At 49.9% G+C, this 137,741-nt stretch overlaps 7 protein-coding genes across 18 annotated transcripts in view; 3 read left to right on the top strand and 4 right to left on the bottom strand.

Annotated features, from left to right (window-relative positions):
• LOC117659115 (claudin-34-like) overlaps positions 1–9,459 on the bottom strand; it is a 49,133-nt gene extending 39,674 nt beyond the window's left edge. Inside the window, exon 1 of one of the 3 annotated variants that reach the window (XM_087878802.1) lies at positions 8,509–9,459. The gene's annotated coding sequence lies outside the window, so the exon portion shown is untranslated. Of the gene's footprint in view, positions 2,994–6,798; positions 6,907–8,508 lie in introns of those variants that run through there. The other 2 variants (XM_087878803.1, XM_087878801.1) reach the window with 2 other exon arrangements.
• An 85-nt stretch (positions 9,460–9,544) lies between these two features.
• PLK1 (polo like kinase 1) lies at positions 9,545–23,294 on the top strand. Its single transcript, XM_034420624.3, has 10 exons — positions 9,545–10,156; positions 15,099–15,267; positions 18,188–18,332; positions 19,239–19,332; positions 20,037–20,256; positions 20,339–20,500; positions 20,593–20,670; positions 21,736–21,890; positions 22,243–22,425; positions 22,850–23,294. Exons 1-10 carry the CDS (start codon positions 9,719–9,721, stop codon positions 23,048–23,050), a joined length of 1,845 nt encoding a protein of 614 aa, XP_034276515.3. The 5' UTR covers positions 9,545–9,718; the 3' UTR covers positions 23,051–23,294.
• A 1,991-nt stretch (positions 23,295–25,285) lies between these two features.
• On the bottom strand, positions 25,286–37,795 carry ERN2 (endoplasmic reticulum to nucleus signaling 2). The gene is made up of 22 exons (XM_034420705.2): positions 37,620–37,795; positions 36,952–37,090; positions 36,817–36,850; positions 36,496–36,568; positions 34,544–34,616; positions 34,279–34,401; positions 33,971–34,072; positions 33,012–33,270; positions 31,100–31,178; positions 30,865–31,015; positions 30,272–30,393; positions 29,672–29,845; positions 29,278–29,437; positions 29,074–29,164; positions 28,603–28,792; positions 27,994–28,093; positions 27,693–27,892; positions 27,345–27,492; positions 26,905–27,032; positions 26,696–26,819; positions 26,520–26,587; positions 25,286–26,344 (listed from the first exon to the last, which is right to left on the bottom strand). Exons 1-22 carry the CDS (start codon positions 37,710–37,712, stop codon positions 26,168–26,170), a joined length of 2,808 nt encoding a protein of 935 aa, XP_034276596.2. The 5' UTR covers positions 37,713–37,795; the 3' UTR covers positions 25,286–26,167.
• A 5,605-nt stretch (positions 37,796–43,400) lies between these two features.
• Positions 43,401–56,817, bottom strand: UBFD1 (ubiquitin family domain containing 1). Of its 2 annotated transcripts, none has more exons than XM_034420629.2 (7): positions 56,687–56,817; positions 55,016–55,291; positions 54,706–54,914; positions 52,873–52,938; positions 52,629–52,734; positions 49,813–49,895; positions 43,401–45,333 (listed from the first exon to the last, which is right to left on the bottom strand). In XM_034420629.2, the coding sequence occupies exons 2-7, from the start codon at positions 55,272–55,274 to the stop codon at positions 45,223–45,225; spliced, it is 834 nt and encodes a 277-aa protein (XP_034276520.1). In that variant the 5' UTR covers positions 55,275–55,291; positions 56,687–56,817; the 3' UTR covers positions 43,401–45,222. The 2 variants fall into 2 exon arrangements, with proteins under 2 accessions (XP_034276520.1, XP_034276519.1); XM_034420628.3 differs by lacking the exon at positions 56,687–56,817 and adding an exon at positions 55,636–56,004.
• Positions 55,783–62,314, top strand: EARS2 (glutamyl-tRNA synthetase 2, mitochondrial). 2 transcript variants are annotated; one of them, XM_034420627.3, is made up of 9 exons: positions 55,783–56,112; positions 57,302–57,457; positions 58,237–58,426; positions 58,648–59,120; positions 59,542–59,650; positions 59,981–60,134; positions 60,468–60,598; positions 61,086–61,218; positions 61,309–62,314. In XM_034420627.3, the coding sequence occupies exons 1-9, from the start codon at positions 56,055–56,057 to the stop codon at positions 61,402–61,404; spliced, it is 1,500 nt and encodes a 499-aa protein (XP_034276518.2). In that variant the 5' UTR covers positions 55,783–56,054; the 3' UTR covers positions 61,405–62,314. The 2 variants fall into 2 exon arrangements, with proteins under 2 accessions (XP_034276518.2, XP_087734926.1); XM_087878800.1 differs by having other exon boundaries at positions 56,055–56,268.
• A 2,185-nt stretch (positions 62,315–64,499) lies between these two features.
• On the top strand, positions 64,500–90,836 carry COG7 (component of oligomeric golgi complex 7). Of its 2 annotated transcripts, XM_034420625.2 has the most exons (18): positions 64,515–64,640; positions 67,332–67,549; positions 68,982–69,130; positions 70,170–70,286; positions 72,764–72,932; positions 77,136–77,218; positions 78,410–78,532; positions 82,958–83,156; positions 84,168–84,295; positions 85,470–85,624; positions 86,007–86,123; positions 87,033–87,098; positions 87,246–87,429; positions 88,772–88,909; positions 89,035–89,118; positions 89,648–89,762; positions 89,911–90,054; positions 90,502–90,836. In XM_034420625.2, exons 2-18 carry the CDS (start codon positions 67,384–67,386, stop codon positions 90,666–90,668), a joined length of 2,304 nt encoding a protein of 767 aa, XP_034276516.2. In that variant the 5' UTR covers positions 64,515–64,640; positions 67,332–67,383; the 3' UTR covers positions 90,669–90,836. The 2 variants fall into 2 exon arrangements, with proteins under 2 accessions (XP_087734925.1, XP_034276516.2); XM_087878799.1 differs by lacking the exon at positions 89,035–89,118 and having other exon boundaries at positions 64,500–64,640.
• Positions 90,837–98,463: 7,627 nt separating this feature from the next.
• SCNN1B (sodium channel epithelial 1 subunit beta) lies at positions 98,464–131,632 on the bottom strand. 7 transcript variants are annotated; one of them, XM_034420632.3, is made up of 15 exons: positions 130,135–130,309; positions 123,023–123,972; positions 109,801–110,119; positions 108,961–109,258; positions 108,318–108,508; positions 106,137–106,240; positions 105,393–105,556; positions 105,025–105,123; positions 103,214–103,306; positions 102,839–102,956; positions 102,398–102,473; positions 102,254–102,311; positions 101,946–102,007; positions 99,961–100,036; positions 98,464–99,386 (listed from the first exon to the last, which is right to left on the bottom strand). In XM_034420632.3, exons 3-15 carry the CDS (start codon positions 110,109–110,111, stop codon positions 98,976–98,978), a joined length of 2,061 nt encoding a protein of 686 aa, XP_034276523.1. In that variant the 5' UTR covers positions 110,112–110,119; positions 123,023–123,972; positions 130,135–130,309; the 3' UTR covers positions 98,464–98,975. The 7 variants fall into 7 exon arrangements, with proteins under 7 accessions (XP_034276523.1, XP_087734924.1, XP_087734919.1 ...); XM_087878798.1 differs by lacking the exons at positions 123,023–123,972; positions 130,135–130,309 and adding an exon at positions 131,518–131,632; XM_087878793.1 differs by lacking the exons at positions 123,023–123,972; positions 130,135–130,309 and adding an exon at positions 130,667–130,687.
• Positions 131,633–137,741: the final 6,109 nt, after the last annotated feature.

Raw genomic sequence — 137,741 nt, 5'->3', positions numbered from 1 at the left:
CACTTTGGTCTTGCCAAATTTCCATCTTGGGTACTCGAGGAGCAATTGGGCTAGATCTCTGGATCTGTAGATCACTGACATAGCTGGGCATGTCCAAGCTGACCTCAAGTCCAGCTTGATTGTAAAGGGAATCTGGGTGGTGGTATCTGAGACCGAGATTTCAGAAAAAAACTTTAGGCTCCCCACCTAGTGAGGAAACAGCAATATTTCTACTGAGAGAGAATCAGATGCCCAGCTAATTCTGGAAAAAGCCATGATTTGCCCAGTGAAAGAGACAGATGGGCCAAAAACCAAGGACTTCCTGTATTTGGGAAAGAAAACATTAAGAGGTATCCCAGAAACTTTCAGGTAGGAGATGAGCACCCAGCGTCTGTCTTTCGACACCGTGGCATTAACTGATCAAGAAGAGAAGCAACCTAGAACTAAGGAGAAATGTCCTGACAGTGAGAACAATTAACCAGTGGAACGACTTGCCTCCAGAACTTGTGGGCACTAGGCAATCTTGGTGCGTTCACAGCGGAGGAGATCGGCCTCCGCTTCAGGTGGGCGGCAGAGGGGAGGGCTGTCCCGCAGCCAGGGAAGCCCCGCTCTTTCCTCCGGCTCTCGCCTGTGGCTCTGCTGGAGGTGACTGCAGCAGTCTCTGGCTTCTCCTTTGGCCGCCCCGATGCTTCCCAGCACCAGACTATCCATGCCACAGAACCAAGGTCATCAAGCCTTGTGGGAGCGCCCTCCTGCCCTCCAACAGACTCAGGAGGCGATGGCGGAGTGGGCGTTGTGGCTGTTGTCTCCGATTCGTGTTTGAGCCTGGTGCCAAAGCCAATGAAGGACGCCAGACACAAGGTGCAGATTTTGATTGCTTTTTATTGGGATACCCCAAAGAAAAGGGTTCCTGACCAAAATGCCAAGAGAGCCAAGAACAAAGGATTAAGAAAGCTTTATACATTTTCACTAAAGAAGGCGGGATAATACAAAATATCATCTAATAAACATTTTAGTAATAATTCTACAATTTGTTCTATTGGTCTCTAGCTGTCCCTATTCCTAAGCCTTGGCTAATGAATGCCCCAGGAGTTATCTAATACACATTTTATTTGCTGCAGGCCATCACTATTCCTACCTTTTAGCTGAGTTGTCTAACTCTTGTTACTTTTATCAGCTTTCTAACTACCCAGAATTGTTACAAGATTTACACGTGCATATTTCCTGTAAATAAGCATTCTTTGTTCTTCCACAATTACAGGCTTCTTGATTTACTTTCAAGCATGTGCCATGACCTGGCTTTATTTCGTGCCCCACCAGCGGGCTCCTTTGAGGAGGGGTGCTTGAGATCCTGGAGGCCGAGCTGGGTGCCAGCAGCAAGCTCCACGGAGTGAAGGGCAACCCATCTGGCACGGCTGGGGCTATCCCAAGCAGGGGGCACAGTCAGGGAGTGCTAGGCCCCACAGCCAGGGAGGGCAAGCAGCAGCCCCCGCAAGGCTGGTCTCGGACACACACGCTCCGTGGGACTCCAGGGGTTTGGAGGCGGCCTCTTTGGAGTCCTGAAGCTGCCTGGCCAGTCGAGTTGCCCGGCTGGCGCAATGCTCACAACCAGATGGGCGGGGAGGGTGAGGACTCATGATTGTCAGAAGGCACCGGCCTCAGTTCTGCACAGGACAGCCTCCTTTCTTTCTAGAAGGGGCGCTGACGGGGACCTTGGTTTGTGCCAGATATGAAGACTTAAAAAGGACAAAGGACTTCAGCTGCACTAACAGCTACATAGTTTCATGCATTTTCTCTTCTTCTTTTTACATAATTACCTTATTGATTGAATACGTTTGGAAAAAGAATTTAATGGATATTTATTTCTTCCTCTTTTTTATGAGGTTTTTAAATCTTTTTGTGCTATGAAATCAAGTCTTAGCACTAAATCACACACACACACACGTGTGTATGATTTAATTATATATATATTTAAACAAGAAAATAGACTTTCGGTTGGCACCGCAGGCTCCGTGGACGGTCATTTATGACTGCCAGCCCTGCGTCTCCATAAAAGCCGCTTTGACAGCGCAAATCGGCTGTCTAGCGGCTGAAAAACTCTCCTTCGGGAAAAGAAGGAGAGGAGAGCCGGTGGGCGGGAGTAGAGCCCCCCGAAAGTCCTCTGGATCATTTCCAGAGGCTTAGAGGGTGAGAGCTCCTCAGTCAGCCTGCCAAGAAGCTCCGGAGCCAGGACGACCCTGCAAAAGCAGGGCGAGAAGCCGCGATCCGATCCTGCTTTTAAAAAGTGAGTTTGATTGATCCCAAGCGCAGGCAGAGTGGAAAACAAGAGAACAAGCCTTAAAAATACAGAGCTTAACTCCAAAGTTACTTTGTTTCAATTTGAATCTTGAGCTAGAGGCGGAAGATTGCGTCTTTGTCAGGGCTTTGAAAGTGAAAGCCTGAAACGAAAGTGCTTGAGAACTTTGCGCTGGGAGAGTGGATTAGCTGCCTATTAACTGCTGGGAACTGAGAGTGTGGAGGGAAGAGAATAAAGGGGAAAAAAACTACTTTGTCTGGCAATTTAGAGACTATAAATTAACATCTTCAAAGACTTTGTTGCTTTTAAAGAAAAGAGGAGGGGGAAGGAAAAAAATGGCTTCTAGACAAGTGAAACCAGGAGTTGTTAAAGGAGGGGGAGGCTCTCCAGTTGTGTCAGTGGTGACACAGAAAGCACAACTTCCGGCTGATACACAGAGCCAGACCCAGAGTCAAGATGCAGCACTTAATGATTTTAAGGAAGAAATGAAAGAAGCCATGAACAATCAAGCAACAGCAATGAGAGAAGCAATGAACAATTTAACATTACTTGTTGAAGGGAAATTTAAGAAAATTGAGGAAGACATAAGTTCGATCAAGGGAGCAGTTGCAGATGAACACGATAAAATAAGAGAGGATATTGTTTTTGCTGTATCAGGACTCTCAAATTTTGTTATTCAGCTTGATGGGAAAGTTGAAGAAATTAATGAAGCCAACTTAAATTTGGAAAGCAAAATGGGTGATGTCATGACTAGAACAGAGAAAGTGGATGATGAATTGGTAATGTTACAATACTGATCTATGGAGTTTGCTTTGAGATTGAGAGGCCTGAAGGAAAATAGTAAAGAAAATTTAAAAGACATTTGTGCTGATGCTATGGCGGAGATAATTAAAGAAAGACCAGAAGATGTGGCAATTCAAATTGATAAAATTTACAGGGTTAATTCCTGGTTGGCAAAACAAAGACAGCTGCCACGAGATGTGGTGATTTATTTCACAACTAGGAGGATCAGAAATGAAATTCTACAAGCTTCTTACAAGAATAAAGTTCAGGTGGCTGGGCAGGAGGTGGTGGTTTTGAAAGAGATTCCTCCAAAGATGCTGAGAAGCAGGAAAGACTTTGGCTTTCTGGTAAATGAGCTGAGAAATCAACAAGTGGCATACAGATGGGACGTTCCAACTGGTCTAATAGTGACTTATAAAGGAGAAAGATACCGGTTAAACACAGTTTGGAAGTCAAAAGATTTTTATGTAAATGTGTTACAGGCTGGATACCCACCCTCACCGGGGGGTGGGGGGGAAAGAAAGAAAGAAAATGGAGATGTTACAACAAGAAAAAGATGGAAAACAGATACAAACCTACGCTGAAGCTGCAGCTGGAGGAATTATTATGGAAGAAGATTTGGATCTTGGGGGTTTACCCCCAACTTTGGAACCACCTAAGAAGGGAGAGCCGAAAGCACAACGACTGACCCGATCAACTTATAAATTGCAACAACAACAACCAAAAGGGCAACAAACTCAAGATTCACCTCAAGAAGTCCAAAAAACAGAAGCAGTGCGGGGAGCTAGGCCGAAGAGTAAGGTGGAGGAGGAGCTTCAGCTGATGCTCACAAGGCTTCGAAGGGCCAAAGATGGCAACTAAATTCCTATCTTGGAATGTCAATGGCTTAAATTCACCACAAAAAAGAAAGAAAGTATTTCACTACTTGAAACAATTCAACGATGATGTTATTTGCTTACAAGAAACACATATTATCAGACCAAAAATATTTGATAAATTCAAGGTTAGGTACAAATTTTGTGGCATCAGCGCCAGAGAAGAAAAATGGACTAGTCATATATGTAAGGAAAGGACTATCAGCTAATCTAATTGAGGCAGATGATCAAGGAAGATATATTGCAATTGAATTATTGACACAGTCTGGAAAAATGCTTCTTATTGGAATATATGCCCCTAACCAGCAACAAGACAAGTTTTATAAATTTTTACATACTAAAATAATACAGTGGGACTATAAATCTTTTATACTAATGGGTGATTGGAATGGAGTAATTGATACGCAGAAAGATAAAAAAAGCTTATCAAAGACTTCAGCACGTGCAAAACTACCTAAATCTTTTTTTGATATGATGGAAGATACAGAGTTGAGAGATATCTGGAGAGAACGTAACCTGGAGGAAAAAGATTTTACTTTTTTTCCTGATAGACATCAATCCTTCTCCAGGATTGATTTTATACTAATCACAAATGATTTTATTTCCAGGGTGAAGAAGACGAAGATATGTCCAAGAATTTTAACTAATCATAGTCCGGTCTGGATTGAATTGGAACAGGAGAGGGGAGAAAGGAGGTCTTGGAGGTTGAATGAAAACTTATTTAGATATGAAGAAAATGTAAAGGAGCTTAAAAAACAAATGAGAGAATTTTTTGTTATTAACATGAATAAGAGTACTCCTATGGAAATGGTTTGGGATGCTAGTAAGGCTTATATGAGGGGTATCTTAATACATATGAATAATAAATATAGACTAAAACAACAGAAGAAGCGTAAAGAGATAGAGGAAGAAATAAAAAAGAAAGAACAATTACTTATATCTAATCCAGGAGATAAGAAAGTAAAAGAAACAATAAATATACTACAAGGGCAATTCAATATGTTAATGGCTGATCAGGTGGCAACTAGTTTACAATATGCTAAACATAATACATTTTGTAATTCCAATAAACCAGGTAGGTGGTTGGCCTACATGTTGAGGAAAAAACAGAAAGCACGAGTCATTAGTAAGATAGAATATAGAGGTAAGGAAGTTTACCAACAGAATATGATTAAAAAGGCTTTTTTGGAATTTTATACAAAGCTATATGCTAGTGACTCAATACAAGGTATAGATATAGATAGATATTTAAAGGAAGGGAATATTTTGGAACTAACGTTGGAACAGAAGGAAGGACTGAATCAACCAATAACTTCTGAGGAGATTGTTGCGGCAATTAAGCAGTTAAAAATAGGGAAAGCTCCAGGAACAGATGGACTAACAGCTGTTTATTATAAGAACTTACAGCTTGAAATGGTAGAGCCGCTTAGAACTCTATTTTGTAAAATTCAATCAGGGGGAGGAGTTCCACCCTCTTGGAGAACAGCTTTTGTTTCATTGATTCCGAAGGAAGATCAAAACTGTATCAAACCTGAAAATTTTAGGCCAATTTCACTTTTGAACACGGATTACAAAATTTTTGCTAAGATACTATCGAATAGATTAATGCCAGTAATGCAACAAGTTATTCACAATGACCAATCAGGTTTTATAAAAGGGAGACAGATGAAATATAATGTTAGGCAAATTATAAACTTATTGGAATATTTGGAGAAAAATAATCAGGTCCCTGCAGCGTTTATATTCGTGGATGCAGAGAAAGCATTTGATCGACTGAACTGGCAATTTCTGTTTAAAATAATAGAAAAAATGCACTTTGGGGAGTATTTCATACATTCAATTAGAGCAATATATCAGGAACAAACAGCACAAATAATAATTAATGGACGTTTAACAGATGTGTTTAAAATTGAGAAAGGTACGAGGCAGGGCTGTCCCTTGTCGCCATTGTTGTTTATTTTAACTTTAGAAGTTTTGTTGAATAAGCTACGTGATTCTGACAAAATAAAAGGAATTGTAATTAGACAGCAGGATTATAGATTAAGAGCGTTTGCAGACGACCTGGTTCTCACTTTATCTCAACCTATAGAAATGGCTCCCTATATGTTGGCTATAGTAGCTCAATATGGTAAAGTATCTGGATTCAAAGTAAATCTACACAAGACAAAGATGATAACTAAAAATTTATCTATAACTCAAAGAGAAGAGTTAGGGAGGATAACGGGGTTTGAAGTAGTTAAAAAGGTTAAGTATTTAGGAGTATATATTGCAGCCTCAAATACGAAATTGTATAAAAATAATTATGAAATTCTTTGGCAAAAAGTACAGAAAGAAATGGAAAAATGGAAAAAGTTACAACTATCATTACTGGGAAGGATAGCAGCAATAAAAATGAATGTATTACCTAGGTTTTTATTTTTGTTTCAAATGATACCAGTGCATAAAAAAGATGGAAATCTGATGGAATGGCAGAAAGGGGTTAATACTTTTATTTGGGCTGGGAAGAAACCAAGAGTGAAACTGAAAATTATACAGGATATACGTGAGAGAGGAGGTCTTAAAATGCCTAATTTAAGATTGTATTATGAAGCAGCAGCTTTATCACAAATTAGTGATTGGTTCAACTTAACTGAAGAAAGAATGTTAAACATAGAAGGTTATGATTTGTTATATGGATGACATGCTTATTTGTTGTATGAAAAAAAAGTGGATAAAGTGTTTAAGGGTCATATATTCAGAAATGCATTGTTGAGGGTTTGGAAAAAGTACCAATATAAGCTGAACTATAAGATACCTATATGGGCAAACCCCAGACATGTAATAGAAAATATAAGTACAGAGCAAAAAATAGAGGTGATTACTTACAAAGAGCTTCTTCTTTTGGAAAGGGGCAAGTTGCAATTGAAATCTCTAGATGAATTAAAAGAAGAAGGGATACTTTATACTTGGTTTCAGTATGGTCAGCTCCAAGCTAGATGGAGGGAGGATCAAAAAATTGGGGTTATGCAAAATGAGGAAAATTTGGTGAAACAGATTAGAGAACAAAGTCAGATGCATATTAAAAGGTTGTATAATGCATTACTGGAAATAGACTCAGAAACTGAATTGGTTAAGGATTGTATGATAAAATGGGCACAAAACTTTCAGGAACCAGTGATGATGGAAACATGGGAAAAAAATTGGGTCAGAAATGTTAAATTTACGCAAGCACAAAATTTGAGAGAGAATTTTTATAAAATGTTTTAGATGACACTTAGATCCTAAGAAATTATCATGTACGTACTCGAATTTGCAAGCTAAATGTTGGAGATGTGAATGTAATGACGCAACCTATTATCATATATGGTGGACTTGTAAGAAAATCAAGGCATTTTGGATAAAAATTTGGTGGGTGATGCAGAACATTTTGAAAAGAAGGTTGAAATTTACTCCTCAATTGTTTCTATTGGGTATAATTACGGACTGTACAGTTTCAGAGATTAAATTGATTTTGAATTTAATTTCAGCAGCTAGGCTGCTGGTAGCTCAATACTGGAAGAAGGACTCTTTGCCTACTATTGAAGAGTGGATATTGAAAGTAACAAACCTAGCAGAAATGGAGAAAATCTCGGCGTACTTGAAGGACCATACGCAAGAAAGATACGTATCGGAATGGAGAAGATGGATTGATTATATTCAAAATAAGTATCAGACAAGAAAATATCAAATAGCTTATGAATGAATGTTAGTATTAGAAGTATTTGGTTATCTGTAGTGGAGTTAAGGTTTCAGTGGGGAAGGCAGTACTTTGAGGACAAGTAGATTAATCTAGTTTATGTTTGATTAAATGAAATACCTTGTATTTTGCTCTGGGAAGTCGGGGGGGGGAGGGTGGGATGAAGGGGGGGAAAGGGTGGGGGAACGGGGGGGGAAATTCTTTGTATTTCCTTTTTGTAAAACTTTTCAATAAAAAAAAAGAAAATAAAATAAAAATTAGCACAAACTAATATAAAGGAAAGGAAAAAGAAGTATAAGAAAAGAGAAGTTAAAAAAAATGAAAACAAAGAAAAAAGATATAAAGAAGTAGCTTCTGATATTCTTGATAGCAGTTATAAGTAGCACTATATATTTAACCTCTCTGTATCCTAATTATCAAAACTATAATCACATTTTTTTACACAAAAATCCCATCAGCGGATTCCAGTCACCAATACACAACATCTTTAGGAACCAAGGTTGTAAAGTGAATTTTTTTTTTTTTTAATTTGATTTATATGCCGCCCTTCTCCGAAGACTCAGGGCGGCTTACAATGTGCTCAGCAATAGCCTTCATCCTTTTGTATATTTATACAAAGTCAGCTTATTGCCCCCACAAACTGGGTCCTCATTTCACCTACCTTAGAAAGGATGGAAGGCTGAGTCAACCTTGAGCCTTGGAGAGATTCGAACCAGCAGTAAATTGCAGGCAGCTGTGTTAATGACAGGGTGCACTAAACCACTGTAGTACCAAGGCTCTTTTTGGCTTCCCCATTGACTTTGCTTGAGCCCAACCCTCATAAATTTGAGCCAGCTGCCGAGCGTCTGAATTTTCATCACCTGATCATGGGAATGGGGCCGGGTGAAGTCATAAATCACTTTTTTCAGTGCCTCGTAACTTTGAATGGTCACTAAATGAACTGTTGTAAGTTGAGGACTATCTGTACTTTCCAGAACAGTATTTCCCAGCAAACCTTCCAGTGGAAGGTTTTTCCCAGGAAGCCCCTGAAGGGCTCCTAACTCACATCCTGAGGACACACACAAAGGGCGTCACATATCACTGGATCTTGGGGAAAGACTTCTGAGCAGCTAGGACTTGGGGGGGGGGTGAAGGGTGTTGGCTGTTATGTCCACATTGCCTGCTTAGCTGGTGCTGCCACCTAAACACCCCCCACCCCAATTCCTAGCAGCTCAGAAGTCTTGGCTGACCTCGCACAACAGGCTGCGGTCAGCACTCAGAGGGGAAACCTGAGGGTTAGAAGACGGGGGTGGGGGGGGCGCCCATGGTCCAGCATCTCTTCCCTGAGGGGAGGGGAGGGGAGGGCCAGGGGACCACTTTCGGAAAGAGTCGGGCAGGGCCTGCGGGTGAAGGGAGGGCTTGGCGTTGGAAGCTCCTCCGGGAATGCAGCCTGAATCGCCCGGTGATAGTCAGGACTGATAGCTGAGCGGAAAAGAATCGCCTGGGAAAAGCCCTTCGGGTGGGCAAGGGGCGCTCTCGGCCCTGCTCGCTCTGCGAACTCCGCCCCCCCCCCGTCCCCTTCTCCCAGCCCGGACCCTCCGGCCTGGCTCCCATCTGCCTCCGTCTTTCCGGCCTCCCGAACAGGACTCCGGCCCCGGCGGGCTCTGACCGGACAGACCCCCCCCCTCCCCGCCTCCTGCGCTCCCCTGGACGCCCCCTTTGGGCCGGCCGCACCTCAGGGCCGGAGGGGTCCTCGGGGAGAGCCAAGCCCCTCCCTCCCTCCCTCCCACTCCCTCCCCCCCTCCTGGGCGGAGGCGGGGGCGCGCACTTCCACGGGAGCCAGGGAGGCTGGCGCGCGCCCTCGTGTGCGCGCCCGGGAGGCGGTTCCCTGCCCGCCCCTCCCTCCTCCTCCCTCCCGTGCTGCCTAGCGGCGCGGGAGGCGGGCTGGAGTTTAAATCCTGCCGGCCAATGGGCAGCGCGCTCGGCCGCCCGTAACGCTCCGGCTGCGGCTTCGAAGGCTCCGGCGGCGGCGGCGGCGAGCGAGCAACGAGCGGACGGGCGAGGGCGGCGTTGGCGTTGGCGTTGGGGGGGATGAGCGCGGCGGTGCCCGGCAAGGGCTCCCGGCCGGCGGGGGTGGCGGTCCCCGGGCGAGGGGCGGCCCCGGCGCAGCAGCAGCAGCCGGCGGTGGCGGCGGCGGCGGCGGCGGGGTCGGGGTCGTCGGCGCCGGAGAGCCGCGCGGTGCCGGAGGTGCTGGTGGACCCTCGGAGCCGGCGCTGCTACAGCCTGGGCCGCTTCCTGGGCAAGGGCGGCTTCGCCAAGTGCTACGAGATCACGGAGGCGGAGAGCCGCGAGGCCTTCGCCTGCAAGGTGGTGCCCAAGGCGCTGCTGCTGAAGGCGCCGCAGAAGGAGAAGATGAGCATGGAGATCGCCATCCACCGCAGCCTCCAGCACCGCCACGTGGTGGCCTTCCAGGGCTTCTTCGAGGACAGCCACTTCGTCTTCGTGGTGCTCGAGCTCTGCCGGCGGCGGGTAGGCAGGGCGGGAGGGAGGGAGGCGCGGCGGAGGCTCCTGCGCTCGGCCCGGCCCGCCCGTGCCCGGCGGGAAAGCGCGGCAGCTCCCCCCCCCTTCCCTCCCTCCCCCGCCCCACGGACGCCGTTGGACTCCAAGGAGGCCCGGGAAAGCCGGAGGAGGGGGCGGGGGGGCCGGTCTGGGGCGAAAGCGAGCGTTGCCGTCGGGGATCGGTTCCCCCCTTCTTGGCGTGGATCCTTTCTGGCGCTCCCGGGGAAAGCGGGGCTCCTCCTTGCCGCAACGGCTCGGCTCGGCTCTGCCGTCGGTAGATGCCTCAATGCTGCCTATGATGCGAAGGGCTGTGGGGCTGAGCTTGGGGGCAGGGAGAGGAGGAAGGCAGCGCTGGGCTGGGCTGGGTGGAAGAGGGGCCGCAGCCCTCGAGAGACCCCCGGCTGTCCAACGGCTTCTCTTCCTCCCATCCATCTGGAAGCCTCTGGGAGGACTGCCTCTCCCTCCGACTTAAGAAAGTAAAATGAAGTATTTCAAAAGGAACCTTTTATTAAGCAGAAGTGACAGCAATGGCTTCAAAGCAGCGTCTTAGGCAAGACAAGCAGGATTAAAGCCTGCATAGCTCTGCAGACAAGGCACTGCAATTTAACACCAGCTGCCTGCAATTGAAGTAAGTTCGAATCTCTCCAAGGCTCAAGGTTGACTCAGCCTTCCATCCTTTCTAAGGTAGGTTAAATGAGGACCCAGTTTGTGGGGGCAATAAGCTGACTTTGTATAAAATATACAAAAGGATGAAGGCTATTGCTTAACGCATTTGCAAGCCGCCCTGAGTCTCTGGAGAAGGGCGGCATATAAATCAAATTTAAAAAAAAAGCAGGAACCACCCCTCCCTTTAGCCAATCCACAGGTGTGAAGATGCTCTTTTATCAGCTGCCCTGAGAACCAGATAAGCAGAGATTCCCATGGCTATCAAAGTGAAACATCCCACATGGCCTTCCCTCCTATACCTTCCCCAAGAGGTGAGAAGCTCTCAGGGCGCTTCCGCCTCAGGATGCAAATTATAAAATACCAGTTGTCACAGGCAATATTGGATTCTCCCAATTGAATGGCAGTATCACTTTTAGGGATGTGGCAGCCTCTTTGGGCTCCTCCCTGTCCCACCTTGGGTGAAAGCAAAGGGAGTGACTTTATGATGTCTTGGGCAGGTCACCCCCCCCCCATGCCTCCCTCAGGTGAGTTTTAGAAATTAAAACCCCTTTATTATAGCCAAAGTCCAGCAAAAGGAGGGTGGGTTACAAAGAGTTGAAAAACATAAAAGATACATCAGGCTTAAAATTTACATGCAAAAACCTAGAAATATAGAAACTACCTGTAGAACCTAAAACGAAGGGTAGGAGCAGGACATCCTGTAGTGGGGCCTGGCAAGCCAGATCTGAGACAATGCTGGGCACTCTAGAATAAATCACTAGAACTGGTTTATGGCACAGGACATAAGTTGAATAGGATGCAGCCTTGCTTGAAGCGTGCCTATTGGATGAAGTAGACATCAGTCAGTTGAGGAATCTCCTGCACTGAAGTCTAGGAAGGGGCATAAAGAGAGGCTGTCTTGGGTGGGGTTGGCGCACTGACCAGTGGCAGAAGGATCATCTGCTCCTCTGCAAGTATCTTCCAGCCAGTTTCCCTCTTGGGTGTCTTGCTCAGAGTTTGCGGATTGTGTTAAGGAGTCCGATTAGGATGAATCATCCTCCCCCCCCCTTATCTATATATATATGGGGACAATGATCACAATTGATGCAGGTAAAGGGCGAGGCCAGGGTGAGCCCCCAGAAGCCCCAATTATTATTAATGGCTCCTAGAGGGATTAGGTCTTCTGGGGTCTTCCCTGGTCTTAGTTGGGCAACAAGATTCTTGATCTCTGTCATTGGTGCCCATGTTGGCAGATTTTGTAGAGTTTAGCTGGGGCGTCTACTTCCAGGGGAGGGAGATATTCTGAAAGAATGTTTCCCGGGTCCCTGGGGGGATGCGATGGTCCAACTGTGGCTGGGCCGTTTCTTTGGGAGCTTTACAGGATGTGCCCGAAAGATCTGAGTCATTGGATCCAGCTGCCCAAATGAGCCTGTTTCCCATTTCCTCTTCCTCTTCCTTCCATGCCAGCAGTTGCTTGTAGTATCGTTTCTGCTGCAGGAGATCCTGTGCTGCTCCTGGTGTAGAATTGGATACGTAGGTCTACTAAATGACCTGAAGCCATTAGTTCAGTTATCCTTTTATTTAAAGGGGGGGGTCCGTGGTAGTAAGTTCTTGTTGCTGGCATGATAGGGGTTGGTAGCAGGAGGTGATTCTTGATTGAAGGCATTTAACTGGAGCAGGTTTGGGAAGGGGTTGCTTGCAAACTTAGGGATAACTCCCAGGGCCTCTGCAGGGGGGCTAATCACTCTGGAGGTGAATTTGGCTGGATGGTCTTTTTCAAGGACACCATTTGGAATGCAGAGGTTCAACCTGAGGACTGTTTGGGCCAGGGAGAAACCTGCCAAGTTTGATTTGTGAATTTTTGAGCAAAGGGTGAGGAGGAATCCATCATCTTTGGGATTGGGGACGGAGGGATTTCTGCTTTGGTAGAGGGTGTCATCATTGGCCAAGGGAACCTAATGCATTGTCTAATGCATGTAGAAGTGGAGCGGGGCCATTTCTCTTGGGGGAAGGGAGCCCCCCTCCCAGTTTTAGAGGCAGGTGAGGCTACGTCTCCGGATTGGTTTTCTGTATTGCTTTGGAGCTTCGGGATTGCCTGCTTTACCTACATCATGGCTGGTGTGGAGCTCAGAGGAGTCCCTGCCGGTGGGAGTAGTGTGCTGACAGCACTCTGTGTGCCTTTGAGGAGAGGCAGCGGCCTGAGAGTGTTTAGATCAGGGGTCTCCAACCATCGCAGCTTTAAGACTTGGGGACTTCAACTCCCAGAATTACCCAGCCAGCATGTTGTAAACCCCCCCCCCCTTTAGAGGATGAATGGCTCAGAGGTTACATTGATTCTGGGGTTCCTATCATGGGGAGGGGAGGGGAGGGCAAAAGGGCTGTTTTGATGTCAGCTTCACGAGTTCTGTGTTCACATCCTTCTGTAGCCTCTTGGCTCAGGGTAAAACCTGACAGATTTACTCCTCTTGAGGCTGGGTTTTTATGGCTCTTATTTGCAGGGTCTCCTGCCACTTTCCCAGTGATGAGGTCCTGGACTGACTGGTCCTTAGTGTGCTGACTCTGCCGTAGGAATTCCGTCATCTATAAGTGGGGGTGGGGGTAGAACTGGCTCAGAAAAATGCACTTGGCATTTCTTTTGCTGGGCGAGTAGTGAAAATCTTTCTTTTTTGGGGGGGGGGTTTAAAAACAAAACTTTATTAAACATAAAAGTAAAATACTATACTATGTATATACAAGATATATTAATACAAACGACAATACATAAAAAGAAAAAGTGACTTTGGTCACACGTCCATTATCTTATTAGCGGTGCATATTTGTTTATTATCATACAAAATTTTTCATTTACTCTCATTTCTGCAAGTTATCCAATCATACCACCTATTCCATGCTATATAACATTTTGAGTCTACCTTGTCCTTCATTTCAAATGTTAGTTTGTCCATTTCCATTCAGTTATAGATTTTTTTGATTATTAATTGATCTGTTGGCAGTTGGTCAGTTTTCCAATATTGGGCGAGCGCCAATCTGGCTGCAGTGACTGTGTAATATTAAATACTTTATTTCTTTCCTATAGTTTTCTTTAATCATCCCTAATAGGAAAATCTCTCGTTTAAGTTCTATTTTTTCCGATGTTATTTCTATTAGCCAAATTTTTACTTTTTCCCAATACTTTCTAATTTTTGGGCAAAGCCACCAGACGTAGCTTTGCCCAAAAGCCTCTGCCTGTTTGCACTTCCAACAGGTTGAACTTAAATTTGAATACATTTTTGCTAATCTCGAAGGGGCCAGATACCATCTATACCACATTTTGTATTGATTCTCTTTATAAACCACTGACTTTGTTATAATATAGTTATTTTCTCACACTTTTTCCCAGTCCTCCAATTCTAAATTATGCCCAATATTTCTTGCCCATGCTATCATTTGCCCCTTTACTAATTCCTCTGCTAGATCAAATTCCAATAGATATTTGTAAATTTTTGAATTCAATTTTTCCTCCGTGGTTTCTAAAAGTTTATCCAACCGATTCGGTTTTAATTCAATTCCTCCTTCCTCCTGATCCTTTTTATATCTTGTTTTTATCTGAAGATAGGGCCACCAATCTATCTGTATCCCTTGATCTCTGAGTTCCTCTCGTGTTTTTAATGTTCCTTGAGAATCCAAAATTTCATAGTATCTTACCATTTTTCGAATTTCTAAGGTGTTGGGGTGCATCATCGTCTCCATTGTGGATAACCATCCAGGAACTTTCATATAGTGTTTACTTTTAATTTCCTGCCATGTATAAATTAATGAATCTCTTAAGATATGATTGCTAAAATACCTATGTGTTTTGTTCCTGGTATTCCACAAGAAGGCATGCCACCCCATCAACAAATCATGTCCCTCCAAGGTTAACAGTCTTTGATTTTTCAGATTCACCCATTCCCTGATTCATGTCAAACTTGTTGCTCTATAATATGTCTACAAAATTTGTGTGGGAAGGAAAAAAGCCAAGAATTAAATTAAGTACTTTGGAGGATGATACAGCCAGAGGTGGATTTGGACTCCCAGCATGAGTGAAAATCTTTCAAATCAGTTCTATTTTGTCAGTTTAGGGGCTGAGATAGGGAGGCTTACAAGCCGCACACCTGGTTTGAGTTTCCCCCAAAGTTTCTGAATGCTTTTATGAGACCCTCCTCTTTCATCCGTGTTTGGCACTTTCCTCTTCTGAGTGCAGCTTCTCACAGTGTTACCCGGGCTGTTCCTCTCTCCCCCCTCCCAGTCCCTTCTGGAGTTGCACAAGCGTCGGAAAGCCCTGACGGAGCCCGAGGCCCGCTACTACCTGCGCCAGATCATCCTGGGCTGCCAATACCTGCACAGCAACCGTGTCATCCATCGCGACCTCAAACTAGGCAACCTGTTTCTGAACGATGACATGGAGGTGAAGATCGGTGAGTGGGCTGCAGTCCCATGCTCTGGACACAGCTGAGTCGGGGTGAGGCCCCCTGGCTGGGAGGGGACTTGGGCCATGCTGCTTTTCAGGCCTGGAGAAGGGGTGGCTCAGTGGCCGCATCCTCTCTAGGATGCTGAAGTAACAAGCAGGGAAGGCAGGGCTGTTGCCCAGTTGTAGGCTACACTGCGGCGTGGTGGCACAGTGGTTGGAATGCAGTACTGCATGCTACTTGTGGTGACTGCCATTTGCCAGCAGTTCGAGTCTCGCCAGCTCAAGGTTGACTCAGCCTTCCATCCTTCCGAGGTCGGTAAAATGAGGACCCGGATTGTTGGGGGCAAGAGGCTGACTGTAAACCGCTTAGAGAGGGCTCTAAAACACTGTGAAGTGGTATACAAATCTAAGTGCTATTGTTATTGCCCATTTACAGGACTGCCCAACTCAAACTGTGATTCTGGATGACGTGCAAAAAAAAAAAAAAAAAAGGAAAAACATAATTCATAGAAAGACACAGATTTAAACATATTAAAATGGGGAATAGAACCGAAAACCTCTAGAGTTCATCAATGGGGAACTGTGCTCAACCTGCCCGTAAAGCCGGTGGAAGGGCCCAGTCTTCATTACTTCCTTAAAGCCAGTAGAAGATTGTCCCGAAGGGCAGAGGCTGCCCCAGAGAAGGTGGAGAAGGTCCACCTACCTCCTGGGGCCATTAGAGGCCTGGGTCCAGGGTAGGGCCTGGAGTGTGCCCATCTGTAGGCTGGTTGTCCCACAGATAACTCAGTTCCATGCCAGGAAGATATTTATGGGTGATAAGCAGCCCTGTAAATGGTGCCCAGAAGCTCTTTCGGTGCCAGTGCAGCCCGTGGTGTTTATGTGGACATAGCAAGAAACCCCCATAATTACCATCCATTCTGTACTAATTAGCTTCTTCAAGTGCAACCCCATCCAGATTTGGGGCCCCACAGATCCTCCGTTTTCAGGATCTGTGGGGCCCCAAACCCATAGCCTCGGGGCCTGGAGAGAAGCTTTGCCAGGCTAGCTGGGGTAGAGATGTACGTCACATAGAGGGTGAATAGGACCAGAGGACATGGGCTGGACTGCTGCCTCCTCCATCAACATGGACCAGCCTTGGAGGAAGGAGGAGAACCCCGTAAAGCAGTGCCTGCCTTTCCCACCGGATTTCCTGAGCCGTCTAGAAGGATTCCCTGGTCGATGGTCTGAAAGGATGCCAAGAGATCCAGGAGAATTAAGAAGGATTCCCCCAACTCAGGCCCTCTATCAACCACTGCAGCTAAAGTCTCTGCACTCTGGGACCTGACTGGAAGAGTCTGCTGCTTCCAGGACCCCCTGAACTGCAGATCAGCCACCTATAGACACACACACACACAAACAAAGATTTTCCACAGCAGCGTTCCAGGTCGGTGTGGTCCAATCAAAAGCCGCTGTCACCAAAGCCTCAGCCAGGCCAAGCAAATGCCCAACTCTTCTGGCACCCCTCAGATCCATCTGGCTCCTGAGGCAGTCTGATTTAAGAGTCCTCCCTCCACTGGGGGGGGGGGGGGACACGGTGTCATGGTGAACTGTGAGTCACCAGGCAGTGATCTGCCCATGGCAAGGAGCAGAGAAGTGTCCTCCAACTCCAGATCCCGTTGCCACTGCTCCACAATAGGTCTGGCATATGGCACACACCAGGCCCACGGTGGCCATGAATTCGTGGATGCAGCTGAATTGACCTGGGCGATGGGCTGATCATGGGCTTTCCACCATGGGCCTGGCCACTCCGCTGCCAACCCAGAGGCGGCATCAAACAGGTCGGGCAGGGGAGCTGCCATGCTAATCCTAAAGGCCCAGCCCCACGAGTGGGATTCTGGCCCACCATCTGTGGGAGGGGTGGGGATGCCCCAACAACTCTCTGAATAGGGATCTTTATAAAAGGCCAGCCTGGCATTTGAAGCACCAGCCAGAGCCCAGAGCAACCCAAGGAGCAGGAAGTGGGGATGGAGCTGGGCTGGAATGTAGGTCTGGTGGGAGACAGGCTCATGTTCCAATATTTGAGGGGCTGCCACAGAGAGGAAGGGGTGAAGCTATTCTCCAAGGCACCTGAAGGAATAATGGATGGAAACGAAACAAGGAGAGGTTCAACCTAGAAATAAGGAGAAATTTCCTGACAGTGAGAACCATCAACCGATGGAACAGAAGTTGCCTTCGGAAGTTGTGGGAGCTTCATCCCTGGAGGCTTTCAAGAAGAGACTGGACGGCCATCTGTCAGAAATGGTGTAGGATCCACTGCTTGTGCGGGGGTGGGGGGTTGGACTAGATGACTACAAGGTCCCTTCCAACTCTGTTAATCTGTTTCCTGGGTCTGATTCCTGCCATAACGCCTGTTGCCCAACAATCATTCTCTTCTGTTGGGCGAAGCAGCTAAAGGAGCCAAGAGGGCCCAGCTGTTGGGGTCTGCTTCTGGCTTGTCCTGGGTGCCAGTTCCAGGCCTCCTTGGGTGAAGCGCAGCAAAGAGGCCGAGTGTTAACAATCAGCCAAGCAGGAGCAAGAAGCAGCAGTGGCCCCTCTACAGAACTTGTCACTCGCTGGCCCTGGGGACGATTCCTGGAACTCGGGGACAGCTGGTGCTTAAACTTTGTCCTTCCTGATATTTAGCACATCACAGCTGCTCTTTGATCTTTTTTTCCAAAAGAGAAAACAGACCTTCGAATTCAAGGGCTTTTCCAAACTTGTAGCTGTTTGCGTCAAGGGTCTGGGAGGCCGTTGGGCCTGGGGAAGGGGCTTCTCCCAAGCTGCGAGAGCCAGGCAGGCCCCCTGGTCTGCAGCTCAGGCACCTGGGAGAGGTATTGGATGGCTCTACCTGCTGTGTTTGGATCCCTAGCCAAGCTGGACTCAGGAGGCTGCCCCTTGTGTCTGTCCAGGTGACTTCGGCTTGGCCACCAAGGTGGAGTATGACGGGGAGCGGAAGAAGACCTTGTGTGGGACACCAAACTACATTGCCCCCGAAGTGCTGGGCAAGAAAGGGCACAGCTTTGAAGTGGACATCTGGTCCATCGGCTGCATCATGTAAGTTTGGGGGTGCCTGAAAATAAATGGAAATCCCAAGAGGAAAATTACACTCACACAGCACCAGGACCTTAGAGAGGGGAGTTTTTCCCACATCTCCCAGTTCTGCAAATTGGGGAATGGACAAATAGGGGTTCAGTGGGACCCTGCAGAACTTGTCCCAAAACTGCTTTCTTTCTAAGGCAACTGGACTTCCTTGTTTTGTAGAAGATGTTTCACTTTCCATCCAAGCAGCTTCTTCAGTTCTGACCGAATGGTGGAGAATGGAAGGATTTATATACCTTGCAGTCATCTGGTAGTTAGCATTCTTTCTGATGGCCTCAATGACTCAGAAGGAGTCCTAATGACTGCAAGGAATATAAATCTTTCCATTCTCCTCCATTTGGTCAGAACTGAAGAAGGTTCTTGGATGAGAAGCAAGAGGCCTTCTAGCAAAACAAAGTCCAGTTGCCTTTGAAAGAAAGCACTTTTGGGACAACCGTGACCTGGGCAGCTGAGGATCTCCATAGACACCTGCAGGGCTTGCTTTCTCTGTAAGAAGGTGGGGCTCCCCAAACAGCAGAGAGAATTCAACAACCTCAGTTTATAACCTCTTCCCATGATTGATTATCAGGCGTGACTTCTTATTAACAAAAGCCACGTTGAGACACCAGGGACTTGAGAGCCCATCAGCTGGGTGGCTCAGCAGGTGGAACCCTTCCTGCATGGTGCTTGGGGATCCAGGTGTGGCTGACGCAGAGAGTGCAGGTGTTCTCCTCATGATCCCAGAAGTGGGAGGCGGGAGCGGAACTGGCTCTGCCGTCTGAAGATCACCACGTCCCTGTGCTGGAAGACGGGGTGGGCCAACGGGCCTCTTGGCAGGGGAGGCTCTATGGGGAGCTGTCCTGAAGCTCTTTCTCCTTGCAGGTACACCCTCCTGGTTGGGAAGCCACCCTTTGAAACCTCCTGCTTGAAAGAGACATATATTCGGATTAAGAACAACACATACACGATTCCTACGGTGGGTTCTTTTTGAAGCTCTCCCAGCCAAGGGGTCCGGGGGGGGGGAGGGTGGGCTGCCCGTTAGGGCTCGGGGCTGGGCCGGCTTTGTATTTCTGAGTTAACGCCCACCCAACCCCGGTCTGCTTGGAGTGAAGGCAGAACAAGTGTGTCCTTCTCTACTCTTCCCTCAGGTTTAGCCCGGGGTGGGGTCTGGGACCCTCACCGAATCACGGCTCCCCTCCTCTTCCTCCTGTGGCTGTGTGAGCCGTGCTCCTAACAGATTGTAGTTTTGCAGCATTGGGTCGTTGCCCCTTTTCAGGGACTGAAATCTCATGCTGCCCAGAGTCACTTTAGAGGGGAGATGGGTGGCATAAACAGTAAAATAAATAAATTAATGTTTGTAAGAATAAGACTGCTCCAGCCTGCTGCTTCAGCCAATTGGCTTGCTAGCAATACCACTTAGACTTATCTTCACAGTGCTCTACAGCCCTTTCTAAGCGGTTTACAGAGTCAGCCTTTCGCCCCCAACAATCTGGTTGCTGAGGCACGGTTGAATTCCGGCTCTTCTGCAACTCATTTAATGCTTGGCTTGGAATCCAGCCGAGCAAGTCCCTGGGTCATAAGGCTTGGCACTAGCTTTATAGCCTCACGAAGGGGACGGACGTTGGTAGCAGGGCGGGGGGAATTGTGTAGGAACGGCCTGTGGACCTTCTGTCCGTCCAGCATATCAACCCCGTGGCTGCTAGTCTCATCCAGAAGATGCTGCAGCATGACCCGGCTGCCCGGCCCACCATTGACGAGCTGCTGAACGAGGAGTTCTTCACGACGGGCTACATCCCTTCGCGGCTGCCCACCACCTGCCTTACGGTTCCTCCCCGCTTCTCTCTGGCGCCCAGCAGCTTGGACCCCAGCAACCGCAGGCCTCTTGCGGTGGTGAACAAAGGTGAGCTGGGCGAGGTTTCAGAGCCCCCCACCCTTCCCAGGCTGTGCAGTTTCTGAGCCTGGCCGAATCTTCCCTGGTGCAGGTCCAGAGAGCCCGGCCCTGGAGAAGGTGTGCGAGAAGGAAGACAAGGCCAGCACCCTGCAGGAGCCCGAACAGCCCCTGCCCTGCTACCTGGCCGACCTGCTGCAGCAGCTGATGCGAGTCAACGCTTGCCGGCCCTCGGAAAAAACTCCCGTCAGGCAAGGTGAGGGCGGCTGGCTGGACGCTGCGCTTTTCAGCCGGGCAACCCGTGTGCACTTCTTCATTCCGGCATCTCTTGTTTGTTTTTTCCCCCAGAGGAGGCCGAAGACCCCGCCTGCATCCCCATCTTCTGGGTCAGCAAGTGGGTGGACTACTCTGACAAGTATGGGCTAGGTAGGTAGGTGGTCTCGGGGCAGGGGGGCTGGGTTAAGCAATGGCACTTCGGTGGGAACACCCTGGAAACAGCCACCTTTACCCCAGCTGCATTTCCCCCTGCGAGGACGGTTGGTTTTACTGTATTTTGTGTGAATGAAAGAAAAAGTCTTGGGCCAGAGCAGACCTCTGGGTGGGAGGGCCAGTTTGCCCTGGACTTGCACCCCAAGGGCCCTAAAACCTACAGTACGAATGACGGACAGCAGAGGTGGAATTGATCCTGGGTGAACTGAAACTCAAAGTGGTTTGATTTGATCAGATATGAAGATGGGGAGAATTCAGCTGGAGTTTCTCTTGACAATTTGTCAGTCTGTCAACACTTGCGGGTTTGAAACTGCCCCCCACCCCCACCCCAGGAAAAAGGGCTCATTTTGCACTAATCAGGCTGATGGCATGTTTGCCAGAACTCCAGCAATTTCTCTCCGTTTTGCTTCCCTCTTTTTCTGGATTGAGTTAAAAGAGATTTAACTGATTATGTACTATGAAATCACGGTTAACTCTTGCTGATATTTTCCCCACGACGATCTGTCCCCCACCTGCTCCTTCAGGTCTCCCAAGGACTCACCGCAACGGCCTTCCCACCCATAAAAGCCATTCCTTCCTTGCTTCTCGGCTCCTGAGGAGTGAATGATGGGCCACACGGCCATGGGGGCATGGCAGCAGCCGTAACATTGGGCACGGGTCATAAGGCCGTTGTTCAGCTCCTTTGTAATTTCAAACGGTCCCTGAATGAATGGCCATAATTTGAGGGCTGCCTGTAATGTTTCTTTTAAAAGCTCTTGGTTTTCGGAGGGAAGGTGCTCTTTCCCAGCGACTCGGGGCTTTCCCCATCCTGTGGGAAGAAAGGGGCTGCGATCCAGCCAGATGCGTTTGGGAATCGGTCTTGGCCCGATTCCCAAATGCTCCCCGTGTGCAGACAGGATGTGCTCGGCCGGCTTCGGTCTTGTTCTGCTAGGTCAAGGCAATCCTGTGGTATTGCGGCCTGATCCAAGGCAGCTGAGGATGCTCCCGCCTTCTCTTCCGCAGGCTACCAACTGTGTGACAACAGTGTTGGGGTCCTTTTCAACGACTCAACTCGCCTCATCATGTACAGTGATGGGGACAAACTGCAATACATTAACCAGAACGGCTCTGAATTGTATTTTAATGTGCTCTCTTACCCAGATACTTTCAGCAAGAAGGTGAGACGGAGAGAGAGAGAGAGAGGACGCTTGGGGCGCTGCTCTACCTTGCCTTAGTTTCCCCTTCTGTCTCTGATGGGCGGGAGGAGGGAAGCGGGTCCCCTCTGTTGCAATCTCCAGTCTGTGCTTGAAGGGGCATTCCATCTGGACTGCAGGAAAAGCCGAGGCCCAGAGGGTGTGGCCAGGGGTGTCAAAAGGCTTGGTGTACGGATGCTCCCATCCAAGAGATCGGCAAGGCTGCAGGGGAGGGGGGGAGGGTGTTCCTGGCTTTTTCCTGGAAGGGGGCCTTCGAGGGGGCTTCTTGCTCAGCCCTGCCCTGGTGGGCTCACCCGCTATGCTCTGTTCTTCTCAGATTAAGTTGCTGGAGTATTTCCAAAATTACATGAGTGAGCACTTGCTGAAAGCTGGCGCAAATGTGACTCCCCGGGAAGGGGACGAGTTGGCGCGGCTGCCCTACCTCTTGAACTGGTTCCGCACTCGCAGTGCCATCGTCCTGCACCTGAGCAATGGCACGGTACAGGTCAACTTCTTCCAGGTGAGGAGTGGGCCTCTGGGAGCCGCCCACCAGAGAGGGAGCAAACGCTGGTCTTGCAGGGGCCCTGCTCAGACTGCAGGGCCTGCAGGGCTTCTGCAATGGAGGGAGGAACTGATCTGTCAGGGCCCTGCCTTCTCTCAGGTGCTAGTGCTCTCTCTGGGGACACAGAAGCACTGACAGCCACCCACCCCCATATCCACCTGGCTTTCCTGGGAGGAAAGGAGGCAGACCAAAGGATTGGGAGCAACGTTTCTGAATCAGTAGTGGAGTTCTTGCAGCCGCCAGGCCTGGGGTCCTAGCCAGAACCCCGAATCCCTTCTCAGAACGGGGCCACATGCTTGCTTTTAAGAGGTGCTTTGCCATTAGGCACTGCTGCCTCCAGATGCTAAGCAAGCCCGGCCCGCTGTGCTTTCTTGAACCGCAGGACCACACCAAGGTCATCCTCTGTCCCTTGATGGCCGCCGTCACCTACATCAATGAGCGGCGCGAGTTCCACACCTACAAGCTGACCCTGATCGAGGAGTTTGGCTGCTGCAGGGAGCTGGCCAGCCGCCTCCGTTACGCCCAAACCATGGTGGAGAAGCTGCTGTGCTCTAAATCGGGGGCCACCAAGGCGCCAAGCTAGACCCGGGGAGGCTCCGTTTGGCTTGGAACTGTGCAGCCCCCTGGACGACCCCCCTTGGCCTGGCCACACCAGGCCCCAGGCTCCTTTAGGGGCCCCGGGGCCCCTTGGCTACAAAAGGACCATAACAGGATACTTTTTCTTCAGATTCTGATAAGAAAGCCCCCCTCCCTTTTTCTTCCCCCCCTCCCCCCTAAGACTAAACTGTTTTATACTCACTTTGAATAAAGAGAAGCTTCTGACCGTTGCCTTTTGATTCTGATTTAAGCCAGCCAGATTCCTTCTCGAGCCCCTCTCTGGAGGGGAATTCAGGCCCTGCACTAATGGACGAGGAGCTCCTTGCCGGTCAGGCAGCTGCAGGCTGGGCTTGGAGGCTCTGCGGCTCGTTGCATTTTGGCTTCGGGCAACGGCGAATCGGGCCTTTGCTTGCTTTGTCTTGGGACTCGTGACCCTCCTCCAGCTGAGCTTTTCAAACTCTCTGAGCCCACCAAGGTCTCCCCCAGCTGGCCAGCCCCGGGAAGAAGGGTGTGTGTGTGTCCAGGCAACCCTGCAACAAAGGCAGCTTTGGCCACAGTCCCAAGGCGGGAGAACCACGTATGTCCCTGAGGGGGAGTGGCTCTTGACACACACACACACACACACACACACAAGGACAGGTCGTCTTGGCCAGGCAGGGGGCCATGGTTATGAGATCCATCTAGCCACCCGGGGTCTCTGGGCTGGGGATTTCCCGCGATTGCATCCAAAGCCCCCACGAGCAGTGAACAGCCGCCTTCAACTGAACTTCCCCAGGGAGATGGAAGGGGGAATGGGCTCAATGAGGGCCAGCAAACCCAGGATGGAGGGCTCAGGTGGAGGGAACCCTTTGTTACGTGGATGTAGTCCCCACCTCAAGGCATCATGCATATCCAGAGAGGCCCTGCTCAGACAGGGAGCACCCAGCCACGGCAGTGCTGTTGTCTGCGGTTCCTTGTGCCATTGCTGGCTCTGATGAGCCATGCTGGCGTTTTGTCGCTGCATTTTAGGCCCTGATCGGTTGAGGAAGCTCTCGCCTCCTTATTCATTCTTGCCCAAAGTGGTGGGGGGGGAGGGGCATGTTTGTGTGGATGTTCCCCTCCCAGAGATGGGAGCGCCGATCTTGGTACACAGTTGGAACCCAGAGCCTGGCAGGGATATTTTAAGCTTCTTTAAATTTCTAAACATTTTAGGCATGCTTCTGTTGCTTCCATGGTTTGTTGTGAGAGATTTTTATCACTGAACATCTAAACAGTTTGTCAAAAGCCTTGCTGGGCTTCACACAACAGACTGTTCGATGTGTGGCTGTTGGTCTTGGGTCCAGCCCCGTGTGTGACCACAAGCGCAGGGCAGTCATCTGATGCCCCAATGGGGGCATCCCCCCCCACTTGGGCCACCAGCAGGACAAAGAACAGGTCAGGGGCCGCACTGGCTCTGGATGGGCTCTACACAAGGACATCGGAGGGTTGCGCCTGTCCTCGGACACAAACTCTGCCAGAACATTCCCTGGTTGCTTCAGCCAGTTTGAGAGTATAGGTAGTCCTTGACTTACGACCAGTTACACTTAGCAACTGACACACTGCACCTCCCAGGGAGGGTACTTATGCCCCAGGTTCCACGTGCCAATGGTTGGAGGTTCCAGGGTCACGGGACTCCACTTGGAGTATTTAGCAACCATATTTACACCATTAGTAACATCCTGTGGTCACGGCTGTTTTATGACAATTTTGCCCCCCCAAAAATACCTTTTGTTTTTGATTTTCGGCAACATTGGCCCATAGCAAACCATGGATTTACTTTATGATTGCTGCCAGAAAGGAGGTTGGTCGTGCCGGTGGGTGGGGAATGATTTACCACCGTCACAACTCAAGGACTACCTGAATCAGCCTTGCATATCTTCTAGGACTGGGCCTTTGTCAAACATGGCGGCAGCAGATGTAGGACAGTGAATCTCTCTTGGCAGCCGTGTTTGCTCCTGTGCTAATCTCATCCGGCTCATTAATGGCCAGAAAAGACCGGCTGATCTCTGGGTGGCTCCAGGACGCCTTCTTGGTCCTCTTTCAGTGAGGGTCAAGGCTGCTGTGGAGACATCCAATACTTCGCTGGCTGCTGCCATGACAAATTTGGCCAAATGTTTTCCCGAAGTCTAGCTATAGTTTGTGGCCTTTCCACAATCCGTTAAAATTATCTGATTAAAAAACGACAGTGACAACGCTGTTGATTCAGATTTGATCTAATTCTGTCTAGTACATCAAATTATGGCTAAAACAAGTCCACACTTGGACTTCTGTGTAAGTGCAATGAATTAAAAGGTAGTTACGACATTTCACGTTCTTGAGTCTGGTCTCCAAATTGCCTTCTTTGTGCAACCTTGGCTCAAGGGGAGCCCCTGCCCTGCCATCCCTTCCCCTGCTACGCGGCCAGAATCCTTCCTGGCTGAAGAAAAGAAAATGCCCTCCTTCCTGATGGCCATCCAGCTGCAGAGCAGAGGTGTCCTGCTTGCTTCCTTTCTCTGGCCTTTCTACATGCTGCTTTATAGATAGGTTTTTTTAAGAAACCCGATTTACAGCTTTCTGCTAATAACCCCCCACTCCAGAAGGTTTCTGAGGCAACGGGAGATGCTCCCTGCTTCCACATTCACGATGAGCCTGGGAATAAAATGCGCTGGGGCGGGGAACGAAGGGGCAGGGCAGACCCCGGCCTGAGCACCTCTGGCTGCCTTTAGAGGAGAATCCCCTCTCTGGAATGTCCACAGCAGGACCTGGGCTGCTCAACAAAATGTTAATGGTTATGCATGGCAGGCTGTGCATCAGCAGTGCAGCCCACGGCAACAGGTGATGCTCCCCTACCCTCTTCAGGTGAGAATTCAAGGGAAGGCACGCGCCCTCCTCTGCTCCCCTCTGCCTGAGGCCACCTGGAAGCCCCGTGAATTAGCTTCTGGCCCCTCACATGGCTTGCAACAGGTCACAGACCAGGTGGCAGGTGGGGCTCGGATGCCCTGTGCTGAATTGGTCCCTCCAGAGCAGGGCAGGCTGGCATGTGCCAAACACGCCGAGGAGCCAGAAGGCAGCAGCCGACAAATGCCCCGTCCTTGTGGAAAGCTCCTCACTCCTCCTGGCAGTAGTATCTCTGGAAGAGCCGCTCGGCAGCGCATAGGCGCATGGCCTGGTGAGTGTGCAGCAGCAGGCAGGGAAAGCGGTCCAGGAAGTACTGGACGAATCCATGGGGAAGGCTGCCAAGGGCCTCCTGGACGTTGCTGGGCAGTTCGTAGTAGTGATGCTTCTGAAGGAGAAAGAGTCCGGATGCCAGGGCCCCCAAGCGACAGTCCCACACTCGGAGACGGAAGGGGGACAGGAGGTGCCTGAGGGGATGGGGGGGCCACCCACCCACTCAAGTGCCACTCAGCTGCAGAGGGCCTGGCATTCCCCAAAGAGCCCAGCCAGGGCTGGCATGGTACCTTGTTCCTCATGGCTCGCAACAGGTCACGGACTGAACTGCCCTGGTATCTCCGGAACTTCCTGAGGTCTGCAGGGGAGGGGGGAGAGTGAGAGGGGCCAAGAGGGTCAGCAAGGCTCCTGCAGTACTTTCCCTCCCCCAGGCCACACAGTGGGCCCAGAGTGGGCGAGCGCCTACCTGCCTGTAGTGGGGCCGAAAGATGCATCTGCCAGTTCCCTCGCACCACCGCCAGGCTCCCGGCCTCCAGGGTGCTGACCAGGGGCCCGTCTGCCGGCTCCTTTTCAAGGCGGTCACTGACATCCTGCAGATGGGAGAGAGTGTGGGCAGCGGGGCAGAGCGCGACTGAGAAGGGCAGCCAGGAGGAGTGTCCCCCACCCAGGACTCACCTGGAAGAACTGCAGCTGCTTCTCGGGGCCCCAGAAGAAGGGGTGGCAGAGCACCTGTGCGGCCGAGGGGCGCAGGTGGGGGTCACTGCTGATCATAGCTTCTATCAGGTCCCGCCCTACCAGGTGGCCTGGGAGAGCAAGCAGGCAGGGACCTTCAGTAGGTCGTTCAAGGATTCACCTGCCATTTGTCACTACCTTTACCACACCCCTGCAAGGTAGGCTAGCATAGCAGGCAGCAGGGTGAAGCTGAGGGAAAAGGGCTCAGCCATGGCTGAGGAACAGATGAGCCAGGAGCTCCAGGGAGGCACTGAGCCATCCCAGGTCCAGCTAGCAGAAAGAGGCTTAATGGGGCTGGTTGGAGACCCCAGGCAGGCAGGGTGGAAGGAAGGGGGCTTCCCCACACATGCTCGCACACGGCCAAAGCATCCCATGATGCTTACTGTGGGTGTCCTGCTGGAGCCTTGGCAGTTGATAGGTGCCCGCCAGAATGTTGGCCTGGCGATGGAAGCTGTGCCCAAAGGGATGCTGCCCGTGGGACAGGACGTAGTAGAAGACGCAGCCGGCGGAGAAGATGTCCACCCCGCAGGTCTGTAAGAGAGCAGGAAGCCAGGGCCAGATGCAGCAGCTTCCATGATCCTTTGATGGCTCAAGGTTCGATTTCTATCGTACCTTTTCTCTGGGCCTCTTTTTCCCCTGGGGTGACACCCTGGGAGGAGGGCAGGGCAGGCCGGAGTCCTCGGGGAACCGGGACTCTCCGCTCCTAGACCCCAAAAGCAGGCCATACTCACTGGGCTCTCCCCTGCGTCCTCCCTGAGCATCTCGGGCGCGATCCACCCCTCCGTGCCAGGGATGCCCGAGCCGAGACTGAAGCTCTGATGCCCCCCCTGCAGCTTCTTGCACAGGCCAAAGTCGGAGATGACCGCTCGGAGCCGCCCTTGCCCATCGGGGACCGAGATCAGGATGTTGCAGGGCTTCAGGTCACGATGAGCTGGGAAGAAAAGGTGCTCGGCACAAGCCCGGATGACACCCAGCCCCTGTTTAAAGGGGAGGGGGAGGCAAGGGCCTTTGCTGGGAGGGGGGAGGCCTCACCTATGCTGAGGGAGTGCAGATGGGCCAGTCCGGACATGGTCTGGCTCAGCAGGGAGAGTGAATCCAGGCCCTTTCCAGGGAAGACGGAGCTCTCCACATACTGGAGGGGGGAAGAAGGGAAGAGGGCAGGGCAATCCTTGCCAGATCAAGCCTGTCTCCCCCTCCCCCACCCACCCCCAGCTATGCAGGAAGAGCCATTAGCTCTGACAGCCTTCAAGAATCTGCCAAGCCCCCCCCCTCCCCGCCCCCCCCAGCAGGCGAACTCTCTTCGGAGGAACTGTTCACAAGCGCTTGGGAGGAGATCCCTCCAAGTCACACTTGAAGTACTTAAGCAAAAGTTATTTCTAGCCCTCATACAGATACAGTTGGATTTCCCGTCATTTGGACTGGTGGAAATGTAAGTCAGTGTCTCCATGCTGAGAATGGGCAGCTCCCAGCTCAAGGCAGCTTCCGAAGGGCAAGAAAACTAGGCAGAGCACCTGAACTGGCTGGCGGAGGGAAGCAGCATGAAGACTGTAGGGGCAGGTGTGGAACAAAACGAACAAAAATGATGGCAGGGATGCGAGGGGGAGCCGGAGGGGGGGGGTCCTGGCAGGGCTGCCTCCTCACCTGCTGCAGGGTAGCAGAGCAGAGCTCCAGGGCGATGTAGTGGAACTGCCCGTCGGCCTCGGTGCAGAAATAGCGCACCACGTTGGGATGCGTGTCCGACTCTCGCAGCAGCCGCACCTCGCGGTCCACCAAGCGGACGCTTTCCGGAAGCAAACGCTTCACAGCCACGTTGCGCCCATCGAAGCGGCCTCTGAAGAAGGAAGCCACCCGGATGAGGCGATGGGGGGAATGGCTTCTCCTCTGGGCCCAGAATGCCCCTCTCCCCTCCTCCCAGCAAAGTCCTCGCCCTGCCCTCTCAGGAAGCGCCAAAAGCCGGCTGGGCCAGCACTTCTGCCTCCTGGACCCCGAGAGGGAGGCTCATCCTGCTGCCCTTCAAGATTGGCTCTGAGCAACACAGGACCCTCGGCCTGCAGGGAAGCCCCCTGGTTGGATTGCAGGGCTCGGTGCTTCTATTCAGCAGCTCCAACTCACCGGAACACAAAGGTGCCCCCGGCCCCCCGGCCCAGCACCTCCTGGGGTCTGAAGGAGAGCTTCCCCACAGTAACCGTTTCTGGGTCAGCACCTGCCAAGGGGAGAGAAGAGAGGAATAGGCTTCCCCCCTGAGGAAGTCACCTTAGTGGCCCCTTTGACAGGCCCCTCCCCAACACACCCTCTGCTAGCTGGGCAGGTACCCACCTGGACCAGGGCTCTGGAGGGAGGCTTTATCCGTCGAGGCTGACAAGGGGGGCAGCTCTGCCCCCTGGTCCAGTTCTAGCGACCCTTCAGGAGTCCTTTCTGGGAGATGGCAGGAGGACCCAGGAGGCTGCTGGCTGGAGCTGCGCTCAAGAGGGACCCTCTGGGAGAGCGGCAGCAGGAACAAAAGGGAAGAGACCACCTTCCTTTACTGCCAGGGGGCCATCATCAGGTTGAGGGCAAGACTGGCTACGTCCTGGCAGAGACCCCTCCCCAATGGTGGCCATGAAGGGTGCCTCCTCTAGAAGCTGGCAGGGACCGATGTGAGCCACTCCTGGCCTCGGCCCTGAGGCCCCTGCAATCCCCCCAAAGCATAGAAAGTCAGAAGCCCACTCACCCAGAGCAGGAGGCAGAGGAGCCCCCCGCCCCAACAGACGGAAGCCACGCCAACCACAATGAGCTCCCAGCTGCCAAACGAGGGATCCACTTCCACTGGGGCCTCCTTCCTGGCATGATCCTCCCAGGGCCGACCATCAGCCAGATCTTCCTGTGGGCCCTCAGGGGCCAGGAACTGAAACAGACCAGGAAGCTCTTGGCAAGGATGGAGGGGGACATACAGTCACTGCCCGGCCACACGGTGTGGACTTGGGCCTGGAAGTGGGGCCAACCAGGCCGACTCTTTTGCCCTAGTGGGGAAGGGGAAGGCAAGGCAAGCACGCCCCCCCTGCATGTGTCTCTTGCTCCTTCTTCCCCCCCCCCCCCGCAATTCCTACATTAGCTTGTGATTGGGTGTTGCATGTGAAAAGCCTGTAGGACACCAGGGCTGATCGCTTGTTCTGCACCTTCTGACGATGACACTGGGTGAAGCAGCCCGGAGTGCCGGGGTCACGGCTAGGTCTTCCTCTTCTCTTAGCAGGCCATCATCACCCGGACTGGAGGAATCTGCCCTGCAATCCTCCCCCCACCACATCAGCCCTACCCCCCTCTTGCCCCGTACCTCTTCCAAGAGGCTGTGAGCGCGGGACTTATGTGGTGCCACAACCTCCGGTTTCCTCTGCAGGCTGCCAGGAGGGGCCCTCAGCATGGTGGTGTGGACTAGTGGGGGCATCTCGTGGTGGCCTGGAAGGAAGGGGAGAGGCTGGGGTCCCTCTGCTGAGTTGGGGGCCCTCACCAAGGAGAGCACCCCATGGCTGAGCTCAACCCGTCTTCAGTCATGCTAACTCTATGGTTCTTTTCTTAAACCCCCCCCCCCATCCTCTCTGCTCTCTTCTAATGCTGATCATCAGGGACCTTCAGTTCCCTCCAAATCTTCTAATCACAATTTCTTCCCCCCTTCCCTTTCTGAGATGTTTTTCCCCCACCATCCCCAACTTGCAAAGGCAGCAAAGCCCCATCCAGGGACCAGTGAAGAAAGGGTTTGGGGTCAGCCCACACCTGCCAGTATCTACACGCGTGTTCTTATGTAGAAGGGCAGCATTGTGCACCATTCAGCCCAGGGGTCCAAATCCCCCACCATTCAGGGACTCCGGGCAACTTCTGGGGGAAATGGAGGCTGTCTCTCAGGGTGGGCCCCAGAACCCAGACACTCACCTATCAGCAGCCACTGGCTGTGGGGGAGGAAGATGGTGCCCGGTGGGTACTGGATGCCCGTGCTGGGTGTGATCTTGCACTCGCCAGACCTTTGGAGCGTCACTTCGCGTGTGATGGGACCACTGCCCTGGGCCAGAGCCACCCCCTGAGGCTGCAGGAGGCAGAGACAGCCCAGTGAGCAGCAGGGCCCCCCACCCACCTACCCACCCCGTGCCCGCACCAAGGGAAAACTCACCACCAGGGCCATGCCTTCATGCACCAGGGATGTCAGCGCGTAGAAGCCCCCAGCATATTTGCCCACATACAGGGTTGTGCTGAAACAAAAAGGAAGGCCACGAAGGGTGAGGAGGCAGCCCCTCCGTGGCACAGAGAGCTGCCATGCAGATTCTGGTGAGATTCAGAAGTCACTGAGCCCCTGGAGGTTGAGCTCTGGCTAAGCAGTGACAGCCTAACGCAACATTCTTCAACCCACCCACCAGGGTGGTTTTGGGGGAAAGCAGGAGGAATGAGGGCTTGTGCACACCTCTGTACGTTGCACAAAATAAAAGCGGAATATGAATCCATTCAATTCTCCAAATCTACTGATGGCTCCACCATGCACTGGCTTGGAGAGACCCAAATTGGTGCCTGGCAGCCACAATGGCTCCTGTTCACCTACCCCCATAATGGCCCTTGATGGAGGGGCTGGGCTGCAGGGGCTGCCATGGGGGGGGGAGGGTGTCGGGGGGGAGACCTCTGTTAGGGGCAGGGTCTTTTATTCATGGCTTCCTTGAGCCAAAGAAGCAGGAGATCAAAGCTCCTGCCCAGAGAGAGGAGATATGGTAGTTAATGTGCAGCCAGGATTTCTTTCCTAGAAGCTCCTGAAATGGCGGGTGTCCTTTGGGGAAACAGACCAAGGTTAACCCTGAGGCAGAAGCCCCCCCCCACCCCAATTCTGCACCCCGTTGCTTTTCTGGAAAGCAGGCAGCCAATGGCTGGCCCTCTTGCATCGGGAGGCCTAGGAACTCTGCAGCCCACCCACCCCTTTTCTTACTCCTTCCCACAAATTCTCTTTGACTTCCAAGAGAGCCCAGGGAGATTTTCAAAAGAACTCATTCCCCACCATCACCAAAAAACCCTTAAACACATCAACCATAAGATGAAGCCGTCTTAAACATACGAAAGACAAAGCAAAGTTCGTTTTGAAAAAAGAAAAGCAGTTTGAAAGGCTTCCTGGTCATAAAGCACTTATGTGCATGTGGGCACACAAACACACACGTGTACATATACGCATATATGTATAGTCCATGCTCTGCCTTTCTAGTCTGGCAAGCTCTCAAGGCAGCTAACAATAGTTTAAAACAACATAGATTAAAACCAATACTAAATTGGAATCGCAAGATTAACTAAAGTTGGAAGGGGACCTTGGGGACATCTAGTCTGACCCATGTCCCAGCAGAAATCACCTCAGACGGAGGGGCTGTTCAGCCTCTACTGCAATCAAGGCAGGCAGCCCACAGCCCCCCTGCGTAAGGAAGCGCCTTCTACGGCTCAGTTGGAGCCCACTTTCTGGTAACTTGACTTGGTTTCACCATGTTCTGCTCTCTTCTGGGTGACCTGCTTTCAGGCACAATATAAACACACACACACAAATACACACACACACACACACACACACCCCTTCTGTCGTCTCCGTTTCCTCCTGCCTCTTCTCTGGACCTGTTCCAGTCAGTCTGGGGTCTTCTTGAAGCCTGATAAGGCACTTAAGGTGCTCTGATGCCACCAGGTTGCAAGTCTCCCTCCCAAGCCTGTTTCCAAACCTTCCCAACCTACACAGAAGCCTCACCTGGTTAAGGAGGCCTCTCAATCCATGCCGCTTTCTCCAGTGCAGGCACCACATTGTGGAAGGAACTGAGGCCGACTTTAATCTCTCAATGACCGTTTAAGGTCGCTTCCAATTGCAGCCTGTGCTTTGCACAGTTGCCTGGCCGGAGCTCTTAAGGGACAAAAGCCCTAAGCTCAACTTCTCCGCTTTCTGCATCTCTGTTTCCCCCTCTTAGGCTCCCCACAAATGCATCTACGCCACCCCCTCCCCTCATTTTTTGACAGAACTGCTTTCCCAGAAGTCACCCCCGAGGCCCCGAAGCTCTCCTGGGGTGGGCACTTACAGCAAGGGGGCCTTGGCCACAAAGTCCTTGCCAGTCCGGAAGGTCCAGTTGAGGAGGGGGATCTTCTGAGCATGCAGGATAAGGTAGCGCAGGCTCTCCATGGCTATGCTGAGGTGGGGTGCCCGACGCAGGCTGTCCTGGTGCCAGCTGTAGACGCCCACCACGGGTGACCCGTAGTCCTGGACCCAGAGCAGCTCTCCACTCTCCTTGCCCACCGTCACCAACCAACCATCTCCGCTTGAGGCAAAATGGGCCATGTCTGTGCCAAGGGGGCGGGAGGGAAAGGCAGACGTTGGGCATGGCAGCAGAGGCTTTGCTCTCCTCGAGTTGGAATGCCAGCCAAGCGCTAATCACGGGGTCAGTCGCATCACTAAATCCTGGAGTTGGCCTCGTCTCTGACGGGATCTGTCAAGCCCAGCAGCCGAGGCCAGGGGTCTCCAACCTTGGCAACTTTAAGCCTGGCAGACGTCAACTCCCAGAATTCCCCAGCTGGGCTTAAAGTTGCCAAAGTTGGAGACCCCTGGCCTAGGCTGACTCTGGCAAGAGGAAGACTTTCAGGGCTGAGGAAAAGCTGGGATATCAGTTTCCAGATGTGAAAAGATCACACGTTTAAAAATAAGCTTACATCACACAGACTGGCTGATGAAACCAGCAACTTTTGCAGGGAGAGCCCAATTTTTAATAGCAGACGTGCATCCCCAAAATTGGCACTAGGGGAGCGGGTGGAAAAGCTCCGGCTGCCTCCTCTGAACTCCCCCCTCCCCCCCGCAATGAGGTTAGAAGGGCTGCCCTCCTTCCTTCCCAGACTTCAGCTAACTTGCCTGCACTGTGACTCCATGGTGACATTCCCTGGGGTTCCACAGCTGCTGCTTCCCCTGCCAGCTGCCAAGGAAGGAAGGAAGGAAGGAGGCGTGGAGGGGGGAATCCCAGCTGCCAGCTTGCTCTGCCCAGTTACTCACTATAGTCAGAATCCTGCTCATGGACAGGAGTGGAGTAGTCCAGGTAGGTGGCATTCCACTGCAGCTCCCGGGCCTTGGTGTCATACATGGTGATGACATACTCTGCAGAGGAGAGCAAGTTTGATTTACCTTCTCTCTCCCTTCTCCCTCTCTCTCCCTCCTTTCCACTCCCTCTCTCCATTTCCCCCCCTTCCTTTCTTTCTCCTTTCTTCTCCCTCTCCCTCTCCCTCTCCTTCTGCTTCTTCCTCTATAGGCTGCTGTTTCTCCCCCTGAACATTCCCAGGGATGGAGGCCTGAGGGATGCTTACCGCTGCGTCCAATGAACAGCAAGGGGCTTGTGGGGTGCAGCCCATCCCAGGCCTCTGGCGACAGCACACTCTGCTTCTCCCCTGATGCTGGATCCACAAGAAACCAGGTGTCCTCCTTTTTCCCTAGATAATTGAGGAGGGAACACGTGTATTCTGGGGCGCTCCTATCCCTTCAGGTGGAAACGGGCTCCAGCCTCGCTGCTACTTTGCCCAGCCTTTCACAAGCCGAGGATGGAGCCCCCTCTGACCCTCCCCCCCTTGGCACCTGTGTAAATCACGCCATCAGAGCTGCGGCATGGAGAAGACTGCACCAGCTCCGGGATGGTGAAAGGCAGCTTCTATCAGAAAAATAAGAGAGAGAGAAAAACACCCCCACATACACACACTTGGCTCCGGATCAGCCTTTAACAAACACGACTGGAATCGGCAAGGCACCATCTGTAGCAGCTGAGCCAGCGTTGCATTTTGGCGCAAGATGCTTGGGACACGTATAATAATAATAATAATAATAATTTTATTTCTATACCGCCCTTCTCCCGAAGGACTCAGGGCGGTGTACAGCCAATTTAAAAACACAAGACACAACAATAATTAAAAATTAAAATAATTAAATAGATTTGGCCGATTTAAAACCCCAAAAATTTAAAATACCCCAATTTAAAATTATCATGTCGATAGCCCGGCCTGGCGGAACAACAGGGTCTTCAATGCGCAACGAAACACCCGGAGGTCGGAGATCTTGCGTATTTCCGGGGGCAGTTCATTCCACAGGGCTGGAATGTCCTCTGTGCCAACAACTATCAGTGTGGTAGCCACACAGATGACCCTTGAATTATGCATTACATCCTCAGCCTTCAGGATTCCAAGCCTTCAGGATGCCTCCAAGCAAGAGCCTCTATTCACGCAATACAAGTAGGGAGCCAATTATTCTCTTTTGCCATTAGCATCCTGTCTTCTCTAAAATAGAATGGAATAGAGCTGGAAGGGAGGTCTTCTAATCCAGCCCCCTGTTCAAGCATAGAACCTGCTTGAGAAATAAAGCTCACAACAATCAAGAAGTAGCCAGGAAACTATCTCAGGTGTTTCTAATTGCTCAGGATCAACCCCTCTGGGCATATTCTAGATTCCCTCAAAGAATATGGGATTCCGTGCCCAAGCCTGGTGGCCCTACACTGGCCCAGTGGACAGCTTCTCATGTCCTTCTTCTGTAAGCGAAGAATGGTTGCAGGAATTGGGTATGTCTCCAGTCTAATCAAGAAAAGGATCATGTGATACAATAGCAGTCTTCCAATATCTGAGGGGCTGTCACAGAGAAGAGGGGTCAACCTATTTCCCAAAGCACCTGAAGAAGCACCTGACAAGAAACAGGAGAGAAGCAACAAGAACTAAGGAGAAATTTCCTGACTTCAGAAGTTGTGGGGGCTCCATCACTGGAGGCTTTTAAGAAGAGATTGGTCTTAAAATAAACAGAAAATCACACACAAAAAAAGAAAAACCCCAAATCTAAACCCAATTTTTATCATTCAATCTAACACCTTATTCTAACATTTAATTTTCTGATATATAATCCACCCTAACTCTTAAACTTCACATCCAAACAGCACTTTATAATATTCCTTTAGCAATTTAACAATTTCTGTTTATTTTAAGATGTTAATGGAGGGAATTGGGATTTATATCTATGTTACACCGGCCAAACACTTGCTCCAAAAAGATGCGTTGTTTTATGTTTTATTTCTTAAAAAAAATTTTTTTTTCCAAAAAAAGAAAAAAAGAAGAGACTGGTCAGCCACTTATCTGAAATGGTGTAGGGTCTCGGGTAGGCGGTTGGATTAGAAGACCTCCAAGATCCCTTCCATCCTTATTATTCCTGGCTCTGCATGGCCTTCGAGACCCAGCTGGCTTAATCCCGTGTCTGCGCTTCACTCCGGAGAGTCTCCGTGGGCAGCAGAAGTGCTGGTGGCCCCAGAAGCCCCAGGTGAAGCCACCCCTCCCCCCAGCGAGCCTCTGGTCACTTCCGCTCACTTCTTTAAGGCCATCATAGCCTCTGATAGGGTCAGTTTCCAGGTTGCAGGAGGCAGGACTTTCAGGGGGCCCTCCCAGCTTTCTCTCCCTGCCCCATCAGGATGGCTCCTCCCCCTTTAGCTCCCCAGGAGTGAAATTTAGCACCGGCCACCTTGACTCAGGTGTGCCCCGCCCGCTTTCTTGGCTACTTACCATCAGCCCCCCTTTGTCCTTGCCCCCCACCACATACAAGCTGCCATCGCTGGGGTCGGGGAGAAACGCGGGCCTGGACAGAGAAGACAGAAGGACGCTGGCCCTGGACAGCTCCTCCGGCACAAGGCCAGCCAGGCCACCTGGGCAACCGGCCACACGGCTGCCGGACCACCGGCGGAGAGCAGCCCCCCCACCCCTTCCTCTCAGCCGCCCTCGGCCCCCTCCTCGGCTGCCTTAGGGGGGGGCGAGAGGGCAGGCGGCCTTTGGGGTGAGCGGGGCGCGCCTTCTCCCCGCCGAACAAGCTCGGCCGGCGCCACTCACTCGGGCTCTCGGCGGGGCACCAGCAGAGGCGGATCTGAAAGCAGAGCAGAGCCCGTCAGAACCGGGAAGAGGACGCTCTGGGGGGGGGGGCAGGGGGTGTTAGAGGAGCAGCCCCGGAGCCCCGTTCGCGCTCACCCTCCTTCAGCGTCCACCGGGCGTCCCCCGTGGCCGGGTTCACTGCGCGGAGGCGCCCGTCCAGCGTGGCCACCAAGAGCGGCGGCGGTGGCGGCGGCTCCGGCTCCGATTGTGCCGCTGCAGAGCCGCCGGGCAGAACCTGCGGAGAGGGCAGAAGCGGCGGGTGGAGCCGGAGCCAGACTCTCGGACGCGCCGTCGAAGGCGGGCGCGGCCTTTCCGGAACCGGCCTGGCACCGCTCCGGCGCGAGAGACCGGACAACCCTGCGCCCGGGCACTTCGCGCGGCGCCCGTCGGGGGAGGCTGCGCGTTGCCCGACGCCGAAGAGAGCGGGCTTTGGGGACTCCAAGCCGGCGCCCTCCGTCAAAAGCGACTTGGCCGACTGAAGGCGAGGGCTGCCCGGCGCTGGCAGCGGCTCTCCGGACCATCGAGGATCAGGCCGGCTCCCCCCGCCGCCAGTCCGCCTGGGGCTCCGGACTCTCCATCTCCCATCCTCCGCGCTCTTCCTGAAGCTGCGCCGGGAGAGCCAGAGCCCCCACGCGAGCCGCCAGCCGCCTCCGCGGACCCTCCTCGCCCTCCCTTCCGTGGGAGCAGCTCTGCGGACCACTTGAGCAGCCTCCCCTCGAGGAAAGCGGGAGGGAGAGGAGGAGGGGCGGCGGGCCAGGCTTTACCTCCGCCACCAGCAGCAGCAGCAGCAGCGGGAAGCGGCGCGGGGTGGGCGCTCGGCGGTGGCCGGTCGGGGGCTGCTGGTCGGCCTCGCCCATGGCAGCCCTGCCACGCCGCGCTTCCTGGGCTGCGCGCCACCCCTGCCTGCTGCCCGCAGGGAGGAACCGGACTTTCCCGGCCGGCCTCCGCCCCAGATCCGGCTCCCGAACGGCACCGGCCTCCCGGCGCGCCCGCCTCAACTTCCTCGCCCCACCTCGCCCGGCCTGAACACCCCCTGCCCCCCCCGCCAAGGAACGCGCGCTCCGGACATGCTCAGAGGCACCTGGAGGTGGCCCACCGGCCCCGCCGCTCGCAAGAGGCTCTGGGCAGCGACGAGGACAGCAGGAGGGGACGGAGGTCTGCACGTTGAGCACAAACTCCCTGATGGATGAATAAACCGTTCGCACTACGCGCCAACCGTAAAACACGGGTACAATTATTCTGGCTGGCTCACACGACAGATAACGCGGAGCGGAGCGACCCCTGGAAGTAGCTCCCCAGCGAGCCAGGCCGGGCCTTCCCGTAGGACGCCTTCGCAGCGCCCCTTTGGCCGGTTCAACTCAGCCTCTGGCGATCCTCCGTCACCCCGGGCATGGCTGCCTCAAAGGGGCTTTTCAAAAGGCAACGCTGGACTTTCTTCTTCTTTCAAAACGTTTCGCTTCTGATCCAAGAAGCTTCTTCAGTTCTAGCCCTTTGGGACTCAGGGTCGTGGGAATGAAGCGGCCGCCAGAACTCGCGCCAGCCTCCCTCCGGCCGCAGACGAGGAGCGCGGGGGGCTCTGGGGACGCGGACTCGCCTCCACCCGCTGCAGGACGAGAAACCCGCCGGACCGGTTTCTCTCCGCCGCGGGCAAACTGTCTCGCCCTCCAGCGGGAAAAAGGCTCGGTGGGATCCGGAGGACACGGGAGCCCCGGTCTCACGCGCGGGCTCAGGGAGATGCGCGGGCGGCCATAGACTGTGCGGGGGTCTCGCTCCCCCCGTTTCTCTCCAGCGTCCCAGCTTCCAAGGACGCCCCTTCCAGCCCTCCTGGAGAGCAGGGCCTAAGCAGGGCTCCCGGCTCGACTCTCGACAGCCCGGAAAGATGGCCAGGGGTGCCTTGAAGCCCCCGGTGAAGAAACTAAGCTGGGGAGGGGGCATCCCTTCTGCAGGGAAAGCAAAAGCGGCTGTGGAGGAATCGCAGCCCCGCAGGGACAAACAGGCTCTTGGGCACCAAGGTCTTAAACGCCCTTCCAGGGACACAAGAAAACCACCCTTGGGCAAAAAATGCTCAAAAGCTCACACACTGGGCACCCATACCCTTTTTTTGGGGGTGGGGAGGTGCCATTGAGCGCTGACTCCTGGAGCCTGCCTGGCTCCCTCCCTGCAGTTTTCTTGGCAAGGTTTTCCGTAAGTGTTTGCCCAAGGCAGGACTAGAACCCATCACATCCTGGATTCTAGCTTTATGCCACTACAACAGAATGCAAACATAATGAAAAGTCATCAGTCAGGAGTTATTTTGCTTATTCTGTGTGCTCATTAATCGATATGTATGTGTGTGTGTTAAGTGTTTGGGTAGATATACACTCTCTCTTGAAGAGCAGGCAGCAGAATTTCATTTTTAATGTGGGCCAGTGCACAGTAAAAGAATGACAATAACATTATCTTATTTTGTTTAGTTATCTCTGTAATTTATTTGTATGCCTCTCCCCATTTCATTTTCAAGTGGTGAGTGCTCTCAAGTATTCCCCATTTATGCTCCCTGCGAGTTAAGAGTGGGGCTTGAGGCAGGCAAAGCAGGCTCCCCATGGCTTTCCTTTCTGATGTCAGCTGGGAAACATCACCTGGGTGGCCAATTGTGGATTGGCAGAGATTAATTTTTTTGGCAACAGTCCTGGGGGCCTTTCCAGTGGCAAAAGCATCCCCCATTTACTTAAGGGAAGTTAAACAAAAGGCCTCTGGGGGCAAAAAAGAAAAGGAAAAAGTTGCTGGGAGAAGATGGTAGAATGGAAACAGGTAACTGGGAGAGGACAGACAGACCCCTCAATTCTGCTTTGCTTCAGGACCCTCCCCAAGACTCCTGCAGCACAATTGCCACAAAGTCCAGTGACAGTTGGGAAGCATGGGGTGGACCAGTCTTGAAGGAACATCCTGGAGCCCCTTTCTGTGAGAGACTATGGAGAATGAGCAGAAGAGCAAATGCTTGGGGGAAGGGGGAAAGACCCAGATAACTAGAGACCAGCAGGCAAAATCAGGGCATTAAACAGACTAAAAATGCAGGACTCAACAGGAGCCAGCATTAATTGATCAAGAACCACGCAAAAAACCTGAGATCCACGTTACAAAAAAGATATTGAGACTTTGGAAAAAGTGCAAAGAAGAGCAACTAAGACGATTAAAGTTCTGGAGACTAAAACACGAAGAACAGTTGCAGAAACTGAAGATGTCTATGTAGCAAAAAGGAGGACTAGGGGAGACATGATAGTAATCTTTTAATATTTGAGGGGCTACCACAAAGATAAAGGGGTCAACCAATTTTCCAAAGAACCAGAAGGCAAGGCAAGAAACAACAGATGGAAAATAATCAAGGAGAGAGGCAACCTAGAATGAAGGAGAAGTTTCCTGACAGAATAATGAATCAATAGAATGGCTTGCATTCAGAAGTTGTGGGTGCTTCGTCACTGGAGGCTTTTAAGAAGAGACTGGACAGCCACTTATCTGAAATAATATAAAATCTCCTGCTTCAGCAGGTGGTTGGACTAGAAGATCTCCAAGATCCCTTCCAGCTCTATTCTGACTGAAATGATTTCCTCTCAATGTCTGCCAGGTAGAATGAGGGGAACACAGCACCTCACAACCTAAGCAAAATACGCAACAGTTTGCATAAGGAAAGGACAAAAAGTGAGCTGGGCTGAGTTACCCTCACAGACAAAGATACCAAACGAGTGGACTCGTTTTTATATCACACCGGAGGGAAGCGTGGACTCGTGGACTGCAAGGCTCCTTTCAGGACCTTGGACTGGCCAAAATTTCAGAGAGAACTCAAAAAATATGAATATTGATTTGGCAGACCACCCAAATAACTCCTGTATTTAGATAACAAAAATAAAAGACAAAGGATGGAGGAATAATAAAGGTGGGAAAGATCTGGTGTCCTGGTGCATCTGAAGCTGAATATGAGCCAACAGAGTGATGCACCTGCAAAACAAGCCAATACAGTCCTGCGCTGCATCAACCGAAGTTTATCAAGATCAAAAAAGTCATGACTCCTGTCTGAAATATTGCTGTCAATTCTGGGTATTTCACTCTAAAGACATTCCAGATACTAAAGAGCTTATTCACAGAATAGCCAGAATGCATGAGGAACTCTTGGAGGTGTTGCGTCTTTTAAGAAAAGATTGTGTAGAGAGCTGGCAACTCTCTTCAGGCATCCAAAGGCTTTGGACAGAAGATGGAGCAGTTGTTCCAGAAGACAGAAACGAGGGGTAAGAGCTGCTCCCTTGGAATCCAGTGGTCCTCTCTGCTGGAATGTATCAGCTCAAGTTGGATGGCCATATCGTAGTGACAGGGGGATGGACTAGAGGATCTCCAAAATACCCTCCAATCTCTGACATTTCTATGGTACTAGGACTTGACAGCTGCCAAACTTTCGATTCCAGGTGCCCTGCACAACGAAACTTGGGCACGGGGTCAACACCAGGTCGATCTGTTGGAGCTGGAGGCCTCTTCTCGCACCCCTGGAATACAGGATAGGAGCCTTTAAGTTGCCCGGAGAAACAGGGAGCAAAACAGTCGGTGTATTTTGCAACACCCATCAGCCAGGAGGAAGGAGCGCCCGGGGTGAGGCATTTTGGACGGGGAAAAATATCCTCTGAAATTAACTGCAAGCGTTGGGTCTTTGGACCTGCTGACACCAAGAAAGATCCCAGAAGTCAGTGAGGATAAATTCAGGTCCGGAAGAGCATTCCCAGTCCCTGGATCCAATGGGGCTTCCTAATCATCCTTGTTACAATTTTGACACCAGAAGCCTTTCCAGCACTGAGAGGCCGAGATGCTTTCACTCCGGTCTCAGGGTGAAATGGGAGGGAAACACCATCACCAGTTAGCTGGGGAGGAGGCTGAGGAGACTTGCTCCCCAAGGGTGGCAAAAGAGATTAGGAAGACACCAGGGGACACTTTCTTGATTTCTCAGGAAGGAAGGAAAGAAGTGAGACTGCAGGGACAGGCCAGGAAGACTCCCCAGTGTAGACGGAAAGTTCTTCTTCAAAACAGCTGCTCTACTGGGTTGTTGGGGGGAAAAGGCAGATGTACAAGGAAGGCTGCTGGCAGGCAAGACCCACATCCCCCCATGTCCAAGGCTGCCACTTCCTTCCCTCCCTCACGGGGGAGATCACCAACACCCCCCCCCCAAAGCTCCTAATCCCCCCTCCAGGGTCGTGGTGGCCTGTTTCTCTCCTCTGTTCATCTGGGAAAAAAAATACACAGGAATCCACACCTTCCAAAATAGCTGCTGTGGGCCCTCAACTAGTCCTGGGAAAGGAAGTTGGCGGCCCACAGATGTCCTGACCTGCCCAGAAACAGCCATGCTGCTGAAAGGCACACCCTGTAGGGAGAGGGTGCTTGCTGCAGCTGGATGTGAACCGCCCCTTGCTTGGAGGGCTTTGTGAACTGGCAGCTGGAAGGAAGATCTTCCAGTGCTTTATTCAGTAATGAAAGGAGGGGGATTCCAGCCCCCCCCAATGATCAAGACAACTTTTAAGAGAGAAGAACCCCCAAAGGGGCGGGGAAACAGAACCAAAATCAAGCTGTAGCTTGTCCCCAGATGGATGGGGGTGGGGGGAGGGAAGGAGCCTGCTCTCTGCACTTGCTCCCCCATTTCAATTGCTTTGATTTGAAATGTGGCCCTGTTCCTCCAGGAGGCTGGCAGAGAGAAATGCCTACTCGTCTCTCCTCCCTCCTCACTTATAAAGAACCGTCCAAGCAGAGTTGAGGCTGAAAGGCCACTCTGAGAAAAATCAGCGCTAGGCAGGAGGCAAACGGAAGTCAGGCAGGTGATCTGGCACTCTACCTCCAGCAAGGTGACCTGTGCAGGGGAATTGCAGGCACATCGCTTGTTTTGCTCATGAGCTCCATGACACGCTGCTGCTGCTGCTGCTGGAGCATTAGCTGACTGTGCTCACATCATACATGCAGGAGAGAAAACGGCTCCATGCCTCCTTTGTTCCCAGGAGGCCCCCGGGCACCCTTGCCCACGAAGCAGGAGGGGAGCAGCAGGGCAGAGGAGGTGGGGGCCCAAGACCCCTCCTTCCCATTCCATGGGAAGCTTGGCGGTTGGAGGAGTTTCAGAACAGAAATTCCTGCTTACTTGAAGCTTCAGAGAATGCAGCACCCATAGCAGCAACTCAGCACCAGACCATCGAACAGGGTCTATTTTGGATATGCTTGAATTAAGCAAGAATCGCCAAAGGTCTATTGCCAGCCAAAAATGTAAGAGATACCAATTAAAATCCAGCTACAAGATTCTGAAATTGGTTGCCTTGTTTCTCTGGGTCCTTGGCTCTATTCAGGCCACGGAGTCCGATCACAGATGTGGCAATGTAGGTGGCGATCTATTTGGGCTGCAACTCTCTGCACGTTGACCGGCAAATAAGCTGGCTGAACCCAGGGAGACTCACTTGCACAGAAACTTCTTTAGCACCGCATAGCAGCTCCTACGTTTTCAGCTGTTGATCATGTTTACCCAAGTTAGACTAAGATAAATACAAGTAAGATAAGAGTTCAATGTGATCAAGTTTATTACCACACCTTAATTTCATTTATAGGAATATTTATTTTCTGTGAGCTTTTTCTAAAAAGATAAGTTTCATAATGGTCTACATAAAATTTTCCAGGTAGTAAAGTCTTCCTTTAGTCATTACAATTTTGGTAAAGTCCTATTTTTGAAAATTCTACTTTCTCCTACTTGCAAAGCTTACTCCAAGGAAATCCTACTGAGTTCAATGGAAATTATTATAACTATTTGCAGTAGGTGTTACAAAAATCCTCCGTTAGATATCTTAGGATACAGCAGCTTGGAGGGCTATATTTAACACTAGGTATATTTGTAGGTATTGTTTGAGTAAAATTAAGACATAAACACAAAAATAAAAAGTTTTATGTTTTTGTCATAAATATACTCAGAATAATTCAGTTCTGCTTATGATGCAGAATAAATGACACAGAATAACTAGACCAACATGTCTATTTTTTTCTGGATTCTTTTCCTCTTCCATGGCTTCGTAAGTTTTCAGAATAACAACCAATCTCTAACCTGGATATCTGTAGAAAACGGCCTACATAGGAGCTGTTACGATTCCCAAGCCTCTTTAAATTTACCATTTGAAGGGCACTAGATGGGAAGAGCAGCAGAAGGTGGCCCTTTCAGTCTGGCAAGAAACACAAAAAGCCTGTGAGTGTAATTCCCCAGCATGGTTTTCAAGAAAGGAAGGAACAAAAAAGGAAAACTAAAATGAAAGTTCACTATTGGCATTCCAGAACTAGCAGGCCTGGAACCAAAGCCACTCTGGCGGTTACAAGGAAGAAGAATATGGCAGTGACCTGGTGCCCAGGTCGGCTCTGAAAAGCCTTTGGTTGCATCTGCTAGCTTGGAAGACAGGATTTCTTACCCTTGGACGCGCTGCTTTAAGAAAACTCCCTGCGGGAAAGAAAACGCCAAATACTAAGTCCACAAAGCAGCAACAGTAGCACCTTTAGAGCCAAGTGCTCTTGGGTTATTAAGAGAAATGGCCAAAGAAAGCTTCTTAAGGCAACTAGGCTCCCCCAGTTATGGCAACAGCAGTGGGGGAGAGGAAGCATGGGAAAACAAACCCAACTAAGCAACATGTCGATTTGATGGCACATTTCCCAAATAACCTCTCCCTCCCTCCCTTCCACCAAATAACAGATATGAAAAGATTCGCCACAGAATTTAAAACGAGCTGACCCCCCTTTGGGCTCAGAGTGGAAACTGTACCCTACCAATACCAGAAAGGTTACAAAAGCCTAAGGACAAGAAAGAGAATGGCTTATGAACCCCCCCCCCCAAGTTTATGTACAGTTGAAAAGTTTTCATGAATGTTCCAAGAGAAGAGAGGAGTAAAACCTATTTCTCCGACGCCCAATTACAAGCCCAAACAATGGTATTTATATATGAAGAATTATGAAAATATCCGCCTCTTGTCCAAGCCATGTAGAAAATCCACAGTGATGTATTGTTTTGGTTTGGTTTTGTCGAAATCTGAAGAGCTGCAGAGTTGAAGTGTATTTACACACAGTGGTTTGTAAATTAAGATTTATTGATTTCCATTGTATTTGCTTTTTTTTTTAAATACGGTTGAAGCTGCCGCAGAACAAGAGCTGCTGCTGTTGCTGCTGCTGCTGCACTGCTTTAAGTTAAAAATGAACTAATGGCGAGAGATCCCCACCTCTGGCGTTCTCCCAGGCCTCTCCGAGATGGCGTTGATGAAGAAGTTCTAGGAGCCTAACCCATCCGGGCCTCTTCCAGCAGTGTCCTTAAGATCCGAGTCCGTCTCCATGCCAGAGGTGAGCGTGCCTTCAAAAGTACTGCCACTTCCCTAGCACCGTGTCCTTGATTGCGTCCACGTACTGAGTGGGCACCCAGTAGACCCAGTAGTAGGAGGCTTCTGTGGGACCCAATTGGAAAGCCTAAGGGAGGAGGAGGAGGTTTGAAAACCCATGAGCCACAATCACTTCCTTCACAGTAAGTCAGCGTCAGGTCCCTCACAGAGCAGCTCTGTATTTACTTCCAGTTTTAGAATCAAGGGTTTTATGTCAGAAACTCTTACCTGGAGTCCAATGATATAAGGCAAACATTACAGCAGTAAAGTAACAATCTCAGTTCCAGGTCCCCTCCTGGAAAGTTTGAGGCCCACTCCTCCCCATTTTTCCAACTCAGCAAGGCTGGCGGACTTTCAGCTACCCCACAAGGAGCCCTGAGGAAGCGGCTTTCTCCTCCCCTTGGGTCCGGCAGTCTGGTTCCCAATTCCTCCCGGCCACAAACCAGGGGCTGCTGCTTCGTTTGAACTGGTCGACTAGGGAACCGAGCTTGGCTCTTCAATCTGGGACTGCATCCACAGGCTGAAGCTGCTTTGTAATCTAGCTGCCTTAACAAACCAGATTTGGAACCAAAGTAGTTACCACTGATGTGCAATGAAGAGAAAGCGGTAATTGCAGGGCTCAGATTCCCCCAGATGCAAGACCATCCATCAGCACTACCGGGGGAGGGGAGGGCTTATCAGGTAAACAGCCCCCTGAGAGGAAGTTTGTGTTCTGGTCCTCCATAGAGCAGGACAGAGGGATGGCAGAAAAATGCATTAAAGAGGATGTTCATAATGCCAGGAGACCCAGAACCGGGTAATTATTTTCTATAAATGGATTCATTTCTTTGATTTATAGGATTATCTAACTGAAGTAACTCAAAGCAGGATACCACGGATTAAAGGCGGCATGGAAAACCCTGCTAGTACAGGAACAAATACAACAACTGCAGTGCACTGAGAAAAAAATTTCCTACAGTAATCGTTCATAAATTGGATAGCCTAGTGCTTGCTTTAAAAAGCAAAAATTGAATGCTTTCCTGAAGGTCAACAGAGTCGGAAACCAACCAACCTCAGGGAGGAAGCTGTTCTTGGGGCAGGAGCAGCAACACAGAGGAATCACCCAAAATGCTGCTGTTCTGTAGATGGGACCCAATCACACCCACCCTGTTCACTCTTATAGGACAGGCAGACCTAATTAGAGAGCCCCACAAAGTATCCAGAGTCCAATGCAGGGCTTTGTAGATGACAACTGGTACCCTGAGGAGCCCAGACACCAACTGAGAACAGGACCCTTGCAGTGTAGAGATGCCCCCCTAACTACCTGTGCAGCTGCGCTCCAGATCAATGGGAAGGGCCAAGCAGTCCCTAGAGAGCAGGGGACTCCAACCTGGGCAAAGCTTTGCTGGCTGAGGAATTCTGGGAATTGAAGTCCACGAGTCTTAAAAGTTGCCAAGGTTGGAGACCCCTGCTATAGAGCAACTGCAGTACAGACAGGCCTTGCTTAGCAACTATTTGTTCAGCAATCATTCAAAATTATGACGCTGAATGAAGGGATTTATGACCCTGAAATTACGATCATGTGACTGCAGTGATTCTGGGCTCTTGGCAACCTGTTCTTCCTCACTATGGGTTGCCAGGTGCCTTGCGGTTGTGTGACTGCCAGTTGCAACCTTCCCAACTGGCTTTCCCAGAAATTCAACATGGGAGCCGAGAGGGAAGATTGCAAGCTGAGGCCAGCTGGCTGGTTCCTGGAGGCTGCCTGAAGCAGGATTTTGACATGGAACATCTGCAGCAGGGAGGACTTGCTGCCGCCACCACCACCACCAGAATCCAGAGGGAGCCCTCTTGTCTCTGGGGCTGTCTGCAAATGCCCCATGAGGCAACGATTCTGCTTTTTCAGCCAGCCTCTCCGAGAGCAAAAGGGATGCCATGGAAGCGGCCCTGGCCCCTGAGGCAGGCGGCCCCTTTGCTTCATCCACCTAATGTCCTGGGGAATCATTTTACAACTGCAATCAGGAGTGCAGGGATTGTGGTTGCTGAGTGAAGCAGTCATATGATGTCTCACTTAATATCTGTTTCACTCAACCACCCAAGACTCTGGTCTCAATTGTGGTTGTAAATTGAGGATTACCTATAGTCCAAATAGGAGGTGACTTAAGTTATGATCTGGGCAAAATCTGCTCTTTCAAGTGCAGGAGGAACCCCAATTGTGCGTACTTTCTCCTGGGGAAGCCCACCCCCCTTGAGAATGAAATCTGACACGTTCTCAGACACAGCTGATCCCCCAACTCAAAGCCACCCCTAACAGCCTGCAGTCCCTGCGACTCTCTCTCAAAAGGTTCACTTGGGTAGCTGGGGGGGGGGGTCAAGGTGGATAAGTGGGATTCATCAGCATACTTTGGCCCTTGACCTGGGCCTTTGGATGACCTCTCCCAGCAATCCCATGTAGATCTTAAATAAGAGACACTGATCTCTGAGGAGGCTTAAGGTTCGCTCTCTCGCTTCTACCGCTTCCACGCACCGACCTAGGAGACAGAAGAAAAGCCACTGCAAAACAGCGCTCCTCTCAAACCCTGAAGTCGGTCCAGACGGCTGACACAATCAAGGCTGCTAAGACCTCCGGAAGAGTCGCACTGCCTCTCTCCTGGATCTGCCTGAGATCATCTGCACGTCCAATCAATGCTGAAAAGATTCCAGGTGATCTTTTTCTTCCAGGATTCTCTGGAATTTCAACTCAACCATCTTCTCCACAATCTTTCCTCAAAAGAGGGAGTAGATGGAAACTGTCCATCATCTCTGTATCCACTGATGGCTTCTTAGGGAGGAGGCACACACCACCCCTTCACTCAAGGAAGAAGCCCCTACAGCAAGGGTGTCAAACTGGCGGCCCGGATGTGTCATGCACAGGCCACGCCCACCCCAGCTCCATGAATAGGGAAAATGTCGCGAAACATCACATGACGGCAACATGACGCGGTGAGTTTGACACCTGTGGCCTACAGTAACACATTTCCTTCCGATGGCCCCGCCAGGCAAGAGGGACATGGATCTGTCATACAGGCAGCTGCACTAACAATTCTAAAACCTGTTCCTCAAGGCTCACCAGACAAAACTCCTCCCAGATAAAGAGCAAGTCCAAAAGAACCTGCCTGGCTGGAGTCCAGTTTGGAGCAGATCTGTGGAATTTTATCCCTCAACTGCCAATCATGATGCTCACAGTGGCCCACAAGATATTGGTCTGGCATCCTCTTCCCAGAGAAGTTCCGCTCACCCTCAGCCAGGCTGCTAAATGGCATTCGGTGGACACAAGAGCAGGAAAACAATCAAGTTCTGCTACTCTTATTGCCACAATGGAGTCCTTAATACGGGTTCCAGTCTGGTTTGGTCCTAGTCTCTTCCCAGCAGCATCCTCAGTATTCTGCTGCTGCTCATTTTCTAGGGCCAAGGGAGCCCTAACAGGGATATAAGTGGAGGCCATTTAGGATCAATCCAAACCCACATTTTGTAACCTCATTTCAAGTGAGGAATCAGGCTGTGGTTCAAACTGCCCCTCAGAACCTCAGAAAACTCCCCAAACACACTCAGGATATTAACTGGATGCATCCAGCACCTGAACATTCAAAAAGCTTCCAGACAACCAGACTGTGGTCTGACCACAACCAAGAGCAGGCATTACATTAACCTTCTTCAGCAGATCATGTTGCAACTGCCCCGGGACTGACTGACTGACTGACTGACTGACTAAACAAAGAAACAAACAAACAAACAAAGAAAAAGAAAGAAAGAAAGAAAGAAAGAAAGAAAGAAAGAAAGAAAGAAAGAAAGAGAGAGGGGGGGGGAAATCCAAGGCGTGCCCACCAGTGTGCCGAGTGCTTCATGATCTGTGTTCCATTCGTGGTTATCATGCTAGCCATGAATTCCTGGGGCACTTCAGATTCTGCACTGAGTGGAGACAAGTCACTCGGTCTCCATGGTTCAGGAGACTCCACCAGCAGCCTAGCCTTGAGCGGGGAAGCGGCAGAATAGTAGGCAGCCAAGACTAGAGCAACAATCCTGACTGACAGGAAGGTCTCATATTGGATTTGGGGGGGGGGGGGCACAATTCCTCTGGAATCCATCCAAATCTCTCACATGACAACAGATACTCCATCCCTCCCCCAGACTTGGAATGAAGCTTCTTCTGTGCTCCTCCAGGCCTTGGTGGAACATTCCAAATCTATCCTAACACAATAATGGACGACCAAGTCCCATTACAGGCTGACCTGGCACCCAGCAACCGCAGTTGGAGACCAAGTCACCTGAAGGCCAGATGATCTGCGACTTGAGATGACTACAGATGGGGGAGAGTGAAACTGAAGGCGAGAGCTAACTAACTGCCAAGAATGATCGTTACAGCAAAGAAGCAGAAAATACCCAACTGGCTTTACTTAAACGTTTTAAAGTGGTTAATGTCCTGGCTTGTTGAGGGACCAAGATACCCCTGATATAAAGATCTGCTTCCTCCATGGATAAACTCTGCTGCCGCCCCTAAAGCTGACTGCCTTTGCCCATTGGAAGGCATCAATCCTCAGCCAAAGACACTTACCATCATATGATAATCTTCATGCCCTTCAATTGGTTCGCTCACCACGTTCTTGATGGATCCCATGGGTAACTTTTCTGTTCTTTCTACATTGAAAGATAGAACAAGTTTGGATAACTGATGTTCCACATTGCCCCACATTCTCCCCTCCCCCCACCTACCAAGCCTATCTTAAAAGGACAAGGTAAGAATACCATCATTCCAATCTTTTACTTGCTCTTGTCTGACTGGACATGCGGCCTATGGCTGGATAAAGGATCAACTCCCATAGTAACTAGTATCTGCGTCAAACTTTACATATTCTGGTCTCAGTAATTTTCCCAACTTTTATCACCAGGCTAGGTAGCATCTTCAATGCACGGAAGGTCGGTGTTTACCAATTGGCCTTGCTCAGTGATTTCTTCCTTGACAGTGGAACATCCCAACTAAGACTGTCAAGGTAAGCTACTACAGGTAGCCCTGTTAACAATGGTAATTGGGACCAGAACTTCCATCACTAAGCAATGTAGTCGTAAACCATGATGTCATGTGACTGCACTGCTTAGCAATGGCAGTCTGCTTTACCATCATTATCCAAATCCCACAGGTTGTTAGGTGAGGATTCACCATTACCGGCTTGGTCCCTCCCAGCTTTCACCCTTGGTATGATAAGGGACTGCCTCCTCTTGAGCTACCCCACCATGGTGGGGCACTGGTTAGAATGTAGATTGCAGGCAAACTCTCCTCTCAGTCTGGAGCTCGATCTTGACCAGCTCAAAGTCGACACAACCTTCCACCCTTCCAAGATTGGTAAAATGAGGACGTAGATTGCTGGGGGCAATGTGCTGGCATTGTAAACCACAGAGAGTGCTGCAAAGCACTATAGAGCAGCATATAAGTCTAAGTGCTATTGCTATCTCTGCCCTTTTGGCTGCCTGCCTTCCCATTGCCGCCAGCTGCCCACCACCTCACCTGGCTGTTACACTGCACACCACTACGTACCAATTGGGTCCTTCTTTTGTGCTGGTGCAGCCAAGGCTTCTCTCACGCCCTGCCCAGGATCTCCGTTGGTGCCCCGCCCAGAGCTGTCTTTTGCAAAAAGAAGCCTGGTGGGTAAAAGGAGGCCCTGGCCATGCTGGTGCTAAAGAAGCCTGGAGAGAAAGAAGGCCCTGGCTGGCACAGCAGTGGTGCCGTGCGTGGTGTGGTGTGGCAGGACAGCTGATGACACCAGTTAAGAGGCTGGCCAAACGGCAGTCCTAGGTGAGCTGGAGTTTGTTCACATGACCATCATAGACATACTACAATGTCCAGAACTTCAGGGACCAGTCATTGAATAAATGAATGCTAAGCGAGAAATACTCTTTAAATAATCCACCCGCAAACTTCACTCTCCCTTGTATTGAGGATGTTATCTACACTGGTTAACAGAAATGGACGCAGGAACAACCAGGCCCAGATTTCAACAAGAACCTAAATTATCAGCTGCTTAGATCTAAACAAACATTAAATAACAACAAAATTATCAAATTGTGCATTTACTGGAGAAAAGCATTCTCCGCTTATTTATTTAAAGCAAAAATATAGCTTCAAAAGAGATGTCAGTAAGCAGCCAAAATTACTGAACTATGCTCAATATAACATTAACAAAAAATGAACTATGCCACACAAAAAAGATTGAGTTGCTTTTGTAATATGAAAAAAGTACAAATATTTTGAACTTGGTGGAGCAAAGCATTCTGTGCCCATTGATCCCATTATGAGATACTTATTTATTTACTATAATTTATATTCAACTCAATTCAACAAGGCTCTAACAACCTAAAACATATACTTAAATATAGGTAGTCCTCAACTTGCAACAGTTCATTTAGTGACCATCCGAAATTACAAAACACTGAAAAAAAGACTTATGACCAATTTTCACACTTATGACTGTTGCAGCATCCCCATGGACAGGTGATCGAAATTCAGATGCTTGGCAACTGACTCACATTTATGACACTTGCAGTTCCTGGGGTCATGTGATCACCTTTTGCAACCTTCTGACAAGTAAAGTCAATGGGGAAGACACTATCAACCGTGTTGCTAACTTAACACCTCCAGTGATTCACTTAACAACTGTGGCAAAATAAGTGGTAAAATGGTGGAAAATTCACTTAACAAATGCCTCACTTAACAATATAAATTTTGGGCTCAATTGTGGTCTTAAGTTGAGGACTACCTGTATTGTAAAATATATGCTACCAAACCAAAATTAAGCTTGCATAATTATTTTAGAAGCATTTAAAATTAACAGTATTTGCTGTTAAAAAAGATAAGCAAGAACAGTAATGCTTAACAGCACCAGAAAGTAAAAAAATATATATAAAAAAAGTTAAACAATACTTCTGGACTGTTTTGTAAATTGTTTATAGTGAAATATCAAGAGTGAAAAACAGCCCCATAAACTCCATCTTACATGGAAGCTTCACAATTACATCTCGTTTAGCTTGCAGGTCTTTCACTTGCATTTCAGCCAACTGATGCTACAGGCTTCAAGTGCCAGACAGCAGAGTCAGAGGGGCTCCATCTTGTCTTGAGGCTGCTCTCCTGTTTTTGCCCTAAAAGCATCCAGTCGAAGGTCAACTAAAGACCCTCCTGGCATTAATGTTTTGGCTCTTTAAGCTTCAGACATTGCTCACAAATCAAAACGGAGCAACTTAAATTGGCTTAATTCACAGGTGAATTGGATTCAGTGAAGCTCACCAGCTCAGACACAATAACCCAGAAATCACAAAGTAGTGTTATCACACAAAGCTAAGCTTTCAGGATCAGAATAATGACACAACTTGAGCACGCACCTTTAGTGCCAATCCAGAGCTGATCTTGTTCAAGTTTAAAGGTTAGCCGTACTTTTCCACCTGACTTGTTGTACATGCCTGATAAAGGGACGGTCGGCAGACGCTCCTAAAGAGGTTGAGACACAAGCTTTCTATGAACAAAGCAACTTACAAGGAAAAACACGACATTCTCTTTCCACCGTCTATCAGTAAGAACAGAATAGCAGAGTTGCCAATCTCTGGCCCTTCGACTCTTATTTCTTACCTGGACACCCTTGACAGAAGTCATGACATCTTCAGGCTTCCCTTTATCCAAGACTTTCCTATGTTGCTGTAAAGCAGAAATATAAATTAACAAAAGAACGATAGAAGTCTTGCCAGATTTCCACTTTGCTGACTTGCCAGCATATTAATGAGAAATCTAAAAAGTCTGAGATGCACAATCTTCACTCAGAAAATAGCACCCTACAAATAAGCTGCAAGCAGGTGCTAATTAAAAGACACCAAAGTGTTCTTATCATATCAGCATTTCTTTCTTAGGGAGCAGAATTCACATTTCCCCAACAAACAACCTGGCTGAAGTTACACAGCCAAATCTAGATGGGACAGGCAACTTTTTCAAATTCAAAGGATGAATTAAAGGAATGTGCTCTTACTTCAGTCAATGCATACCGCTCTATGTGCTCACAGAGCTGGAGGCTGCAAACCAAGTAGCAATCTCTACTCTCAAAATTCTGCAACTTGTTCCACTGTACAACTATCTTGATGCAGGTGCTCACAGAATCTCTGAATGGGGAGACCAAAACATTTGGAACATCTGCCTAAATGCACTCTGGTTTATTGCAGCTACAGAGTTCTATCATTGTAGGATCAAAGTGGTTGGATTTGCAGAAACAAACAAAAACCAGCCACTGAATGGTGGCGGCAAGAACGGCTAAACTCAGTCACAAGAACAGCACGTGGGAAGGAGGTAATACCAAGAGGTGATAAATCATGGGAAATATTAGCAGTGCCAGCACTGACAAAAATCCAAGGCAATAACAGGAGCCAATAAAAATAAGTAGAGCAGCTATAAATAACTTATGGTAAACCAACCAAAGGTTTTGGAAAGTTTAAAATAGTCTGCCTGTGCACGCTCAATTGCTTAATAGTTAAAAAATGAAACCACCTGTAAACAAGTCAGTGAGATGGCAAAAAATACGAGCAAGGGGGAAAAGATAGGCTTACAAGAAAATGCTTTATCTGGGCTGTTTTGCTCATGGCTGGCAAAATTAACGGGCAGAATTTCAGAAAAGGAATGTTGCCCTATTCTTTTGGAATATGGTGGACAAATCACCTGGTACCATCTACCTATAAAGGATGAGGCATAAGCTTGGGTTATCTTCTTCAAAACATCCCCAGTTCAAAGTCTACTAAACGTCAGAACCACTGACCAAAAACATCTCATGCCAACTGGACAATTAAAAAAAAGGAGCAGCACATTTGGTGACCAAAAAGCATTAACTGAATTATATTTGCCAATCTGGGGATTCTCTACAAGTTAAAGTTAGAGTGCCTTGTCCATGAACATGCTGTCAGGCAATGAATTGGCCATAAAGATTGTTTCCACCCATCTTAAAACTGGTGTGTTAATGAAGAACAAGGAACATCAAAGAGCCTTGGTGGTGCAGCGGACTAAGTGCTATTATGTAGCACTTAGCTGCTGCAATTAGTGCGAGTTCAAATCTCACCAGGCTCAAGGTTGACTCAACCTTCCATCCTTCCGAGGTAGGTAAATTGAGGACCCGGATTGTGGGGGCAATAAGCTGACTTTGTAGAAACACCGCTTATGGGGGGCCAAAAGCCCTAATAAGCAGGTATATACAAAAGAATGAAGGCTATTGCTATAAGTGCATTGTAAGCCGCCCTGAGTCTTCGGAGGAGGGCGGCATATAAACTGAACTAATAAATAAATAAATAAGTACAAGGCTTTAGTTTAACAAAATATAAAGAGTCCTTCTTCCTTCTTCCAACAGACTGACGCTTCAAAAGTTTACCTTTTCTGGGAAGTTAAAAGCAGGTTCAAACCCATCCATCCCAGCTGGTGGTTCCGACTGACCTTTTGCCTGCAGAGGGGCTCCTTCTTGGCCTCTTCGGACTTGACTTCCTGCTGGGTGGCATCTTTTGGCGTGTTGACTGCCAAGACGTCATTGATAGTCGAGCCCACCACCATTATTTTTGCCCCACTGATCACTTTAATTTCTCGTAAGGTTTTTTCCTCTGGGAGCAGTCCTTTAAACATGACCTTTTGCATGGCGGGTGGGAGGCCTACCAAAGGGGAAACCAAGAGGGAGGCTTAGCACCGTGCCGGAGTCTTCCCGGGTCTCAGGCCGAGCTCCTTCTCCAGGGGACAAGAGGCGGCTTCTCACCTGTCAGCGAGTGGATCTTCAGCTTCAGGTCTGCTCCTGTGCTGTCCAGGGGGAACTTGAGGTCGTACTTGTTCTTGTTCCAGATAATCTTCAGCTCCACCAGCTCCTTTTCCATCTCGGCTTCGCCCCCGTTGCTGACGGAGGCCTCCAGGTCGGGGGGCGCCTGGCTCTGGGGCTCCGAGGCCTCCTCGGCAGCGAGCGAGCCGTTCTCCTCTTCGCCTGGGCAGCCCACGGGCGGGTTCCGCACTTCCGCGTCCATGCCGGCGTCCTCCGAGTCTGCGAAAAGGCAAGGCAAACGGCGATAGACCCGCGACCCAGGCGGCACCTGCGCGGCCCGGCCTCGCCCACGCCCCGCGCGGCTCCTCCCGGGGCTCCCTGCGCGGCCCGGCCCGGCCCCCCCTCGCGCCGCCCCCTCGCAGCCGGCCAAGGCGCTGCACGGACGGCGCCCCGCACAAAGCCGCTGCAGGCCGGAGGCTCCCCGCCGGCGGCGCGGCCGGGCTCGGGCGGCCTCCGCCGAGGCGCCGTAGTCGCGGCCCCCACCCGCCCCGGGCCCCCGCCTCGCGCGCCGCCGGGACGAGGCGGCCGCGGTCTCTCTCCCTCGCTCGCTCTCTCACGCGCACCGGGGGAGGCGGAGGTGGCGGCCATGATGATTGTGTACAGCCCGGCCGCGGGGCGAGTCGGGAAGGGCGCTGCGATTGGCCCTCGGCGGCCACCGTGGCCGCGCCTTCCGGCCGAGGGGCGGGCCTCGCCGGAGCGCCCCGCCCACCGGGAGGGGCGGAGTCTCCCGCTGGGAGCCGCCTGAGCGGCAGGCGCGCGTCGAACTTTCGGGACGCCCTGCGTCTTGGTCCGCCGCGCCGCGCTGCGCCCTGGCCGGAGTCTGCCTCGGGGACTTTCCCCTCCTGCGCTTGGGGAGGCCGCGAGTTCCACAGGGCGCGAGGGAGGGGAAAGCGGAAACGTGGAGGAAGCAACCCTGGGCAGTTCGCCCCTCCCACGTCGGCGCCGATAGGCTGGGCCGCGCGTGGGGGCGGGGCTTCCGCTGATGGCGCCGGGCGTGGCGGCGCGCGCCGTCCGGGTGAGATTCGCGCCCAGCCCGACCGGTGAGTCTCCAGCCCCGCCTGCACCCGGGGCTCTCGGCCTGGCCTCCGGGGGGGGGCTTCCCCGCGTGGAGCAGCCGGAGCGGCTTTGGGAGGCTGCACGCATGCGCAGGCGGCCCAGCGAAGACCCCCCCCCCTCGGCAACTGGTCTTCCTGCGGGTGTGTGTGTGTGTGGGGGGGGGTCTTCCACGAGACCGAGGCAGGCAAGGGGCCTGTTGCCATAGAGGCCCAGTTTTCTTCCGGCTCTCTCCGTCCTGGCCTCCCCCACCACCACCTCGAACAGTTCACTGACACTTCCTTTCACTTTGGGCGGCCGCCGGGGGTCTTTCACATAGAGCTCCAAACCCCGGGAGAGCCAGCAGAACCCCGCCTGGGCTCTAGGCCACGGATCCCCAACCTTGGCAACTTTAAGACTTGTGGACTTCAACTCCCAGCAAAGCTGGCTGAGGAATTCTGGGATTTGAAGTTCACAACTCTTAAAGTTGCCAAGGTTGGAGACCCCCTGCTCTAAGCGACACCCCCCCCTTCCCCCAAGTATGCAAAGGCTGGCACTCACTGTTGGCTGTACCGCTCTTACCCAGTTCTCCTGCAATTCCTGTCCCCCCACGGCTTTTCTTCACGAGTCCTACTTTTGGGGGGGACAGTAACTCTTCAGTTTGCCTTTGGCCCCTTCAGGCTGTTTCAGTTGCACAACCGGACACCCCACCCGCTGCTGCTGCTGCTGCTTCTCTGCCAGCTTTTATAGTTGCTGGGCTGGCTCAGGAGAGGCCTTAAAGGGACAGAGCACCAGCAGCCCAGGCGCTGGCCATTTGCAGGCTGCTTGCCCTTTCACACCTGCCCTTCATAATTTTAGGCTTTGCACCTGGGCCAATTGTTCTCTCCGGGAGTTTTCCCTTTGCTCCTTTTCACAAAAGCTCCTAATAGAACCTAATTCCTCCTTTAAAAAAAAACCTACCCGGCCCCCAGGATGCATGCGTGCATAAGAGGGTAGAGGGGCTTGGCCTCCCTCAGTGCAGGTTCCTTTCGAATCCCAGGGCCAAGATGGCTTCCCCTGGGATTCCGGAAAGAGGAATCTAAGCTGTGCTTTCTCTCACCGGCTGTCTGTCACTGAGTGTCTGCTCAGCCTCTCCTCACAGGGATTATTATGCTGATTTGCCCATTTCCTCTGAGCTCTGCTGTCTATTTTGAACAGGGTTTCTGCATTTGGGGGGGCTCCGGACTGCTCTGTACAACTATATTTTTGCCCGAAAACACCGAGGCAGCTTTATCCTTCGACTGGAAGACACCGACCAAAGCCGGGTGGTATCGGCAGCCTCTCAAAACATAGAAGATGCATTGGAGTGGGCAGGTAAGGCCCAGAGCCTGTTGAAGGGGATCAGGTATGCCTGGGGGATGTGGGGGTTTGATCCCTTTTAAAAGCCTTGTCTTTTGCTATCATTTTGGCAATATTTTTCTGCCAGTGTGTTGCCCCCCCTCCCCAATCATCTCTAGGGGCCTGCGAAATGTTGGGGGGAAGGGGTTACATGTGGCTGCAAGCAGTCCGTCCCTGTTCCAGATCCACTTTCCAGATATTAGAGGTAGGTGTTCTGCCACACTGTAGAAAGTGTGGATCCTGTTCTTTGCTCAGTACACCTCCTTGCAGTAATGGTCCCTCCAGTCCCTGTTTCTAGTCCTGTTGGAGGTTTAACCCTCATATCAGCAATAGGAACTGTACAGCTTCCTAAAGTCTGTTGGTGCATTTTTGAACACTATGCAATGATGTCCGGAGTACAGAGAGTTATCCTTCCTGCTGTTGATCAGCCTGTTTGGTGTTGGGAAAATTCCTGCAAGACGCTTGTAGCCTTCCTTGAAGTCTTGTCATCAATTGATACTTGTGGTTGCGTCTTCCAGGGTCTCTGTACTTCTTTGGGTAAAGAGACCTTAGGAGCGTGATCAACCTTTAGTCCCTCAGCCTCCTGAGAATGAAATGTGGGAACTTTTAACGTACCAGTGGATGTGCCACCAATTGGAGCCCTTCTGTAGCTTATCTTGAGGGTGGAGGGGCAGAGCCTGTGTTGCCAATGGATTGGGCTGGACTGTGGTTTTTGTCGTCACTTTGTCTTGCTCATAGTTGTTGCCTGCCTGCAGGCCTGGCACCGGATGAGAGCCCTCGCCGGGGAGGCCCTGCTGCCCCTTACCAACAATCCCTACGATGTGACCTATATAAGAAATACACAGACCTGCTTCTTGAGAAAGGGGCTGCCTACCACTGTTTCTGCACACCCCAGCGCCTGGAATTATTAAAGAAAGAAGCACTGCGCAGTCAGCAAACTCCACGGTGAGAACTGTTGATGTAGTGAGGCTAAACCTTAGCATCAGACTCTTAAATTCTTGCTTTCTTCTGTGGTTGGTGAAACAGAGATAAACACTGTCCCCTAAAGCCGGCGACTAGCGGAGTAAAATCCTCAGGGACCCCTTTTTTACCTGTGGTTGGAAGAGGAGGCTAAACAAACAGGAGTAACTTTAGTTTTGCAGAGTTGGTGTTTTTTTCCTCTATAGGTATGACAACAGGTGTCGTCACCTGAACCCGAAGGAGGTTGCTGAGAAGGTATCTCAAGGCGTTGACTATGCGGTGCGTTTTCGCCTGGAAGAGCAGACCGACCCTTTTTGCGACCTAATCCATGGGTGGAGCAGGCACGAGGTGGCCAGTGTGGAAGGCGATCCAGTGATTTTGAAGAGCGATGGCTTTCCAACCTATCACCTGGCCAACGTGGTGGACGATCACCTGATGGAGATCAGCCATGTTCTGCGTGGAGTTGAATGGCTCACCTCCACTTCCAAACACCTCCTCCTCTACAGGGCCTTTGGCTGGGAGCCGCCTCATTTTGGGCACCTTCCACTGCTCCTGAACGAAGATGGCAGCAAACTCTCCAAGAGACAAGGCCATGTTTTTGTGGAGGAGTTTGCGCAAGATGGCTATCTGCCGGCCACCCTCCTGGATCTCATGACACACTGTGGCTCAGGGTTTGCAGGTAATGTAGTCGCCTCACACAAGGGAAGGAAGGTGAATGTGTGAATTTTCAGAACCATTTGTGTCTTACTTTTTAACTGTGGCAGGGACTGTCGCAGGAGCTGGTATATTATCCTATTCCCTCAGCAAGCACTTTGTATTCTCCCTCTTTCTGGCCTGCTCTTGGCCTCTTCTCCTCAGCCACTGCCGCTCATCTAAATGGTTACCTGGGCTCCATCCTGGGGGGTCTACTTGCTGACCATCAGTCCCACTAAGGCCTGTTGAGGTGGGAATAGTTGTCCTCGCCTTGGTTGGAGATTAAGGGATGGAAGAGGCTGTGGACAAAGTAGGAGGAATCAATGTGATACCTGATTTCTACAAGCCCCTTTGATGTGAAGGTGTCTATGAGGAGAAGCCCAGCAGCTTCTTGATCTGTTTTGCAGAGAACAGAATAGGACGGACACTAAAGGAGCTGATTGATGAGTTTGATCTGAGCAGGATCGAAAGGCACTCGGCCCTCCTGGATTTGAAGAAACTGCCAGAATTCAACAGGTAGAGAAAATGAAGGGGCAGGCAGACATCTGTTGCTCTCTAGCTCCCTCTTCAGTGTTTTGGAGGCTGGTCCTCCTGCCCCCACTGTGATTTGTTTCCCCTCTTGCTTGAAGTTGACTAGGGTAATGGGGGAAATCACAATTTCTTTTCCCAAACTTTCCCAAGATGTCAGTATATACAGAAAACGACTTGGCCAAATTGGCGCTGCAGAGGGCTGTGCTGGGGGTGGATGTTTGGAGTAGTGGGCCACTTTAGTGAGGTGTGTTCTTGTGAATGGTTGCCGTGGCTTCATTCCGCCTCTGCCTGCATTCAGTACCTTCTTTCGCTTAGGGTTCACCTGGCCCAGCAGATTGGAGACGAGAGGCTACGGCAGAAGCTTGTGGCAGAGGTTCAGGCCTCTGTGGAGGAAGTCTATGGCAAGCAGCTTCCGGAGAGGGAGGTCCTTGAAAAGGGTTACATAGAGCAGGTGCTCCTGCTGAGGAGGGTAAGTCGGAAGCAGTTAGTTCTCAGAGGAGTCTCTGGATGCCTGCCAAGCGACAGTGGCCCCATAGATGTGAAGTCTGGGGGGGCGGGGGGCGGAGGGTGCATGCTGGTCCTATACTAAGCTAAGGGCAGTTTGGATAAAGGGGCTTTTAATTCCTTCCCTGACTGGCAAGTCAGGCCTGTTTGGCCAGATGGCTGTGATGCTTATTTGGCAAGTTGAGCAGAGCACCAGCTGAAGGCCACTGCCCAGGGGAACAGGACATGGCAGGGAGAAGGCAGCAGGGGCTCCCCCTCCCCTCCTGGGCTCGGCTTCTCAGAACTCCTCCTTCCTTAGGGCCACATTAGCCGCCTGAAGGACTTGGTGTCCCCCAGCTATGCTTTCTTGTGGATCCGACCCTCTGTGCCTTCTGAGAAGCTGCAGACTCTCTCCACTGAGGCAGACCAGATAGGAAGAGTGGTCCTCAGGTAAACTGGCCACTGTCTTGGTGGGGAACCTTGCTCTATTTATGGGAAGAAATTCCTACTTGCCTTTTTCCCTGCTGAGTAAATTTCACTGGGTCTACCATTTGAGTACAAACACCATGTGAAAGAAATTCAAACTCTTGTGATGACATCTCTCTGGTGATTATTGTAATGAAATGAAAGATTCACTTACTGCCAGAACGGTGGCAGGTAAGCATGCAGCTTGAGTTTGTGCCATGCGACTGGTCTCCGGATGCCTGCTGGATTCAGATTTAGTCACTGACACTTCGTGGTGCGTCAAATGGAATCCATCAGTAAGCATTTCTGCTATTTGTCCAAGGCTTCCTGAAAAGAGCCCCATGGAGGTCCCCTGTAGCTCCATTGAAAAGCCAGGTTCTCAGGAATGGGGTTGACCAGCTGGGCCAGCTTCTCTTCTGGTTCGGTCCTCAGCCTGCTCTGGTTTGACTGTCGTCTCCTCCTCCTCCTGAAGGCTGCTGGAAGGGCCAGTGACTCAGAGACCTGAAGAACTTGGCCAGCAACTGAGGCAGCTGCACAAGCAGATAAATGGCACCAAGTACAGCAGCATGATGAAGCTCCTCCGCCTCTCCCTCAGCGGCCTGCAGGCAAGTCTCCTCCTTTCCCCTCTTCTGGGTTTGGCTGTGAACTGCACTGGCCTGCCAGTCCCTGTGCAGTAACCACCCCTTCTGTTTCAGGACGGGCCCAGCGTTGCTGAGATGATGATCCTGTTGGGACCCAAGGAGACCAGTGTTCGCATTCAGGGGGTTTTGTGCAGCCAACCTGCTCTATGAGGGAAAGGGGCAAAGGAAGGACTTCCAAGTGTGGTGGAGCTTGGGAAAATACTTCCCGGGCTTGGGGGCAATGCACAGAGAATGTTTTCTGGTTTTATAGCAGCATGGTCTGGTGTTGATGAATGCTGGGTTCAAATTTAATAGAAAAAGGGAAAATATTAATTAGCTGGATGTAAAGCCCTGTTGAAATTAGATACAGATGAGCCCTAGCATCCTGTTTGGCATTCCTCTTTTGTAGCTCTGGGGAAAAGGATCAAGGATCAATATCTGAAATATTCAGGGGTGGGATTCAGCCGGTTCAGGCAAACTGGTAGTTCTGAGGATCAGCTGCCCCCCCTCCCCCCAACCCAACCACTATCCTGTCCTATATTTCCTTCTTTCTGGCTCAGCTGATTCGGCACAACTGATTTCCATGCCTCCGCTGTTCTACTTTCCGGGGCTGCCTTAGAAGATAAGCATCTGAGCTTTAAATTGCGGTATTTTGAGCGCTGCACGCAAGCGCGTTAGGCGCGCGTGCGAAGTGCGCACTGACCGAACCAGTTGTTAAACCGGTTGCATCCCACCACTGGAAAAATTATATAATAGATATGGGAGTTGGGAAATTAGGATCAACCCTTTTATTTTAGTTAAGCCCAAATTTTCTTAATCCGGCTGAAAGTCCAAGCTCAGCACTTTAGGCTGCATGTCTTTTCCAAGAACAATTGGCTTACCAGGCTGGATCCCTCCTCCTCCTCCTCCCTGATTTGCTAGTTTTCTAGGGACAGGACGTTTCCCAGGGGTGGGGCTCTTGCCACCGAAAAGTTCTTTCTGCAGCTGAACTTCCGTTTTTCCTCCTTCCTTCCTCACCTGTGCAAGGTGAGATTGGGTCCTGAACTCTAAGCTTTAATCAATAAAGACTTTCACATTGTGACTCTGTGGCACGACTCATCTTGATGCAGGAAGTGTGTGGGGCCAGCCAGCATGCCACCCAGGGCCGCAACTGGAGATTTTGGTGGCTCAGCAAATGCGGAGCTGCTTCTGCTATATACAGGTAGTCCTCAGTTTATGACTGGAATTACAGTTGTAAGTTATGGTGCTTGTTAAGCAGGTCACCACTTGCCTGTTTTTGTTTGTTTGCAATGGTCATTAAGCAGATGCAGTGAACAACTTAATCTATTATACCCAAGTGCTTGTTTTGCCAGAAACCAGAAGTAAACTAGTAAAAAACATTGAAAATAGCAGTTGTGATGCTGCAAACAGCTGTAAATGTGAGCCATTGATTATATGGAGGTTGCAGCCATTGGAACTTAGAAATGGGTCATAAGTGTATCTGGAGAGTTCTGTCATAACTTTGTATGGTCACTAAGCAAGGACTATGTCTTCCAAAACAAAGTAGAACCTGCCAAAATACTCAGGTTAAAGTCTCAATTCAATTCATTTCAAACCTTTATTGTCAATGCACATGTGTACAATGAGATTGGATGAGCCTCCCTTAGTGCAGCCTCCCCAACACAAAGTACATCTCAATAACTCATAAGTGAAAGAAAGAAAAAACCCTAACCCAATGGATCTTACTAACAAACACACAATCCTATATATATATATGTGCATAACATTACATTATGTTGCACCAATGTAGACATGTTATATACTGTTCTGGCCCTGCAAGTCTCATACTAAATGGTTATGGTGTTACGTTGCATTCAGAAGTAACCCTTTGTAATGTATTTCTATCCGTGACTGTCAAGCCAGCATACCATTCTGTAATGCAGTATGTGAGAATGCTTTCTATTGTAGACCGGTAGAAGGAGGCCATTGGTCGTTGTTCCACCTTGTTTTTCCGCAAGATTCTAAGGAAATGGAGTGTCTGTTGACCACCTGGATCATATTTTTCCAGGTGAGATCTTCACTAAGATGGACTCCCACGAATTTGAAAGAGGAGACCCTCTTCACGCAGCCCCCCTTGATGTAAAGTGGGGCGGGTTCCTCTCTCTTCTTCCGGAAGTCTAGCACCATCTCCTTGGTCTTGCAGATGTTTAGGGGCAAATTGTTTCCTGAGCACCATGTGGATAACTTCTGGACATCTTCCCTGTATGCTAATTCGTCACCTGTAATAAGGCCCAATACAGTGGTATCATCTGCAAACTTGTTAATCACATTAGATGGGTCAGAAGATACACAATCGTATGTGTACAATGAGTACAGGTAAGGACTGAGCACAGCCCTGAGGAGAGCAAGTGCTGAGCACCTTGAGGTAGCCAGCAGTTTGGCAGCTTTTTGGTGGCAGGGAGGGCTATTTAAAGATCCAGCACATTCCAGACACTCCTGGATCCGAAGAGACTGCCTCGCACAATATTTGCAGACCTAAACTACAGTTAACAAGCGAAAGGCGAGTGGTTGCAACCAAGGGGTCCATTTCTAGTAGGTGCCTAGGGTGCATTCAGACAAACCTGGGCTGGCTGGAGGAGCAGGGGGCAGCTGGTGTTCGTTCTGCCTGGATCTTTCCCTGGAATAGGTAAAAAGCGATTCAGAGACAGAAGTGGCCTCCCCAACCCTGGGCGGCATGTCGTCCCTTCTTGGCAATTTAGGCTGGGTGTTTCTGGAGCCTCTGCCCCACAAAGGCCTCCAACCACCTTCTCTGCTGGTCCCAGGACCCCTTCGTCCTGGGACCGAGGCAGCAATCCAGAATAAACAACAATCAGGGAAGTCCCAGCCTGGCTGCTCCGGTTTGTGCATCCTCCTCTGGCCTGCCAGTTCTTGCACAGCTTCCCCATCTGCAGTGCCACCTGCCCCTCGCCTCCCTGCGCTTGGGGTCCAGGGACTGCTTGATTCCCAGGGCAAGAGCGGGGCTGCCTTTGTGATTGTAAAGTGCCCGGGAGAGGACGAGGCGCTGCGATGGCCCAAGAGCAAGTGGGGGGTTGACCGGCGGAAGGGAAACGGGCAGCTGCCTGCAGGGATTCGCCTGGGGCTGCAGGCACAGCGCGGGAAGCGGCTGCCCCGGTTGGATTTCCGCCTGCTGCGCCTTCTCCAAGGCAAGCGGGACTGGGAAAAGAGTGCCCGCCTCCTCGCCGGGTGTGCTGAGTTGGCGGAGGGCCTGTCCAATCCTGGGGCGCGACTGTCGGCCGCCAGCCAATCAGCGAAGGGAGTGGACTTCCCGGAAACCCTGGAGAGGCGTGAAGCCGCAGGCCCGACACCAAGATGGTGGCCGAGCGCCTTGGACCCGCGGGGGCGCGGAGGTCCAGTGCGCAGGCGCGGAGGTGAGTTGGGGGCATCCCGCCGAGGGGGCCAGCAGGTGAGGGGCGCGGCCCCCCTCTCGAGCCCGACTGCTTCGGACCTCCCCGCCCCGCGATGGGGCAGAGCCCGAACTTCTCCGCGGGGCTTCGCAGGGCCTCGTCCCCGGGCTTGGCTGGGTCTCCTTGCTCGAATCTCCTCATGGCGGCGGCCGCCCCTCCCGCTTCGGGGGCCTCGCTTGTCTCCCCCGCAGCCAGTTCTGCCCGGACGCAGCCAGCGGCCCTGCGGGCTGAGTTTTCTCGCTCCTTTTCTGAACGTGGCGGCTGGAAGGGGGGGGGATTCTGGGAATTGAAGTCCGCCCATCTTCCACTCGCCCCGTGGAGGCACGTAACAGGAACAGAGTTGGAAGGGACCTTGGAGGTCATCTAGTCCAACCCCCTGCTTAGGCAGGAGACCTGTACTAGGGATTCGAACCGCCGACCTTTCCGATCGACAAGCTCAGCGTCTTAGCCACTGAGCCACCTCGCCAGGCTCTGCCTGCTTCCCACAACCAAAGTCAGTGGGGAAGTCAGTAGGAAGTTCCAAGTTCCAGGCCCACAGGCAGATAAGCTGGGTCAGAGAGGGAACAGGAAAGGTGTGAGAATGGCTGGTGCAAACATACAGGAGATGGGAAGATGCACGAACGGAAGTGACCCCAGGGACTTGAAACTTCCCTTCTCACGCCCAGATTTCTGTAGTATCAGAGCTGCAAAAATCAGTTGTCTAAATCAGGGGTCTCCAACCTTGGCAACTTTAAGACTGGTGGACTTCAACTCCCAGAATTCCTCAGCCAGAGACCCCTGGTCTAAATGGTTGCCTTCAAGTCCATTTTGATTTGCTGCTGGATCAGTCCCTGTAGTTCTCTTGGCAAGGTTTTTGGGGAGTGATTTGCCATTGCCCACTTCTTGGGGCAGAGAGGGAGTGACTGGGCCAAGGCCACCCAGCCGGTTTCATACCTAAGGGAGGACTATAAAGCATGCCCTCTCCCAGTTTCTGGCCTGATGCTTTGACCATGACACCAAACCATTGCACCCTATAAACCTTGTGTCACATTGAACCAAGTTCTTTCCAAGCTGCCATTGTAATCTGTATCCTCCCCATAATCTCTCAACTGTTTTTGTGTTGGCGCCGTTGCATCAGTCTTGGTCCTGGTGGGTGGGTGGCTGCCTGGACTGGTCCCTACAGTTTTCTTTGTGATACTTTCTTGGAAGTGATTTGTCTTTGCCTCCTTGTGAGTCACTGGCCCAGGACCACCCAGCTGGTTTCGTCTCTTAAAATGGGACTAGAACTCAGGGTCTCCTGATTTCTAGCCTGGGTTGCTGCTTTTAACCATTACTACAAAGTGGCTTTCTTTAGATTTATTCATTAAAATAAAATAAAAATATTAGATTGCCTCATTTGTACACATTCCAGAATGTTGTATCTGTTTTCACTTTAGCAAATACTCCAGTTTCAAATCTGTCCTCTAAGTAATCCTTTGAGGCATCACATCTAGAGAAACAGAGCAGATTTAACAGCGCTCTATTAAAGCTAAAGAATGACAGTCATGACATTCAAGGGTAAATATCCTTGGGCAGGGGATTGGACTAGAAAACTTCCAGCCCTGTGATTCTATATTTCTTTTAATTAACAGATGTCAAATAATAAAGATGCAGCATTTTCTTTAAAATTGTCCTTAGAGTGCAATTTTTTTTCATAAGTTCAGAGACCGGGTAGGTAACCTTGATCTTTCCAGATCTTTCTGGTGACAACTCTCCTGGCAGGACTACAGCAGAGGATTTCAAACCTTTTCAGGCACTGGAACCTGTTAATTTTTTTAAAAAAAAACCAGAACCCTAATCAAGAAGCTAAACTCTAAAAAACTTGGTAGTGCCTTGAGTGAACTTTTTTTTTTTGCTCTTTTTTTTGTTTCATAACCCCATTAAGTTTTCATAGAAGTCCATGGAATATAGTTTGAAACAACCCTCATCTGGGGACAACAAGCTGCCTGCCTTTTATCTCGGTGGCCTTGGTTCTAGTCCTGCCGTAGGCATGAAAGCGGCTGGGTGATTTGGGGCCACTCACTCTGTCTCAGCTCAACCGATTGTGGAAAATAGGAGAAGGAAACTGTTGGATAAGAGTTTGCCACTTTGAGTTACTTATAAAAATAATAAAGGGATAAATACATAAACAGGGAGCAAACGTCACATTCAGCAGTACTGATAATGTTGCCTAGTTGGGTAATGAGACTGCTGCAAGAGAACAGCCAAGCTCAGAGAATACCAAGGACTTCACAGATGATCGTTGCTTGCCAAGTTCATAGAATCCTAGGATTCTGATTTTTGTGTGTGTCTTACAATTCAATCCTCTATCCAGGACAGAGGTCCTTCGACAAATGGCATGCACAGTAATGCTAACCCCCTATATTCCTTTTTTAAAAATTTAAGACGTTCTGCAGACAAAGCATTTGCTGCAGTGGTGGGTTGCTACCAGTTCGCCCTGGATCGAGCAAACCGGTGGCAGTGACAATAGGCTCCGCCCACATGCCTGGGCGCTTCTGCGCATGTGCAGAAGCATTGCGCATGCATGCCAGCGTGCGAGTGCTCACAAGCGAACCAGTAACAAACTAAATTGAAACCCACTACTGATATGCTGAACTATGGCTTCTGCTCCAGTCTTTGTATCCTTTGTATCATCAGGTGCCGCAGTTGCTGACCAGGTCCAGGCGAGGGTGAAGCTGTGGCAGCCACCATGGATTTCTCCAAGTTTCTGGCTGATGACTTTGAGGTCAAGGCCTGGGTGAACGGGGCCTTCCGGGCTGTGCAGCAGGAGGCCCCTGGCAAAGTAGATGCTCACGCAGCTACCCTGGTGATGAAGTTGCAGCTTTTTATCCAGGAGGTCAACAATGCTGTGGAAGGTGATGCTGCTGTCATTGAGGGGAATTCGCTTTGGAAGTTTCAAGGACCACTCCTGGTCTGTGTGGGGGAAGCAGCTGCTTTGGGCAGCTGTGTACAGTTCAGATTATTTTTGCACTGCAGATGTTTCTATCTGACATGAAGCCATTTGCTAATGTTGCTATATCAACATTACACAGTTTAATCAAGACATATTATGTGGTACAGTGGTTAATATAATATAGATATAAATTATAGATATTATGTATTTAAAACTTTATATTAAAATATAAATATTTGTGAGGCTGCCGTTTTAAAAAAGTGGTTAGTCTAAGCTTGTTTTTCTTCTTTTGGCAAGGGTTTTCTCACTTCTAAGTTTTGAAGATGGTTTTCTCTGCTCTTTTATAAGAAACTTACTTTTGAGATATCTGAAATGAGGAACACAAATTTGAAATGTAAAGCAACATTTATATTGTCATGTGGACACATAGTGAAAGTGAGAAGAGAGTGAAATTTTACAGTGGTAATAAGATGAATATTTTTATAGTCTGTAATAATGAATTTTATTGCTAGATTTCATGAATAATGACAGGATCCTCCTCCCCCTGAGTAGGGATGTATCCCTTTGCTTCTTTGTGCGAGTAGTCCTAGGAAAAGTCTGCTGTCTTAACTTACACCCATTTTTCCTCTCCCCATTTATTAACCTTCTTGGTTGGCAAAATAGTTTTTGGGAAGGGGAAATTGTCATCCAGTTGGGTGACATAACTTTCCAGAAATTTCTTATGTGCCATGGGGGTTTAGAAAACTGGTGGCTTATTTTCACACTGAGGTTATCTCAGGGTAAATGTGAAGTAATAGAGTTTCACTGAATGTCCGATTAATTAAAAACCTGATGATGATGGAGAAGGAAGAGGAGGAGAATACAGGAGTAACATAGGAATAATAACAATAGCACTTAGACTTATATACTGCTTCACAGTGTTTTACAGCCCTCTCTAAATGGCTCACAAAGTCAGCATATTGACCCCAACAATTTGGGTCCTCATTTTACTAACCTCAAAAGGATGGAAGGCTGAGTCAACCTTGAGCAGGTCAGGATCAAACTCCTGGCCATGGGCAGAATTAGCCTGCAATACCGCATTCTAACAACTGTGCCACACTGCTGCGCCTAATATAGGAGAATAAGCAGGAATGGACACTCAGTGAAACTCTGCATAACTGTTGGTGGCCTATTTCACTCATTGGTTTTGAATTGACCGATCAAATATTTGTAAGCCTCTTGTCTCTGTGCTGAACAGGTGATACTGTTTCTAACATAACCACCCCACCTTTTCCTCATGGAGACCCTTCTGCTCTCGTGGCACAGTTCCAGCCTTCCCAGAGGTGCAGCCTCTGTCTCTTGTGTTCTGGGAAGTTGCAGCCGTGCCTGACCTCCTGCTTCTCATTTTCCTACAGAGACGAGCCATCAGGCTCTCCAGAGCATGCCCAGAGTTCTGCGGGAAGTGGAAGCCTTGAAGCAGGAGGCGGCGTTCCTGAAGGAGCAGATGGTCCTAGTGAGGGAAGACATTAAGAAGCTGGAGGAAGACACCGCACAGTCCATGCAGGTACTTCTCCAGGCTGATGGGTTGTCTTCCTGGACACCTGTGGCAGAATGGATAAAAATGAGCATCCCTGAAAAATGATACAACCTTAAAAATAGATCTTTTATTCAGGCAGCAGCACAAATGTTTTACAATTATGCTGAATGTTTTACAATTATACTGATATAGTCATTGAAATGAATTTAACTCTTACATTGGTACCTACAAGCTACCTAGCAGTTAAGCCTAGTTATTTATTTCTATTTTTCATTCGAAGGAAATAGCTTGGTTTAGACTACATAAAATCCTGCATCAGGAAGGGGCCTCGGAAATCTTCTAATACTGTGCTCAGTGTATATAGAACATATAGAATAACAGAGTTAGGACTTGCTAAAGCATTTCTGACAAATGACTTTTCTGGCTTCTCCAAAGCCTCCTGTGGGGCAGAACACAGCACTTCTGAGGCAGCCCATTTCATATCTAAGCTGAATCTGCTTCCATTGATTTTGTTCCTGTCTGGAGAAGATTCCATTACCCTTTAACTGCCTGAAGACCGTTATTCTCTCCTGCAGGCTAAATACTCCCACTTCCTCTTGAGCCCACTCAGAGGATTTTGTTTTTAGTCCCTACACCAGTGTTTCTCAACCTTGGCAACTTTAAGCTGTGTGGACTTCAACTCTCAGGATTCTTCAGCCAGCTATGGGAATTCTAGAAGTTGAGGTCTACTATAGCCTAAAGTTGCCAAGGTTGAGAAACACTGCCTTATACCATCCGGGTAGCCGTTCTCTAAGTTTTAGTTCATTGATGCCATTTTAGGCTGTGATGACCAGAAATTTGTAGTCTTTCAAGTGGGCTTTTTTACCTTGTCCAAAGCGGAGGAGCCTGGGAAATCAATTTCTGTAATATGGACTCTATGTTTTCAGATCTTATAAACGGAGAACAAAACCCACACTCCTGGCACTGGTGCTGTTAGGTAACTGCCAGTTAACAACCCAGCTCAGAGAGCAACAAAGATTCCTCAGGTCAATCCTGAGCTACAGAGATTCTCTTCTCTTGGTTTCAGGTCTTAATCAAACTCGATCATGTGAAATCCCGAATGCAGCTGGCTGTTGATTCACTCCAGGAAGCAGACAAGTGGAGCACTCTCAGTGCAGACATTGAAGAGACGTTTAAAACACAGGTATTTCAATGTTTACAATTTACAAACAGTATTCTGTAAACAGATTAGAATGGTTAAAGGCTGCTCAGAGATCAGGTAAACTAGCTAATTTGTGATCATTTGATCTTAGAGATGATCTAATTCAACCATTTGTTTAGTCTGGCATCCACCATCGTATCTCTGACAGCTGATCATCTCATTTCTGTTTCAAAACCTCCAACAAAAGATAGTGCACTAGTTCTTGTTCCACTGGCTGACAGCTCATAAAGTCAGAAAGTTCCTCCTGTGGTCAAGCTGGAATCTTCTTCTCTGTTGTTTTATTTCTGCCTTGGAGAATAACTGCATTTATTCCATCATACGAAGCTGGAAGTATTATTAATTACAATGGGTTTCAGAAATCAGAAATACAATATAACAGTGGTCCCCTACCTTTGCGGCTTGATGACCTGGCTGTGGGAGAGAGAGGAACCAGGCTGCGTGAGCAGTGGGCCAGCACATGGCCTGGTTCCGAATAGGCCATGGCCTGGTAGTGGGCTGCGACCCGGGGGTTGGGGACCCCTGCAATATAAGGTACTCCTTGACTTATGACCCTTCTTTTAGCAGTCATTCGAAGTTATGACAGTGCTGAATGAATGGCGGTTAAAACTGGTCCTTGGAGTTCCAGCCATCCCAGCACCTCTATGGTCAGGTGGTCACAAGTTCTGTGCTTGTCAACAAGTTGCAGCATCCACAGTCGCACAATTGCCATTTGCAACTTTCCCTGCCGACTTCCCCAGAAAGTCAGTGGGGAAGCTGGCAGGGAAGGTTGCAGGTTGGTGGGGCAAGTCTCCCCCCGCCCACGACCTTCCTCCAGCCCTCGGTACTCCCAGGGCACCAGCCATTCTATCTATTTATTTATCTCGCCCTGGGGCTACTCTTGGCGGATTACAATCACAAAAGAGAAGAAAATGAAAGGAGTCAGAGATCCTGACCTTTCTTCAGCCTCCCCAGGAGCAGCAGAGGCCGGTTCAGCTCCTGCCCATCCTGCCCTGCTGCAGTCGGGGGCTGTTGCCAGCAGAGCCAGTTGGCCTCTTTGGGGACTTGTTCTCTGATGAGCAGGTGGCCTCTGCCTGGCCAGATAGGCCTGACTGGGGGTTAGGGGAGTTCCTACAGTATTGTCCGAAAAGCGGCCAGGAAGGCGGTGCCCCAAAAGCAGCTGGGGAATTGCTGCTTCTGCCTTTTGGAAAGTGCCCCCCAAATGTACAAGAAGCCGGAAGGGACGGACTTGTGCTCCGATCATCGGCTATTGCAATTCCCTCTTGGTTTCCTCCGCAATCTGTGGTCTTTTGGAATTCTTCATTGGTGGCCCTTGTGAAGGTGCTGGCTTGCTTGAGATGAGGCCCATCTCATACATGGTATGTGACTCTGGGAGGCACAAACAGTTAAAAGAACAACAACAACAATAAATCCAATCAATCAATCAAAACAGCCAAAAAACAAGACCACTAAAGAGAATAAATGTAACAAAAAACAGGGAGAGGTTTAGGACCTGCATTGATTCTCTATGTTTTGGCCTTTTTCTTAACATGAATATGTATTGATTACTTTTTTTCTTTGATTTTTAAATTAAAGTCTTCTTCTCACCATGGAGTTTTCTGCTTCACTTTTTAAAATTGTTTTTATTGAACATTTTAAGAAAACATGAAGCAGAAATAGGAAAGTTGTTTTTCCTCCTCTGTCAAATGTTCCAGGTCACCATTAGAGTTTTATTTTGGTTGATCCAAAATAAACTTCAAATAAAACTGTGATGCTGTATATATTCCATTAAAAAACAGGTAGTCCTTGACTTTAGTTCATTTAGTGACCATGCAAAGTTACAACGGCCTTGAAAAAAGTGATCGTTTTCACTCTTACAACGGTTGCAGCGTCTCCATGATCACCTGATCAGAATTCAGATGCTTGGCAACTGACTCATATTTACGACGATTGCAGTGTTCCAGGGTCATGTGATCCCCTTTGCGACCTAATGAGCAAAGTCAATGAGGAAGACAGATTCACTTAACAACCGTGCTACTAACTTAACAACCGCAGTGATTCACTTAACAACTGTGGCAAGAAAGGTCATAGAATGGAGCAAAATGCACTTAACTGTCTCACTTAGCAATGGAAATTTTGGGCTGAATTGTGGTCATACGTCGAGGACTACCTGTCTTGAAGGGTCATTTGGCTGGGAATTGTGACTACAAGATGGTTGGCACATTATTTCAATTTATGTCCTCAGGATTTCTAGTTTAACTTCTAAAATGTTACTTTCTTTCATAATTATATATTTTATTTATTTATTTATTTTTTGGTTGCCCCTCTGGCTTTAAGGCCCATAAAAAATAAGGAGAAAGAGAAGGCTCTTCTGGAGGAAGGATATCCGGGAATGGTTGGGGAAGGGAGCGGGAAGGGTCTCTCTCTCTCTCTCGGGAGCTCCAAAGTCTAACCCGTCGGCCTCCCTCCCCTGCCTGGGCCAGGACGTGTCTCTCATCTCTAACAAGCTGACCAGCATGCAGAACAGCCTGGCGGTGTTGGTGGACACGCCGGACTACTCAGAGAAGTGTGTGCACCTGGAGGCGCTGAAGAACCGCCTGGAAGCCCTGGCTAGCCCCCAGATTGTCTCTGCCTTCAGCACTCAGTCCATTGGTAAGAGGGCCGGGGTGTGTGTGTGTTGGATGTGGGTCAAGGGAGGGGGCTAGAAAACCCTTTCCCTGCAGATCCAGCCCAGAACTGCACAGAAGGCTCTTGCCGGGGAACAGGATTGTTGCTCAGGTGTAAAGGGAAGTTCAGATTAGGTTCGAATGTGTCATCACAAAATAACTCAGACCCTGGGCTGAGCCAAAATCACTGGGACTCAAAGGCTTAGGTGCCCCGTGGAGCAAGTCTTTGCAAAAAATAACAGGGCTCCTGTGTGTAAGGTTTCTGGAGAAAGCTGCACCTGAGCCAGGCCTTGACAGGGACATCTGAATGTTGCCAGTCAAGGGTCCTGGCAAGGAGATCTTTTTGCTCTCAATGAGGCCACATAAAGTGGAAGCGGATGCAACAGTTCAACGTGCCCCTCTAATAACACGGTTAGGAATTTGGTCTCATGCTGCAGACTATTGACTCAAGTCAATATCGCTCACCAAACCAAGAACATAAGAGAGGAGGTTTTGGTATCTTACCTGAAGTTTGTTGTGCTTGGAGGATTGGGCAGAACAGGTGGGCCTTGACGTATGACCGGTTGCTTAGCAACCATTTGAAGTTTCAACCCCAACCCCCCCCGGAGAAAAAAAAGGTCGGGTTTTGAAGTTCCAGTGGCCGCTCCCCTTTGGTCATATGACTGCTTTTTGGGTGCTCAGTAACAGACTCCCATTTATGACCGTTTGCAGCATCCTGCGGTCATGTAGCCATGATTTACAACTTCTGTGCCAAAACCTGGCATTCATTTTGTATTTATCAAATTTATTTGCCACCCATCTCCTGTTTCAAGATGCCTGAGTGGCTTACAGCAAGTAACTTTACTTTTGGTTTTCAGCAAAACATCCCAGAATACTCAATGGGTTCTCTTAATGATGGCGGTGTTCACTTTATGTCTGCCATGTTCATTTAATGACCGGTGCAAAAAAAAAAAAGGTTACCAAATGAGATTGGTCACATGACGACCCACTTTATTTATTTATTTTTTTTATTGTAAAAGTTTTACAATTACATTTTCACCCCATTTTCACCCCCCTAACCCACCCCGAACTCCCCAACCCACCCTCCCTAACCCCCCCTAACCCTCCCCTCCCCCCCGGACTTCCATAGAGTATACCCCATCATTGTCCCCTTTATATAAAAAAAACCTTGAGCTTTAAACCCCCCCAACCCCCATATCATTTTTCATCTTCACATAGTTCAAATATTTCTATCTTAATATAATATAATACTATCAATAAAAAGCTATTTGATACTTCCTAGTTTGATATTTGTTCTGCACATAATCTATCCATTTTTTCCATTCACATTCATAAGTCTCTTGTGAGCGGTCTTTTAAATATGCTGAAATCTTCGCCATCTCAGTGAAACTGGCCATCTTCAAAATCCATTCTTGAACGGTAGGCAAAGCTTCATTTTTCCAATATTTACCTATCAACAATCTCGCTGCTGTAATCATATACAAAATCAACTTTGTTTCATCCACTGTAAAACCCTTAGCTATACCCAATAGAAACAATTGTGGAGAAAATTGAATTTTTTTCTTCAAAACATTCTGCATGACCCACCAAATTTTTATCCAAAAAGCCTTAACTTTCTTACAGGTCCACCAAATATGATAATATGTAGCATCTGTACAATCACATCTCCAACATTTTGGCTGAACATTAGGGTACATACACGACAGTTTCTTAGGGTCTAGATGCCATCTATAAAACATTTTGTAAAAATTTTCCCTCAAATTCTGCGACTGTGTAAATTTAACATTCTGAACCCAAATTTTTTCCCATGTTTCCAACATCACTGGTTCTTCAAAATTTTGTGCCCACTTAATCATACAGTCTTTAACTAATTCAGATTCTGAGTCCCTTTCTAGCAAAACATTATAAAGCCTTTTGATATGCATTGGACCTTTCTCTCTTATATGTCTAACCAATTCTTCCTCATGCAACATAATACCAGTTTTTTGGTCCTCTTTCCATCTCGATTGTAATTGATTATATTGTAACCAAGTTAAATTAATCCCTTCGTCCAACAGTGTCTGCAAAGTCTTCAGCTGCCATCTGCCCGCATCTGTAAAAAGAACCTCTTTGTATAAAAACCCCCCGAGTGACATTATATTTGTATTCCACAAAGTATGACCAAGATCCAGCCATAGCGGTATTTTATAATCCCATTTGAGTCGGTGCTTCTTCCAAACTCTCATCAAAGAGTCTCTAAGTATATGACTTTTAAATACTTTATCAACTTTGTCATCATAAAATAAGTAAGCGTGCCATCCAAATTCAAGATCAAAACTTTCTGCATTCAATATTCCAGCCTTTTTACTTCCAAACCAATCACTTGTTAAGGTTAAAGCTGCTGCATCATAATATAGCTGTAGGTTTGGAAGTTTAAGACCTCCTCTTTCTGGAACATCTTGCATAATTTTCAATTTCACTCTCGGCTTCTTCTCGTTCCAGACAAACTTATTCACTCCAGATTGCCAAACTTTCAATTGTTTATTACTTTTAAGCACCGGAATCATTTGAAACAAAAAAAGAAATCTTGGCAAAATATTCATCTTAACTGCTGCTATTCTTCCAAGTAGAGACAGCTGCAGTTTTTTCCAAGTCTCCATATCTTTCTGCACCTCTCGCCACAACACCTCATAGTTATTTTGAAACAATTTCATGTTTGATTCTGCAACCTGAACTCCTAGATATTTTACCTTAGGTACAGTCTCAAAAGCTGCCCTCCTTTCAAGCTCATGTTTGCGATCTTGTACATGACGACCCACTTTATGAACATCACGACTTATGAGCGTAATAGGCCAGCTCCATCATGGTCGTAAGTTGAGTCCAAATGCCGGGTGGCAGGTAGGACCAGGGGTTGGGGCTCAGCAGGCAAGGACATTGATTCACCTGGGGTGTCCCAGGAAAGGGAGCCCACGGCTGCCTTGCTCCCGCTGCTTTCCTGCAGTCCAAGCCCGTCTTGTCCTTTGGGCAATGCAGCTCAGGTGCTGCCATCCAACTTCAGGAATGCCTTGCAAGAGCCCCCTCATTTGGCCCTCTTGGGTGAAGGGGTAGCTGGAAACACTCCATCGCAGTCTGTTCTCTAGCATCCCTCAGTACTTCCTCAACACTCCAGAGACGCCCATAGGCCACCAAGGCTTGAACCCCCCAAATCTGACCTCTGCTTTTCTTCTGTCACACGAGGTGATTTGGTCGTAGCTCTCAGTCACTGGAGAGAACAATGAAGCTCCCGCACGGGCACTGCCTGCGGTGGGTGGTGGCCCTTTTGGGGCACAGGATATTGGCGAGGGCCTTCTTGCCTTGGTCTTTAGCGCCTCTGAAGGAGAAACGGACCGAGGACCACCAGCAGAGTTGGAGCGTTGGAGGCTGGAGAGAGGCCCTCTTTGGGGATGGGCAGTTCCATACTTAAACATCTTAAAGGGGTTCTGTCTCTTTTGAAGGTCTCTTTCTTGTGATATGTATTTCCAGGCCTGCTGGAGGTGTGAATTTGTCCCTTCTTGGGTTTCTTGTGGGGCAAGGCTTGAAGCTCCGTCCTTTGATTGCCTTCTGTGATTACCATGGGATCTCTTGGAGTTGTGCCACTGAGCTACCAGGTGGGGGCAGCCTTGTGCCAAGCACTGGTTGTGGCTGGCCCTTTCCTGGAGTGTGGCTCTCTCTTCTCACCCTCCATTAGGGGGTTGCCAGGATTGCAAACGACAGGCCGCACAGCAGCGTTTGTCATATGCTTGGACCATGTCCCAACGTGGACCCCTATTTGTGGGAGCCATTTGTTTGTTTGTTTGCTTGTTTTACTTTATTATTCTCCCCACCAAATGGAAGAGCATCTCCTGCCTGACTTTTTACTCTCAGGGGCTTTGGGCAGAAGAAATGAGGTTGGAGGGAGGACGTAAAGGTGGCAGGTAGAGCAGAGTTAGCTTTCTCCTCTGCTCAGATGCTCCCTATGAAATGCCCTCCCTGTGAACCTCCAGGGCTTATTCCCCATCCTGGAGGAGGGGTGGTGCTGCAGTGTGGGACTGCTGGGGTAGAGCGGGGTCTGGGCCTCCCTGTTCAGGTTTTCAGGCATTTGGGTGGGTGGAGGAGGATCAGGATGGAGTCAAACAGAGGCTGAACCTGCTTTCGTCCAAGGCAGACTAATGGAGGGAATCTATACTTTTAGATCAGGCCCAGCTGTTTGTGAAAGTCTTCACGGAAATTGACCGGATGCCCCAGCTGCTGGCTTACTACTACAAGTGCCACAAGGTATTGGGGTCCTCGCCACTGCTGAAGCAGGTGGCCTGTTTTAATCTCACACACACACACACACACACACACACACACACACACACACACGTGGGATGTAGGAGAGAAATATGGGCACCGTTTCTGAAACTGCCCCTGGCTGGTAACGATCGTGATGCCTTCAAGGGGCAAGGGTTGTCCTAACCCACCACAACCCACCAGATGTCAGGCCCACACAGGAGAATGGGCTGCTGGGGTGTTTCATGCCAGCAAATGTGGAGTGTAGGTTTTTCTGTCTCTCCTCCCCCCCTCCCCCCCTCCCAATGAGGAGCATTCAGTGCAGTTCAGCCCTTGAGACGGGGCTTCAAGCCCAGCTCCGTTGCTCTCCTGCTCAGTTCCGCTGAGAGCCACCAGGGGTCCTTCCAGGCCTGTGTGGGCACTGGCTGGTGCAAATGGAAAGAGCGCGAATTTGGCACCTCTTCCTTTTAAGCCCTAAAACTGCGTAAGTTTGGAAAGAAGCAGATTGAGAAACCTCTCTTCTTCCTCCTCTCCCCCTCCTTCCTTTTCAGACCTTGAGTCTTGCCACGCACTTTGGGCCTTTGCCCATTTTATAACTTAAGCAACATTCCTGGCCCGGCAAGAAACGTGTTCCGGGCAGAACGCTGGTCCCCTGCGGCCCAACCCAGTCTGGCCCTCTTCACTCTTCCTCATTGGCCATGTGGGGCTGCAGGGGAAGTCGCAGCTGTTGGCTTCAGGAATCCATGGGTGCCCAAGAGCTGTTGTGAGATGACTTTCTCTAGAAGATGAATGGTGGCCACATACTCTAGGTCACCGACCCACAAGGTGGCCAACTGGGTTAGGTTCGTCCCCTGGAGAAACCACAGAACAGGAACCAACCCATGAATTATCTCTGAACCCAAAAGCAATGCCCAACTAGGGGCTCTCCTCTTCTTTCAAAAGGAAAACAAGACGTGGTTTATCAACTTCTCCTCAAAGACTTTAGGCCTCCAGTCCTCATGGCATCCCTGTGACATGGCCCCTGGGGAGTTAAATGAACACAGGTGTGGAGCCTCTCTGACAGTGGGGTCAGTTTCCTCCAGTTCCCCCCCCCCCCCCGTTTTCTATGCTTATTGGCAAGAACAAACATCCTCCCGGTGCCGCCCTAAATGACTTTACCCTGGCTATGATCCTGACCCTCTTCCTTGCTCTCAGGTGCAGCTAATGGCAGCATGGCAGGATCTGTGCCAGTCAGACCTCTTCCTGGATCGGCAATTGGCAGAGCTCTACGAAGTGCTGCTGGGGACATGGCACTCGCAGCTTCAGTGGGCCACGCAGGTACGTCTGTGCCGGGAGGGGTCTGTGGGGTCCGGAGCCTCCTATGCTGGTGCTCAGGAGGAATCCAGCCTCTTCCCCGCCCAGGCAGCAGAGGCCAACAGGTACCTTTTTCCTCCTCAGGCATCCCTGCAGCTCTATCTCTTCCTCCATCTCCTTGAAATGTGGCCAGATTGCTCAGTCAACCTGACCAGGACCTGCAAAGCTCCAGATTCTGGCCTCACCTGATGTTTCGCCCCTATCACCCCGAGGGTTTCCTTAACAACCATTGTAGCTCAACTGGATTTAGTGCCTCGGGAACTTTCCTTGCAAGATTAAACCGTTTACGTCTCTTTACATAAAAAGGGCTTGCACGTAAACTAATTATTGGCAAACCGCTTGCCTTATGCTCCCCGTTCCCCAAACAGATGCCACCGATCTGTGGCTGCATGAACTTGGAGTGTGATACAGAATTAGATATCACTTAACCATCTCCTGGTCTGTAGTTATAGGCAGGTTTCTGCCCAGAGCTGAAGTCTCATTCAATTAATACTTGATTATTATTGGCAGTGTTTGATCCATAGAAGCTTATGCTGTAATAACTCCGCTGTTCTTTGAGCCGCCAAAGACTCTGCCACATCAGGGCATTGAACGAGGGCAGTTGGCCAGGCCCAGACATGGTTGCTTGTCCAAGATCACAGGTGGTAATCCCTCTGGATCCCTGAATGACTTGGAAATGCTCAGCTGAATCTTTGGCAACTCCCTGCAAACGACCCGTTGTCTTGCTTTAACCTTGTTTGATTTCTGTGTTGGAGTGGAGCTTTCCTATGTCTCTGCCCTTTAACTCTGGTGCCTTCTCTGCAGTGTTTGTGTGTGTGTTGTGTGACCAGAACTGGTGGGCAGACACCCAATATAACCCTGGTGGCTGAGGAGCTGTGTGTCCCTGGCCTGTCCCAGACGACAGCTGGGGATCTGTTGCCTCCCTCACCCCCCAGCAGCAAAAAAGGAACTGGGTTCCTTGCTGGCAAACTGGTTTGCTGGAGTTTGGGGAAGCAGCGGCCAGTTTGGTCGATTAGGTCCTGAGGCTTTCACCCGTGAAGGGGAGAACTGATGCTTATCTCTGGGGAGGCCTGGAAGGAGCTTGCCTGCCATCTTGGGCTGATCTGGCTCCCTTGATAGACTGAGCTGCCCCTGGGCCCTTTCCCAAGAACCCTTCTCAGTCTCCTTGTGGCCAACAAAGCAGCCTCAACTGCGGATAAAGCCCCGAGGGCGCTGAGTAGCTCCTCCTTACAAGAAAACAGAAATTCTTTAGTGCAGGATTTAAATGAAGCTCATCCCTCAGCCTGGTACTGCTCGGACAGTGACCGGAGGGTCTCCCTGCTGGTTTCTGAAGCTGTTCCCTTCTGCCAGAGCTGCTCTCTGTACCCATCCACCCCACCTCAAAAGGATCCCCAAAAGGAGGATTGTTTTCTGAGGGACAGACTGCTCATCTGGATCTTCTGCAGGAAGTGGGGGGGGGGAGACTCATCGGTGATCACCCACTTCTCTCTCTCACCACATCTGCTTCTCTAACACTGACAGCTCATTCTGTCTGTGGAGATTCTCAGTCAACCAGGTCATGGTTATCTCAGAGATGCTTTTTTAAAGAAGCAACTGAACTTTCTTGTTTTTCTTTGAAGACATTTTGCTTCTCATCCAAGAAGCTTCTTCAGCTCTGACTGAATGGTGGGGAATGGAAAGATTTATATTCCTTGTAGACAGCTGGTCATTTGCATTCTTTTAGAGAGTCGTTAAGGCCACTTGGAGGTTTATGTGTCCTCGGGGTCACCTGAGTAGAGCAAATGGGTGTGGAGCCTTCTTGGAACTGCTAAATGACTGTGTTGTAGACTGGAGAAAGAAAGAGGGGTCAAAGAGGCCATCTGTCTCAAAATTTAACAGCTCTCTCTCAACAGAGAGGGAGGGATCTGACATCATCTGTCTCCCGTCTACAACACAGTCATTTAGCAGTTCTAAGAAGGCTCCACACCCTTTTGCACCACCTAGGTGACCCTGAGGACACAGACAAACCTCCAAGTGGCCTCAACGACCCTCTAAAAAGATGCAAATGTCCAGCTGTCTGCAAGAAGTATAAATCCTTCCATTCCCCACCATCCAGTCAGAGTGGAAGAAGCTTCTTGGATGAGAAGTGAAACATCTTCAAAGAAAAACAAGAAAGTTCAGTTGCCTCCTGAAAAAGCACCTTTGGGACAACTCATTCTGTTTTTTCCCCCCTAATATAATCTAAACCTGTATTTAGAGACCATTAACCAAGTCCAGCCCTACAGGGTGAAATTGGCTGCAGCAACTGCTCTGCATCTACCAGCATTCTTCATTAATCATGGGAAAGACGGAAGCACTGTAAAAACACTAGACAGGACGTAATGATTGTTCAGATTTCTTATCGGGGATTTGCACAGGAATATGGCTAAATATAAATGCCAGGGGAGTTTGATGTAGTGCTGTAGGGAGCCCTGGAAATCACCTTGCAGAAGGCACCCAGAAACCATTAGGGCAGAGTTCCTCTTAACCTCAGCAACTTGAAGATGTGTGGACTTCCATTCCCAGAATCCCCAGCCATGGAAGTCCACACATCTGAAAGGTTGCAGGTGCAGAAGAAGCTGCATTGAGCTCAGGAGGGTCTGAGAAAGAGGCTCAGGCTGGCTCCTCCCCCTCCCAGCTCAATGGGGGCATAAGGTGGAGGGGAGGGAAACGATGGGAGGCTTGCAAGATTCTGTTACCCCAAAGAGGGTAGCTCTGCTTGTTCTGTAGAGTCAGTTTCCTGGTCCATCTATCCTGTAGGGCTGACAAGTTCATTACGTACTTTAAAGATTAATGATGAAAGAAACATTGACATTAAAAGTGGAATTTTTGAAATTAGGTAGGGCTTTGGGTAGTCTGTTGCTTTCTTGACACACCTAGCACATTTTCTCCTTTTGCCACCTCCTCCTTTTCTATTCTGCCCTGAAGCTCAGTATGGAAATCGGAGCTTCATTTCAAAATTTGCTAATTTCAAAAAAGGAATTAGTAGCTTCAGAACAAGGGTATTCTGGGACCAGTGCTGAAATGTACAGTGGTCTTATCAATTTTTATCATCTTTCTTGCTGACAAGTCACCCTGAAGCATGGGCCTAATGAGCTTTTTATGGTAAGATCGGCTTGCCTAGTTCATGGAATTTTACGAGGTCCAAAGTCTGCAATAAACACCTTAAATTTCTGTGATTCAGATGCACCTTTCCAGTCAATCAGGAAAAGTCACAGAATTGCAGAAGCGTTTTTCATTATTGTTTTCAGTGCTGCACGGGTAGGATCGAGAGGCAATGGCTTTTAAGCCTCCCTGACTAGATCCCTCCTTGAAATGATCTGATGTAAAAACTTCCCTAAAATGTGCCCAGGTCTTTCTCTTCCTGCAACCAAAGCAGTTAGGGCAATTGGCTTTCTCTTCATACGGAGCCCATGTGTCTTTGGTTTGGTTTGGTTTTAACCTTAATTATAGCAACGTTAGAATCAGAGCACTGCAAAATGCAACAAATAATCCAAGCTCCATTAAAGCAATTTCTGTTCTCTCACTTATTGGGTGTCCATCTTTATAGTTTTGAAGATTACTGTCTGAAATACACAAGTCAACAAGCAGAGAGGATTCAAGGATTGCACCCATTGCGTCCCTCTCTTGTGGAATTTGGTCTGCTGCTTGCAAGCCCCATCCTTGACCCCTGTCTTCATGAACTAGAGACTTGGGGCCTGGCCTATTAGCTGCAGCGTAGCCATCTAGTGCCCGGCTCGTTCGGAGAAGGAGCAGAAGAGATTTGGGCCAGGGCTGGCTGCTTTAAGGGGACCCTCTTTTGGTAGGAAGGGAGTTGCAAGAAGGTGGGCAGGAGGCTTCCCGTAGTTCCGAGAGGTCTTTCAGGATTTGATGATGTTTTCCGTAATTAAGGAATTACATTGCACAAGAGGAAAAGAGGGGTGCAGCCCCCCCCCGTCTTCTCTACCTGGCATGTCTTCTGAGTAGATTTTAATTGAAGGCTGCTTTAGGATCCAATCTTGACTGACCAGGAGAATATGCGGGGGATGTTAGAGGCTCAGCACCTCTTTTTGGTATAATTGGGTGTTGCTGACGAATCCATTTTTAAGGCGTGGCATTTGCCCAGTTTCCTTTGAGAGACGCTTCTTCCCTCTTGCCTTGCAAGGCTTCCTGATTCATGAGCCATCCCTGGGCCCTGCATGGAGCCTGTGGCCTGGAGGACCCTCCTTGCTGACTCCTGCAGATGAAGGAGAGGGGCAGGAAAACCATGGCGGTGGGCTTAATGGCCGGGCTTGGGGTTTGCTGGCTCTCTGAGGGCCGAGAGAGCAAGCCCGTCCGGGGCTCTAGCCAAGCTGCCTGGCCTGCTCCTACCTCCCTCTCTTCCCCCCACAGGTTTTCCAGAACCCCCACCAGGTGGTGACCGTCCTGCTGCTCCAGGTGCTGGGTGCGCTGACACCCTCCCTGCCCGCCTGCCTCACTGCTGCCATGGACCGCTGCAGCCCCGAGAGCAAACTGAGCCAGCTCCTGGGGCTCTATGGCACCACCGTCTACTTCGCACACGGGCTGGAGGCCGCGATGCTGCCCAGCCTGGGTAAGTCCTTGGCACTTGGACACCCTGCCCAAATGCTTTTGCTTTTTTTGTCCTTTTTCTACAGGGGAGTTTTATAGGAACACAATTGGTTAGTATTGCGTTGACGGTCTTTATTACTGTTGTTACATAATACTTGTACCAAACTGTGTTTGACTTGAGTGAGCAGTATTGACACAGTGTTTAAAGTGTTTGCCAAAGCAGAACAATTTGCATTCTATTGTGAGTAAATACTCCCCAGCACTTTTGATTTCTGTAAAGGTGAGCCGGTGCTCAGCCTCTCCTTCCCACCCAGCCACCCTGGAGGCCTCGGGCGAGTCCCCTGCCCTGCCCCTCTTCTCACGTTCGTTCTCTTCTCACGGCCACAGAGGGAAGGTGGGAAATGCCCCACTTGGTTGAGAGCTGCCCTCTTGGCTATGAGGTGGAATGACGCTCCCCCCCCCATCAGAAAGAAAGGTGAGCCCTCCCAGGCTGCCTGCAGGCCTTTCCTGGGGGACACGGAGTCTGTATAGTCTGAATAGGGGTCTCAAGTTCTCCCCCTCCCACTAATTAAATAAAAAGCAACACAGCAGTAAATGTATAGAGGGGTGGAAGGATTTAATTCTAAAATATACTTTTTCCAAAGTCAGCATTTAAGCACTTTCTTTGTGTTCTTCAGTAAGTGCCCTTCATTTTTTTTAGAAAAAAGCTTAGCAGGCCCTGCCCTGCTTTGTGGCTCCTTCCTTCCTTCCTTCCTTCCTTCCTTCCTTCCTTCCTTCCTTCCTTCCTTCCTTCCTTCCTTGCTTCTGAGCGAGTCTGGAGAAGGATCCTTGGAGACTTTGGGGGACAGAGAGGCACCTTCTGGGTTTGCAGGAGAGTTTCAGTGTGGAGAATTTTATGGGTCTTTTAACTTCTTGCCCCAGATTTAATTTTAGTATAAAACTAACGGGCAAAGCAGGGGGAGATGCGGGCCATGTGGGGAGCCCCCTCCCCCCCTGTGGCCCTCCTGCTGTGAGGCCGCTCCTGTGCTTTCAGGGGAGTGCAACCTGGTGAAGGTGGCGGAGCTGGTGGAGGCCATCTTCAGCCCTTACAAGCCCTTCCAGCTGCAGTACCGGGCCTTGGAGGAAGAGAATCTCCTCATCCAGATGAGTGCTGTCCCCCTGGTAAGAGCTTTTCTCCGCTGCCCCAAGGAATCCTGCAGTCGTCATGCACAGTTGTTGATCGACAATCCGGTTTTGTGACATCTGAAGTGATGGACGGAGCTTCAGAAGTCCGAATCCCTCTGAAAGGGCAGATTCTGCAGCAGAGTGGCCTCACTCTCAGCCTTCCTGCATGGGGGAGCCTCTTCCCAGGGACCTGCTGTGGGTGAAAAGGGGGCTGCTGTGCTCGGCTTCCCTTTAGCGGTTTTCCAGGCTTGTGAAAACTGTCATTCATTGGCTTAATTGTTGGTTCTGTGTGGTGGGCTTGAAAGAGAAGAAGCACTTTGTAAGCTAAAATACACAGCAAAGAAAAGAAAGTCTGGCCAAGGCGGGACTGTCCCCCAGGCTGGTGGGGTTTGTTCATGGCAAAAGCCCCCAATCTGAGCTCGGCCTGGGAGGTTTCTTCAGCAGGGGCATCCTGGGATGCTTTGAGAGGGAAGGGGAGGCCTGTCTTCTTCTGGAGGAACCGGCTCAGAAGTGTGGGGGCATGCAGAGGGAAGCTTAGCTTCTCTTTCTAAAGAAAATTTAAGTTTAGGGAGTGCAAAGAAAATCTGCCTCCTCTTCCTCATCCCCCTCCCCCCCCGCTTCAGACAGCTGGCTGGGTGCTGCCCTTGTTATTATAAGAGGACGGTGATTGTCAGGCTGGACTGAGTTCCACATGTGTGGGGCATCGGGATTTCTTATTTTGTCCTCTCAAATTGGGGTTGTTTACCGCCTCTTTTTAACCCTGTTAAAGACTTTTGCGTTAGGAAGGGTTTTCCATCTCAAAAGGTCACTTCTAGCATTGACACCTGGTGCTCTCAGGCAACAGGAACTGCAAAACAGTCTCGGGGGTCTTGGAACCCCAGATTTCCCCATAGAAATTGGGCCTGTTTAGCAGAATACCCCCTCTGTAAAGCCTCAGAGCAGCCCCAGGCTTTGAAAGCTTCCTCAGTGCTCCAGCTGGGCAGGAGGTTCTTTGGGCCCCAGCAGACGGTTAGAGGGGGCCTTTCTGAGGACTTTCTCCTGAAGGGCCCTTTTAAAGGCCCTGCAGGGTCCCAGTGGAAATGGCTGCCTTGTTCCAATTCCGCCCCATTCGGACTGGCTGTGCTGCCGCTCCAGAGTGGTGACCGTGAGCTGTGATCTTGTTTCCTGGCAGGAACACGGGGAAGTGATGGACTGTGTCCAGGAGCTGAGCCATTCGGTGAACAAGCTCTTTGGCTTGGCCTTGGCGGCAGTGGACAACTGTCTCACGCTGACCGATGGGCTGGGCGTGGGTGGACTCCTTGGGGCCTTGCAAGCCCTTTTCAGCAAGTAAGTCCTGGGCCATGAAGAAAACTCTTTGCATCCAGCCTCTGGGCCAGAGGAGGTGGGGGCTTTCTCAGCATCCCTACCACTGCGAGGGTTGCAAGTGGAGAATTTGCTCCTAGAAGAACAGGTTGAGAGATGAGTGGGACATGGAGTTCCTTCTGCTCCCCATGGCCACAGGAGGAAATGACCAGTACCGTCTGCTGCCCCTTCCCCACCCTCCCAGGTCCTCAGGGGTTCACCAATGCAGAAGAGAGGCGAGCCTGCCAGGGGAAGAATTGGCTTGGTCCCCTTGGATCTTCCCACCTGGGCAGCTCAGGGCTGGCACGGCTGCATTCAGCCACGGGCCCCAGCCGGTGGCCGACTCTTATCTCTGACCCTTCCGTAGATACGGCTCGGACTTCAGTAATGCCCTGCAGTCAATCAGGAAGAAATGCCAGCTGGATGACCTCCCTTCAGATTCCCACTTCCAGGAAGACTGGACTGCTTTCCAGAATGCAGTTCGGTGAGAAAAATACCTCGTGCAAAAGGCGAGCAGGGCGACAGGGGAAGCGTTTCTGGAGAGAGCTCAGCATTCTGCACAAACAATAATGGACTCCTCAAGAAAGTGAGCCACGCCGGGTGCTGTAAAAGCAGACGAAGGCCCAGGCTTTCTCGAATTATGACCACAACTAGGATTTGAATTTTGGTCTTTGAGCAAAGTGGTCCTTAAGTGAGATACCCACATGGCTGCTTGTCTCAATGACCACAGTCCTGGCACTCCCAGTTATGATCATTTAGTGATCTCGTGGGTCATTAAACCGATGGAGACCCAGGTAAGGAGTGTGGAGTGTCTCAGGGCCTCAGGTACACCTTAGGTAGCTCAGGGTTTTCAGTCTCTGAGCAGAGAGGCATTTGCGTGTTGCCTGTGCCAGACCTCTCAGCCCCCCCACCCACCCCCCCACCCAAGGCACCCCGTGCACCTCCTGCTGCTCTCTGCTCGGATTTTGGCTTCCTCTCATCTCTGGGCTGGTTGAAAGTGTTACTTGCAGGAGGAGGTGGGCTCTGCTCCTCCATGCAGGGGAGGGAGCTCCTTTGGTGGGTGCAGCACCCTATACTGGAGTGGGGGGACGGCAGCGCAGAGTTTTGCAACAGCCTGAAGTGTTTTAAGATTGTACAGCACCCTTTCCAAGGGTGTCATAATTCTGAACGGTCATTAAATGAACAGTTGTATGTTGAGGACTGCCTGTATTGGAGTAATCATGAGATTCTTCCTCGAGAGACACGGGCGTGGTCCCTCCTGGGCCTTTCCATCCCAGCCTGTGGCTTCTCACTGCAGGAGAAGAGACACCCGCTGCCTACACTCTCCCAGTGCTGTCCTGAAGGGGGGGGGGCTTTGGGGGCAGCGATTCCACCAGCATCTCTTTCCCTGCAGAATAATCACCACCTGTGGGGAGCTCCTGCGACAGTGTGGAGACCTTGAGCAGCAACTGGCCAACAGGTGGGCTCGCTGGGCTGCTCTTCAGGGGCGGTGGGGGCGGCTGGGCCCTCCTTTCCGTTCTTCTTCCCCCCTGAAGCTTTGACGGTCGAGGCTCTGGGGCGCCCTCACTGCTCAGGCCGTTTCGTCTGCCGCCGGTGCCGGTTGCAGGATCCTCTCCATGGCAGGGAAGTTCCTCTCGGAGTCCTACCGTCCCTGCAGCCTGAGCGGCTTCCAGGAACGCAGCCCGGAGAAGCAGAGCCACCTCAAGAACCCCTGGCAGGAGTACTGCTACCTGCAGCAGGAGAGCCCGGCGGAGTACGCTGCCCTGCTGGAGACCCTCTACACGCTCAAGGTGGGCACGGAGGAGTTGGCAGAGGAGCAGCCTTGGGCTGAGCCGTTTGCTTAACCCTCCCCTCCAAGCCCCCCCCCCCCTCCAGCTTTCTGAGTGTGCCCCTGGCAGGGACCGGAGGTGACGGTCCCTCCCTGCAAGTGTTTGCTTTTCCTGGGCCCTTCAGTGTTCCTGTCACCTTGCTTGCTTTTCCCAGCATGCGGGAGGGGGGGGGGGCTCCTGTTCCCAGACAGACTCCTCAGCCTGTGCCAGTTCGGTTTCTCAGGCAGCCTTAGAGAAAGCGGGGGGGGGAGGGGGGGAGAATTGCATCAGGGCACGATGAGTTAGACCCCTCCTCTTCCTCCCCCTCTGGCTACTGTTGGCAAGGGGCTCTCGGCCCTCTGAGCATTTGCTAGGGAGAGCGATCCAAGTTGCTCTTGCTCAGCTGGCATGTGGGTGAGAAGGCAGTGCCTCAGATGGGTGTGGGGCTGGAAGCGGCAGGATGGAAGCACGGAAGTTTTGGTCCTGTTGCCCTGGAGGGTCTTCCCTCTTTTCCACAGTGGGCGCTGCCTTTCGCAAGGATGCTGGCAGACCCTCCCTGCCTCTTCTCTAAAAACAGGTTGGGTACCATAAGTGCGATAGAAGCAGAGGGTGGGGCCCCGTCCTGAAAGGCTTGCGTAATGGAGGGCTCAGAAATTCCAAATGCAGGCATCAGGCTTCTGGGGAGCAGTGCCAGAGCCAAATTTTGGGTACTCCTGCTGACGATGCCCTCTCTTCCCTTGGTGGGCTCCACCACACGGGCTGAGCCTCAGGAAAGCCATGTGCCTGGTCACCTTCTCCGAAATGTGGTATCCCAAGGCAGTTTGCAGGCAGCTTCTCAGCCAAAGCCTCAGCTGAGCCTCTGATGAGAAGGCCTGATCCTGCAGGAGAATTGTGATTTCCCCCAGAAGAACCCCCGAGCTTTAGGATCCTCCTCCAGGCTCTGGGTTGAGTGGCTGCTGCCTCCCGTGGAAATGAAAAGACTTGATGGCCTCAGGCTGGGTCTCCAGTTGGCTCCTCCTGGGGGTCCCTTCAGGGGAGAAGCAGCCCAGGACCATGGGCAAGCCAGAAGCATGGCGGTCAGAGCCATCGCCTGTGGCTTCACTGAGCTCCGAGACCACCAATTGCCCTGGTCTCTCGTTCTTTTGGTTGCTGGGGATGTTTCAGCCCCCCACCCACCCATTAAGAGGGAAGGCCCCCTGTTCTCCTGCTGATGCTGATGCTGGGGGGGGGTTCGCAGCTGCTGTGGAGGGAGAGGACTCCTTGTCGGGTGTTGGAGGGGAGCTAGAGGAGCCCGGCCTGACTGCCCCCTCCTTCCCCACTGCAGGAGAAGGGGACAAGCCACAATCTGCTCTCAGCGTCGCGTTCTGCCTTCACCCGCCTCAACCAGCTGGCCCACCAGCTGGCCTTCGACTCGGTCTTCCTTCGCATCAAGCAGCAGCTCCTCTTGGTGGCCAAGATGGAGGTGAGTAGCCAGGCGGGCATGTGGGGTCCCCACAGAGTCCTTGAACGAGGACTGGGGAGAAGAAAGAGGGAAGGTCGCCCTGCGTGACAAGTCAGGCTCTGCCTTTCTGCTCGTCCTTGACTTAGAGCTGGAGCGCAAGTAGTGCGGGCGAGATCCTCACCGATGACCTGCCCAACTTCAGCCTCACGCCTCTGGAGTACATCAGCAATGTAGGTGGAGGGTTCCCCCAGGAAAGGCAGGTGCTGCTGGGGCTCTGGGGTTCCTGCTTCCTCCTGTGGTTCTCCAGCCGTCCTCAGATGAGGCTGCTCTCCGCCTGACAGCGGCCTGATTCGCCTGAGAAAAGGGCGACCTGCAGAGCTGGGAAGCCTGGAAGGGGTAGGGACTTCTTTGGCCCCTCAGGGGTCCGGTCTAAGTCCCTTGTGAGGACTGACGGATTCCCTTGGAGAAGCCTCGGAGGGCTGGCCTCGATGGTCTGGAGGGTCATTCTGGGAGGTTTGAGCTACTGAAAGGATCCCCCAAGGCCGAGGGGAGAGGAGAAATCTCGGGGACCTGTGGTGACCCAGAGGCCGCAGCAGGACTTGGCTGAGCCCCTCTCTTGGGCTTCAGATTGTGCCCTGGCAAGGAATGCGCTGGTCCCATTTGGAGAAATGGAGGAAATCAGCAGGGCTTCAGAGACCCCATTTTCTGCAGTGAAAGGCTGAGGCTGCCTGACCACCTGCTCTCCTCCCTCCCTCTTAGATCGGCCAATACATCATGTCCCTCCCTCTTCACCTGGAGCCCTTCGTGACCCAGGAAGACGCAGCGCTGGAACTCGCCCTGCATGCTGGGAAGCTGCCCTTCCCTCCAGAGCCAGGTGGGAAAGGGCACCGGGCCCAGGAAGAGGCCTTCGCCCAGAGAGGCAGCTGCAGGAAGGCTCACGTGGGCAGCGCCCCAATTTCTCTCTCTGAAGGAAGAAGCCCACCGCAGCTGCGGGGAATCATTACTTGTCCTCTTTCTCCCAGGCGATGAAGTCCCCGAGCTGGACAACATGGCGGACTATTGGCTGGGCTCTCTTGCCAGGGCCACCATGCAGACGTATTGCGAGGTCATCCTGCAGATCCCTGAGCTCACCCTGCACTCCACCAAGCAGCTGGCCACGGATATTGGTGAGGAGGAAGGATGCTTGGGGTGTGGGGGAGATACCCAGGTTAGGTCCTGCATGTGGACGGGGTCCTGAGGGCCACCCAGCCCCCTCCCCTGCCCAGAATCCAGATTCCAGCATCCTTGCCATTAGGCCACCCGGCTTCCAGTTGGGAATCTCCAGTGGAGAGGCAGCTGACTGGTCAGTCTGCCTCCCTGGACCTCAAATCCAAAAGGTGCATTTAAAAAAAAAAAAGGAGGGGGGGAGAAGCTTCCCTTCGAGTACTTAAGAGCCATATTGCAAGCCACCTTGCCCTTTCAAAGGGCAGCCAGCACTTCCAGCCTCTTTTCCTGGGGCTTCCCATCCAGAGCCTCAGTCATCTGCTGGACGCAGTGGGGCTCTGGCCGTTGTCCTGGAAACGCCCCCTCACTTGGCGATTTGAGAGCCGAGACGCTGCTGGTTTCTCTTGCAGATTACCTAATCAACGTAATGGACGCTTTGGGCCTCCAGCCTTCTAAGACCTTGCAGAACACGGGGACCCTCCTGAAGACCAAGCCTGACGATTACAGGCAGGCAGCCAGAAATTTTCCCCGCCGCCTGGCTAGCAAAATTGCCGCCATGAGGGCCCTGGATTATTGAGCTGTTGATTTGGCCCAAGAGGGGCTGCACCTGGCCAGAGAAACACTGTAAGGTCCCCGGGGTGTCTCTCTGCCTCCCCCCCCCCCCATGGTAGAGTTCTCTCTTCCCTGGGAGAGAGGAAAGAGGCCAAAACAAGTTTTGTAAGTACTCAATAAATCTCTTTAAAAAGGTGTCTCTTCCTGATTGCTGGTCAGAAAGGGCATTGGCAGCCAGCCTGGCCTCCTTGTGGAATCGGGTCTAAGGGCAGGAAGATTGGAGGGAGAGTCCTGACTGGGGCAGCCTCAGAATTGGGGTTCAACCAGGGTCCCGCGGAAGTTGACCGGCCTGGCTAAGAATGGCTGGACTTAAGAATGGTTGTGGGGAAGGGTGGGCAGTTGCTCCTCTGCTGCTCCTTTTCTCCTGGGGGCTGGCTGGCCTCAGAGTACGGGGTCACCCAGTCAAGGCCCCTTGCTCAAGGCGGAGAGCCTGCGTGGCCTCCAAGTGATGTGAGGAACCGGTCGGGAGGCTGAGGCTGAGTGAACTCTGTACAGCCAAGTGGTTGCCTTCCTTCCTTCCTTCTGTCCTCCGGAGCAATCCAGCTTCGCTGGGCGTGCAGCTCTGGGTTCTCCAAAGCCCTAATTAACTCCTGCCTTGGCTGAAACTGGGACACGCTGGAAAGTCTGCCTCTGGTGCTCATCTGCAAGGAGGTGAAGCCAGCGGCCAGCCCAGGCCAAGGAAAGGCCACCCGTGAGCCCTCCGTGGCCAGAAGAGGCAGAAGATCATTCGTGGCTTTGGGGTGAGATATCATCAATATGCTGATGATACCCAATTATACATCTCCACCCCAGACCACCCAAGAGATGCCCTTTCCGTGATGTCCGTTGCCTGGAGGAGGTACGAGCCTGGATGGGCAGAAACAGACTCAAACTCAATCCCTCTAAGACTGAGTGGCTGTGGATGCCAGCATCTCGGGTTTCAGAGGCTCCATCACTTTTGATGGATGGGGAAAAACTTGCACCCGTTGATAGCGCTCGCCACTTGGGTGTCCTCCTGGATGCTCGGCTATCCCTAGAAGACCATCTAACGGCCGTGACCAGGGGGGCCTTCGCACAGGTTCGCCTGGTGCCCCAGTTGCGCCCTTTCCTGGACCGAGATGACCTTCGCACAGTCACTCATGCCCTGGTTACTTCCCGCTTGGGTTACTGCAATTCGTTCTACATGGGCCTGCCCCTGAGATGCACCCGGAGACTCCAGCTGATCCAGAATGCAGCCGCACGGGTTGTTACGGGAGCCCCTCGTTACTCCCATATAACACCCCTCCTGCGTGAGCTGCACTGGTTACCAGTGGTTCTCCAGGTCCACTTCAAGGTGCTGGTTCTCACCTATAAGGCCCTACATGACTTAGGTCCGGGATATTTGCATGACCTTCTCCTGCCTGCCTCTCACCGTCCTGTTCGCTCACATAGGGCCGCTCTCCTCAGGGTTCCGACGGTGAGCCAATGTCGCCTTGCTGTGCCCAGGGGTAGGGCGTTCTCTGTGGGTGCTCCCACCCTCTGGAATGAATTACCTACTGTGCTCCGGATGGCTCCTGATCTCCGCTCCTTCCGTCGGGACCTGAAGACTTGGCTTTTCAAACAAATAGGCTGAGACTGATTCCGGGCTTTATTATTTACTACTATTTAATTATTTGGATTAAATTATGATTTTATTGTACTTGTTTCTTAACTTGTGTTTGCCGCCCTGAGTCCTTCGGGAGAATGGCGGCATATAAATACATGTAATTAATAAATACATGTAATTTGGGGGAAAGGACTGAGCCTGACCTGGCCAGAGGCAGCTTTGGGTGTGAAGATTTGGGGAGAACTCTGAGCTTATGGGCTCAGAGCCAAGAAAAGAACAGCTGTTGTCCTCCCCAAGTCCCTCTGGGGCTTCTCCAGGTGTAGCCCAGACCTTCATTCCTTCAAGGCTGAGCCTGGCATTGTTCATGGGGTCCCCCAAGCAGGCATGGGAAGACCTGCTGCTTTTCTCTCCTGGGGAGGCCGCAGACCCTGCATTGTTCCCCAACGGAATGGGACTTTTAGTCTCTGACTTTTCATTCTCCTCGGGCGATTCTCCCCTGACTTATCTCCTCAGCTGGCACGCCTCCAGGCATTTGCCGTGGGGAATGGGCCATCAGCCTCTTCGTCCCAGACCCTTTGACACGGCCCATTCGCAGAAAGAGGGTTCGTCCTGGGAGTTCCGTCCTCTGTGACAATTAGCCCCCAACCAATTGGCTAGAGGGGTGTAATAGAAATCCAGCCAAAGGAGAGAGGTGTAAAAGAATTTCCCAAAATGCCTGACTTCCTTCCTTCCTCCCTCTCTCATCCCCCACCCCCAACCAATACAGGGACACTGTTACTGAGCGGGCTAAAAGCCTCCCTCCCTCCCTCCCTTCTTTCAACCAATTCATTAACCAAGTCTGGAAGAGTCCAATAGAAGAGAATTTTTCCTTCCTTCCCTGCTTCCTACCTTCCTTCCTTCCTCCCTCCCTCCCTCCATCTATCTTATGGGATACTATGAAAGCTGTTATATGGGGAATTATAATATCCTATGTTGCAAAAAAGAACAAAGAAAAATATGCTCAACAAAACAATTTACTTCAAGCAATCAAAAAATTAGAGACTAAATTACAGAACAGCCCACAAAATTCCCAATTACAAGAACAGTTGATTTTTCATAAACACAAACTCAATTTAGTTGATCAGGAAGAATTGGTTAGAAACTTGAAGGCAACCAAACAAGTATACTTTGAACAAGCAAATAAGCCAGGAAGATGGCTATCTTATAAACTTAAAAAAGAAAAGAACCATCTACCAACTACAAGATGAAAATGGAGATTACCAACACACAATAGAAAAGAAAAAAGAGATTGCACATAAATATTTTGAGGATCTTTATAAGAAAGAAAGAGTAGATGAGGATCAGATTAGGGAGTATCTAAGAGAAAAAACCCGAGTAATAAAAGATGAATTGAAAGAAACTCTGACTAAGGATATAACTATGATGGAATTAAATCAAGCAAGTAGATCCCAGAAAAGTAACAAAACACCTGACCTCGATGGTTTTCCATCAGAATTTTATAAGATAATAGAAGAACAAGTAGGACCAATAATGGTTGATCTATACAATGAGGTATTAACATCAGCTAAAATGCCACATTCGTGGAGGGAAGCATTAATTTCGCTAATCCCGAAGGGGATACAGATGCCAGACGGATACAAAACTATAGACCAATTTCTTTGTTAAACGTAGATTATAAATTATTTGCTACTATTATTGCTAACAGATTAAAGAAAATTTTGAACGACTATATACACTTAAATCAAAATGGATTTCTTCCAAATAGACAAATCAGGAATAATTTCAGAATAATAATGGACAGTTTAGAATATTACGAAGCCCACCCAGAGAAACAAGTAGCCTTTGGAAGAAGGAAGAAAGGAAGGAAGGAAGGAAGGAAGGAAGGAAGGAAGGAAGGAAGGAAGGAAGGAAGGAAGGAAAAATTCTCTTCTATTGGACTCTTCCAGACTTGGTTAACTAACTGGTTGAAAGAAGGGAGGGAGCGAGGGAGGCTTTTAGCCCGCTCAGTAACAGTGTCCCTGTATTGGTTGGGGGGGGGGGTGAGAGAGGGAGGAAGGAAGGAAGGAAGTCAGGCATTTTGGGAAATTCTTTTACACCTCTCTCCTTTCGCTGGATTTAAATCCTAGCATTGAATTTAGTGAGACTTACTTCTGAGTAAACCAACCTTCCTCCCTGTATTGGTGGCGGGGGGGGGGGAAGGAAGGAAGGAAGGGAGTCAGGCATTTTAGCAAATTCTTTTACACCTCTCTCCTTTGGCTGGATTTCTATTACACCCCTCTAGCCAACTGGTTGGGGGCTAATTGTCACAGAGGACGGAACTCCCAGGACGAACCCTCTTTCTGCGAATGGGCCGTGTCGAAGGGTCTGGGACGAAGAGGCTGGTGGCCCATTCCCCACGGCAAATGCCTGGAGGCGTGCCAGCTGAGGAGATAATCGCCCAAGGAGAATGAAAAATCAGAGACTAAAAGTCCTAGACCCGTTCCCCAAAGTGCAGCTTGTGGACCAAAGCCTCTTGCCCCAGGGGGAGGGGCCCCAGCACTGCAGGAGAAGCTGCCTGAGCGAAAGTATCAAATAGCTTTTATTTGAAAATAATGTTTTAGAAATATTTTAATGTAATGAGGTAAAAAGAAAAATTATACAGGGGAGGGAGGGGTTCAAGTTTACACATAAGTGTCATATTAAGGGTTTTTTTTGTGTTTTTTTTTACGAGTTATGAGTATATTATAGGGAAGTCTGGGGGGAGGGGAGGGTTAGGGAGGGTTAGGGAGGTTGGGAAGTTTGGGGGGGGTGGAGGGGGGGGGAAAGGGGTGAAAATGTAATTGTAAAACTTTTGCAATAAAAAAAAAAAAAAAAGAAGCTGCCTGAGCTGGATCCTGCTGCCCAGAACAGCTTCCCTTGTTTCCTTCTGCCAGGTTTATGAGCTTACCCACAGCTCAGATCTAGGCGGGACAGTTTGCGGTTGTCCAAGATGGGCAGCCCCCCGCTCCCCCCCTTGGAAAGCCTCATCCCTGCAACCCCTCCTGGTTTCACTATCCTTTCACTCAGGAACGGAAGCTCCAGGCCAGCCAGGTTTCGACACGAGATGCCAGTGGCCCTGGTGGCAGATGTTGGCGACCAACCTATTGGGGGGGGGGGAAGGCTGCTCAGCTGCTCATCATGGCAGCTGTGCAGCAACAGAAAGAGCTACTGATTTCTCTGCATTGGCCAGTCCAAAGCATTTTAGCTTCCCAAAGCAATTTCTCTGCAATCCTCACCTTATATAGACGATGCCCCTTATTTGTCTATTTGGTTTTTTTACTTACTTATTTATTTATTTTATTTATTAAATTTATATTGCCGCCTATTTGGCCATGGCGACTCAAGGCGGCTTACAGAATATAAAAACCGCATTTAAAAAACAGTAAAACTAATAAAAGATCAAATAAATTAATGTAATAAAATCACCTCCCACCTCCTGCGACAGCAACAGCCATTTAATGGGCTCCATCCCACCCTGGGTCCCCCAGGCCCACTGGCAGAACCAGGTCTTCAGCGCCTTCCGGAAGAGTGTTAGAGTGGGGGCCATTCCAATCTCTGAGAGAATGATGTTCCAGAGAGAGGGAGCCACCACGGAGAAGGCCCGTCTTCTGGGTATCTCCCTTGCGGATGGGACCCGCAACATTCTCTGCCTTCCCGCTCTGATGGGTCGGGTAGATGTGACTGGCAAGAGAGAACCTGGTCCCAAGCTGTGCCGTGTGATTGCCGGAATCTTTTTTTTACTTTTTTAAAGCATTTTTTACTACCTATTTGCCCAAGCCGGTAGTAAAAAATGCTTTTAAATTTTTTTTAAAAGGTTCCCACAGGCGCCACAGTTGATCACCCCCCTACTTACCTTCCCAAGCCTCCTTTTGGCATGCACTGTGCCTGTGCCTGCGCAGCTGTTTGGTGTGCATTGTGCATGCAGGTGCACAGCACATGTTTGGCACATGGTATGCATGCGCGGCCAACGAACCGGTAGTAAACAGGTTCAGATTTCACCACTGGCATGTTGCAATAGTTAGGACTGGAAGTGACTAAGGCATGAGTGACTGTGAGTAGGGATTGCCAGTCCAGGAAAGGGTGTAACTGATGCACAACTCGCAGTTGCGCTAAGGCCCTCCTGGCCACAACCATCCCCAGTTCTTCGAGCAGGAGTCGTGAGTCCAGGAGAACCCCCAGATTACACACAGGGTCTGTTTGGGGTAGTGCCACCCCATCCAAGACCAAAGATGGCAATTCTCCCTGAGCCAACGAACCCCAAACCCAGAGCCACTTGGTCTTGCCAGGGTTTAGTTTCAACCCATTGCTCCCCATCCAACCCCTAACAGCCTCCAGGCACTGCGAGAGGGAGGACACGGCATCACTTAACTCACCACGGGCCGAGACATACAGCTGAGTATCATCAGCATATGGTGACCGATGATCTCACTCAACTTCCAGTAAACTTACTTCTTTAGTAAATTTATTTCTTTTACTTCCTTATCTTTTCTCCAGGAGCTCAAGGCAATGCATAGAAGCCTCCCTCCTCTGATTTTCCTCACTGAAACTTCTGTGGGGCAGACTTGACAGATAGGAGCTGGGCCAAAGTTGCTTGGGGTGCCTCTTGTGATTCTTCTGTCTTGGGGGGCGGGAGGTATTTGACTCTGGCCTTTCTGTCCCCACCTATCCTATCCTCAACACAGGTAGGACATCTGGCATCAGAAGGTGACAGCACGCCTGTAAGCAAGGTGGCTCTTTCGAAGCCCAGAGCAGCTGCCAGCAGAGGAAAGCCTCTCCCGGGGCTGGAGGGCAAGGGCAAAATGCTGTCTCTTCTGGCCCAGCTGCCCAATTTCCTGAGCAAGAGGCAATGCAGGGTCCAATCTGAGTTGGACTTCCATACAGCAGAAGAGTCCTACTTTCCACAAAATGTAAGAGTAACACGGCAGATTTCTGGCTCAACAGCAACACTTGGTCTTTAGGACCTACCAATGTGGCAGCCGCCTGTGGAAGCCACCCGGTGCCCTTCAGCCCAGAACATGGCGAGCAGCAGTGGTGCAACGGCCCAAGGGCTGTGCTGCGGGTGTGTGCGTACTGCTTCAAACGTGTGTGCCTGAGCTGCAAGGACTGGAAAGGCAGCATTTTTGCCTGCAAACTCACTGTGGAGGAGAACACAAGTGTGCAGCATTTCAAGAGGCGATTTTTCTCCCCCCTAGCATCAAACAGCATTGTTCTGAAAATTGCAGTGGCCAGAGATGCCAAACAGATCCAGGCCACTGATTCAGGAAGAGCTGTGCTGATCAAAATGGATAGAATAGAGCTGGACGGGACCTTGGAGGTCTTCTAGTCCAACCCCGTTCAGGCAGGAGACCCTATACCATTTCAGACAGATGGGTGTCCAGTCTCTTCTTAAAAGCCTCCAATGATGGAGACCCACAACTTCTGACGGCAAGCTTTTTCGCTGGTTAATTGTCCTCTCCTTAGTTCTAGATTGCTTCTTTCCTTGAGTTCCATCCATGAAGCCCAGTGATTTTGCATTCAGATCCCCAGCAGGGATCCTGAAGCTGCTCAGGCTTCTGAAGGACCAGGAAGCTGCCCCCCCTCCCTCCTACCTGGAAGTTGCTGAGCTCAGGGTCCCCTTCTGCATCAAACAGCAAACCCAGACCATGCAGCGCGTTTCCTAAGTGCTCCTGGAGGCGACGGGGGGACCCTGCAGGGCCACAGTACTTCAGGGAGAGCAAGCCATGCACGATGCTCTGCTTCTTTCCCCTCTCTGGCTCCCCACCCCCAACCAGGGACACTTCTCCCCCTCTGGGCGCTGCCTGGGGGTGGATCCTTTGACTGCCTCTTTTGCACACCTGGGACGTCTTGGTCTGGGTAACTGTCTTCTGCCACGTGCCTCTGCCTCACATGTTGGCAAAGGTGAAGAACGAATGCTAGGATTCCCTTTGAGAGGGCACTTGGTGTGAATTCTGATCTGGCTCGGATTCGGCCTAGGCAGATGGGCACCAAGCTGGCCAGCGACAACCTGCTGCCAGTTTTTCACAGCTCCACCTGCCCACAGACTCTCTAAAAAGCAGCTGGCACCTTTCTCCTCAACCCCTGTGACTCCTTGTCCTGTGAGGAGAAGAGTTTTGTGCCCCCCGCCCCAAAAAGGAAAGTGAGGGCAAGTAGAGGCGGAAAAGTGACAAAGGGAGCAGGGTTTTGACTCAAACTGGGTTTATTCTGTGACAAGCTTTGTAACTTTTATAATGGCCCATTTCTTCGCAGTGACTCCCTTCCATATCAGCCTTTTGATCAGCTCCAATGGAGTCCGTCATGGGACGTCGGCCCCTCCGGGGAGCTGCCTGCCCACCAGGCGCCTCTCCCGTAAAGCAGCAGCAGGCGCCGGCAGGGCCAAGAAAGCCTCTTTTATTACGGACGGCCTTGCCCTGGCTGCTCCCCTCCCCAGGCCCCCTGTTCAATTTAAGATGTGCACCACTATCAGGCATTTCCCACGATTGGCTGTAAGCCCCCCTTTCAGAATGTTTACGCCAACCAGATTTATGCCCAGAAAGCAATGCAGTTAGCAGCAGATCAGGGCTCTCCAGCTGCCCCCCCCCAAGCTTCTGCTGTGTTGAGCGGAGCTGGAGGATGGCTGTGCTCTCCAAGAGGGAGGGGAAGGATGCCCTGCAAGTGCCTGGGGGAGCCGGGAGGACACTTGCTCTCCTGGCCTCACTCGCTCTTTGTGACTCCAGGAGTGTCTTCCTCGTCGCTGTCTGGCACCACCAGATCCACAGGGAGCACACGAAGCGAGTCATACTTGGGGGGTGGTGTGCCCGGCTCAGAGCCGGCCCCTCGAGCATCTGAGGTCCCATCCCCCAGGTCCTCAGCTGCTGCCTTCTTCTCCTCCTCCCCGCAGAAGCCCAGATTGGTGTAGGCCTCCACTTTCTCGCAGACGGACGGGAGGGCATCTGGGGGCCTGGCGGCTGGCTTCCACTTCAGCCCCTTGCCCCAGGAGATCAGCTTCAGGACACTGATCCAGACGAAGTCAATGAGGATCTCCCCGAACTCGATGAGGCACAGGACGGAGCCTCCCATCCAGAAGCCGAACTGCCCACCCAGGCTGGAGAGGAGCCAGACAATCTGCCGTGGGGAGAGAGGCTGGGGTGAGGGCTGGCCGGCTCAGGCATCCCCGGAGCAGAGATGCAGGGATCGGCCTCGCGGCTTGGCCAAACTCTCCTGGCCAAAGGGGGTCTGGAGCTGGGCTGCTCCTTGCCCTTATGGTCCCACACGAGGCCAACATGGAGGTGAGGATTGCTCACCAATCCAGCTCCAGAAGCCAAAGCCAGACTTCTAACCTTTTGAATTTCAGGTACTGAAAATGGACTGTTTTCTCCTCAGCTGCAAGGAGCTTTGAGCCGTTGCTTGCCAAGCAACCCAGTCACCCCATTGCCTCCAGTCGGCCTCTCCCAGTTTTCCCAGGTGCTGACATTATTCCTGCCACATGCAAAGCAGGGCTTGCTGCTAATCATGAGCAAAGCACACACCCTCCTCCCACGCGACATTCCACATCAGAGGAGGCACCCGCCGTTGCGTTGCCCATCCCTGCTTACCAATGAACTCGGCCTCCTCTGTGGGGGACGAGCCTTCTCAGGACCTCTGGGGAAGGAGGGGGCTGGAGGACCAGGCCTCTTGCCATCTCAAAGGTACCACTTACCGTTGTTGCTGCAGATTCTGAGATGGTGCGATAGTTGTACTCCTGGAAGTAGATGCTGAGCTTGATGATTCCGTTTCTGTGACGGAAAAATAAGGAACATTCAGGAGTCCTCAAAGTGTGAGACAAGACCTCTTTCCTGTTTCTCCACACCTTTTCTAATGGCCTGCGGTTTTCAGAATGTCACAGAACAACAGACGCATAAGAGTTTGAAGGTACCTCAAAGGACCTGAGTGCAAGGTCTGCTCCACCATCCCTCACAGAGGACCGTCCAATCTCTAGCTGGCCCTTCAGCAAGGAACCAGCTACTTTGTGCGTGAACCTGCTCCATTGGCTGAGAGTTCATACAATCAGGATCCTCCTGACATCCTAGCCTGAGCCTCCTTCCATGAGGTTCTGGTTCTATCACGCAAGGCAAGAGAGCAGGTCCACCCGCTCCTCTCTGTGATCCTGCTTTGGATTTCTGAAGAGCGTTGTCCTATCTTGCCCTCAGGAGGACCATACCCATGTCATACCCACCGAGCCTGATCAAGGCACACAGAGTGAACCCATTACTTCCCATGATCTGGACTCTATGATCCTGATGGTGCAAATAGTATTTGCCCTTCTAGCACCTCTAGCATGCTTTCATGAGGATTACCAGCTTCGTCCAATCCTATACTCGCCTTTCCTTTTTCCTAAACAGATACAGAACTTTACATGATGTCCCACCCAGTCAGTCTTGACCATATAGATCAGGGGTCCCCACCCCAACCCTGTTTGAAACTGGGCCACGCAAGCGATGGGCAAGCGCTTATGTGTGAGGCTCCACTCACAGGAGCGGAGGGTGCTAGAGTGGAGGGCACTTGTGCTCGCTCACAAAGCTCCATTCACACATCCGACCCTCTGTGCCAGGCCAGGCCAGGCCACCAAGGGAAGGTTGGGGACTGCTGACATAGATACTTTCTCTAGGATGATCTATCCCTGACCTGCTCCTTCAGGTCTTTCAATTCCTGAGTCTTCTCCTTCAAAGCTTCTCTCAGGTTGTCTTCTGCAAATTTTTTAAGTGTCTCCTCAACTCCCTTAGTCAAGATCTTGATCAAGATACTGGACGGTAAAGAGCCCTCCAGACCTCCCTCCAGATCGGTGGACTCCTGGGATGCGGCAATTCAGCCAAGTGTGAATAGATCACACAGCATCATCATCTAGTCTCTATTTCATCACTTTTCGAAGGAGACCATCCTCAGAGACTCTGCTGAAGACCTTGCTGAGGTCCAGGTGCCTATGTCTGCACCAGGTCTCAGTGTCCTTCTCTCTCACTCCAGGGGGCTGAGTCATATCCAGCCGGAAGGTTGAAGGTCAGGCTGGGCTGCTCAAGTCTCAGAAGCCAAAGGGGGCTCCGGTGGGCTTTCCTCTGCCCCTGCCAGGCACCCCCACCCTCAAAGCAGAGCTCAGAGAGGACAGAAGTAAAGCCAGGGCAACGGGCTGGAACAAACAGGACAGAACTTCACAGGGACATGTGCAATGTTTTGAACCAGAAGACGAGAGCCGAGACAAAACGAGTTTGAGGAAAGTTCACGGGAAGAGGGAAGCTTGGACAAATACATACACAGAGTATTTTTGACAAGAAGGGAAAGGTGTTTGGTTACTGCAGGGATTGGGAACAGCTGTAGGATTGGCCCTCTGTGCCAATCCTTGCACAAAGGTGCAGGCAAGGAAGCAGAACCGGCTAGGCTTACTCCTCTTGCTTGACCCCCAAGTGAGCTGGGCTCCCACAGCGAGAGGACAGAAGCCCCTATTCGCCTTCCCTTTCTGCACTCAGGGCTGCCCAAGCGAGTGTGGTGATTCAAGACCACTTGGTCAACTTCTCTCCCTCACAGCCTGACCTCTCGCCACCCATGGCCCTCGGGTGAGGAGGCTGCTCCTCCCAGCCTTTCACTCCGCCCAGGAGCTGCAACCGATGCTTCCTGCCGCAACAGCCTCAATGAGGAAGACACACACGCACGCACCTGTCCAGAGTCACTTTGGTTGACGTGTCTCTTTCGTAAGACAAAATATGGAAAATCCAGTCCTAGCAAGAGGAAAGCAAAGCAGGTCACGGCAGGTGACAGATGCTCTCACGGGGACCAAGAAGTGGGACGTTTCTGCTTAAATACCCATTTTACTTCCACGGGCTTTTAGAATTTAAACTATTGAACAGGGGTCCCCGGAAGTGTTGCTGAGCCTCCCCCCTCAGAGAAGTGTCAAATGGCTGCCCAGCTTCCCCTGCCCGGCCCTTGGAGAGGCCGGTGAGGAGCCGGCCGCAGGCAGGACTCACCTCTGAGGCGTCGGAGGGCCAGTCCGCCATGGAAATGGTCATCTTGTACTGGGTGTTGCTGAAGAAAGAGATGAAAGGTCAGGCTTTTCCCTTGGCCCCCTCAGCTCCCTTCCCGGCTCTGCTTGACCACTTATCCAGCCTTACTTGCAGGTCTCCTTGCAAGATTGGATGCACATCTGCCGATGCTCCTGGCTCATTCGCAGGATGGAGTAGCAGTAGGCTGTAGGGAGGGAAACACCGTCTTGGCACAAGGCTGCTAATTTGAGCTTCAATGTTACCTTTAATTCTGCAGGAGAAACGCCTCGAACCAAAGTTTTATCTTTTTTTAATTTATTTATTTATATGCCGCCCTTCTCCGGAGACTCAGGGCGGCTTACAATGCGTTAAGCATTGCGTTAAGGTGTGCTTGACTCTTTCTGTTGGGAGCAGCACACCTGGGTGTCTAAGAAGGGGCTTTGGCTGGCATTAGCTGCGCTTTCAGATTTCTCCCCCCAACCCAGCCTGGCCAGAAACCTCCAGGGGGCTCTGCAACTCCATTGTCTTGTGGGGTCCCTACAGCTGGGATTGTTCCCTCCATTTCCTCACCCCAGTCAGGATAATCCTCGTTGTTACAGTAATGGGCTCCTTTGGGCAGCGGGTAGGAATAGTGGGCACACTGACAGATCTTCACCATCTTGGCTTGGAAGCAGGAGCGCAGGCAGGCCTGGAAGAGGACGGGGTCCTGCTGGCCGTGTGCTCCCCAAGAGCAGACCCCAGCCCCAGCTACTGGGCGCTACCACCTCCCCCTTGCCGGTTCTTAGCCGAATTCCTCCAAGAGGCCCCCACAGAGGGGCCACAAGAGCTCTTGGGAATGTGACCATCTCAGCCCCCCCTCCCTTCCAGGGCTCTTCACATGAAGCAGGGCAGAGCCTGGCACCGAGGGTGGCTCCTTGGGGAGGGGGGAGCAGCATCATTGCTCACCTGGATGGAGTACATGGTTTTGTACTGCCTTCGGAAGGGGGCCATCTTGCTGCCAGGATGGGTGCAGTTGGCACAAGCCCCCAACTCCTTGGCCTGCAAAGAGGGAACATTAGAGAACCCACCTTAGTGGCTCTCCCTAGACCTGGAGAACAGCCTTTTCCAACTGGGCTGCCCCCCCTCCAGGGATCTTCACATGGGGCAGGGCAGAGGACGAAAGTCCCTCTCTTCCGCAAATGCCTTTGCCCGCCTTGCTGTGCCCCAGCTGCAAAGGGTGGCTCCTCCCAGAGGTCTGAGCTGGTCTCTTGCAGGAATCAGGACAAGGGCCGCACATGGCCAGCCGGTATTTCTCTCCCCCCCCCCACCATTTTCAAGAGACTCTGGCTAGAAAAGGGCCCCACCCATCGAGGAGGGAGGCTGCCAGTGCAAAGTGTTCCTGCGTGGCAGATTTTTCTAAGGAAAAGCACAAAGGATTATAAAACGAGCGTGCTTGTGCAATGAGAGGCTTATCTGGAACCACCTGGCAACCAGGAAAAAAGGGGCCACCCAGCACACCCAGAGACCAGGAAGCGCCCTTGTTCCCTCTCAAGGACAAGGTGGCCCTGAGGAGTTTGGAAACTTCCTCAGCAGTTTCAGAAGGAGACGGGGCAGATTCAGAAACTGGGCGCCCTTTATCCTCCCTCTTTGCATTTTGGGTGGGTGTCCTCCTCCTCCCCCCCTCCAGAGCCAGAGCAGCTCTGTTCCTTCTGAGCAGCCCCACAGCCTGGCCTGGGAGGGCCTCCCTGGGCTCACCTGCCTTGCCTAGAAGACTCAAGAGGGCTCAGCTTTCAAGAGGCTGCAGCTGCTCTGCACCTGGTCGGGGGCGGGGGGGTGAGTCCCCAAGGTGGGTGAAGTGGTCGATCAGAGAGCTCACACGGCCCTTCTGCCCACAGAGCAGGACTGTGGGGCTGGGGCAAAGCGGAAGAGAGCAGAGCAGGGAGAGAAGGCTTGGCCTTCTATGGGGAGCCCAAAGCTCTCCCCCACAACAGAATCACAAACATAGGCACCCTGGATTCCCCAGGCCTTGCTTGGTCTGGCAGAGGCATCGTCCACCACCTGCCCCTTGAGCTCAGCTCCCGAGCATCAGTCCCCGGGCGGCTCACTTCCTGCGATGGAGCCCAGCTCATCACACTGGGGCTTGCAGGAACTGGAGAGCACAGGAGGCTAGCTACAAAGCCCAGGACCCATCAGGAGGAGCCAAGGCAGGTCCTCCCAAAGACCATATTGCTCTACTCAAGCAGCAGGCAAGGGGCAAGGCTCCTTCTCAGAGCTGGGGATGCCGCTGTGCCATGTCCAGCAGACGGACCCCATGAGTCCCACCCATTGCTGCATTTTCCAAGGGGGCTTCAGATGCAGTTGAGGCAGCAGAGACCACTCCCAGCACTCAGCTTCCTGCTCTAATCATGTGCCCACCCCAGATGGGGAAGCTGCTCAGTTTTCCAGGTGCAAAGGGAGTGAGTCTCCGGCCTCTTCAGGACCCTATCAGAGGGCCGGTCACTGAAGGCAGCCAGGCCAGGAGGGGAGCCCCCCACAGCTGCCCCTTTTCTCTTGATGGGAAAAAGGCATTAATGACCCAGGTCCCCCCTGCAAGGCCACAGGACTCTGGCCACAAAGACCAGCTAAGGGGGCTGTCGGCAAGGGACCCTCCCTTCGCGCCCCACGCCAGATCAACATCCCACAGTGCTCATCCTCTGGCCATACTGCAGAGTCCCCCAGCGACATGAAAGGGGGCCCCTTCCAGAAAACCAAGGACCCCAACCAGAACACCCCATCACCTGCGAAGCAGTGTAGTCCTCGTAGAGGTTCCTCACGGGAACGTCAGACCCGTTGACAGTGCAGTCACTGTAGGGAGAGCCCATCCGCTCCAGTTCATCCTAGGCAGAAAGGCACGGAGAGACGGCAACGGTTGCTTCTGGCATCCAGGCATGGACGACGTTCCCCCCAGACTGGGCTTCCCTGTCCCCGTTCACATCTCTGGGGAGTGCAGGTCACGCAGGGGTTGCAGTCCTCCGAAGGACTTCTTGGGAACCCACCGCAAGAAGTGGAATGCAAGCCCCCCGATGCAGGAGACCCCTGGATTCCTTCCCACTCCTGGTTGGGTCCCAGTTCTCTTCAGGCGGTCAGCTCAGAGCGGCCCACCTACCACCAGGACGCCGATGGAGGTTTCGGTCCCTGACATGGCGTAGATGCCCTGATCCTTCAGGAAAGGGAAGCTGCCCTGCTCGTGCAGCATCAGCCGGGCTCCAGCCGTGGTGGTGAGGAAGGGGATGTAGTCCTTCTGGCTGATATCCAGGATCAGCTTCAGCCCTGCAGAGACAAAGCCCCACAGACATCACCCGGAGGCGGGGGGTCCTGGGAGAGAAAGGGGGGGCGGAAACAGGGGTCCAGCCTGTCTTCACTCTCTTTGTCGGGGGTCTTGTCTTGGCTGGGCATCCGGCCACTCTGCCACACCCTGGAGAACTAGGGCAGGCCACAAGCTTGGGGGCCCTGGAACCCACGCTCAGCTGAAGGGCCTGGCTGGTGCCTCTGAGCTTGCAACAGAGCGCTTCTTTGGCTGCCAGGGTCTCCCTGCTCCAGTTTGCTTTGAGCTAGATGTGCCCAGCCTTTGGAAGGGGGCTTGGCATCGACACCCACACAAATTCAGCCTTGCCAGCCTAAGGATAGTTTCCCCCCTGTCTCCAGACCTACAAATGGCGCTGAACACCACAGCTGCAGTGCAGGACCCCGAGACACTTTCTTCCTTCCTTGGGACCAAATTTACTTCAATGTGGGGGGAGAGGCATGGGGCCCCTGCCAGCTCGAGAGAGCCCTCCCCCCATCTCCAGCTGGAGCCCAGCCAGGACTTGAGACGCTCCCCTGGGGCTCTTCCACACCCCCGGGTACCCACCAAACTCTGCCCCCGGATTGGAGGAGACGAGGGGCTGCTTCTCCACTCCCCAGTTGAAGACGTAGCAGTTGCCGTGGTCTGGGTGGTAGAGGTGGGTGAAGTTTCTGCAGGAAGCCAAGCAGTGAAGAGATTATTCTCACAGGGAGGGTCGTGGGGGTCCTGGCACACCTCAGACTGGCTGGTCTGGCCCTTCCCAAACTTGAGGGGGGGTAATAAATCATTTTTCTGGTGCTGCACTTGGGGTCCTCCAGGGAAACCCTCCATCAGACCCTGAGCTGCCCTGAGAAATCAGAAAATTCATATCAAGCCTAGTGTCTCCTCCTGATTTCACTTCCCAGGGAAGGTTATTCACGCACTGGCCACGTTCACACAACCCAAGATGCCAAAATTATGAACGTGAAGGTGCCTCCTGGCTTCACCCAAAACCAGGCAGCCAGCAAATCACTTGTTGGAGGTTTCTCTTGAAACAAGCTGCCAACCCCCCGGGAGTCACAGGCATCCACCCTTCGGAGGAGGCCCTGAGCCATGAAAGACCCAGGAGCCAGCAGTTAACCGAGCCTTGCGTGTGGACCCTGTGAAGCCAGGCCTCAGGGCTCATGGACCAGAGCCCTGGTTTTGACATTCCGAAGAAAGGGGGCCTCCGGAGCTCCCTCTACACGTTCAGTTTCTCTGCAACTGTCCAGCTTACCTCCTAGGGTTGTTGCTATGTTGAAAAGGGGAGGGAGGATATAACTCCAATAAATTCACTGATAAAATGAATATACTGTCCTATTGCCCAATGCTTGTTTTCAGAAAAAAAATGGGCCCAGCCGGCTCTAAGCAAAAGAGCCTTTTTGGCCAGAGACCTTCCAAGAAGCACGAGGCTCCTGGCATCTCCGGAAGGCAAAGGGGGCAACGCTTTCCTGGGCCCTGGGATGTGTTATGGGGACGCGTAGCACTGGGTGGCAGCCACTGGGGTCAGCAAACTATGGACTGAGTGCAAACCAAAATAAGGGGTTTGTGGCAGATGGCTGTTGGTGAGATGTCTTTCTTTCAACAGAAAAACCAAACAATTTGGTGAAGAGGGTCAGTTGCCTCTCTTCAAACAGGAGTTAAAATTTTGGCTGATTGATTGCTCCTGGCAAGGCAATGGCTGAAAGGAAAGGCAGCTGCCCTCTGAGCCGAGTCGGTGGACAAGAGTGCCACAGAGTTGCAGCCAAGACCCAGAGAGGTTCTGCAGGGGTCCAGGAGACGTCCAGGGAAGGGCCATGGGCAACGGGACCTTCGCACCAGAGAAGCACATCCAGCTCAGCCTCGCTGGAGCTTCGTCAGGCCAACCACAGCCGAACCTTCACAGGGAGCCCTGCCGAGGGATGGATGTCTGCTCACCCCAAAGATTTCTGGTATCCAAAGCACAAGCCTCTTGGCCAGGATCAGCTCTGGCAACTGAGAGACCATCCTGTCCTTCCTTGGGGGTGAGCACCCAAAGCCTAAACCCCCCCCATCCCCATTGCACAGGAGGGAAGTCTTCTCTGCCTTGTTGGTTTTGGCTTGAGCCTAGCTGGTCTAAGCTTCTCTGGATCTGGGACCGAAGCTTTTGCGAAATCTTATTTCTGTACACAGGATATTCTTTCTCAGAGGGTAATCCACCCACCCTCTGTGACCGAACTGGACTGGGCTGGAAAAGGAATTAAGGCAGCAGGAAGTGGAGGAAGAGCAGGCAAGATGCTGTTAGCCCAAAGGCTGAGAAGTCAGCACCACCATCCCTCCTTGGATCCCCCCCCCGACTGCAAGCACAACTTGTGTCACCAAAGGGAGCGACTCTGCAGACCACACACACCCATTGTGGCTTGTGGTTGTCACCACAGTTGGTAGCGCCAAGCATACTCACTTCCTGCTGCATCTTTCACTCAACTCTCCGTCATCCCCTTATGATCCCTCTCCTGCAGCTGAGGCCTCTGCAGGGGTCAGTTCAGAGCCTGCCAATGGGCAGCAACCAACTCACTTGCGGAGTCCTTTATGGGAAGCTCAGGCACTAGATCTCTGCCTTTTCCTTGATTTACCTCAGGCTGATTTTTATACTCTAGTTTGTTTTGCAGGCCGCGGCACGTGGGTTCACACAGAACACGAAGAGCCGTACAAAGCTCTGCAGTTAAAGAAGGAACCAAGTCAAATGCTAAGTGAATTCTCCTGCACATGTACCTGTGGTTGCAAAGCTCAGCTCCATACAGACACGCCAAGATCATGTCCTCTGCCTGGTAGCCCATTTCGATCCTTTTGCTCAATGGCACTTTGGACAAGATGCTGGTAGACTGCAGGACGTACCACTCGGCCACCGCCTGGGCTGCACTGGTGAACTTCCGGTAGAAGCAGTGGGGGGTGAGGTGTGTGCACTGAGGATGCAACCAGGAGGGAAGGGAGAGCATGTTTGGAAAGGAAGCTTAGCAGCTGTGAGGAGGCATTGGCCTTTTCAAGTATATGGAAATAATGCCAAAGAAACAGTGGCGGTAACAGTTATTGCAGTGAGTTATCCCACATGGAATTTTCTGAGTTGAGCTGTCCCACAGCAAGTTGGCCATAGCGACTTGTCCTGGGGTGAATTGTCCACAGAGATATGGCCATGGTGAGTTGGCTATGGTTAAATGGCCACATCAAGTTGGTTGCAGTGAATTGTCCTAGACTCCTAGCCAAAAGCTCAGAGCTGCCGGGACCACCCTGTGGGGGAGCCCTGCGGGTGCATCATCAGGCAGGGCTGCTGGGGCAGGGCATTGGCATGCCTAAGAGCAGGGGATGAGTTCCTCATCTGGGGGGGGCACGGGGGAAATCCTCCTCCTCCCCTGCTTACCAGTTTCAGAGCCAGCTTGTACCTCCTTGCTTCCGGGTTGCCAAAAGAGGAGTAGTTGTAGTGCCCTCCAAGACCAAGAGAGCTGTTCCCAAGAATGTCATGGATGACTGGATGAGCTGCATCACTCTCGTCAATCAAGACCAGGGGCATCTGGTTCCAGAGCTGCAAGTTGAGCTTTTCGCTTAGATTTGCTGCAGGTGTCGCCGATGAATTTTCCTGAAGAGGGTGCAGGATCCTTTCGAGGGCTGCCTCAATGAGCTCATCCAAATCTTTCAGGAAGGGCTTCACCTTAGAATACCTAAAACATGCGCCAAAGAAAGTTCACGCCAGGTTTGGTCATCACAAGTGGAAAATGCAGAGAGGATCCTGTGCAACCACACACACATCTCCAAACAATAATTGGGCACCAGGCCAAGTAGGAAGCCAAACCAAGGGCCATGTCGAAATCCTAAGATGTCCTCCTTCTTGCCTCCTTACGAGAGGGAGGTTCACTACTTTTGAGCTTCTCCAGCATCTGCGGGCTAACCTGTCAGCATCTCCTGCCCAATACCTTCTCTGCTGGGTCAAGGTCAATCAAGAGCCTGGTTCTTACCACGGGTACCAACTGCTCTGTAATTTGGGTTCTTTGGGCCAAATTAAGTTTTTACAGAAGGAAATGAGGAGGGCAGCCTGTGAGTGTTCATGTCCTTGGTCAAAATCACTGGCTTGGCCTTATGGCTCATGGGTAGCCTAGATGGAATCCCGTCAAATTTTAACAGCAGTATCAGGTACAATCGATGAATCCCAGTTTGTCCAGAGACCCTCTCGATACCAATCTGGATTCCTGCAGAGGGAACTCACCTGAAAGGACTTGCATTGCAGATGGTAACAGCAGGGAAGGTCATGGTCTTGAAGCCGATGGCCAGAGAGGCTGTAACGTTGTAGGACAGGTAGGTGTTGATAAGGATGCCCCACTGCCAGAATACCAGCGAAGCGAAGAGCAGAGTCAGGAAGAACCAGATCAGCTTCTTCTTTGGACCCTCACAAATGATGCGCTTGGGCCCATGGGTGTTGGTGTTGTCACAGTACCAGACCAGCAGCTCCTGGTAGGTGTATCCAGGGCCCTTCTGGAGGCGATGGAGAGCCTTCACGAAGTACTTCTTCAGAGTCATTGCAGAAGCTTCTGCAAAACAACAGACATAAATGGAGTAAGAAAAAAATGTCCAATTTCCCATTGGTTGCAATAAGCAGCATCTTGAGAATAAGAAGCAACAGAGGAGCCAGCGGCAGGCAGGGTGGTGGCAGCGGTGGTGGTGCTACCTCTCACAATCTTAGATGTTGCTCAGTCAGAGCCCTGAATATGGGAGTAGACAGGGAGAATCTGGAACACTAACCCAGGAGGACAAATATGGCATCATGGGCATCTCTGGAACTTGATGGCACACTTGGCAGAGTTAGGTTCCCAACAGATGTTGGGATGGTTGAACTCCCCACCCTCCCCACCTGTAATTACTGTGTGCCTCTTTGAAAGTCTGGTCATTTGACCTGGAGCAGGAGTATGAGAAACCCACTTCTTCCTGTGCATGCTGATCTTCCTCATCTATCAATTGGCAGGCTTAAATCCAGGAAGCCCCCTCTGGCACTCGCTCAACAGCTGTCTAACAACTTTGACAGCAACACATAGCGGAAAGCCAAATGGGCTGCTGAATTGCCAAATACAGGCAGTTACGTAGATGACCCTACACAAAAGTTGCCAGGTTTTGACCTTCCTCACCAGCATTGGTCAACTCTGAACAGGATCCGTACCCAACATGGTGTCTGCCAAGACTCATTGTTTAAGTGGGGTCTTGTCTCTACCCCTCAGTGTGATTGTGGTGTTCCTCAACAAAATATCCACCACATTGGCTAACCGCCGCTGACAGGTCTGTGGACCTACCCTGTCCTGAAGGGGAAAAGAGAGGGACCCCTTGGGTGGCCGAGAGGAACGGGCAAGTTTCTCGGAGGCCGGAGGCAACCCTCTAAGTCAGCAGCAGGGGACGGCAGCCATGGCGGCTGCCTCGAGACTGCGACAGATCGGGACAAGCAAAGTGCAGGAGGAAGGAAGAAAAGATGATGTGCTTCAGAGCCGGGTGAGTGACACCAGCCCAGGCGAGAACAACACGTTAAAGAGGATATTAATAAATAAAACCCCCAGCCTTACTTAGTGGCTGAAGTTCAGAGGGGCTTGAAGATTTTGGGGAAAAAAAGGGGGAGAAAGAAGTTTTAAACCCTTTAAGAACCTTATTTCACCACTGATTGATTGGAGGAATTGCTTATTAACAGAGTTGGATATTTGAACTTTCTTGTTAAAATTGAAATGAACTTGAAAAGAGATAAGCGAAATTAAGGATTTGCCACCTTTAAAAGACAGACAAAGAGATCAAATGGATTGCTAAATAAATGTTTCAAAATGGCGTTTGAAGCTGTGACTAAATGAAAGTGTTCATTGCGGTAACTTGTTCTTTTCTGAAAAGAACCATCTGACTTGTTACATATTGTGGATTGCCTTGAAAAGATCTAGGCCTTTTTGCACTTTGGAGATTCCTATTCTGTCGTTAAATGGCTACATAAAGAAAGAAGAAATACAATGTTTAATAAACTTTTAACTAACTAGCGCAGCAAATAAAAGACTTGGCACAGGACCAGAAATGGAGAAGCTGATGTTTTACTGAAAACAGACTTTATATTAGAATTAAAAAGGATATGCAGAGTTTTAAGCGTGGAAGTATTGACTTTAAATTGAAACGCATATGGACAGATAAGGAAAAGAAGAAGCAAAATAGATTGGATAGCAATGTTTGAATGTTTAATGGTTTAAATGGTTCAAAATTTAAATGAGTTTTAAATAAAAATAAGAAGTGTTCATGGTAAACAAAGATAGAAATATTAAAAATAGAAATGGGAAGTAAAGGTGACTAAAAGTAATATGTTTATAAAAGCATAATTCGTTGTAACGTGTTTTAGTTTTAATTTGATAACAACGTAGTGGATGATAATTATGATCAATTGTTAATGATTTTAGATGATGTATTAAGGTATACAGATGGAAGTTATAATTGTAATTGCACTTAACATATATTGGAATGATTAATATTAAGAAATAAATGGGGAAACACCCTGGAAGAGTACAGTTGGAAATAATGGATTAATAGATAATATATGGAAAAAGAAATCTTTAATAAGTTAATAGAATAGAAGTTGGAGTTACTGGAAGAGAATATGCTGAGAAATCAGCCAATTAATGAAATGCTGGAAATCAGCCAAATAATAAGTGGAGTTAAGGAGGAGAATGCTGTTAATCAGCCAAAACAAAACATGCTGGAAATCAGCCAAAACAATGGAAAATGCTGGTAATCAGCCAAACAAAAGGGGAAGTTAAGGAGGATAATATGCTGAAAACTCAGCCAAAATATGCTATGCTGGAAATCAGCCAAATAAATAGGTGGAGTAATGGAGGAGAATGAGGAGACTATATTGAAGAATAACTATTAATAAGGGGTGAAAAAAAATGTTGGGTGATTAAAATGAAATGGTAAATTTTCAGATCTCCGTGTAAAAGTTTAAGAATATGATAGGATAGATTGGGTTTAGAAAACGAGAAAAATAGAAAGAAATTTTGATTAATAAATTGAAATAAAAATTGAGTTGTATACATTTGGAAATTAAGATTTGTGATGATAAAATTGTAAGGTAAATATGTAGATTAATACAAAAGATTGTTTTTGTGCTTAATGTTGATGTCAAAAGGAGCAAGGGATAAAAAATTTAGATAAAGCGGTATTGAATTCTGATTTATAATTGAATTTATAATTGAATATAAAAAGGAGCTTTGCGTTAGTAGGAGATTAGGATGTATGATGAGATAACAGAAAAATTTATTAAGATGTTGGAATCTATCTTAAAATTGTTTGTTTCTTATTTGTTAAATTCGTGTACCCATTTGTGACCGGACCAAGACTTCCATTCTTGGAAAAAATTTATTTTTTATGTTTATGTTGGAAAAAATAAAAAAAATTAATTAAAAAAAAACAAAAACAAAATATCCACCACATTTTTTTTAAAAAATTTGATTTATATGCCGCCCTTCTCCGGAGACTCAGGGCGGCTTACAATGCGTTAAGCAATAGCCTTCATACTTTTGTATATTTTATACAAAGTCAGCTTATTGCCCCCACAAACTGGGTCCTCATTTCACCTACCTTAGAAAGGATGGAAGGCTGAGTCAACCTTGAGCCTTGGAGAGATTCGAACCAGCAGTAATTGCAGGCAGCTGTGTTAATAACAGGGTGCTTAGACCACTGTACCATCAAGGCTCCTTGTGTCTGAATGTCCATCAAGAGCTTACACAGGCCCAATGTCTGATTTTTTCAACATAGATCACCTTGTCCTTGAATGGCTGGGTGGACGGGACATTAACATTTGAACCACTATAAGTCCATGTATTTGCCATACGCTAAATAAATGACATGGAGCAGCCTCGCCCAAATGCTCTACCTGTCCAGGCAGTTTATAATAAGCTTCTGCAACAATGTCAAGTACACTTCTCTTTCCTTTTGTTGTTACACACAACCGTCATCAGGATTTCCATGCTCTGATTCGTGAATTTCTGTCAAGTGTATTTTCTACTTTACATACACTTTAACATTTCCCCTCTTTTCTCTCCTCCTGAGTAAGCTGCAGCCTTCCAAGGCTCCGTGCCAACGAATTCCTGACCTCTTTTGAGGATAGCTCCATTTGTCAGAAGGCGGAGGAAGGAACAAAGGGTTCTGCTGAGTCTACTTTTTAGCAACAGGGAAGAACTGGGAAAAGGAATGAAGATGACTGATACTTTGGAAGAAAGGGACCGTGGTATTCTGGAGTTCAGGATATGAAGAGGAGGAAGAAGAGGAGGAGGAGAGCCAGGCTTGTATGCAGGTTCCAGAAAAGGAAATTGGGATGGCAAGCAGGTCAGTTCCAATGACTTGAGATGGTTGAGGAGAAAAGGCTGGGAGATCCTGCAAAGGAGTATTCTTAGAATCACACGATCACAAACAACTGCAGCAGAAAGTATATGGAAGATATCAAAACATTCCAACAAAGATCAACATCGGCTTCCTCAATGCTGAAAAGCTGTGTGGAGAATACGAAAGGCTGGAGAAATGCTAGTTTGAACAGATCCAGGTCCCCCACGCCAGGCGGGTTGCACCCCAGCAACCGAAAGGACTGGTGAAGAACAATGAACGTTTCAGGAATTTCAGGACCCCCAAGAACCAGAGGCCCTTCGGATGGATCTCTATGTTTGGTGTAGTTCTCTTTTGGGCAACTTATTGCTCTTGCCTGCGTTAGAGCAGATGCCATCCTAGCCACGAGAGGTGGGCACAGGCTGGCCCGCAAGAGCCCGGCTGGTCTTGTAGCAGCTTCCAGGAGACGCCAGGATGCATCTCTGCAGAGGCGTATGGGATGTGTAGTCCAGGAAGCTCCCAGGCAGCTCCTTCACCATGACCCCCCAGGTTTAACACTGACCTAAAGCAAGAACATCCTGCAAGGGCTGGGCTCAGGGAATGTGTGGAAGAAGCAAGTCAGGGTGAGCAAAGGGGACCATTTCTGGGGCTGAAGGTTGACAGGCCAGCAGGGATGGATGCAGGTTGCTTTTCTACTTCTTTGGTCTTCAAGATACGTTTTGTTCTGTCGAGAAAAGCCAAGGCTGAGCTTAAAGGCCGGCCTTGCCCATCTCCAGGTGAGCAAGGCCAGGACAGGCCTGTCTGAGTCCCTCAGTCCTGCGGGGGAATTTCCCACCGAGAAGCAGGAGGACTCTGCCTCGAAGGGGATGCCTTGGAGGAAGGAAGCCAGAGGCAGGCAGCTCAGCCTGGCAGGCCAGAAAAGGCTCCCGAGCAGCCATTTCTCCCACACTGGAGGCTCCAGCATCTGCTGGGAATGCAGAGTCTTCAAAGGTGGAAAGGGTCCTGGAAAGCAAGATCTGCACTCAAACCTCCCTAGTAGGACCGACTAGACTGAACACCAGAGACTGTTTTGCATCCCAAGGAAAAGATTTTAAATCCACAACCGATGCAGAAGGTCATACGATGTTAGCTGTAAAATTAAGGGTTCCCCCATAAAGACCCAGAGGTTGAAGGGAACCCCAGCAACTACCTGTCCCACTGAAAGTTTCCCCTCCCCTCATCATAAAGGTCTCTTGCATTCACAGCATATTGTGCGCGGTGGAGAGTAACAGACCTTTTCTGGGAGGCCATCCCTCCCTTACTGGAAGTGGACCTTCTGCCCTCCGCGAAGGCGCTCCCGGAACTCCCTTTCTCCTCCTCTGATCACCCTCGTGATCCTCCTCTGAACCAGTTCCAGGTCCTCTCAATCCTTCCTTATGGGTTGAGGGACCCAGGCCTCGATTCCAAGTGGGGTCTGATTAATGCAGAACATGCATGCAGACCAGGGGTGGGTTCTAAATTTTTTTACTACCAGTTCTGTGGGCGTGGCTTATTTTGTGGGCATGGCTTGGTGGTGGGGTAATGTGACTGGGTGGGCGTGGCCAACTTTTTTTTTTTTTTACTTTTAAAAGCATTTTTTCTACATCCTTAAGAGGTTGCAGAAAAAAATGCTTTTAGATGCCTCTGACAATCGGGCAACTCAGCTGGGATCGCCAGAGGTTTTTAAAGGCATTTTTTTTCCTACAACCTCTTTGGCCGAAGAGGTTGCAGAAAAAAATGCTTTTAGAAGCCTCTGACGATCCCAGCTGAGTTGCCTGATCGGCAGAGGCTTTTTTTTTTACTTTTAAAAGCATTTTTTCAGCCAAAGATTTTGTAGAAAAAATGCTTTTAAAAGTAAAAAAAAAAAAAAGCCTCTGATGAGGTGGGTGGGGTAAGCGAGCGGCAACCAGGCAAGGGACTGGTTCGGGGGCGTGGCCAGCCAATGTTATTACTGGTTCTCCAAACTACTACAAATTTTTACTACCGGTTCTTGCGAACCGGTGCAAACCAGGAGCAACCCACCACTGATGCAGATGCATTGGTGAAGAGGAGACCGAATAGGGAGCTAGCTAGCTTCATTTACCCGAAAGGATGCCATTCCAGGGGGCAGTGAAAGGAATAATGAATTTAAGTTAAGGTAAAGGTAACGGTTTCCCCTGCACATATGTACTAGTCGTTCCTGACTCTAGGGGGCGGTGCTCATCTCCGTTTCAAAGCCGAAGAGCCAACGCTGTCCGAAGACGTCTCCGTGGTCATGTGGCTGGCATGACTCAACACCAAAGACGCACAGAACGCTGTTACCTTCCCACCAAAGGGGGTCCCTATTTTTCTACTTGCATTTTTTACGTGCTTTCAAACTGCTAGGTTGGCAGAAGCTGGGACAAGTAATGGGAGTTCACCCCGTTATGTGGCACTCGGGATTCGAACCTCTGAACTGCCGACCTTTCAATCAACAGGTTCAGCATCTTAGCTACTGAGCTACCGCGTCCCTGAATTTAAGTTACATGAAGCCAAATTCCTTTGAAAGGAGTTCAGAGTTCAGAGAAGAGCAACCAAACATGATTAGGGGCCTAGAAGCTAAATCATACAAAGAATAATGGCAGGAACTGGGCATGTGTAGTCTGGTGAAAAAAAGGACCCGGGGTGACATGATATCAGTCTTCCAATTCTTGAAAGGCTGCCACAAGGAAGAGGGGGCCAAATTATTTACCAAGTACCTGAAGGCAGGACAAGAAACAGTGGATGGAATCTAACCAAGGAGAGAAGCAACCTCGAACTAAGGAGAAAATTCCCAACAGTGAGAAAAATTAACCAGTGGAAGGGTTTGCCTTCAGAAGTTGTGAATGCTCCAACACTGGAGGCTTTTAAGAAGAGACTGGACAGCCATTTGTCCGAAATGGTATAGGGTCTCCTGCAAGAGTAGGGGGTTGGACTAGATGACCTCCAAGGTCCTTTCCGACTCTGTTCCTGTTAAATAAATTCAGAAGCACCTGGCAAAGGAACCCACTCCAGGAAATGGTGGGCATCTCCTCACCTGGGGCAGAGGGTGTCCAAGCAGAAGCCAGCCAGCCACCTGTCTGGGATGCGCTCACTTGCAGCAGCAGCAGCTTAAATGGCCCCTTTCATCAGTGACTTGTAAGCTATACTTTTATTGATGTGGTTTAAAATTACCTACACATTTTTAAATTTATTAGATTATTCCACTGTCTACCAAAATCTCCTGGTAATTTATAATAAAAGTATAAGAACCAATTATGCTAGAACAATTGGAATCTCTCATAGCAAAATTCCTGTTGAAAAAGATAAGCTCTAAAGGTCAACTCCACAGGGGCACATTCCGAAGTGGGGCAGAAAACTCAGCCTGAGTCACCTGCAGGAAGTCCAGGCAACATTCAGGAGGACCAGGACAGGAAGGGGTCCCCTTCCAAGCCCTCGGAGCTCTCAAAGGCACAACCAGCTCTTTGTGTCTTGTCTGAAACACTTTGAGGGGAAATGTGGTTCTTCCACAGGCCGACCGACTGAGGTTTCTGGACTAGACACAAATGCTCTCAAGTAGAACCGGTTAGAACCGTCTCTCATGAAGCTTTTAGCAGCAGGCTCTCCATTTTAAAGCCACTTTCTTCCAAGAGAGGACAGAGGGGGCATGTCAACAGAGCCCCTTAGGAAGAGTCATGATCTCAAACCTGGAAAAGCAGAGAAAGGTGCAGTCCTTGAAGGACATCTACACAACATAGCTGCTCTTTCTAAGGGAAAGTCGGAAGGATTCCCTGATCCCAGTATTTATTAGGAGACCCATTTCCCTCTAGGAAATTCCAGCCCTTTCTTGTGGACACTTTCTCCTTCAGAGGACAGAAGGTGTAAGAGAAACACCACTGAACATACTTGGGGAAGAGGGAGAAGCAGAAAAGGAAAAGACCACTTCCTGTAATATTCCTGATCTTAAGCAAAACTGAACCTCTTTCTTGGGCTGATCTGAACAACCTCTGAGCAACGATGAAACACTGACAAGAAAAGGGGCCGAGAAGGCGAGTTTCTCGACCAGGATGTATTAATAACACAATCACAAATAATTCCAAAGAGAAAACAAAATGAAGAATAACGCTAGTCAAGGTGGCTGCAGAAGAGATTAGCAAACATTTTAAGACAACAAAGAAATGAATATACCAGCTTTTCCGGGAAGGTGGCAAAAGGCTTAGCATGTAACAAAGAAAATGCTGGATCTCCTATTTGTTCCTGGGTCTGAGACAACTTGCCACAGAACAAATTGTTGGGGGACAATTCAATGCTGTATTAATCATTTCATTCAGTTACTTTTATTATCGATGACTATGTTTTCATCAAAATTATTATAAATCTTGTATTTCTGGATTGACTTCCTTTATTTTATTTATTAATTTATTTCAAAATTAATATAACTTTTGTATTTGTTGAATTGTCTCGCGATGAGTTGTCCCATTGCATTCCTGAAAGCCCACCCAAACCTTTCTTTACCATTTCTGAGAATGAATTAAGTACAGGTAGTCCTTGATTTACAGAGACCCCCCCACCCCCCACTTCACGGTCTGTTTCTGTTGCTCCCCTCTGGGAAGAGGTTTCAAAGTATTTCTGGCAGGACGACCAGATTTTGTTCCCTAGGCCATCCCTCTGGTAAACTCCCAAGATTTGTTTCTCTCGCCATGTACTTTATACATCCAGACTAGACTGTGTTGTTTCTCTGTGTCACATAATATATGTGGTTATATGCATAATTTTGTATTTATTTATTTTGTCATGTTTATGTAGTCTATATTGGAGGTGGAGACCCTTTGAGAACTTTGTGCGATGAAATTTCACTTTAATGTATGCCAATTAGTGTACATTGAAAGTGACAAAGTTATTCTACTATTTATCCTCTCTCTCCTCCTCTGTCTCTCTCTTATCTATCTATCTATCTAGTGCAATGTCGACAATGTCGACTGGCGGCCCCCAGGGGGAGAGCCCTCTCTGTGGGGGCACCTACTATCTGGAACGAGCTCCCCCCGGAGATACGGAGGATCCCAGATCTGTGCACCTTCCGCCGCGCTCTAAAGACCTTTTTATTTCACCAGGCGGGCCTGGCCTAACTTTCTCCCTCTTTTTAAACATTCTTAATATTTTTAAATAATTTTTAGTATTTTTAATATTCAAAGTTTAAATTGTTTTAAATTGATTGGGGTTTTAAATTTGTCTGGGCCAAACTATTTAATTCGATTTTATCTCTGCTTTTTAAATTTTGTATGTATGTATTTTATTGTTGGCTGTTCACCGCCCTGAGTCCTTCGGGAGTAGGGCGGTATATAAATTAAATAAAAGTAAAGTAAAGTAGTGCAGAGAAGAGCATCAAAAATGATGAGGGGACTGGAGGCTAAAACATATGAAGAACGGTTGCAGGAACTGGGTATGTCTAGTTTAATGAAAAGAAGGACTAAGGACGGCATTGTAGCAGTCTTCCAATATCTCAGGGGCTGCCACAAAGAAGAGGGAGTGAAGCTATTCTCCAAAGCACCTGAGGGCAGGAGAAGAAGCAATGGGTGGAAACTTATCAAGGAGAGAAGCAACTTAGAACCAAGGAGAAATTTCCTGACAGTTAGAACAATTAATCAGTGGAACAACTTGCCTCCAGAAGTTGTGAATGCTCCAACACTGGAAGTGTTTAAGAAGAGGCTGGATAACCATTTGTCTGAAGTGGTGTAGGGTTTCCTGCCTAGGCAGGGGGTTGGATTAGAAGACCTCCAAGGTCCCTTCCAACTCTTGTTATTCTATTTCTATTTCTATTTCTATTTCTATTTCTATTTCTATTTCTATTTCTATTTCTATTTCTATTTCTATTTCTATTTCTATTTCTGTCCGTCTGTCCGTCCGTCCGTCCATCTATCTATCTATCTACAATCATTCATTTAGTGACAGTTTGAAATTACAGCGGCACTGAAAAAAAGCGGCTTATGATTGTTTTTCCCCCTTATGACCATGGCAGCATTCCTACGGTCACCAATCAAAATTCAGACACTTGGCAACCGGCATGTATTTCGGGGGCTCACAGGTTTCCCTTTTGCCACCTTCTAGCAAGCAAAGTCCGTGGGGAAGCCAGATTCATTTAACAACTGTGTAACTAACGTATCAACCGCAGTGATTCACTTAACAAATGTGGCAAGAAAGGTCGTAAAATGGAGCAAAGCTCACTTAACAGCTGTTTCGCTTAACAACAGAAATTTGGGGCTAAATTGTGGTCATAAGTCAAGGACTACCCATATCAGGGTTGCAAAGGCTGCCCTATCTTCAAAAAGGGAGGAAAGGAAGACCTGGGGAGAGGGGAGGGGGCTACAGACAGGCAGTCAGAGGGGGCCCAAAGAAGAAGAGAATTAAGTTTATCTTTTCTTTTTAACGTAAAGTTATTTACATAGGAAATGCATCAAAGGCACAGAGATGGGATGGGGACCGTTAAAAATTGAGGGTATATAAAAGGCAGTAACAAATAAATAAATTCAGTATTTGTCAATGCAGATAAGAAACAAGCGGAACTCACCATCTCAGCCACCTGTTGACATTTTTGACGCCTCCCCCCCCAGGGACCCCCTGCCTGCAGGGATTGGGGGAGGGGGCAATCTCGAACATCGGTGAAAAATTGCTTCTTGTCCCACCCTCTGCATGCCAAACTCTATTCAGCCCTTCTGCGTGCCTGCATTGCCATGCCTGGAAGCTCTGGCCTTTCACCTTCTACTTTTGCAGTACAGTAGAAGGAATCCTTCCCATCTACGCACAGAAGAATTGTGATCTACATTCTTTACAAAAACTGTTCCTGGATGTTGCTAGGCAGGGATGATGGACCGGAAGGGAAATTAGTCGGCAGAATAAGTGCTCCCTTTCTATCATTTTGACTAAGGTAGGTATTGAGCAGGAGGGTGGACTAGAAGGCCTCCCAGGTCCTTTCCAACTCGGGTATTCTGCAATTCTGTAATTTATCAACAACTTCCTACTGAGCAATTTGTCCCTAGGCACAATTTCTTTACCTATTAATCTGCTTTAGCAATTTTTATGAATCCTGCTATCCTTTTGGCAAATCATAGTTTCTTTCCTGGTTAGAAAACATAGGGATATTAATACAGAAAAACTGAGAATAAGGTCACTTAGGAAATTCTACAATTCAACAGGAGAATTTTTCTCTGGAAAAAAGAAAAGTGTGGCCTCTGTGCATTTTCACAACTATTGTTGTGCTTTGGAAGAGTAAATAGCACTGGATGGGAGTGAAGAGAAGGCGGATGGTGCAAGTGAAATACGTAGAAATTTTAATAGATCCTGTTATAGAATCTATTTAAGGTTTCTCTGCATTGTGTGGAGAAGCTATTGCAGTTTTTTGCAAGTTAGAAAAGACTGGAAAACAAAGCCTAAAGTCAAAGAAGATGCACATCTGGTCACATCCATATTGTGTTCGTAACCTGCAATCTATGCACACCAGGGAATAACCCCCATTTGGAAGGGATGCATAGGGTATGTGGCAAACTGGTAGTTGCAAGGGATTAACACTGGACACATATTTGAAAAAGAGCAGTCGACACAGTGCTCATACAGCCAGAGTTTTTTGAGTTGGTAGGTTGTACAGTTATGCCCCTACCTTAGATCAAGGTTCAGCCCAGATGAGAACCCCGGCTGGGAAATTAATTCAAACATGTGAATCAGCTCCAAATATTTTATGGGTGCAAGGGGCTTATTGACTTGCCATTGATTGCACTAAAGATGCTTCTTCTTTTATGGCAGTCAGATTTAAAGGACAGAGGGGTCTAATGGTTGCAAAAGCACACTTCGAAACTTGACATCAGGCTTGGTTATAAATTCTCTATTAAAATAATAATAATACATGCCTAAACTAAATACAGCACAGCACACATTTTTCTCTGATAATTTAATGCTGTGAACATGGAAGACAGAAGTCTCATCTCTGAACCATAAAGAAACATGGAAGACAGAAACGGTTTGCAAATCCACAACTAAATAGATGAGAACATTTTAGATTTTGAACACTGGAATTTTCAAATATTTAGCATCGAGCATGTTTGAAAATGTTTATTGTACTATTACTCTAGGTTAGAATGAAGAACTGATACAACATGCACAAAATGTGATCCAATTCTGGAACACATAGAAACTTCTCTAAATGTAAATTTTCAAGAAAAATAGGAAAAGAAGGGCTATGATGATGTTTAAAAGGCATACAGGAAGCAAAAATGCAACTTTTGGAAACGAACAAAGAAACAGGATTTTTTTTTAGCAGATGTGATGGTGTGCTTGTCTGGCCCCGAAACTAGCCAACATGTAGTCTGGATTAAAAACAGGCACGTCCAAGCGACACCTGTAGATCTGACATCAGAATGGTAGCACTTGGTGTCTGATTCTGCAATTTGAGCAGAAAAAGTGGACTGGATCCAAGCAAAGAAAAGGGAAAGTTGAATTTAAAAAAACCAAAGAAATGGGCAGTTAGCAATAGAGAAACTTCCTCAGCCTTGGTCCACATTGCCTGCATCAAACGAGGCTTTGCAGGGTTGCCACAAATGCCCTGCTGCCAGAAAGGCACTGCCCACAGTAGTCAAGGTCTCTTGGCTGGCTGTACCTAGGCACCAGAGCAAGCCTCCCTCGCGGCCCCCCAGCAGCCCCGCAACTGTCCCTCCATTTCCTGTGTCAGGAGGAGACAGGTATGGAAAAAGAAGTTCCTTCCTGAATCCTGGGTCTCCAGAGGTTAGGAAAATCCAGGGGCAGATGAGGGAAGAAGGAGGATCCACAATGGGAAGTTTTCCTTCTTATGCCAGTCCCCCTTCACCGAGCAGGGTTCCAAGTGCCCAATTACCAGCTGGGAATGCCCCAGGACCATTTCATTTAGATCTTCACAAGGAACTGGCACAGCATCTGCTGGTCCACCAAAGTCAGGGAACTGGCATGCTCTGAACTTCTCCTGAAATCATTTGAGGATCTGAGGGGCTCCCTGGACACCACAGATGCCACCAGGGGCATAAGCAGCGCCACAAAGAGGGAGACACCCTTGGCACAGCAAAGCAAGCCTGGGGTCTAGAAAAACTCACCAGCAGGAGCAGGGGGTCCATGAGATGTGGTAAATAAAGGGCAGCTCTCCCTTTTGGCCCTGGACACCTCTGTACACTAGAAGGGGAGGAAGAGGGAGAGGGAGGGAGAGGGAGGGAGAGGAAAAGAGAGAGAGAAAGAAAGGGAAGGACTGCCAAGGACGTCAGTAGAAGGGAGGAGATGGTTTCACTGGGTGGCAAACAGATTTGTTTGAATCATGAACTGGGTGAGGAAACCCAGTCCTCTTGGCACATTTGGGCACAAGATCCTGTCTCTCTTGCACAAGCCACCTGGCTGGCATCTGGCCTGGTGGCGCAGTGCCCAAAATCTGCAATTTGGAAAGAGCAAATAGTTTGAGCCACTTGAGATTTCTGCTGAACTTCTTGAACTTTGACTCCTTTAGAAACTGGTCTAACTGACATTGAAAAGGCCCAAGTGCTTGCCAGAGATCCACGATAGGCCTTTTCCAGTGGGTGCTCCTGGCCCCTGGCTGGGGGCTTCTCAGAGCAAAGGCAGGGAAGGTCACCAAGAATGTCCGTCCATCCATCAGTACTTTTTTTCAGCTGATATGCATCAAGTTACACTCTGTTTAAATTAATCTCTAGGGAGCCAGGCTCCTGCCAAGCAGCTGGTTGCCCACTTGTGGTCATTTGGGCAACCAGCGCAACACACAAAGTGTAGATGAGTGAAGTTCTGCCACCGGACTGGAGTAGGAGCGCAGGACCCACCCTGGAGCTCATCTAGGCAACACGCAACAAATGGCAGAAGTTTTGGAAACCACAAATCCTCCTTGATAGACCCATAATCACATCAGGTGTGGTGTGTGCTGGTTTCCAGTGGGAGCTGAGGCACAAATCTCACGGAAGAAGGAAGTGCTGGTGAGGTCTGGTGTTACTGGTGAGTAAGAAGAGCACAAATGCTCCAGCCAATGCTGTGTTGTAGGTTTTTCTATCTGTAAATGTGAAAAAATACAATTCTCTCATTCATTTTTTAAAAATGAAGCTGTTCCTGACTACAAATACCTGGGAGGAGGCAGAGAGTGATAGACTGTGACTTTTTTCTTGCTATTTTGCTTTTCCTGTCAGTTTCATCAGTTTAAAGACGCCAAAGAAAGCTGTTTTCCAGTGTATGGTTTTCCTAACCTGTTCCATCTGGAGATCCAGAATAGTTGTGGTGCAGAGAGCCCATCGTTGCCTCGAGGACCATCAGGTGACATGGGTCCCTCAGGAAAAGGTCACTGAAGGGACTGGAACTTTTCTTATGTGGTCCATGTCACGTACCCCCCATAAGTAACACCCTAAGAGCACAAAGGGGCTGTGCGAGCCAGAGCTGAGGCCCATCTACTGCCAGAGGAGCCACCAAATGCTGGAGGAAGTCAAAAGAGCAACAGAAACACAACTTCACCTTCCTGCTGGCATTGAGAACCCATGGAGAGGCGCCATCATCCAGGCCACAGATGTTTTCTTCCATTAATATTTTTAGTGATCACTTTATTGGATGATTTCAGATTATACACAACATTATTTTATTTTCAGTTAGCTCTCTATCAAAGGGAGCTCCTGCCCTTTGGAATGAATTGCCCCCGGATATTCGTAACATCTCTGACCTCCAGGTCTTTCACTCTGCCCTCAAGACCCTACTGTTCCAACAGGCGGGGCTGTCTAACTGAATGATTTTAAATTGGGTTTTAATATTGGGTTTTAAAATTTGGCCAAAACTATTTAATGATTTTAATTAATTTTAACTATGATATCGTATATTTATGTTTTTAATCTTGGCTGTACACCGCCCCGAGTCCTTCGGGAGAAGGGCGGTATATAAATAAAATTATATTATTATTATTATTATTATTATTATTATTATTATTATTATTCCCGAGAATGAAATTTCTGTTGTTCATCAGTATTTTCACTGAGTAGTACAGCCCACTTCCTCAGTTCCTTTCCTGATCAAACTCTGCCTGTGGTCTCAGATACCACTGGCGTATATGGGATGTTGGCATGCATACTTTGTATCTGCAAACCTGGAACTGCATTTGCTGTTCACACATCTGGAAATTCTGGTCCCCAGTTCCATATTTCTGAAGAATTTGGAGAGTTCTGCAGGAGGAACAAAATCTGGAAGAACAGTGTAGATGGTGCTGGGAGCAGGTATATAGTCAGCTGCAGGCAAAGAAAAATCAATCCTGGATAGTTATGAATGATTTATTATTAACTTTGGAACTACTGGATTCAGGTGGAACCTGCCCACCCAACAGGTGTTCTCACCTGCAATTCTCAAGGGTTCAGGTAGAAGGTGAGGAGCAGTGGGTGACCTTCTGTCTCCAGAATTGCTTGCCCACCAGGTGTTAATTTTCAGATGGGCAGTAAAAATGAGCTCTCTGCAAGGTCAGGAAAATCCTACTTAGGCAGTATCGGGGGAGTGGGGGGCAGCTGTTTGGCATCTTCATATGTTAGGTTTTTAAGGCACCTGGAATCTACAGAGTAGGTGGTACATCCATATATGTAGAAATGAATACTTGATTAGTTTTATACTTCCTGTAATGGGCTGTGAGAACAACCTTGGGAGACAAGAAGAAGGCACTGCAACCGGGGTAGCGGTCAGCAAGAGATATCTCAACCCAGAAAGAAGCAATAGTAGAATATTGTAAAAATAAATTTAAATACATTTTTGAAAATAACATAAGTAAAGCCACTGATTTAAAAATAGTTTAGGATGTAAAGTAAACTTTTATTGGACATTATTTTATGCAATATAATAGTGAACTTAAAAAGAAGAGTCAAGAGAAAACACAAACTATTTTGAATAAAATAGAGGAAAGAAGAACTAAAGAAATTTCCCAACGAAGATAAGTGAGGATAAATAAATTAAGCTTTTACAATGGCAACTATTTATGTTAGTAAGAGAATTGCAAATAATACTGAATTATGTAAAGCCAAAAATGACTTTGTAAATGAACTGGGTATGTGGGAATAAAAATTAAGAAACAGACTGCTTTTGCTTATGACTTGGTGCTGTCTGTAGAATATCTTTTAAAGGGAATTGAAATATTAATGGGCAAATAATTTGGCCATAAGCAGATGTCAAGACTAATAAACAGATGAAAATAGTAACAAAAATATGAAACTAAGAAGTCAAACAGAATTGATGAATAAAATGAGTTTTAAGATTGAGAAGATAAAATATCTGGGTATCATATACAAAAAAATACTAACTGCATGTTATTCCACGTAACTGTTAAGACAAGAATAAATGAAATTTTAAAAAAGATATATTAAGATGGGAGAAACCACAATTGTCATTGCTGGGGAGAATTTCTGTGATAAAATGAATGTCCTGTCTAGAATTATTATTTTTTGTTTGTTTCAGACAATAACTGTTTGATGTTTGACAGCTGATGTACTATTTAAACAGTGGCAGAAGGATATATCTAAATTTGTGTGGCAGGGGAAAAACCACGAGTCAAATCTATTTTCTAGCTTTTTACACTTCCACCAAACGTGGTTAAATGTCCCTTTTTGTTTACATTTCCAACATGTTTGAAGTGGCTTTATATATTCTAGACAATTTCTCTAATGACATATACCAATGGTATATCCTTTTATAAACATTTTATCTTAAAATAATGTACATTTTAATCCTTTAAGCCTCATGTCCCATTGTTCCATCTATATATTATAATCAAAAATTTAAAGCATTTTATCACATATTCTTTCACTTGTTCTTCTTTCAAAGTTCAATAAATTTTTATACATTTTAACAATTACATGCTCATCATTTGTAAGCAATTCTATTTCAAATTCAGTCTTACAATATTTAAAACCATAAATTCTGTTGTCTTCTTTAAAACTTTCTAGTAATTGGAAATAAGAGACCCATTGAAAATTAACTGCTACTGTTATGCTTGTCTCCATAAGTTGTGGGTGCTCCAATACTGGAAGTTTTTAACAGATTGGACAACTGTTTGTCTGTAATGCTATAGGGCTGTGATGGCGAACCTATGGCACGCGTGCCCAAAGTGGCACACGGAGCCATATCGCCTGGCACGCCCGGCGTCACCTATTCCTCTTCTGGGTTTCTGGCGTGCATGTGCACACGACGATCAGCTGGCCTTTGTGCGTGGGGCATTGCCGGAAACCAGAAAAGCTGGTCTTCCATTTTCTGGCGTGAGCATGCGTACCGGCTAGCTGATCAGCGTGTGCACATGCACGGCAGTAACCGAAAGACTTGCTGGCCAAGTCATTTTCCGGCGCACACATGCCCCCTGGGCAGCTCCCCTTCCTGGTGACGTCCCAGATGAGTGCGTGCTCCCTTTTCGGCACTCGGTGCCAAAAAGGTTCGCCATCACTGCTATACGGCTTCCTGCCTGAGCAGGGGTTGGACTAGAAGACCTCCAAGGTCCTTTCCAGCTCTGTTATTCTTCTAAGGAGAGGTTATTTCGGATACCCTAGAAGGTACATAAGACATCCAATTTCCAGTAAAATGAAGTCACTGAGCAAGTAAACAGGTATCTGAAAACACAGCACAGTGGATGAGTTTAAATAGGATTTCCCAAACTAATTTTCTTTTTGGCAAGTGGATAGGGTAGGTATACTTTCTTAACCCATGAGGCTGAAAAGAAAATAAGAGAACGCAAAGGTGTTCCACTAGTAATTATAATGTAGGGCCAGGAGGAGTAGAATATAGCCCAGTGGGACACGGCAATTAGGAACTGGCCTTAAAATAGCATTGTGTGTGCATGTGTATAGTGGTGCTTGAACAAAGGTAAAACAATGGCAACTGTGATTGTTGATGCTTGAATGCTTCCAAAGGTAAAAATTTACTGGATAGAGCTCAGGTGGTACTATAGCAGAGGTCAGCTCAAACAAAATTCACAAGAAAGAAAATGAGATAGAGGAAAAGGCTCCAGAAAACTCATAGGGTTGACACAATCAGAAAGATGAAATGTGCTGGGAGCAGGAGAGATGGCACCCTTATCTATGAGAAAATATGTGGGCACATATAATGATGGCATTAAACCACCAGTTCAATGCCCTGCTGAGTGCAGTTGAGGTTCGCCAGACTAATGGCTGCTTGAACACATCCAGCCTTGCATTTTTAAGGTTAAATTAGCTTCTATCCTGTCATTTCTTCCTCTGAACTTGTTTTAATTTGTACAAGTAGAACTGGACACAGTAATTGATTCAAGATGGGCCACGATCAACGCAGGCTAAAATGGAACTATTGTGTGCTACTGCTGAGAAACAGCAATAACTGTTATCTCAGGCTTTATTTATGACCCAGGTGATGTTCTCATCCGTTCTCCCAGGCAACCGAGAAGGACCAGCTATGGAAGTAACATCGGAGTTTGGGTTAGAGGACACTTTAGGGGTGAAAGATTGGTGGCATCACCAGGACAAGATCTGGGAAGAAAGTGGAGGATAAAGCAAAGTGAATTTAAGCTCGAACTTGCATCCTGTGAGATTGTGAGACAAGAAGTTAGAGTAAGAATTTCAAATTGATATGTGATAGAAGCAAATGACAGAATAATTATACCAGGCTATTCTGCCAAAAACCTTGAATCATCCCATCCAGCCCCAATACCATATTATGGTTACCCTATCAGCATGAAAAAACCAGAGCCACCACTAGATGCTGCCATGTAGTGATGGTTCCAATTTTTGTATGTAGGTATGGTATCCATAATATTGGGGCTTGATTTAACGACTCCTTAAGTCGAATATAACAGATTTATTCCAAAAGAAAAGATGCAGTTGAGAGGGGGACTATATGCTAAGTCTGCACTTTGTCGTGCTATTGATTAAAGTAAGAGGAACAATTAGGTAACCAAAGCACTTCTGCTGTGAGGGTCTTCTATTGCCCTTCAGCCCACCTTTTCTCCTGGGATGAAACCTTCCCAAAGGAAATAGCTGATCCTTCAAAGAGATATGAAATGGTCCTGATATAGGACTTTGATTGCCCCAACCCCTGTTGGGAGACTAACTCTGCTACCTGCAATCTCTCCAGGAAACTTCTGACTTCTCCCTCTTTAGAACCAACTTGCAAGATTTGGTGGAAGAAGTGCAAGTAGCAGACAGGGGACATTCTGATTGCAGGAGAAGCTAAAGCGAAGTCTCCCCAAGCGTGTTCCTTAGACTTGGAAAAAAAAACATTTTAATACATTTGGAGAAAGAATATTGCTCAGAGATAAATAAAAAAAGGAGAAAGGAGTCAAATCAGGAATCGGGTGGGTGTTCTTTAAAGGCCTGCATGGTACTGTAACAAAACAGGGACAGGGAAGGTGCAGAGAATTATAGTTCTGTTGTAAACTCTCTGCAAGAACCTTCAAATGGCAGCAATTAGGAGACATCAGCAGGGATTTCTCAAAAACAAGACTTGTCACCTGAATCTCAGGTCATCTCCCTGTCAGGTTTTGGAAAGAGGATAATTTGGCTGGAGCAAAACCCCAAAGGCTCCGGGCAGCAGCACCTTCTCAGATTAATCCATGTTATTCAAAGGCTTTGGGGAAGTGCGGCTCATTTTGTTAAGTGCAGGGAGGGGCTGGGCTGGGGTCGCCCCAAACAGCACCCGGAGAGCTGCAACTGAGCGGGCCGAGAGACGACGCCAGGAGAACTCCTCGAGACTGGGAAACAATCAACCCACGGACCGGGCTTCGCGGGGGGGGGAGGCCATTTCGAGGGCCTTTCGGCCTTCGCCTCTCCGCTTCAAAGCGGCGCCCCGAGAAGCTGCCTCGGGGAGACCCAGCTGCTGGGAAACGGGCGCCGACACCGGAGAGGCTGCCAGCCAAGGGCAGGTGGCGGCTGCTCGGCCTCACTCCGGCCGCAAAACACTCCTGGACTGAAGTTCCAGAAAGGCCGGTTGAACGTCAGGAAAAGACCCAACTTGCCCGCCACTGAGAGCCCCGCAGCGGGAGCGGAGCCCGACCGAGCGCCGCCTCAGCGGACACCTGCCCGGGAGCCCCGCAAAGCCGGCCAGCTCCGCCTGCCGTCCGACTGAGGCCCTTCCTCCCGCTCTCGCCCGTCGGACTCGGGCCGCGCTCGCAGCGCAGAGCCGGAGGACGAGCGCGGCTGGGGCGCCGACCGGGCAGCAGGAGGAGAGATGCCGCCGCCCTCACCTGTCGTCGGCGCCGCGCGCTTCTCTCCCGGGGCGCCTCGCTCTCCTCGATGGGGCGGGCGGGCGGCGGCTCTCTTAGTCCGGGAAACGGCGGCGGCGGCGGCCCTCCTCTGCTGCTGCCTCCGCCCGCCGCGCCCGCGCCCCTTTCGCCGCTTCTGCCGTCCCGGGAATTGCCCAGCGAGGCCGGCGGAGGAGGCGCGCAGCCACCCCTGTCGGGAGGGCGCGGCTGTCCGGGCGCTCCCGCCCCTGCCCGGCCTCCTTTGCCCGGCCCTGGAGGGGCTCCGGGGCCGCTTGGGCCTCGCGCCGTCCCAGGGGGCCGGAGGCGGGGGACCCTCCAGCCCGGGAGCCCTCCCAGGGCCCCGCCGCGCCCCCGGCCGGCCGGAGAAGCCCAGGCAGGACGGCTGGCCGGTGGCGGCTGCGGGCGCTTCTACCGGGGTCTCAGGGGAAGGAGAGCGGGGACCGCGGGGCTCCGGGCAGCCGACCGCAAGGGCCTGGGCCTTCCACGCAGAGGACCCTGGCTGAGCCCCCCCCACCTTTGATCAGATGAGATGATGCGGTTTCTGTGATTCTCCCTTCCATCCTTCCTGCTCCTTGAGGGTGGCATCTGGAGAAGCCCAAGGCCCCTTCAGCTTTTGGGGTCAACCTGGGGCCCTAGTTGGGCTTCCCTGGCTGATGCTCTCCTTATAGGCAATGGGGCAAGACTGAGCTTCGGTGCTCTTGCCCATCTCTGAACTGGCAGCAGCTACCAACCCGACTCCCCCCCAGCTCCTGGTGTCTCCTGCCCTCCCACTTCTGGAAGTCCTGGCTGGTGGGAGGCTCCTGTCAGTCCCTGCCCAACCTCCCTGCCTCGCTGCCCACCCTGCCAATCAGCTGGCGGGGAGGGGTCTTCCACAGTGGGGGCCCTCAGGGCAAATAGCACTAGACCCGGCTGGAGGAGGAGGAGGAGGAGGAGGAAGGCAACATTATGGGACGTGGCAAGATAAAGATTTTGTTACAGAGGGGTGGCCTGATCTTGGCACCTACTTATTCATTTCTGCCCTGGACACAGACTGGGCTGCCCATCACCGCTCTTTTGTTCCCCAGAGGCTCCTGTGCTGAGGGTCAGCTGGAGCGCCACCATCTTTTCCAGCCTCTTTTGCCCTCGGCAGCTGCCCACAATGGTATTGCAAGGCCCTGGCATAGTCCTCCTGCTGGGCCAAGGATCATGAAGGCCCTTCTCTGAGGGAGTCACAAAGGTTTTACAGGAGCCACGGATAGCAATAGCAACAGCAATACCACTGAAGCACTGAAACTTATATACCGCTCCATAGGGCTTTACAGCCTGCTGAGTGGTTTACAAATGTTTAATATTGCTCCCCACAATCTGGGCCCTCATTCTACCAACCTCGGAAGGATGGAAGGCTGAGTCAACCTTGAGTCAGCCAGGATCAAACTCCTGGCAGTGAGCAGTCAGCCCGCAATGCTGCACTGTAACCACTGCACCGGCTCAGGTGGTCCCCATAATGCCTTTCCAGCAGCGCAGAAGCAGAGCTTGGAAACCAGGGTTTGCTGTGAACCGAAGTCAGGAGACTCGGCTGGCTGGATCGAAGAGCACAACCGGGATCAGCCGCGCGGTGTCTGGCAAAGGGCCGGCACTGCCGTCGATGGCCAGCCCTGCAGAGCGTGAGCCTGGCCTCTCCCCACGTCGCAGCACCTTTGATCCATTTCAGCTGCGGATGTCACCAAGGAGGCCCCAGAGGAAACCCCACCTTTGCCTGTGGCTTCAGCTGAGCTTCACTTCCTTTTCTGCCAACTGCTGCGCCTCCCTTCCCGGGCCTGCCTGCGCCTCAGGTTGAACAGGTTTAGAGGAGAGGTGGGGCTGCTTTTTCAGAGGGGATGGAGGCTCTTGGGGAGCTTCCCAGCCCATAAAACCTTTTAGGTTAATTTGGGGAGTTCAATCACAGCTTGATTCTTCTTAGCATCTCTTTTCTGCTAAACTGCCTTCCTTAGTCATAGACTTTCTATCCTGCATCTTCTTCCTTCTCCAAAAACCAGGCTGGGGAGTGTGTAAGTCTGATGGGGCTTTTTTTCAAAGGAAACCATAAGGAGGAGCTTTTCTGGATTCCTTTTTTTTTTTTCCCAAGTACTAGAAAAATATTTGTGCCAGCGCCAATCCAGTGTAGGTAATTGGATTTGGGGAGGGGGCTTGAAGCCTTCGGCTCTTCTGGAGAAATGCTGATCCCTGCAGGAAAAGGCAGGGGTGCCACAGGGGAGAGTTTGGCGTAGGGGGAGGCTCTCCCTTGAAGGGACTGGAAGAGCCGCTTTCTGAGGCAGGAGAGAGTCTAAGAGGCGGCATTGCCAGCTGATATCCAGCGCTTGAACCTTTGAGCCCAGCATACCCACCTCACTGAGCAACCTCTTGGCCAGATGTCCAGCTGAGAATGCTGCCTGTGACACCTGAGAGCTGGGCCTCCCCCGTCCAGCAGCCTTGTTTCAGGGCTGCCCACTTCTGGTTTCTTGAGATCTTCCCTCAGAAAGGTTGTGCACCTTATCCCGGAGGAATAGCAACCATGGAGACCACTGCAGGTATTTCATGGGGTCGGTATTCCCCAAATAAACAGGAAGTCACAGGAAGTTTCCTGCCTGTGAGGAGTAGGATTAGCTGCAGAGCCCATCTCCCATTGTTGTTAGGCACTCAGGCAAGCCTCTTTTTAAGGCACAGGCCTTTTCGCCTCCCGGTTCCTGAGAAGAACAGAAACATTCAGGCCGGGAGCATCGTCAAGGAAGAGACCTGAAGCTCCAGGCTCTTCTCGACATTGTTGGAAAGTTTTGTCTCTGGTTCTTTCAGCTGTTCCAGGAGCACGAACAGCTTGTGCTTGTAGCTGATACAGGAGCTCAGGAGGAAACATGGCCCATCCTTTGCAGGCCATTTGAGAACAGGTCCCTCCGTCTCTGCATTAGGCAAGGGAACAAGACAGCAATTAAAATGTCCCTCCCATTGGCCTCCCTTGCCTGGCTCAGGTCTGCCGGCCTTTGAATTTGAATCCTTCACTGCATCATTCATCACTTTGGTGCACAAGATGAAACCACCCTCGGCTCTGTTGCATCCTTTCCTTTCTCTTAGACTCAGAGGCCATGTTTCTTCTTTCCTTCCATTGGTCAATTCACACGCTTTACAACTGTCTCCCTTCACATTCACACACCATAATTGCCACCAGCTGGACCCACAGATGCTGGCCACCACCCATTTTTGGCCTTGGCCATTGAAGCTTTTAGATAAATTGTTTAGAGATACGATCACAGTGCAGACCACACTATGCCATGTGGCGTGTAGCGTCCCTGTGAATGGCAAGAACTGCAGGGTCACGCCTAGCCCAATGGGCTGCCAGGATGCCAAGTCCATCGTTTCCCAATGCTTGCTCAGGCTCTTTTGTGCAAAGTGGCAGCCCTGATTGAGAGACCCACCCATTGCCCATCTCCTGCCAGCTGGGAGGCTCAGGGGTTAGACCGGCAAACATTCGGGACAGACAGCCTGGAAGGTTAAATGTTGCAAAGTATATATTGAGACAGACTGGAATATATTCGGATGTTTTTAAGAAGAGATTGGACAACCACTTGTCTGAAATGGCATAGGGTTTCCTGCTTGAGTAGGGGGATTGACCAGAAGACCTCCAGGGTCCCTTCCAACTCTGTTATTTTGTTATTCTGTTTTTTTTTAATACACATACACACATACACAAACACATAAGACAAAGGAACAACAATGGGGAAAAAATAAACCCAGAGGGGAATGGAAAGGAAGAAAGGGACATTTGTCATCTTCTCCGAAGGCCTGGCCAAAGAGTCCCATCTTTATCAAAATACCCACCGGGGGGGGGCGTTCAAATCTTCCAGGGGGAACCTCGTTCCAGAGGGCAGAGGCTGCGACACTTCCAGGGTCCTGATAGGTGGCATTCTTTAATTGAGTGTGCCAGCCTTGCCAGACTGAACAGGTTGGTGCAGCCTTAATGGACCCCTCTGCATGGCCTGGAGTACCAGTGTGCCAGCAACACCCTGTGATGCATGGGCCCTCGGCCCCACCTGATTCCAAGTTATTTACTTTTCTGTACAATTTATCCAATATTAATCCTCAGGCTCCAAGTGGTGTCAGATTCCTGGAATTTAAAAAATTAAAGAGGGAAGCCATTAACACTGCTGCTTTCAGAGTTGCTTTTATTTCCAGCCTGAGAAATCTTGGGGGGAAAAGGCTGCAGCTTGTTCGGAGGTGTGTCGGATGCTCCCCCCACCCTCACGACAAGGGGTCAAAATTTTGTGTTGCATTTTAGAATTATTCGTGTGAATAACCAGCTGCTGGAAACCTTTTAAATGCTATCAGTAAATCTGATCAACAATGTCTGAATAAGCTAAGAGCGATATAGGAATGTTTCCATAACACACATGCAATTTAATTGCATCAAATACAATAGTGGAGTGACCGGCAGCTGTGTTTGCAGCTCACGCTGAGCTGTTTGGAGGCAGCACAGGACAAACCTCCTCCTCCGTTTTCCCAGCTCATCGCGGACTCTCCAGGACAGGGAGGCTGATGCGCACCTCTCACAAAGCCTGCCCAAGCTAAGGGAGTTGCACAAACATTTCAAAACTAACTTTGAAAAGGACTCACAAAGCGAGAGGAGTCACAAGCAGGAAGTCTAGACAGCGTGTCTCCCTTTTCCTCTCTCTCTCTCCTCTCTGGAGGCAACAAATGGGGTCCCTATTTGGGGAGGGAAGGCTGATGGCAGGGGCCATGCCTGTTACGCCACTCATTCAGCCTTGTGTCAAACCAGGAAGGGCCACACCATTAAATCATGGAGGGAGCAGTCTATCAACTGAGCTGAGTGTCACCATTTAGGGAGGTGGCTGACTAGATGGTTAAGGGCTGGAAGAGGTTCCTCATCAGCTGGACATGACCCAGAAGGGCCTCTCTGACCTGCTGGCTGCTGCTTGCCCAAGTCTGCCACTTCTGGAAAGGGTGATGGAGAGCAGAAGAGCTGCTCTGCCCTTGTAGCTACTCTGGGCTTCCGGGCACAGGGCAATCTGCCTCTTAGGCTGCCAAAGAGGGGAAGAAAATGCCATGGCAGAAAAAAGGGTGCCAGGCCAGGTTTTCACTATGATTGAGGGAAAGTGGGGGAAAGCTCCTGGAGCAAAACCTCAGACTAGGGTAGAGGAGCAGCCTCTGCTTCACTGCCAGGGCTTCCCAGCACAGCTTGATGCCCTTCCACTGTGGGGCTGCGGGAAGTAGGGTTAGGCTGCTTGGGAAGCTGAAGGAGGGATGTGGCATCGCCCTTGAGCTGTCCTGAGTGAACTGATGGGAAACAGCCTCGCTGATATGGATGGCAGACATCAGAAGGAACCCAGAGCTGGTGGAAATGGTGCCTCTTTCATTTATTTATTTATTTATTGGTTCAATTTATATGCCGCCCTTCTCCGGAAACTCAGGGCGGCTTACAATGCGTTAAGCAATAGCCTTCATACTTTTGTATATACCTGCTTAGTACGGTTTTGCCCCCCCCAAAGCGGTGTTCTTTTTTAAACAAAGTCAGCTTACAGCCCGGGTCCTCATTTTACCTACCTCAGAAGGATGGAAGGCTGAGGCAATCTGGTGAGATTTGAACTTGCAGTAATTGCAGGCAGCTGGCAACTAAGTGCTACTTAACAGCATTCAACATTTGGTTGAATGCCTAAAATCTATGGGAAAGAAGCATCAAACAGAATAGAGTTGGAAGGAATCTTGGATGTCTTCTAGTCCAACTCCCTGTGGACTAGAGACCCTATGCCATTTTTTACAGTTGTCCAGTCCCTTCTTAAAAGCCTCCGGTGTTGGCGCACCCACAATTTCTGACGGCACTCTATTCCATTGGTTAATTCTTCTCACTGTCAGGAGTTTTCTCCTTAGTTCTAGGTTGTTTCTCTCTTTCTTCAGTTTCCACTCATTGCTTCTTGTCTTGCCTTCTGGTTCTTTGGAAAATAGGTTGACCCCCCTCTTCTTTGTGGCAGCCCCTCAAATATTGGAACGTTGTTATCATGTCACCCCTAGTCCTTCTTTTCACTAGACTAGACAAACCCAATGAAAAGAAGAGGGACTGGCAAGCATTTCCTGGCCCCTGGCCCATAAAAAGGTGCTACGTGTCTTTGGCTTTCCAAAGCCAGAGGCTATACTGATGATCCTGTGCATTTATGCTTAACGCTCAAAATGACCTGTTAAACCAGTCCAAGGTCAGGATGGTTCATTTGCCTGTCCTTCCGAATCCCTTTTGCAACCATGCTAGTGGCTTGGAGAAACATCTTGGAACTTCTCCCAACTGACCCAGTCAGGTCAGCTCCTAATGTCACCTGCAATAGGTAGTCAGATGGCACATCTCAGCTCCTGGGGGAGGGGGGAGAGGAGGAATCCAGCTATCCAGCAAATGTGGGCCACTGGAAGCTGCATCCCCCAGCAGGGCGTAGCTAGCTTCCCTTCCCGAGGCTCCTTCAGGACCAACTGAATGAATTAAGAAGGTCCGTCTCTGCCCACAGATCTGGCTTTGTCAACGGGTCTAACTCTTTGATTGGGATATTTGAGCCCCTGGAAGAGGAGGGCACACTGTCCTTTCTCTGGTCCAAGTGGGCCTTGTGGGCAAGGGTGGCCATCACCTGTCCCAGGAACTGCCTCCTGGTATCTGACTGATAAACCTCCTCAGATCGTCTTGTGTGATTTTGCTGCCAGGCCTGGGGGGAGCTAGGATGGCCTCATCCTGTCACGTGCAGAAGTGCCCTTGCTTCTCTCCTCCTGCCTCCAGTTCTCTGGGCTACTTCCAGCTCCCTCTGCCCTCCCCAATGCCAGACCCTTCCTTGTCAGGCCCAACACACTGAGCTGGAGTGGTGCAGCAGACTAATGCTACTGTTAAAGGTAGTATTTAGCTTCCAGCTGCCTGCAATTACTGCGAGTTCAATTCTCACCAGGCTCAAGGTTGACTCAGCCTTCCATCCTTTCTAAGGTAGGTAAAATGAGGACCCGGTTTGTGGGGGCAATAAGCTGACTTTGTATAAAATATACAAAAGTATGAAGGCTTAATGCCTTGTAAGCCGCCCTGAGTCTCCGGAGAAGGGTGGCATATAAATTAAAAAATCAAAACAAAAAAACACTCAGTTTCCCTGCCCTTTCTCAGTCTTGGGAGACAATCCCTGCAGAGAAGACCAGCACAGTCAGGACTGAGTCACATCCTGAGGATTTCTCAAGGTGGCCACTACAGAGATGAGCAATCAGGTCACCTTGGCTGCAGGTGGCATCTAGGAGGAAGAGTTGGTGGGATATTCCCCTGTCCTGGGCGGAGTGGACCTTTTGTCCAGAAACTGCTGGTGGCCACCATGGCAGTCATGCCTTTGCCCAGGAGGAAACCACCATGAGATCATGTCCTGGTGGGGGAAGTGAAGGCCACTCCAGGAGCTTTCTGTCCCCTGGCTGGAAATGGGGCTGTGCTGCTACTCAGGGTAGAAAAAGGGGTCCTTGGTGGTCTCAGAGCTTGGCTGTTTTCTTGCAGACGTTTCATCACCCAATTAGGTAGCATCATCAGTGCTAGTGCAGAAAAGCTCAATCAGTTTCTTCTTTCTCCC

Source organism: Pantherophis guttatus, chromosome 14 (assembly GCF_059756535.1).
Source record: "Pantherophis guttatus breed Tessera chromosome 14, ASM5975653v1, whole genome shotgun sequence".
NCBI lineage: Eukaryota > Metazoa > Chordata > Lepidosauria > Squamata > Colubridae > Pantherophis > Pantherophis guttatus.
Note: the sequence above shows the minus strand (reverse complement) of the source record. Positions and strands in the feature narration are given on the sequence as shown.

Bases quoted from the DNA above. Each gene is read 5' to 3' on its own strand.
- PLK1 (XM_034420624.3), top strand. From the start codon at position 9,719: ATGAGCGCGGCGGTGCCCGGCAAGGGCTCCCGGCCGGCGGGGGTGGCG. The intron at 18,333-19,238 runs GTAAGTTTGGGG...TTCTCCTTGCAG, and splicing joins TGGTCCATCGGCTGCATCAT to GTACACCCTCCTGGTTGGGA. The intron at 19,333-20,036 runs GTGGGTTCTTTT...CTGTCCGTCCAG, and splicing joins ACACATACACGATTCCTACG to CATATCAACCCCGTGGCTGC.
- ERN2 (XM_034420705.2), bottom strand. From the start codon at position 37,712: ATGGGCGAGGCCGACCAGCAGCCCCCGACCGGCCACCGCCGAGCGCCC. The intron at 34,073-34,278 runs GTAAGCATCCCT...TCTCCTCTGCAG, and splicing joins GCTGTTCATTGGACGCAGCG to AGTATGTCATCACCATGTAT. The intron at 30,394-30,864 runs GTGAGTGTCTGG...CCTTCCTTCCAG, and splicing joins CAGCCAGTGGCTGCTGATAG to GCCACCACGAGATGCCCCCA.
- UBFD1 (XM_034420628.3), bottom strand. From the start codon at position 55,660: ATGGCCGCCACCTCCGCCTCCCCCG. The intron at 55,292-55,635 runs GTGCGCGTGAGA...GCCTTTTCGCAG, and splicing joins CGCCACCTCCGCCTCCCCCG to ACTCGGAGGACGCCGGCATG. The intron at 54,915-55,015 runs GTGAGAAGCCGC...CCCCTTTGGTAG, and splicing joins GAAGATCCACTCGCTGACAG to GCCTCCCACCCGCCATGCAA.
- EARS2 (XM_087878800.1), top strand. From the start codon at position 56,055: ATGGCGCCGGGCGTGGCGGCGCGCGCCGTCCGGGTGAGATTCGCGCCC. The intron at 60,599-61,085 runs GTAAACTGGCCA...CTCCTCCTGAAG, and splicing joins ATAGGAAGAGTGGTCCTCAG to GCTGCTGGAAGGGCCAGTGA. The intron at 61,219-61,308 runs GCAAGTCTCCTC...CTTCTGTTTCAG, and splicing joins TCTCCCTCAGCGGCCTGCAG to GACGGGCCCAGCGTTGCTGA.
- COG7 (XM_034420625.2), top strand. From the start codon at position 67,384: ATGGATTTCTCCAAGTTTCTGGCTGATGACTTTGAGGTCAAGGCCTGG. The intron at 69,131-70,169 runs GTACTTCTCCAG...TCTTGGTTTCAG, and splicing joins ACACCGCACAGTCCATGCAG to GTCTTAATCAAACTCGATCA. The intron at 90,055-90,501 runs GTGAGGAGGAAG...TTTCTCTTGCAG, and splicing joins GCAGCTGGCCACGGATATTG to ATTACCTAATCAACGTAATG.
- SCNN1B (XM_087878792.1), bottom strand. From the start codon at position 110,174: ATGGGAAATTGGACATTTTTTTCTTACTCCATTTATGTCTGTTGTTTT. The intron at 102,474-102,838 runs GTGAGGAAATGG...CCCTCCCTACAG, and splicing joins CGAGGATTATCCTGACTGGG to CCTACTGCTACTCCATCCTG. The intron at 99,387-99,960 runs GTAAGTGGTACC...TCCCCACGGCAG, and splicing joins CAGAATCTGCAGCAACAACG to ATTGTCTGGCTCCTCTCCAG.